The 126,507-nt window shown below is 38.5% G+C and overlaps 2 protein-coding genes across 6 annotated transcripts; both read left to right on the forward strand.

Moving 5' to 3' along the window:
• Positions 1 to 56,093: 56,093 nt before the first annotated feature.
• LOC128209294 (uncharacterized) lies at positions 56,094 to 62,558 on the forward strand. Of its 3 annotated transcripts, none has more exons than XM_052913270.1 (6): positions 56,094 to 56,209; positions 56,644 to 56,775; positions 59,486 to 59,585; positions 60,926 to 61,107; positions 61,782 to 61,898; positions 62,109 to 62,558. In XM_052913270.1, the coding sequence occupies exons 2-6, from the start codon at positions 56,689 to 56,691 to the stop codon at positions 62,343 to 62,345; spliced, it is 723 nt and encodes a 240-aa protein (XP_052769230.1). In that variant the 5' UTR covers positions 56,094 to 56,209; positions 56,644 to 56,688; the 3' UTR covers positions 62,346 to 62,558. The 3 variants fall into 3 exon arrangements, with proteins under 3 accessions (XP_052769230.1, XP_052769232.1, XP_052769231.1); XM_052913272.1 differs by having other exon boundaries at positions 61,782 to 61,883; XM_052913271.1 differs by having other exon boundaries at positions 59,489 to 59,585.
• Positions 62,559 to 65,129: 2,571 nt separating this feature from the next.
• Positions 65,130 to 104,928, forward strand: LOC128209289 (uncharacterized). Of its 3 annotated transcripts, none has more exons than XM_052913263.1 (13): positions 65,130 to 65,223; positions 75,152 to 75,385; positions 78,755 to 78,843; positions 79,626 to 80,075; positions 80,485 to 80,777; positions 81,210 to 81,321; positions 84,641 to 84,776; positions 85,105 to 85,186; positions 89,663 to 89,824; positions 91,930 to 92,007; positions 101,620 to 101,714; positions 102,864 to 103,073; positions 104,054 to 104,928. In XM_052913263.1, the coding sequence occupies exons 2-13, from the start codon at positions 75,225 to 75,227 to the stop codon at positions 104,127 to 104,129; spliced, it is 1,944 nt and encodes a 647-aa protein (XP_052769223.1). In that variant the 5' UTR covers positions 65,130 to 65,223; positions 75,152 to 75,224; the 3' UTR covers positions 104,130 to 104,928. The 3 variants fall into 3 exon arrangements, with proteins under 3 accessions (XP_052769223.1, XP_052769221.1, XP_052769222.1); XM_052913261.1 differs by lacking the exon at positions 65,130 to 65,223 and adding an exon at positions 71,547 to 71,745 and having other exon boundaries at positions 104,054 to 104,927; XM_052913262.1 differs by lacking the exons at positions 65,130 to 65,223; positions 104,054 to 104,928 and adding exons at positions 71,547 to 71,745; positions 95,946 to 96,010 and having other exon boundaries at positions 102,864 to 103,068.
• The last annotated feature ends 21,579 nt before the right edge of the window (positions 104,929 to 126,507 follow it).

Genomic DNA, 126,507 nt, shown 5'->3' on the forward strand with positions numbered 1-126,507 from the left:
AGCTAAGTGAGCCGAGTACACGCCATGAAAACTACTGACTAGCTAAGTGAGCCTAGTACACGCCATGACAACTACTGACTAGCTAAGTAAACCGAGTACACGCCATGACAACAACTGACTAGCTAAGTGAGCCGAGTACACGCCATGACAACTACTGACTAACTAAGTGAACCGAGTACACGCCATCACAACTACTGACTAGCTAAGTGAACCGAGTACACGCCATGACAACTACTAACTAGCTAAGTGAGCCGATTACACGCCATGACAACTACTGACTAGCTAAGTGAGCCGATTACACGCCATGACAACTACTGACTATCTAAATGAACCGTGTACACGCCATGACAACTACTGACTATCTAAGTGAGCCGAGTACACGCCATGACAACTACTGACTAGCTAAGTGAACCGAGTACACGCCATGACAACTACTGACTAACTTAGTGAGCCGAGTACACGCCATGACAACTACTGACTAGCTAAGTGAGCCGAGTACACGCCATGACAACTACTGACTAACAAAGTGAGCCGAGTACACGCCATGACAACTACTGAATAACTAAGTGAGCCGAGTACACACCATGACAACTACTGACTAGCTAAGTGAACCGTGTACACGCCATGAAAACTACTGACAAGCTAAGTGAGCCGAGTACACGCGATGAAAACTACTAACTAGCTAAGTGAGCCGAGTACACGCCATGACAACTACTGACTAACTAAGTGAACCGTGTACACGCCATGACAACTACTGACTAACTAAGTGAACCGTGTACACGCCATGACAACTACTAACTAGCTAAGTGAGCCTAGTACACGCCATGACAACTACTGACTAGCTAAGAGAGCCGAGTACATGCCATGACAACTACTAACTAGCTAAGTGAACCGTGTACACGCCATGACAACTACTAACTAGCTAAGTGAACCGTGTACACGCCATGACAACTACTAACTAGCTAAGTGAACCATGTACACGCCATGACAACTACTAACTAGCTAAGTGAGCCGTGTACACGCCATGACAACTACTAACTAGCTAAGTGAACCGTGTAAACGCCATGACAACTACTGACTAGCTAAGTGAACCGTGTACACGCCATGAAAACTACTGACTAACTAAGTGAACTACTGACTAGCTAAGAGAGCCGAGTATATGCCATGACAACTACTGACTAGCTTAGTGACCCGAGTACACGCCATGACAACTACTGACAAACTAAGTGAACTACTGCTAGCTAAGAGAGCCGAGTACATGCCATGACAACTACCGACTAGCTTAAAGAGCATAGTACACGCCATGACAACTACTGACTAGCTAAGTGAACCGAGTACACGCCATGACAACTACTAACTAGCTTAAAGAGCATAGTACACGCCATGACAACTACTAACTAGCTAAGTGAACCGAGTACACGCCATGACAACTACTAAATAGCTAAGTGAACCGTGTACACGCCATGACAACTACTAACTAGCTAAGTGAACCGTGTACACGCCATGAAAACTACTGACTAGCTAAGTGAACCGTGTACACGCCATGACAACTACTGACTAGCTAAGTGAGCCGAGTACACGCCATGACAACTACTGACTAGTTAAGTGAGCCGTGTACACGCCATGGCAACTACTAACTAGCTAAGTGAACCGAGTACACGCCATGACAATAGCTAAGTGAACCGAGTACACGCCATGACAACTACTAACTAGCTAAGTGAGCCGAGTACACGCCATGACAACTACTGACTGGCTAAGTGAACCGTGTACACGCCATGACAACTACTGACTAGCTAAGTGAACCGAGTACACACCATCACAACTACTGACTAACTAAGTGAACCGTGTACACGCCATGACAACTACTGACTAGCTAAGTGAACCGTGTACACGCCATGACAACTACTGACTAGCTAAGTGAACCGAGTACACGCCATGACAACTACTGACTAGCTAAGTGAACCGAGTACACGCCATGACAACTACTGACTAGCTAAGAGAGCCGAGTACACGCCATGAAAACTACTAACTACACGCCATGACAACTACTAACTAGCTAAGTGAACCGTGTACACGCCATGACAACTACTGACTAGCTAAGTGAACCGTGTACACGCCATGACAACTTTTAACTAGCTAAGTGAACCGTGTACACGCCATGACAACTACTGACTAACTAAGTGAACCGTGTACACGCCATGACAACTACTGACTAGCTAAGTGAACCGTGTACACGCCATGACAACTACTGACTAGCTAAGTGAACCGTGTACACGCCATGACAATTACTGACTAGCTAAGAGAGCCGAGTACATGCCATGACAACTACTGACTAGCTAAGTGAGCCTAGTACACGCCATGACAACTACTGACTAGCTAAGTGAACCGTGTACACGCCATGACAACTACTGACTAGCTAAGTGAACTACTGACTAGCTAAGTGAGCCGAGTACACGCCATGACAACTACTAACTAGCTTAAAGAGCATAGTACACGCCATGACAACTACTAACTAGCTAAGTGAACCGAGTACACGCCATGACAACTACTAACTAGCCAAATGAACCGTGTACACGCCATGACAACTACTAACTAGCTAAGTGAGCCGAGTACACGCCATGACAACTACTGACTAGCTAAGTGAGCCGAGTACACGCCATGACAACTACTGACTAACTAGCTAAGTAAACCGAGTACACGCCATGACAACTACAAACTAGCTAAGTGAACCGAGTACACGCCATGACAACTACTAACTAGCTAAGTGAACCGAGTACACGCCATGACAAATACTAACTAGCTACGAGAGCCGAGTACACGCCATGACAACTACTGACTAGCTAAGTGAGCCTAGTACACGCCATGACAACTACTGACTAGCTAAGTGAGCCGAGTACACGCCATGACATTTACTAACTAGCTTAAGTGAACCGAGTACACGCCATGACAACTACTAACTAGCTAAGTGAACCGTGTACATTTCATGTCAACTATCCACTATAAGTAGCTGTGCGTATTTCACAATCTTGTTAAAAGAAGAAAATAAAAGGGATACGAAAAAATCTAGCGCGTACCGTTTATAATTGTTATTAACCCTTCAATTAAGGCTTTGCGTCAGAAGAGTGCACCAGAATCTATCAATGTCGTTAACTGCATTGCGAAGCATTATTTAGTTTATTCGAAAGTGCTGTCGTTGTAAAATATTTCTTAATGACAAATGTTAATCCGCCCTTTTGTTATACTTGTAACAAATAGTACGGCATTAGTTAAATGAGTTCAGCGATGCGATTTGTATAAGCACGGATGGGCCTGGCACATATCGGAAGTGAAATGGACTGGTCACGTGATGTATTTCCCGGCCTGTCTCTGCGTTGATTGACATGTTTGTTGTCTTCCTGTCAGCGGTACGGAGATGCGCACGGTTTCCTGGATATTGGTAGATTTTACGACACGTTAAGTCGGGGAGAAATCAAAGCGCTGATAGCGCTGCATGAACAGGGTTTTTCTACGGGTTATAATTCACGATCATGTGTGTATTAATAAGGTGCTGATATGTAGCACATTGAATCTAAGAGTCCCCGTGTAAACCAACCACAGGGGCCGCCCCAGGTTTATTGAAGCATGATGGTAAATGACAAATTAATATTTTATTGACAATAAAGTTAATGTCGCTGTGTAACCAGGCAAACCAGGATGGAGAATGTAACCAATCCCAGCATAAGACTCCATCCTACGGTGTTACAATATGAGTTAGGCTTGCCAAGGATTTATTAACCAGAGAAATAAAACAGAAATTAGTTGATCTTTCAGGGTAAATTTAAAAGATACACATAAACCGTTTCCGGTTGGTAATAAGATATTGGCATAAACAAAGACTATACTAATTATTGAATTGAGAACGATCCTTTTCAGGGCCACTGTTAAAATTTCAAATAGTATTTTAAAATGACATGTACATTATTTACATAAAAAATGTATTCTCACTCGGGAGGAACGATAAATAGATAATATGCAACGGCTGGTGAATTATTAAAACAACATAGAAACAAACTCCACGAAGCCTTCCTCCACGTAAATGTGTGGGGTTTAATAATAGAAAATGAAAATATAAAAAAATCGTGAATGATTGTGCTATTCCCAACCAAGAAAATCATCATTATGTATACTAATCAAACTTTACTCATTAGCAAGAGTTTGCCTATGTTTGCCTTGTTATTCACAAAACAACTTCGAAAATACAACAGATTCAAGAGAAATAATTTCTTAATTAAAATGATCAAAATAAAAATTATTGCTTTCAAACAACTGTAAATGAAACACCTAAAAATGATTAAATCCGTGATATTTTCTCATATTTACACCAAACCAGCAAAAAATATAACTCAATTCATTTTAACCAAATGCCATTTTCAAAAAAAACAACAAAAAAACACCCGTCTATACGTACACTATAAAAAGTATATAAAATAAATTAAACAAAGTAAGTCTTGAAAAATGTTTAATTTCAAAACTTATTTGTTTTCCTTCTTTGTCTATATGGTCAGCAACTCTCTTCTATTTCTATATCGTCAGCTAACTCGTCAGCACTTGAGCACGTGCCTGTCAACATGGCGTGCGTTTGTCATTCCTAAGTGGGCTATCACGTGATGACTGTGCCAAGGGGATGAGATTATTGTGTCACGTGATTGAATGATGCGCTTTGAGTGGATAGTAATTCTTTGTTTACGTTTCGATGTTCATTCATGTTTAGGCACATGGATACTACTTTAATATTATCTTTATCTATGTTCAACAAATTAAATGATTAAAATAGATACTGCGTAATGATTGCTTCTTGTCTTGTCAAATCTAGCTCGGTTATTGGAAACATAGCTTGCAATTTATATAGTCCGCACTTTCTCAAACTATATTTTTGGTGGTATAGAGGCAGACGACACTTGTTACTATTAATAGGCATTTTATGTTGTGAGTGTCGAGTTTGTGGCTAGACTGAACTAGGTTGAAAACAACCCTGTTCAAAAACGCGAATTACTAAAATAGACGTACTTAGTTTTTAGAATATATCTGCGGAGAATATCCATATTTTTATTTGAGCACTGGAAATAGAAAATTGACATCTACATCACCAGCTATAATTTTACGAGGGGCGTCCCATGGGTAGCGGCAAAAATAACATCTTTTTAAAAAAAAGGTGTAACTAAGAAAATATATTAAACTACTATAAAACTCCGAAAATAAGCATAAAAGAAACAGCAAATTTGTTAAGACAGTGTAAGAAATGTTTTCTATGATACTCGTGAAATAAAATACGATCTTACACTGAAACAAACAAATGCTCTATTTATGACCTCATATCTATAGAGAAAATTTGTAACTTTTATTTCTTGTAATAAACATGTATATATTATTCATATTTATTATTTAAATTGAAATGTGAAATAAGTAAGTACAACATTATATTTAACACACTCGCTGGCACGATGTTACGCGAGAGTGTGGTCTTGTGGTGTGGAAGAAACCAGAGTTCCCAGAGAAAACCTACTTGTCCGGCTTGGTGACCACAGACCAAACTCACATGCGCCAAGGTCGGGAATCGAGGGAAGAAGGTGAGAAGCACTGCGATAACCGGACAACCTTGTACTATTGGTAGTCTTCCTCTCAAAAATCTTGACGCGCGCGGTGCTTTCGTTTGGAATTGAACGTGATTTTAGCAAGCATTAATCTTGTTTTTAGTTTGGTCAATTTCTTATAGTATGTTCTGTAAATTTATAAATGTTTCCATGTTGCTTTACTTTAAGCATTAATCTTACTGTTGAAGGTAAGCTTGTAAATATAGTAAATATATATTTCGGATATGCATTCAAGTTCGGACACTATATTTCTACGGAAAGCATATCTGATTCACAATTTAAACTCTGTCGACTAATTAGTAAATCTTTTGTACTCGGCTCAGTGAGCTTGTCAGTAGTTATCATGGCATGTACTCGGCTCAAAAGGAATACGCCAATATTCAAGAAAGTATGAGGTTTAAATATTTTACTAAATAATTATTTTAAATTAAAATAATTAATTGCAGAACGGCACGAAATCGCCTGAGAAGCTGTGTACAATTAAACTTTTTTACTTTCATAAATGTTCAAGAGAACACTTAATGACGGTTATAAGATGCATTGTCTCGATTCAAATGAGTTATGTAAGTCTTCTTTAATTTTACCCGGTACTGGTTTATAATATAATAAATTATATTCATTTCCAATGTTTAGCTGTGAATTACAAAGCAAATCGGTGCAAAAGTGTAAAAAGAATTCCAGCAAACAAATTGCACATTTCATTTCCTTGGAAACGGGGTAGGAGAAATAACTTGATTATATGGGTTGTTGTGGGAAATATCCCAACCACCGTTTCTAATGCTTCACTGCGATTCTGTTAACCTCGTTTCCGTAAAATGTTCTGCCCTCAAGTTTGGAAGTATTTGTCTACCACTCTGACCATTTGACATGATACTTATAAGATTTGTCAGAGAAAGGCAGGTATATGGTGGTAAAGGTCTCAAAACACATAAATTCAATATGTATCAAGTTGAATTATGGACATCGCGGGTAGTATATAAGTGTTGGAATATTTTAGCTGTTTTTTTCTTAGTTCAAAATTCGAAAATCTACATTCATTTTAAAAACATGAATTTCAAGAGCTCTCTATCGCGTTGATAATTGGCCACAAATCAAAAAAAAATATATCGAAATAAAAAAGTTCTAGAGGTTGCAAGTTACGGAATCTATTCGATAGCCGCCTTTTCGGGAGACAGACTGATAAGCACAGCCATTATTTATCTCCATGGGACAGAAGTCAGAACACAATCTAAAATGGTTAATTTAAAAGGTGTTTAATGTCAAAACAAGGCAAACAAATCAGACTGTATAAATTAGTTCCGATTACCGGAAATTATTATTCACAAAGATGACAGAACCCGAGAAGCACCGACGGAAAGTCAAAGCTTGTGGCTTGCGAGACACGGTCAATATTTCACCGGAAAAGAAACAACGTCAGAGTGTACATTTTATTTCAGGTTATATACGATAATTACACTTAAATACAATCCCGATTTACTTGGGGTTTCGTACTCAAAGTTGCCCTTGCCTAAATATTGACTAAAATGCAATGTCATTTGTCTGAGAAGAGTAAGATTCAAAGATTCAAATGGTTTGCTTGATCGTATTTCCTTGTGCAAGAAAAAGTACATACTATCATGTAATAGATTGATTTGTATAATGATCATTCAGCATTACCATGTTCTATTTCAAGGGAAGATGTTATACCTGTAAGACCAGGAGAACCTAGACTGGGCACCATCGATCAACCTTGGAAAAACAGCTTCAAGCTTCAACGCCGTCCCCCAAGTGGCGACAAGGCGCCTCGAAAGGTCGTTAGAAATCAGCCCAAAGCAATTATATATTAGACTGTATTTGCTGTGTTTCATTTGATATGTATATCAATTACATTAAATGATGGGGTTTTTTCTGTTATGAGCTCAGAGGCTGCGGTTTATTTCCTCAAATATTGACACATGTATCAGAGTATTTTGACCTTTTCGCTTGTATACTGAGCTGAACAATTAGGACTTAATAAACATCTAGTGCTATCGTATGTTACTCCATAAATGGCAATAGCGCTTCCCATGTTGTGTGGACTATTTTTTTCCGCTCTCTAAATTATGCATGATCCATTGGAACCACATTTATATATTTCACGAATAAGCCAATTACATAAAGCGATAGACATGTCCCCTCTAGACTGATTCGCAGAATAAATCAATGAAAAATAAATATTCTACTTTTCATGACTACAATTCAAACAACTGTTTCATATCTAATTAATCAGAAGATATCATAAATGTCATAAAACGTCCAAACTGTGCGCGCCTCTGGTGACTACTAAATGGTACTGGCACCGTGGATTCTGGCAGGTTAACGTGGCTATCCTCCCGCTCCTAAATGGAACAATAGCTCACGCTTTATGGTCCTCCAGCGGCAATCAATCAACGTACAAGTTTATTGCAGGCACGAAAAATAATAACATACGCAGAGGAATGACGTTGGACTTTAACGACATTAGTCTGCCGCATGTAAATGCCAATTTATTGAATTTTGACAAATCTGGCCCAATGCCGGAGTCCTGCCCTTGGTCCACTGCCGGCGTCCTGGCCTTGTCAACTGCCGGCGTCCTGTCCTGGTCCGTTTATGGCGTCCTGTCCTTGTTCACTGGCGGCGTCATGTCTTGTTCCACTGGCGGAGTCCTGTTCTGATCCACTGCCGGCGTCCTGTCTTGGTCCACTAGGGGTGTATTGTCCTGATCCACTGTCGGAGTCCTGTCCTGTTTCACTGGCGGTGTCCTGTTCTGATCCACTGCCGGCGTCCTGTCCTGGTCCACTGGGGGCATATTGTCCTGATCCACTGTCGGCGCCCTCTCTTTGTCCATTGGCGGCGTCCGGTGCTGGTCCACCTACGACACCTGAAATGTTTTCATATCTGGTCTACTGCTGGCGTCCTGTCTTATGTATTCAAATCTGGTTTACTGCCGGTGTCCTGTCCTGGTCCACTGTCGGAGGTCTGCTCCGGTATACTGTCAGCTTACTGCCCTGGTCTTCAGTCGGCTGACTGCCCTTGTCCACTGTCGGCTCACTGACTTGGTCCACTGTTGGCTTCCGGCCCTGGTCCACTGTCGGCGTCCTACCCTAGTCCATTGTCGGCTTCTGTCCTTACCACTGTCGGCATACTGCTCTGGTCCACTTTCGGCTTACTGCATTAGTCCATTGTCGGCGTACGGCCCTGGTCCATTGTCGGCTTTCCGCCATGGTCCACTGTCGGCTAACGGCCCTTGCCACTGTCGGCTTACTGCCCTGGTCCACTGTCGGCTTACTGCTCTGGTCCATTGTGGGCGTCCTGCCTTGGTCCACTGTCGGCTTACTGGCCTAGTCTAATGTGGGCTTACTGCCCTGGTCAACTGTCGGCTTACTTCTCTGGTCCATTGTGGGCGTCCTGCCTTGGTCCACTGTCGGTGTACTGCCCTGGTTTAATGTGGGCTTACTGCCCTGGTCCACTGTCGGCTTACTGCTCTGGTCCATTGTCGACTTACTGCCCTGATTTACTGTCGGCGTCCTGCCCTGTTCCACTGTCGGCTTACTGTCCAGGTTAACTGTCGGCTTACTGTCCTGGTCTACTGTCGGTGTTCTGCCCTGTTCAACTATCGGCGTCCTGTCCTGGTCCACTGTCGTCTTACTGCCCTGGTCTGCTGTCGGCGTCCTGGGCTTACGACCCTGTTCCAATGTCGGCTAACTGCCTTGTCTAATGTGGGCTAACTGCCGAAAACACTTACAGGCACAATATCTGAAGTCTAAGTAAGAACAGAAACTATTAACATTAAAAGATAAGCAAATAACATCTTGTTTGACTAAGTCAGTGTATTATATTATTAAACGTTCGGTGCAACTGTATAATTTAAACACTACATATTCCAACCTTAAATTTATGAAGGTTTGCCGTTTGGGATGGTAACTCTGAAACTAGACTCTAGACCTTCGTCATCTTCAGCAAAAAAAATCTGGCACTTTGTATAGCCTCACGCGTCCTTATCTGTTTTTGGTCTTTTCAAACCTGGTCCACTGCTGGTGTACTGTCCTGGTCCACTGTTGGCTTACTGCCCTGGTCTACTATCAGCTTACTGCCTTGGTCAACTGTCGGCTTACTGCCCTGGTACACTGTCGGCGTACTGCTCTGGTCCACTATCAGCTCCTAGCTTACTGTCAATTTACTGCCCTGGTCCACTGTCGGCTTACTGCCCTGGTCCACTGGACGTGTCCTGTCCTGGTCCACAGGGGGGCGTCTTGTCCTGGTCATCTGTCGGCATCCTATCAAAGGTTTTCAAATCCGGTCCACTGCTGTGGTCCTGTCCTGGTCTACTAACAGCTTACTTCCCTGGTCAACTGTCGGCTTACTCCCTTGTTCCACTGTTGGCTTACTGCCCTGGTACACTGTCGATATACTGCCCTGGTCCACTGTTGGCTTACTGCCCTGGTCCACTGTCGAATACGGTCCTGGGCCACTGTCGGCTTAATGCCCTGCTCCACTGTCGGCTAACTGCCCTGGTCCACTGTTGGCGTACTGCCCTGGTCCACTGTCGGCTTACTGCCCTGGTCCACTGTCGGCTTACTGCCCTGGTCCACTGTCTGCTTAATGCCCTGCTCCACTGTCGGCTTACTGCTTTGGTCCACTGTCGGCTTAATGCCCTGCTCCACTGTCGGCTTACTGCCCTGGTACACTGTTGGCGTACTGCCCTGCTCCACTGTCGGCTAACGGCCCTTGCCACTGTCGGCTTACTGCCCTGGTCCACTGTCGGCCTACTGCCCTGGTCCACTGTCGGCTAACTGCCCTGGTCCACTGTCGGCTTACCACCCTGGTCCACTGTTTGCGTACTGCCCTGGTCCACTGTCGGATTTCTGCCTTGGGCCACTGTCGGCTTACTGCCCTGGTCCACTGTCGGCTTACTGCCCTGGTCCACTGTCTGCCTACTGCCCTGTTCCACTGTCGGCGTCCTGCTCTCGGCTTACTCTCTTGGTCCACTGTCGGCTTACTGCCCTGTTCCACTGTCGGCTTACTGCCCTGGTCCACTGTCGGCCCAATGACCTGGTCCACTGTCGGCTTATTGCGCTGTTCCACTGTCGTCATACTTACCTGTTCCACTTCGGGCATTCCGTCCTGGTTTCCTGTCGGTTTATGACCCTGTTCCACTGTTGGCTTACTGCCCTGGTCTAATGTTGGCTTACTGCCCTGGGCTACTGGCCTGGTACACTATCGGCTTACTGCCCTGGTTTCCTGTCGGGTTTCTGCCTTAGTTTCCTGTCGGCTTACTGCCATGTTCCACTGTCGGCTTACAACCCTGGTTTTCTGTCGGCTTACTGCCCTATTCTACTGTCGGCTTACTGCCCTGGTCAACTGTCGGCTTACTGCCATGTTCCACTGTCGGCTTACTGTCTTGGTTTCCTGGTGGTGGTGGTGTTAGTAGTTTATACTCCAGGTCCCGGCGTGAGCACATTGAAGGGTCCCAGAGTGACAGTTCAACCACCGCACACCTATCCTGGGCGGTGAACCAGTACTAGGTGCCTTCACTTTTGCAAGGAACTGACAACTTCTGTACATGCCAGGGGCAGTGGTTCAGTGCGAATGGTCGTAGAAAGGATTTCATAACCAATCACAACAGAAGTGACCTGGTCCGCCCGGGAATCGAACCCGGGTTGTCCGATTAACAGTCCAACGCTCTACCGACTGAGCTAACCGGGCGGATTTCTTGGTTTCCTGTCGGCTTACTGCCCTGTTATACTGTCGGCTTACTGCCCTGTTCCATTGTCAGCTAACTGTCTTGGTTTCTTGTCGGCTTACTGCCTTGATTTCCTGTCGGCTTACTGCCCTGGTTTCCTGTCGGCTTACTGCCCTGTTCCACTGTCAGCTTACTGCCCTGGTCCACTGCCGGCTTACTGCTCTGATCCACTGTCGGCTTACTACACTTGTCCACTGTCGGCTTACGGCCCTGTTCAACTGTCGGCTTACTGCCCTGGTTTCCTGTCGGCTTACTGCCCTGGGCCAGTATTCAATATTGATCTTATCCTTATCCTTATACATGCCTCAGTGATTCCATTCAGCCTATTGGTCAGCTAAATATAAAGGCCAATCAAAGCACTTAGTTTCTTATCTTAAATTTAAGTTCAATCTAAGATGTTTATTGAATACGGCCCCATGTCCACTGTCGGCTTACTGCCCTGCTCCACTGTTGGCTTACGGCCCTGGTCCACTGTCGGCTTACTGCCCTGGTCAAATGTGGGCTTACTGCCCTGGTACACGGTCGGCTTACTGCCCTGGTCCACTGAGGTTGTCTTGTCCTGGTCCACTGTCGGCATACTGCCCTGGTACACTGTCGGCTTACTACCCTGTTCCACTGTCGGCTTACTGCCCTGGTTTCCTGTCGGCTTATTGCCCATTTCCAATGTCGTCTTACTGCCCTGGTCCACTGTCGGCTTACTGGCTTGGTCCACTGTCGGCTTACTGGCTTGGTCCACTGTCGGCTTACTGCCCTGATCCACTGTCGGCATACTGCCTTGGTACACTGTCGGCTTACTGCCCTGTTCCACTGTCGGCTTACTGCCCGGGTTTCCTGTCGGCATATTGCCCATTTCCAATGTCGTCTTACTGCCCTGGTCCACTGTCGGCTTACTGGCTTGGTCCACTGTCAGCTTACTCGGTTGGTCCACTGTCAGCTTACTGCCCTGTTCTAATGTGGTCTTACTGCCCTGGTTTTCTGTCGGCTTACTGGTCTAGTCCACTGTCGGTGGCCTGACCAGGTCCAGTGTCGACTTACTGCCCTGGGCCACTGTCGGATTATTGCCCTGTTCTACTGTTGGCTTACTATTCTGGTTTCCTGTCGGCTTATTCCCCTGGTCTACTGTGTACATCCTGCACTGCCCTGTGTCTTTTTGTGGATAAACAGGAAGAGGGTCACGTAGTTGACGCCAACTCTCGTCTGTTGCTAACAGAAGAAAAAATTACAACTATAAAAGCTAGAGTCATGGGCCGTGTTGACCATGTGCGTATTATCTTACATGTGTGCACCATTAACTTTATTCTATGTTTACTCACATTTAGATCGCATTTATTGTTTCATCAGGTAGCTGGAAAAGCCAATAAATATAAGTGGTATAAAATCACTCTGCCCTTGCAATATCAATCATGTCAAACAGAACCTCAATCGGTAAGAACCCTCAGGCGTTGACATTTTATATCTATTGGCGCGGCAGGTCACGTCTCTATGGAATGCGGTTTTGTTTATGTATATGTGAGGAGACATAATAATTGTTTTTCATTTTTTACTGAAATATTATAAAATATCGCAACATTTTTTTATATAAAACTTACTGTTTACTGTATGTGCCGTTTGAAAATGTTTTACATACTTTTTGGAGAGAGAAATACACAAATAGGTTTCATCCAGTTTTCTCTGATTGAATGTTTTTCAGTCACAACAAAATAATTAAAGGTAGAAATAGGGAACTAGTCTCTGCTGTGTAAAATCTGCACTCTCACAGATTAACGGTGTTGGCAACATTTTTATCTTTTGTCTTGGAATAAGCGTAAATGTCTAGAAACCAGTGATATACGTAGGTATGGTCGAAAATTGATGTTTTATGCCTAAAAGCGTTATAAAAGCTTGAAGAAAATTGAAATTTCCTGCATTTTTCAAACAGTTGAGATCTGTTCTACCTTAAGTTTTTTTTATAAAACTATTTTAAAGTCATTGATGTCTAAATAAGGTGATTCGATGCCAAAATATGTAAAAAATTGTCAGTCTGTATAATAACTTTGGAATGACGTCGATAATTTAATTTTAGAAAGCGACATGATGATTGCAGTCGTTGATAAGTCAAACCGGCGTCATACCATGGTCCACTGCCGGCGTCGTCCTGTCACGATCCACTACCGTCGTCCTGTCATGATCCACTGCCGGCGTCGTCCTGTCACGTTCCACTACCGTCGTCCTGTCATGGTCCACTGCCGGCGTCGTCCTGTCACGATCCACTACCGTCGTCCTGTCATGGTCCACTGCCGGAGTCTTGTCACGATCCACTACCGTCGTCCTGTCCTGATCTTATGCCGGCGTCCTGTCCTGATCCACTACCGTCGTCATGTCCTGATCCTATGCCGGCGTCCTGTCACGATCCACTACCGTCGTCCTGTCCTGATCTAATGCCCGCGTCCTGGCACGATCCACTACCGTCGTCCTGTCCTGATCCACTACCGTCGTCCTGTCCTGATCCACTACCATCGTCCTGTCCTGATCCAATGCCGGCGTCCTGTCACAGTCCACTACCATCGTCCTGTCCTGATCCACTACCATCGTCCTGTCCTGATCCACTACCATCGTCCTGTCCTGATCCACTACCATCGTCCTGTCCTGATCCACTACCGTCGTCCTGTCCTGATCCAATGCCGGCGTCCTGTCCTGATCCACTACCATCGTCCTGTCCTGATCCACTACCATCGTCCTGTCCTGATCCAATACCGGCGTCCTGTCACAGTCCACTACCATCGTCCTGCCTAATACACTACCGTCGTCATGTCCTGATCCAATGCTGGCGTCCTGTCGCGATCCACTACTGTCGTCCTGTCCTGATCCAATGCCGGCGTCCTGTCACGATCCACTACCGTCGTCCTGTCCTGATCCACCACCGCCGTCCTGTCCTGATCCAATGCCGGTGTAACGTTGTAAAGTGACCCCCATAGAATAATGACCCCCCGGTCATTATTTTATATAAAATAATGACCATTTTCTATAAAATACTGACTCCCCTTATAAAATAATGACCCCCCGATTTTATCTGTAAAATATTGACCCCCCCCCCCCCCACTTAGCCTGTTACTAACATATCTATATCAATTCAAGTCACTGTCGTGTTTCTATGGCTTTTATATTTGTTGTTGTTGTTTTTGCTTCTGGAGCCGCTGCATGTTACTGCTGCAGAAGCTGCTGTGTCTACATCTATTGAAATGAAATATAAAATTGCTTCCATTTGAATTTCATTTAAATTATCATCAATGTAATACAATATACATAAGTCGCTTTAACGTAGCTGTATATGATTCAACTTCAAAGACAACATTGTTCTACTTCATCTGACGTTAGATAGCCTTTGTTCATACCGTGGAGGCATTGCTTAAAACGAATGTGTTAAAAATGCAAGGCTTTGAGGAGCTATTTAAGCAGTCACTGTTCGTGCCATGACTTACATCAAAGTCCATGATGTCACTGAGCGGTGTTTTTTATGTTTTATGCAGACTGCATCATTTCTAAAAATAGTTCCTTTGATTTACCTCAGAAAAGCCGCTCGTTCAACATCAAAGAAAACGACAGCGACACCGAAAGCAGTTCTACGTAAACGCGTGTATATATAAAGGTCTGTGGTAAGCAGTCAGTCCAACCTTGCAGCATGGACGAGAAAGATTACACAGATGTTGTAGAGTTTGTAAAAAATGGGAAGTATCCCGTTTCTGTAAAAGACAAGAACAAAAAGAGGAATTTTCGTAGAAAGTGCAAACCTTTTATTTTTGATGACGGGTTGTATTATAAGAAAACCAGCTCATCAAAACGTTTGCAAGTTGTTAAGAAAGGGAAGACAGATGACATCATTCAGAGCATGCATGCATCAGATCACGGAGGACATTTGGGAGTTTCAAAAACGTAAGTTTGATATAATGATTTCATTATCATGACCAAAAAGGAACTTGTGATTCCTGTGAGCCTGTGTTAGATATGACATTTAAGATTATTTAAATTAGTACGAAAGCTGAATAACAAAAGCGTCAAAACGTGACTGAACTCGTAATAACGAGATAAATATCTCGTAAAAACGACTAAGTATCTCGTTATAACGAGACAACTATCTTGTTATTAGACTTGTACGGATTATGACGGACACGGACACTGAGAGCGAACAACCGACAGGCAGGGGATACTCTCAAAGTTATTTCATGCTTTAAAACAGTCATGTATGTATAAATAAGGCGTATCAGATGAGTCGTTTTACAAACTAACATTAAGCTCTAGATCTTTGTATCAGTTATGATTAATTTTCGATTATAATAACTGTAAATATATTGTGAGAACAGTCCGAACGCAATATTTTGGTTTTCGCTGACAAAACCATTATACTGAAAAAGGTAAAGAATATATAACGGTACTTGATTTTAAAGTTTATAATATAGGTGAACAGGTCTTTGGATCATTCCATTATTAGATAAAACTGAAATAAAGTGTTTTGTCTATATATTGTCCGCTTTTCATGCCAATAGTAAATGATACTGGTTTATTTTGATATGCAGTGTGCAATATTAAAGTATAGTCCGTTTAAAAAAGCTGATTATGAGATACGAGTTTATTGTCAATAAATAGGGGTGTAATGATCGGATGACTCCAGGTAAATGTTATTGTTTTGATAAGTATTTTATTTACTTGATGCATTAGCATATTCACTTTAATTTAATTGTCCTCTAAAATGCTCTGTACTTAATGAAATTACAGATATTAATTTCTCATATAGAGTCGCTGGCCCAGTGGTATCGTTCAGATCTATGACGATAGCGGTTGTGGGTTCGAACCTCAAGTGAGGAAGTTTTTTTTATGCCCCCCCCCCCCCACAAAGTGGGAGGCATATAGTGATTGCACTGTCTGTCCGTTCGTCCGTTCGTTCGTTCGTCCGTCCGTCCGTCCCGTTTCGTGTCTTCGTCATAACTTCTTAACTGTTGAATGGATTCGAATCAAACTTCACAGAATTGTAAAGCACCATGAGAAGGTGTGTCGCGTCCAACTCTCAGTTCCCCAGGTCCAAGGTCAAGGTCACACTTAAAGGTCAAAGTTCAAATCTTTCGTGTCTTGGCCATAACTTCTTTACTATTGAATGGATTTGAATCAAACTTCACAGAATTGTAAAGCACCATGAGACGGTGTGTCGCATCCAACTCTCGGGTCCCCCAGGTCCAAGGTCAAGGTCACACTTAAAGGTCAAAGTTCAATTTTTTCGTGTCTCAGCCATAACTTCTTTACTATTGAATGGATTTGAATCAAACTTCACAGAATTGCAAATTTTGAGTTCAAACATTTCAAGGTCAAGGTCATCCTTCAAGGTCAAAGGTCAAATTAAGGTCAATGTGCTAGGGGGGCATTTGTCTCTTACAGTGACAGCTCTTGTTATTTCATTTTTGGAAAGAATTACATAGTTTGTATTTAGTAATGTTATGTAAAAATCTAAATCACGAGAACCTCACTTATCTCGATTTTGCATGTATAATTCAAATAAGGTCCGAGTACACATAATAAGTAGACAGTATCCTCCAAGTAAACTATAAGAATGCCAGGAAAGTATTTGAATTCCGCCGAAAAGGAAAAGGTTGTATCTGTGCACTTATGAGGATCGAACCCATGATCATAACATGTGTAGTGTTCCGCATTCTTCCATTATACCACTACGCCACAGTCATTGAAAGTTGCTTATGTAAACTCAAAACTAATTCTAATAATTCTATCGTCATTTAGAACATTTAGAACAACATGTATTGGATTTCAACTTGTCTCAGGTGCATCCATGGCTAGCTTTATTTTTAGTAATGATACTACAGTGAAACTTGTAATAGGTGACTTTCCGTGAGACCTTAACAAAAAGGTCACGTATGACTGGGAGTCTTTTAATTCAGGTCCACTAACGTCAAGTGTTTCAATTTATTATTTGTTCTTGTAAATCCTGATGCCTGTCTTTTTCTTGGATTATGGTATTTAAATTGATATAAGATATTCCCTATTTAGAATATGTATACGTATTTGCATTATTATTTGTCTAATTCCTTTTTACTTGTTTTGCAAGCCATTTTGTCTGCCGTGATATCATATTACTGCACATCGGTTGAGTTTTCAAATCCCGCGTTTATTCATCGGGTAATGGATAGGTTTATATGAGATTATATTTCCATCATATTTTATTATTGTTTGGTAATACTAAAAGGAGCAGGGATTTTGAAATTTCGAAATTTTAATTAGGTTGGTAGCTCCAATTCGATTTTCTCACAAGAAAAGTTGTTCGTACGGATTATATAAAATGAACTCGTGCATCCACAGATCGTCCAATTTTGGACATATTAGAAGTTATGGTTAAATTGACTTAACTCAGATAATAAAAGAGAAAAATAAACATTTTTGCCATAGCACACAGTAAAGTTAACACGCTGGTAAGAAATCCAAGATCCGAAGCGCTATATGTTAATGACTGAAAAATGCATGAAATTCGTTTAATTAAGCCATATTATCATCACGGGGTGCAAACATTACGGTCGTTTGTGGCGTCAGACAGGGAGTCTTTTAATTCAGTCAGTGACTTTATATAGATTTTTTTACGTCAGGCGGTCGTAAACAGGGTCGTATACGGCAGGAAGTTGTCTAAATCAGTGAGTCGCTAAGGCAAGGTTGACTGTATTTTGGTAACTTATCTGGACTAATAGTTATGTTTGCTTTGTTTCAGATGGGAAAAGATTTCGACTAGGTTTTACTGGAAAGGATGTTTCGAAGATGTACACACGTTTATACAGAACTGCGACAACTGTCAAAGAAAGGTGAACCTGAAGAAAGCAAAGAAGCCACTGCGACCTATCACAGTTCCCGCCGAGGCTTTCAAGCAAGTGGGCATGGACCTTATAGGTCCTCTAGAAACCTCTTATCAGGGTAAGTTTTGTCTGTCGGTTTGTTGGGCTGCTTTGGTAGACCCTGGTGACTTTGACTCGTAGACAATATATGTCGGGGCATTGTGGTGCCGCATAGCGGTGTTGCTGCATAAAGATGGTCAAACAAAATTATGCGGCGATTTTCAACGCATGCAGAGGGCATGTTTAGGCGGCAGAAAGGCCCCCTTTCGCCGCATAAAGAAACCCATTAAAACATAAACGATAATTACTAGTTACTTCTATGAAGTTTCAACCAGACCAGGATCTAGTTTTATGTACTCACTCTCTCTTCCTCTGAAAAAGTCTTAAGTTCCGAAGGTCATTCCATCTTAAGTGGGGGCATATTTTATTCACTATACATTATATAGGGAAAAAAATTGTGAACGCAACTTCTCCTACACCGCTTGGTGGATTTTGTTCAAACTTTCACAGATGATCAACCTTAATGTGTAGATGATCGTAAAGACAGGAATTTTGGCTGTGATTGGTTTTAGCAAAATTATGGCCTTTTGATGTTTTATTCACTATACATTATATATGGAAAAAAAATTGTGAACGCAACTCCTCCTACACCGCTTGGGGGATTTTGTTCAAACTTTCACAGATGATCAACCTTAATATGTTGATGATCGTACAGACAGGAATTTTTGCTGCGTTTAGTCTTAGCAGAATTATGGCCCTTTGTTGTTTTATTCACTATACATTATATAAGGAAATATTTGTGAAGTAATAATTTTGGTATTAATATACTTATTAATTTCATATTTGAACACAACAAAGCTTTGAACTGGACCTTCAAAAAATTAATATGAAGATAACCTTGGCCTCTGAATGACCTTGACCTTCAAATTTAAAGCCTCATAAGGCCTTTGTGTTTGGAGTGGCTGCCACTATTTTTGTGACTAAAGTATACTAAAGAAATTATATATTTTTCAAGTTAAATTATATAAGAAATAACTGTTTTCTTAAAGCTTTTTAACAGATTTGTATATCCAATAAGCATTATAAGGAAAACAAAATATTTTATTACCTCCCTTAATTCTTTTTACTATATGTTTACATGTAGGATAATTAAAAGTGAGTGTTTCTTTACGTTTTATTGTTGACATTCCCTATTTAGACAAATGTTAAACCCATTTTTAACATAAAAATAAAAGCCTTATGGGACTTTAAAGTTTGAAATTTCCCAAAAGTGACTAAAACTTTGCTATTTATTTATTAGTTTTCTTCATGCTTGAGCACAACAACCTTTTTAAGACAAACTTAATATGCGCTAAAGATCAAATGATATAACATGTTACTAAGCATCATGTAGGGGTGCACCAGTGTCCTATGGACACATATCTAGTTGTTTTATGCGTGGCATGTCGCCGCATAAAGGTGGTCACCCTCTATATGCGTTGAAAATCACCGCATAAACGAGTCCGACCACCTTTATGCGGCAACACCGCTATGCGGCACCACAGGGCATAATAATGTTATGACCCCCGTAATAATACTATGACTGGGGGTCATAATACTATGACCGGGGGTCATAATACTATGACCGGGGGTCATAATACTGTGACCGGGGGTCATAATACTATGACCGGGGGGTCATAATACTGTGACCGGGGGTCATAATATTACGACTCCTCCACACATAGGAAAATGAGTCTCACACAAACCACTATATGAGGGTTATTTTCTGTGTGAGGCAGAGTCATAATATTGTGCCCCCGGTCATAAACTGTGACTGGGGGTCATAATTTTACATCTCCCCTACACATAGAAAACGCCCTTCACATAGTACCAACGGTTGCACTGCTCATTTTTAGTCACTATTATGCATAAAAGTAATGATGCGACTCATATTTCTATAAGGATCAGTTTGCTAAGTTACAATATACTTATATTGATAAAATCACCATGTCCAGTCTTCACGTGGTTTGACGGTGAAGTTAATGCTAAATGATGGTGGAAAACAACCTACTGGGTATTTCACCTCTGTACCACCGTACTCATTTGAAACGTTGTAATACATTGTAGTCAGTTTAACTTGAGATTTTTAGTTACTGGAGCGGTAGAGACGTATCGGTAATGCACCTGTTGAGTGGTGGTAAACTGAAATAGATTTTACGCAGTTTACGATTAGTTACAAGCAAAGCGACCGCCCATGTGAAACAGGGCCATGTGCGAAAGCAACTGCATTTCTTTTTAAGCACTGTAAATATATGTCGTATTTTTACGGGAAAACCATAGTTTATTAAATTAAATTTTGATAGTTCTGTATTTTTACGGGAAAACCATAGTTTATTAAATTAAATTTTGATAGTTCTGTAACTTAAACGCCGTCGACGGTTGCCAGCTGATATGTCAATGTACCAGCTGTTTATGACCTGTCAGTCAAATATGATCAGGCTTATTAGTCCCCTACGAGGACTATAGGAATGCCCTCCGTCAGTCTGTCCGTCCGTCCGTCTGTCCGTCCGTCCGTCCGAAAATCTGGATCCCGCGATATCTTCAAAATACTTAAAAAAAATTCATGAAACTTGGAATAGTGATAAAGGGCAATATGGAGATTATGCACGTCTTTTTATTTATTTATTTTTTTCGTTTTTGCGTCCGTCTGTCTGTCTGCTTTAAAAAACATTCAACACATCTTTAACCTAACTGGATTCCACTATATCTCCAAAAGTACATTGAATTTTTTTATGGAACTCCCCTACCGGTGTAACCGAGATAGGATTGCCCTCCGTCCGTCTGTCCCGTCTGTCCGTCCGTCCAAATTTTGTTTCCGGGCTATTTCTTGAAGACTATTGGCCAGATTTCAATTATTTTTTTTAAGAGTTATAGCATTTGACTAGCAATTTGCAATTTTCAAGCGAAATGAATGGGGGATTTTTTTCTTAAAGTAGTTTGTATAGAACATATCAACTGTAAACTTGAGAAAGATATTATTAAGAAACAGAGTAGTGCTTTTTTATTTTCCTTCCATTTTTGTCGAGCCCACCTTCGGTGAACTCGACCCTTAGTCGCCAGGTTTTGATGTTCGCTATATGTGCGTGCATGTGTCCGTCCTGATTTTTACGGACCATAACTCCAATTTGAATGAAAATGGAGGAATTTCTGTAAAAACTTCACACAAGTGATCACCTCCATGAGTTCTAGTTCTGCGCGCATGAACTGGGTTTATGGGTCAAAGGTAAAGGTCTTCTTAGAGATCACTGATAAATGCTTGTGCAGGGCATATCTGGTAACTGCATGAAGAGATTTTTTTTACTATAACTTCACACAAATGTTAACTACCATGAGATCTAGTGTCGCACGCATCAACCAGGTCTCCAGTTAAAGGTAAAGATAACAGAGGTCATTAGAAGTGCTTTTCTAGAGGATATCCTATATGCATGAGGGAATTTTTATGCAACATCTTAAAACTGCGATGCTGGCCCGTAGACATGCAGAATGAAATTCTAGTTTCTATGCAAACTCAAACTTGAAAAGAAACATCTATCGGCTGGGGATATACTAGTATTGTCTTTGACAATGCATCGTTGATTAAAATAAGTATTGTAAAATGCTTACATTTATACATTTCAGGAAACAAGTACATTGTCGTTATAACAGAATATTTGACAAAATGGGTAGAGGCAGAAGGGATTCCAGACAAGTCATCTGAAACTGTACTATCAGTATTCACAAAGTTTGTCACGACACATGGTTGCCCCAGCGTATTAATAACGGATCAGGGGAGAGAATTCTGCAACGACTTGAATGAAAAGTTTTGCAAGCAGTTTGGGATAGAACATAGAATTGCATCAGCATATCACCCACAAACAGGAGGACATACTGAAAGATTTAACAGGACTTTGTGCGATATGCTTGTGCACAGTGTAGATTTGTCGCAGAAAAATTGGGACATTAAGTTACCATACGTACTGTTTGCCTATAGAACGTCTAAACATGAGTCGACGAAACAAACACCATTCTATCTTGTGTTTGGAAGGCACGCACGCTTACCAATAGAACTAGACTTAGCAATGCAATCGGATGATAACCAAGACTCTGAATTGTCACTAAAGGAAAGAATAGACTCGTTCATTAAACTGTCGTGCAACAGAAAAGAAGCATCGTCCAATATTAAAACGGCACAATCGAAGCAGAAGAAATATTACGATTCTTCACTACCTAAAGACGATACAGCAGGTTTTGAAGTCGGCGACCAAGTCCTTCTTCATAACACCAGAAAATTGACGAGAAAAGGAGGGAAATTGGGTCTAAAATGGAAAGGACCATTCAAAATAACAAAAGTAACTGGAAAAGGCACTTATTTCCTAGAAGGAATGAAAACAAGTGTAAGTGGGAACAGACTGAATCGCTATAGGCAGAGTAATGACGATGCTGCTACAGATAACACAGAAAAGCGACCAACTGAAGGTCCAAAAGATGACCACAGTCTAATAAACAAAGAAACAGGAACCCAAGCAAACGAGAAAGCGTTTGAAAGACCTGCAAAAAGAAACGATAAATCTGACGACTGCAATCTCCCTCCAAAAAAGAGAAGAGTATCGCGAGAAGATGTTGCAACACAACCTACCAATTCTACAGAATCTACTAATCAAGAACCCCAACCATTTCAATTCAGACCATCTAATCAAGAATGGCAGGAACAAATCTCGAGTGTATTTAAGTCGGCAGTCAAAAACACGTATGCATCCGGTCCAGACAAATATATACGACGAGACGCCAAACCTACTAAAACTGTAAACATGCGTGGGGATGGCAATTGTTTGTTTAGAACATTCAGTTATTTAGTTTTTGGCGTACAAACACACCATAGCTTGATAAGGCAAGCGATTGTTGACTTCATGAAAGAAAACGAAACTCTAATGAAAGGCATTACACGTGATTCGGTTTCCAGATATCTAGACACGTCAATGATGGCCTCCGAAAACACTTGGGGAACAGAAGTGGAGATATTTGCTTTTGCAACTCTCACCAGAAGCGTTGTGTATGTTTATTCACAGTATGGCAGTAAGGAACAGTGGCGTTGGTTAGAATACAAACCGTTAGGCCTCATTGGTGGTAATTTAAGGGGTCGAGCAGTGTACATTCAGAATTCCAGCGACCATTTTGTCCCGGTGCTAGAGGTAGATGGCGAAGAGTTCTCAAGAAAGCCATACAAACGAATTCGGAACCACATTCCAGAAAGATACCACGCCCTTATAAGTGATGACATATTAGATGCTGCTTTAGTGAATTGTTACGCAGACGAAGCCTTGCTATTAAAACTTGACAAAAGTGTAAAGACTGTATATGTGAAGGCTTTTACTAACACGCCTTACAATGTAGAAGGGCTGCGTGGGTTATCTGACGAGGTGGATGCAAATATTTTCAATATAGTATGTGACTGGAGCGATGTCGAAAACATACTTAATTGATAAGTGACACGTGCAAGAATAAATCAACAACTCAGTGGAGAACGATACAATTTATGCTAAATTTGGTTTAACATATTGCATCTGATGAGCATAACAATGCGTGCTAAATATACCTTGTGTGATTTACTAACTAAAATAATAGCTTAAGATATAAACATATGTGACATGTAGTTTTACCAAAGCACAGGTCAACACCCTGGGACGTTTTGTTGGATTCGCCTCTATATTCCATACAGTTTTAAATAAAAAGTCCTTTCGTTTATGAAATTGTCCTTATTATATACCGAACAACACTCCCGAACCACGGATATATAGGATCTCACATGAGTTGTCATATGATATAAGATTTTATTAAACGAGCTCAAGAAAATGTTACATAGCGAGCCTCGGGCGAGCTTTATAACATTTTCTTGAACGAGTTTAATAAAATATTATATTTTTTGACAACGAATGTGAGATTCGTTTTATCACATGACTTAAAACATAAAAATAAAACATATAAAATAAACCCTTTTTAACGCTATGAGTACGCACGCTTTTCACGCCTTTTTTCTATATGGAATGTATTGGCGGAAATGAGTCACGTCAAAGTTATATTACACGTGTTAAATATAAAGAAATTCGTAATGATTATATTACATGAAAAACAAGCGATGTCATGTGATAAAATCAGATCTAGCAAATTCAACGATAATGCTACCAAGACCCGTATCTATATTCACACAAAAGTAAAAACACTCTAGAGGCCACATTTTTATATGAATCTTTATAAAATTTGGTCAGAATGCTAGTTAATTCGAGTGAGTTTAAAACTGAGTCATATTAGGTCAAAATTAGAAGTATGTCCGTCCGTCTGTCCGTTTGTCCGTCCGTCCGTCTGTCTGTCTGTCTTCCGGTAATGTCAAACACCCCCGGGGACGTAGACATGGTTGCGCGTCAAAATCGCAAGAAGGTTTAAAGAGTAGTTTAAAAAGATTTAAAAGAATGTTTAAAAGGGTTAACTAGAAATACATTCTGCATGCCCACGGGCAGATGTCGAGCCCGCTTTGTAGGTTTAAATTTTCACAGAAAGATTCATAATGGACATTTGTGAAGATGAAAGAATGATAATGACCTTGACCTTTGATATTGTGACCCCAAAAACAATAGGGGTCATTTACTCAATATGGGTGATCATCCTATCAGGTTTGGCAGCTGAAGGTTGAACAATAATTAAGTTATTGAGCGGAAACCGTTTTCAGTTTTAAGGTCTATGTAACCTTGAACTTGTTATTTGACATTTGACCTCTAAGTGTGACCTTGACCTTTGCCACAGAGACATAATTTTTTCGCGCGACACACCGCCTTGCCATGGAGAACATTTATGCCAAATTATATTAAAATCCCTCCATCCATATAGAAGTTATGCTCCGGACACGGATTTTGCGCCGACTCCAAGTGTGACCTTGACCTTTGACGAGCGGATCTGGGTGGTGTGCGCGACACGTCTTCTAATTAAGGTTAAAATATATCTCAAGTTAATGTTAAATTCCTTCAAAAAATGAGCGAGATATTTCGTCACGCAATCTGATTGGCACATACGAAATAAACAAGTCTCCGTGACGTCATATGGGCTGGCCACCGCTCTTCCGAATAACGGACGCGATCGTCGTGTTAATAAGATGCAATCGATTTTCTTAGAAGATAATCCAATAAATCGACTATTATTCTTTTGATATAAGTAGAAATAATATAAATGATAATATAAATATAAGAAATGAACGCCTTCTCGCTATAGTTCAACGGGTATATGAATACAACAAGTAGCGTGCATAGTTAACGTAAACCCCTTCGGGGTTTACGAACTATGCACGAGACTTGTTGTATTCATATAATCGTGAACCGACGCGAGAAGGCGTTCATTTCTTAAATATAGCTGCACTGAACTGCTCAGGGGTAGGGAGGAGGGCAACAGTAAGTGGTAGGTTGTTCCAATGGTACACAGTCCTGGGGAAGAAAGAACATTTATGATAATAAGAGGTTGCTGTAATTAACCTGTAACTCAGATCTTTTGCATGAATTGCTTATCCTTTTTGTGCTAAATGATTTCTAAAACCACTTTTCGAATGGTCATGAAAAGAAAAAAGGGATAATATTTTTAAGTCATTCATCATTGCTAGTTCCATTAATCTGTGTGGGACGTTTAATCACTATACAACTTTGATGACTACGAAAATGATTCAAATCACTAACAAACACTTGTCACTTACAGTGCACTTACAGTGATTCTGCTTGTATAATTAATAATTATTTAATTTCAATCGCAGAGAGGTTTATATAGTTGACTCCTAATCCAGTTGCACAGATTCGATTCTTAGGCGAGGAAGCTATCGAAGTATGTTACATCAGATCAGGATTAGACGAGTTCTGGTAAGAAGTCCAACGATACTAGATTGAAATCCAGCCACCCTCGCCCCCTGAAAACTAGCTAGTTCTGTGATTATAAATATTTTTGATTGTTGATATTCAAACAGGCCGTAAATTACAACAAGTAGTTGCGTATTTTGTTGATGGAACGTTCCTATGCAGTCCATCGCCTATGTTTTAAATGATAAACTGAGCAGCGCACAGTTTGTATGCCTGTCACCCATACACGACCCTGGTAGGCGTCGAACTCACAACGGTGAGGGGCAAGTGATTCTCGGTCGGAGACTTTAACCATTTTTTCTTTCCACACAAATAGGCATCGGTAGTGGTAATCCCTGAAGCTTGGATCAATTCCATCTAACTGCGGTCAAAAAAAAACGTGCAGTATGGACGCATGCACGGACGGGTGCCATCTCTCCTCCGATGTCTATGGATGAAGATAATTATGTTGTGCAAGTGTACCTTAGATAGGTTAGGTCAAGGTTTGGATTGGGGGGGGGGTCCTTATTCTATAGGGGGTCACATTTCTACGTGAGGGGTCATTTTTCTACGTGTGAGGAGTCATAATATAATGACCCCCCAGTCATAATATAATGACCCCCCGGTCAATATTTTATATAAAATAATGACCGGGGGTCATTATTTTATATAAAATAATGACCGGGGGGTCATTATTCTATGGGGGTCACTTTACAACGTTACACCGGCGTCCTGCCGATCGTTATCAAAGTTGGCCAACTGGCGTCCTGTCCTGGTCCACTGCCGGCTCTTGTCGAATATTTATTTGCGAAACTGGTCCTCTGCTGGCGTCCTGCCGCATGTTTGCACATCTGGCCCACTGCCGGCGTCCTGCCCTGGTCCACTTCCGGGATCCTGCCTTGGTCAACTGCCGGTGTTCTGTTCTGGTCAACTGCAGGCGTCCTGCCCTGGTCCACCGCCTGCTTCCTGTCCTGTTCCACTGCTGGCGTTCTGTTCTGATACTTTGCCAGCGTTCTTTCCAGGTCCACTGCCGGCTTCTTGTCCTGGTCCACTTCCGGCGTCTTGCCCTGGTCTACTCTCGGCTTACTGCCGAACACACTTACATGTATACCTATGTCTTCACATCTCAGGACTGAGTCAGAATAGTAAACATTAAACTGAAAATAAACAGATAATCAAATAACATTATGTTTTACTTGACCAGTGTGTTTCATATAACGTTCGTTGGCAGAATATACACACAATATAGTACAACACCAATAAGGGTCTGTCGATAAGAATTGTAACTCTGAAACTAGACTCTAGACCTTCGTCAACGTGTTCACAGAAATTCTGGCAATTGGTAGAGCTTCGAGAAAACGCTGTTTTAGCTTTTAGTATGATGAAGGTTTAGTAACCGCATCACGCGCCCCTATCTGCCTTAGGCCTTTATTAGTCCATTTGTTGCAATTGTCGCATTTTGAAACATAAAGTTAAAAAGCACTCACGTTTATCGCGATCGGATTTTTTTCCTGGAAAAATCTACACATCGAGGCAAGTTTGTCTCGCGTTACCAAAGTACAGTTACTCGGGGCAAAAATGTATGTTACAGAATAAAATGGCACAAGACAGTATCCTCAGCAGATGCCGTAATAAACAAATTACGAACGGACAGATATTCATAGTAAAGAAATTAAATTATTTTCGTTAAAAAAGGGCATTGTTTATACATTGTTTCGACAGGGAGGAGAACAAAAATCGAATTTACTTTATTGTTGATCTCGTCTTTATCGTATACCCTCACCAGAATGACGCTTGTTTACGGATTAGAATAAAGCACGGTAAGCTCCCACTGATGTTGCCTCGGTTTATTACCGGTGTGTGTGTGTGTGTGCGTGCGTGCGTGCGTGCGTGCGTGCGCGTGTGTGTGTGTATGTGCGTGTGTGTGTGCGTGCGTGCGTGCGTGCGTGCGTGCGTGCGCGCGCGCGCGTGTGTGTGCGTGCGTGTGTGTGTGCGAACAGGAAGAGCGCCACATACGTGTCGCTTAAGGTCATCTGTTGCTTAACAGTATAAAATAGGGCATAACTCCACAATTAACCATTATAATAGCTCATGGGCCTTGTTGACCATGTGCGTATTGCCTGTACATGTGTCCACTTGTGGTTAAGGAATTACCATTAACCTTATTCTATGTTTACTCACATTTAGATCGCATATATTGTTTCATCAGGTAGCTGGAAAAGCCAATAAATATAAGTGGTGTAAAATCACTCTGCCCTTGCAATATCAATCATGTCAAACAGAACCTCAATCGGTAAGAACCCTCAGGCGTTGACATTTTATATCCATTGGCGCGGCAGCTCACGTCTCTATGAAATGCGGTTTTGTTTATGTATATGTGAGGAGACATAGTTATTGTTTTTCATTTTTTACTGAAATGTTCTTAAATATCGCAACAATAATTATTTCTATATAAAACTCAAAGTTAACTGTATGTGCCGTTTGAAAATGTTTTACATAATTTTTGAAGAGAAAAATACACAAATAGGTTCTGTCTTAGCATTGTTTGCGTAAATGTCTAGAAACCAGTGATATAAAAAGGCTTTCTAAAGTTTCTACAGATTAGACAGCAGTTGTTCATATGTATGGGTCGAAAATTGATGTTTTTTTGCAGACAATCGTTACTGAGGCTTCATGAAAATTGCAATTTTTCAAACAATTGAGATATGTTCTTTTGTGAGGTATCTTATATGACAGCATTGAAAGCATTGGTGCCAAAAATCAGCTGATTCGGAGACAAAGCTACGGTCCATATACGCATTCGGGGGCTGACTGACTGGTCCATATACGTCTTCGGGGGCTGACTGGCCGGTCCTTATAACTCATATGACCCTCAGTGGCGTGTAATATTTCTTAAATATATCCCGGTGGCTAATTGAGAGTTAGATGTATGACGTACGGTTTTTTTTAAAAATACCTTTGAATATCACGTTTCCCTGGAAACGGGGTGGGTGAAAAAAGTGTTCCATGGGTCTTTGAGGGAAAAAATGTACCCCAACCATCGTTTCGGATATTTAAGGGCAACTCGGTAAATCTCGTTTCAGGTTAAGAAATACCATTCTGACCAATGACATGATACTTATAAGCTTTGTATGTGAAGGGCAACAGTATGGTGGTTGATCAATAGCCGATAATAGCATATTCTCTTTAGTAAATTAATAAATTGTGGCCACAACTTAGTAACTTGGGGCCACAACTTAGTAACTTGTGGCAACAACTTTTAAATTGTGGCCATGACTTATTATCTTGTGGCCATGACTTATTATCTTGTGGCCATGTCTTATTATCTTGTGGCCATGTCTTATTATCTTGTAGCCATGACTTATTATCTTGTGGCTTTTTCTTATTATCTTGTGGCCATGTTTTATCATCTTGTGACCGTTACTTATTATCGTGTGGCCATGACTTATTATATTGTGGCCATGTCTTATTATCTTGTGGCCATGACTTATTATCTTGTGGCCATGACCTATTATCTTGTGGCCATGTCTTATTATCTTGTGGCCATGTCTTATTATCTTGTGGCCATGACTTATTATCTTGTGGCCATGACTTATTATCTTGTGGCCATGACTTATTATCTTGTGGCCATGACCTATTATCTTGTGGCCATGACTTATTATCGTGTGGCCATGACTTATTATCTTGTGGCCATGACTTATTATCTTGTGGCCATGTCTTATTATCTTGTGGCTATGTCTTATTATCTTGTAGCCATGACTTATTATCTTGTGGATATGTCTTATTATCTTGTGACCATGTCTTATCATCTTGTGCCCGTGACTTATTATCTTGTGGCCATGACTTATTATCTTGTGGCCATGTCTTATTATCTTGTGGCCATGACTTATTATCTTGTGGCCACAACTTACTAAATTGAGGCCACAACTTAGTTAATTGTAGCCACAACTTAGTTAATTGTAGCAACAACTTAGTAAATTGGGACCACAACTTAGTAAATTGAGGCCACAACTTAGTTAATTGTAGCCACAACTTAGTTAATTGTAGCCACAACTTAGTAAATTGGGGCCACAACTTACTCAATTGAGGCCACAACTTAGTTAATTGTAGCCACAACTTAGTTAATTGTAGCCACAACTTAGTAACTTGGGGCCACAACTTAGTAACTTGGGGCAACAACTTTTAAATTGTGGCCATGACTTATCATCTTGTGACCATGACTTAGTATCTTGTGGCTATTTCTTATTATCTTGTGGCCATGTCTTATCATCTTGTGACCGTTACTTATTATCGTGTGGCCATGACTTATTATCTTGTGGCCATGACTTATTATCTTGTGGATATGTCTTATTATCTTGTGACCATGACTTATTATCTTGTGGCCATGACTTATTATCTTGTGGCCATGTCTTATTATCTTGTGGCCATGTCTTATTAACTTGTGGCCACAACTTACTAAATTGAGGCCACAACTTAGTTAATTGTAGCCACAAGTTAGTTAATTGTAGCCACAACTTAGTAAATTGGGACCACAACTTACTAAATTGAGGCCACAACTTAGTGAATTGTAGCCACAACTTAGTTAATTGTGGCCACAACTTAGTAACTTGGGGCCACAACTTACTAAATTGAGGCCACAACATAGTTAATTGTAGCCACGACTTAGATTAGCCAGACAAAACAGCCTTTTAATCTTTGTCGCTTTACGGTTATAACACAGTAAGCACACACAGAAAAAGTGAGTAATATGGACGAAGACAGGGAGAGTCTTATATCAGATTACTTTCAGTAAGACCTTTCTTATGCTAAGATTGTAACTGTTTTGAGAAAAAGTCATATACAAGTAATTCAAATAAGTTTACGTCATCTGCACATAGTACTGAGATCGTTGACGTTAAGACGAAGAGAGTAGAGTGACGCTCGTTCTATCTGTGACTTTGTTGACAACGTGATCGAGCATTCTGGGCGTAATCATGGTTACAGAATTATGCGATAACGGTGCTTGGCGAATGAATTGAGAGTTAGGTTCCAGTTTATCATCCATGTCCATAACCATGACTCGCCAGCATGACAACGCTCTAATCTTTTTCTTTTTCCTATTGCTTCCATCCGGACCACAATATACTAAAATGTTGCCACAATTTACTAAGTTAATTAGCTAAGTTGTTGCCTCAAGTAACTAAGTTGTGACCACAATATATTAAAATGTTGCTACAATTTACTAAGTTAATTAGCTAAGTTGTTGCCTCAAGTAACTAAGTTGTGACCACAATATATTAAAATGTTGCCACAATTTACTAAGTTAATTAGCTAAGTTGTTGCCTCAAGTAACTAAGTTGTGACCACAATATATTAAAATGTTGCTACAATTTACTAAGTTAATTAGCTAAGTTGTTGCCTCAAGTAACTAAGTTGTGACCACAATATATTAAAATGTTGCCACAATTTAATAAGGTAATTAGCTAAGTTGTTGCCTCAAGTAACTAAGTTGTGGCCACAATATATTAAAATGTTGCCACAATTTACTAAGTTAATTAGCTAAGTTGTTGCCTCAAGTAACTAAGTTGTGACCACAATATATTAAAATGTTGCCACAATTTACTAAGTTAATTAGCTAAGTTGTTGCCTCAAGTAACTAAGTTGTGACCACAATATATTAAAATGTTGCTACAATTTACTAAGTTAATTAGCTAAGTTGTTGCCTCAAGTAACTAAGTTGTGGCCACAATATATTAAAATGTTGCCACAATTTACTAAGGTAATTAGCTAAGTTGTTGCCTCAAGTAACTAAGTTGTGACCACAATATATTAAAATGTTGCCACAATTTACTAAGTTAATTAGCTAAGTTGTTGCCTCAAGTAACTAAGTTGTGGCCACAATATATTAAAATGTTGCCACAATTTACTAAGGTAATTAGCTAAGTTGTTGCCTCAAGTAACTAAGTTGTGACCACAATATATTAAAATGTTGCTACAATTTACTAAGTTAATTAGCTAAGTTGTTGCCTCAAGTAACTAAGTTGTGACTACAATATATTAAAATGTTGCCACAATTTACTAAGGTAATTAGCTAAGTTGTTGCCTCAAGTAACTAAGTTGTGGCCACAATATATTCAAATGTTGCCACAATTTACTAAGGTAATTAGCTAAGTTGTTGCCTCAAGTAACTAAGTTGTGACCACAATATATTAAAATGTTGCCACAATTTACTAAGTTAATTAGCTAAGTTGTTGCCTCAAGTAACTAAGTTGTGACCACAATATATTAAAATGTTGCCACAATTTACTAAGGTAATTAGCTAAGTTGTTGCCTCAAGTAACTAAGTTGTGGCCACAATATATTAAAATGTTGCCACAATTTACTAAGGTAATTAGCTAAGTTGTTGCCTCAAGTAACTAAGTTGTGACCACAATATATTAAAATGTTGCTACAATTTACTAAGTTAATTAGCTAAGTTGTTGCCTCAAGTAACTAAGTTGTGGCCACAATATATTAAAATGTTGCCACAATTTACTAAGGTAATTAGCTAAGTTGTTGCCTCAAGTAACTAAGTTGTGACCACAATATATTAAAATGTTGCCACAATTTACTAAGGTAATTAGCTAAGTTGTTGCCTCAAGTAACTAAGTTGTGACCACAATATATTAAAATGTTGCTACAATTTACTAAGGTAATTAGCTAAGTTGTTTCCTCAAGTAACTAAGTTGTGACCACAATATATTAAAATGTTGCCACAATTTACTAAGGTAATTAGCTAAGTTGTTGCCTCAAGTAACTAAGTTGTGGCCACAATATATTAAAATGTTGCCACAATTTACTAAGGTAATTAGCTAAGTTGTTGCCTCAAGTAACTAAGTTGTGACCACAATATATTAAAATGTTGCCACAATTTACTAAGGTAATTAGCTAAGTTGTTGCCTCAAGTAACTAAGTTGTGGCCACAATATATTAAAATGTTGCCACAATTTACTAAGGTAATTAGCTAAGTTGTTGCCTCAAGTAACTAAGTTGTGGCCACAATATATTAAAATGTTGCTACAATTTACTAAGTTAATTAGCTAAGTTGTTGCCTCAAGTAACTAAGTTGTGACCACAATATATTAAAATGTTGCCACAATTTACTAACGTAATTAGCTAAGTTGTTGCCTCAAGTAACTAAGTTGTGACCACAATATATTAAAATGTTGCCACAATTTACTAAGGTAATTAGCTAAGTTGTTGCCTCAAGTAACTAAGTTGTGGCCACAATATATTAAAATGTTGCCACAATTTACTAAGGTAATTAGCTAAGTTGTTGCCTCAAGTAACTAAGTTGTGGCCACAATATATTAAAATGTTGCCACAATTTACTAAGGTAATTAGCTAAGTTGTTGCCTCAAGTAACTAAGTTGTGACCACAATATATTAAAATTTTGCCACAATTTACTAAGGTAATTAGCTAAATTATTGCCTCAAGTAACTAAGTTGTGGCCACAATATATTAAAATGTTGCCACAATTTACTAAGGTAATTAGCTAAGTTGTTGCCTCAAGTAACTAAGTTGTGACCACAATATATTAAAATGTTGCCACAATTTACTAAGGTAATTAGCTAAGTTGTTGCCTCAAGTAACTAAGTTGTGGCCACAATATAAATTAAGTGTTGCGAATGACACCTCTGTGCCACCGTACAAAACACAATATTTCAATATATAACAAGTTGAATTTAGGGTATCGAAGGTAGTATATCGGTACAGGAATATTTTTTTGCTTCTTAGTTCAAAATTCGGATATCTGTTTTCATTTCGATAATATTAATTTCAAGACCTTTCTATTGCTATGATAATCGGCCACAAATCATCAAATTATTTTTATAGAGGTTGCTCGTTACGTACTCAAATCGATAGCCGCTTTTTCGGGGGGGGGGGAGACAGACTGATAAGCACAGCCATTATTTGTCTCCATATGAGAGCAGTCAGAACACAATCAAAATGGTTAATTCAAAACGGATTTAGTGTCATAATATGACATACAAATCGGACTGTATCAATTAGTTCTGCTTTATTAGCGGAAATTATTATTCACAAAGATGACTTACTTTATTTCTGCATACTCATTATTCGTACAGAATATCATTCCTTTTGGATCCACTGTAACAAATGACATAATTATGTACGGCGATTTTAATCATCCAGGGTAATATGATTTTACACGACCTAGAGGTTTCGTACTCAACAGTGTCCACCCTAAATATTGACTTAAAATGCAATCTCATCTGTCTGAGAAAATTTACATTCAAAGATGCACCTGGTTTGCTTGACATTCATAATTATTTGTGCTAGAAAAAGTACATAATATTATGTAAAAGTTAAGTTTGTGTGATGTTCATTCAGCATTACCATGTTTTGTCTTAAAGTCCGAAGACATACCTGTTAGACCGCGAAAACCCAGACTGGGCACCATCGATCAACATAGGAAATACAGCTTCAACGCCTTCCGTTAAGTGGCGACAAGGCGCCTCGAAAGGTCGTTAGATATCAGCCTGCCGTGATTATATAATTATTAGACTGTATTTGTCGTGCTCGAAATGTTTAGATGTAAAAAAAATATATGCAATAAAATACTATCAAATTAATGAGTGACACATGGTATAATATATTTCACGGCATACCCTATTGTTGTAACTGTAATTTCATTTAATAATTATAAAAGGTACCTTGTATGTTTGAAAAAATCACAAAATGTCATATTTGACCAAAATTGATATTGGCACCTTTTACCTTTGAACCCTCGATATGTATATCAATTCAATTACATTAAAGAAATTACTTCCTTATGGGTCAATGAGCGCCGCGGCTGCGGTTTATTTCCTCAAATATTGACACATGTACCACAGTTTTCCGACCTGTTCCCTTGTAAACTGAGCTGAAGAATTAGGGCTTTAATAAAAAAATTAGTGCTGTCGTATGTTACTCAATAAATGGCAATAGCGTTAATTGCAGTTCCCATGTTGCTTGGACTTTTTTTTCACTCTCTAAACTATGAATAATCTATTGGAACCACATTTGTGTATTTCACGAATAAGCCCATTCCATTAAACAATAAACATGATTCGCAGAATAAATCAATGAAAAAATAAATATTCTACTTTTCATGACTACAATTCAAACAATTGTTTCATATCTAATTAATCAGAAGATATCATAAATGTCATAAAACGTCCAAACTGTGCGCGCCTCTGGTGACTACTAAATGGTACTGGCACCGTGGATTCTGGCAGGTTACTGTGGCTATCCTCCCGCTCCGAAATGGAACAATAGCTCACGCTTTATGGTCCTCCAGCGGCAATCAATCAACGTAAAAGTTTATTGCATGCACGATAAATATAAACATACGCAGAGGAATGACGTTGCCAGACATGAAGACTTTAACGACATTAGTTTGCTGCATGTGAAACCCATTTTGCTGAAATTTGTAAATCTTGTCCACAGTCGGCGTCCTGACCTGGTCCACTGCCGGCGTATTGCCGAATATTTGTAAATCTTGTCCACTGTCGGCGTCCTGCCAAATTTTTTAGGCCCACTGCCGGTGTTCTGCAGAATGCTTTCAAATCTGGCCTACTGTCGGCGTCCTGCCGAATGCTTTCAAATTAGGCCCACTCCCGGCGTCCTGCCGAATGCTTATTCAAATTGTGTTCACTGCCGGCGTCCTGCCAAAAGTTTGCAAATCTTGTCCACTGCCGGCATATTGCCAAATATTTGTAAATCTTGTCCACTGCCGGCGTCCTGCCGAATATTTTCAAATCTGGCCCACTGCCGGCGTCCTGCCGATTATTTTCAAATCTGGCCCACTGCCGGCGTCCTGCCGAATATTTTCAAATCTGGCCCACTGCCGGCGTCCTGCCGAATATTTTCAAATCTGGCCCACTGCCGGCCTGCCAAATGTTTTTCCATTTTGGCCCACTGCCGGCGTCCTGCCGAATGTTTTCAAATCTTGCCCACTGCCGGCTTGCCAAATGTTTTTCCAATCTGGCCCACTGCCGGCGTCCCGCCAAATGTTCTCAAACTGGCCCTGCGCCGGCGTGCTGCCGAATGTTTTCAAATTAGTCCCACTGCCGGCGTTCTGCCGAATGTTTTCAAATCTGGCCCACTGCCGGCGTCCTGCCGAATGTTTTCAAATCTGGCCCACTGCCGGCCTTCCAAATGTTTTTTCCAATCTGGCCCACTGCAGGCGTCCTGCCAAATGTTTTCAAACTGGCCCTGCGCCGGTGTGCTGTCGAATGTTTTCAAATTAGGCCCACTGCCGGCGTCCTGTCGAATGCTTTCAAATCTGGCCCACTCTCGGCGTCCTTCCATTTTTTTTCAAATTTGGCCCACTGCAGGCGTACGCCGAATGCTTTCAAATCTGGCCCACTGTCGGCGTCCTGCCGATTTTTTTTCAAATTAGGCCCACTGCCGGCGTCCTGCCAAATGTTTGCTAATCTTATCCACTGCCGGCGTCCAGCCAAATGTTTGCAAATCTGGCCCACTGCCGGCGTTCTTCCGAATGTTTTCAAATCTGGCCCACTGCCGGCGTCCTGTCAAATGTTTACAAATCTTGTCCACTGCCGGCGTCCTGCCGAATCTTTACAAATCTTCTCCACTGCCGGCGTGCAGCGTCCTGTCCTCGTCCACTGCCGGCGTCCTGTTCTGATCCACTGCCGGCGTTCTGTCCTGGTCCACTGCCGGCGTTCTGTCCTGGTCCACTCAGGCGTCCTGTTCTGATCCACTGCCGGCGTTCTGTTCTGGTCCACTGCCGGCGTTCTGTCCTGGTCCACTCAGGCGTCCTGTCCGGATCCACCACCGGCGTTCTGTCCTGGTCCACTGCCGGCGTCCTGTCCGGATCCATTGTCGGCGTCCTGTCCTGATCTGATCCACTGTCGGTGTCCTGTCCTGATCCACTGTCGGCGTCCTGTCCGGATCTGATCCACTGCCGGCGTCCTGTCCGGATCTGATCCACTGCCGGCGTCCTGTCCGGACCCATTGTCGGCGTCCTGTCCGGACCCATTGTCGGCGTCCTGTCCGGACCCATTGCCGGCGTCCTGTCCGGACACATTGTCGGCGTCCTGTCCGGACCCATTGTCGGCGTCCTGTCCGGACCCATTGTCGGCGTCCTGTCCGGACCCATTGTCGGCGTCCTGTCCGGATCTGATCCACTGTCGGCGTCCTGTCCTGATCTGATCCACTGTCGGCGTCCTGTCCTGATCCACTGTCGGCGTCCTGTCCGGATCCACTGTCGGCGTCCAGTCCGGATCTGATCCACTGCCGGCGTCCTGCCCTGTTCTACTCTCGGCTTACTGACGAACACACTTACTTGTATACCCATGTTTACCCAATATCTCAAGTCTGAGTCAGATTAGTAAACATTAAAATTTAAAAAATAACCAAATAGCATTGTGTTTACCTTGATCAGTGTATTTCATAATAAAACGTTCGGCGGCACTATATAATGTATACAGAACATAATCCAACATCGACAACATGATTGTTTGCCGTTAAGAATGGTAATTTTGAAACCAGACTCTAGACCTTTGTCAACGAGGAAAATTCTGGCACTTCGTAGAGATTCGAGGAAAGGCTATTTCAGCTTTAGTATAATGAGTGTTGTGTAACAGCCCCACGCGTCCCTATCTGTTTTATGTTTTTAGTAGTTCATTTCTTGCAAAAGTGTCGCATTGCGAAACATTAAGTTAAGAAGCACTCACGTTTATCGCACCCGAATTAGTTTTCCTTGAAATATCTAGACTTCGAGGCGAGTTTGTCTCGCGTAATCATAGAACTGTTGTTCGGAGCAAAAATGTATGTTACAAAACAAAATGGCACAATACATTATCCTCATAAAAATGGCGATATAAACAAATTACGAAAATACATAGTTATTACGATATTCATAGAAATGTAACTGAATTATTTTCGTTAAAAAGCGCATTGTCTATGTAATGTTAAACAAACAGGTAGACCGAAATCGGATTTACTTTATTGATGATCTCGTCTTTGTCGTAAATACTCGCCCGAATGGCTGTGCCTTACCAGGTGTGTTGCTATAGGCAGCTGGCTTGCGTGCGTGTGTGTGTGCGTGCGTGTGTACGTGCAGCAGTAAGAACAGCTTTTCTTGTCAAAGGAAAACATATTAATGAGTGTTCTTCCTGAATTGGCTATTTCTTGATCAACAGTAAGAGAGCCTCATAGCGGACGTCAACGCTCGTCTGTGTCTTTCAGTTGAAAAAAGGACATAACACAACAACTTAAAAAGTTACAAGAGTAATGGGCCTTGTTGACCATGTGCGTATTGCCTTACATGTGTGCACTTGTGGTAAAGGGTTTGGAGAGCAGATGCGAACGGACCACCATTAACTTTATTCTATGTTTACTCACATTTAGATCGCATATATTGTTTCATCAGGTAGCTGGAACAGTCAATAAATATAAGTGGTGTAAAATCACTCTGCCCTTGCAATATCAATCATGTCAAACAAAACCTAAATCGGTAAGGCGTAGACAATTTAGATTTTTGGCGATTCAGCTTAGGTCTCTATCGAACGCGGTTTTGTTTATGTACATACGAGGAAACATAATTATGAAATTGCTCATCATTTTTTACTTAAATGTATTGGTAAAAATAGGGGAGCAGTCTCTGCTTTTTCTCAGTTTAAGAAATAACTTTTGAATGACGTCGATAATTTATTTTTAGAAAATTGACATGATTATCGTAGGCATTGATTTGAAGAGCTTCTAAGTTTCTGCTGTTATGTTTACCATTTTGTATTTATTTAAGGAATGAATGGCCTTATATTTACACCAATAGTTCATTATTTCATTCAAGAATTGTTAAAAAAAATACTTCATTTCATTTAAGAAAACCTTTCAGTAATCCGTTCTTACCCATTCTGTAAATAGAACGACCCGACTGTAACCGGAAACATTTTTCAAATGACGTTACAATAACGCGGGAAAAGATCAACCACTTGAAATCACTTTAAACCGTAAAATTAAAAACTTCTGGCAACAATACATTTAAAATGTAATAAATTAACACTTTTAAAAATGTTGATTTATATTTTACGGGTCCTGCTGACACAATACATACAATAACAAGATCAATAGTGTTCATGTATATTGTTATGCAATGAATTACGATCCGAACATATCCGAAGATTTTGCGTTCATCGATTGATAAACGCAATTGCCGAAAGGCAGTTCTTTGAAGGAATGGAAGTTGGGATGTAAATATATCTATATATCCCTGCGGCGAATTGAGAGCAAGTAGAATGACGTATGGAACTAACAAAAAATGCATCATTGAGAAAGTTAGTTCCGGTTGGGATTCTGCTTTATATCAAACATGTTAAGTTTGTTTTGAACAAATCTATACCTATACCTACTAAAAGTATTAAATACGCCTTTCATTGCAAAATTTAAAATATCACATCAAACGTTTTAAGTGAACATTCTGCTTTATACTATTTCAATTATAAGTTGTTATCGTTTTTTTTAAATTCCAGGAGAAGTATACTACATAATAATGTGGTATAAATGATTCTTCCATTTTATGATTGGCAAAACATGGATGAAACCAAGGACATGTATCGTGCCAATATTTCCCTTAGTCGGTGCAATGCGATACATCTGTCGCCATTTCACAAGCATTTAGCAGCGCAAAAATAATGTTGCAACATTAAAATACACTTTTTACAATGAGCAAAGCGTCATTACATAAAAAGATCCCGTGCTACAAGATGCGTGTTGCATGCAATTATGACAAAGTTAGCGTTATTCTGTGGTGTGCAGGCAATTATGACAAAGTGAAGGCTGTGCTGTGGTATGCAGGCAATTGTGTGTTCTGCTCCCTCTACAACTATGAATGCAATGACTTTATTAATGTCTTCATCCAAGAATGTATTTCATAACTGTCAGCCAAGAATCTGCACATAATAGTATACGAAAACTTGAGAGAGGCTGTCATCACTTTGTCGGGAAAAAACTTACAAGAACATAAACTCCTCATATACCTGGTGCTTTCGACGTCTTTATTATTGTATTTTGTGTAATATAGTCAAACAAATCATGGGAAGAAACAAACAGCGGGCTTGGTCTTCGTTACTGACAATTAGCAAGAAAAATGATCGGCAGATGGTGTTAGAATGTGGATCTGTAAATATTAGTGGAACACATTCACGTGCGTATACAATCAACCCTATAATTAATATTTCCACAGACGTCATATAAACTAAACCTTGTAAAAAATCTAATGATGAGTTTACAATGGTAAAGAAACGACGTAGATGTTTAAGGATGATCATTATCTATTGCAAATGCTTAGCTATAAATCTAGTTTAATGACGCGCCATAATATCGTCTGTTGTCGCTTCATTAGGGCCATCAGCTCGAGAAAAGGTTCGAAATGAGATTTTTTGATGAAATGGCAGGCAAATCATAATTAGTATCCATAGGTAAACGTTAATAAATATTTTGCGGTCTTGAACAATATACCACTAAATAACTAAATACTGCACAAACAGTCCAACCAATTTCTCAATCCAGGGAAAAACCCTGCAATACAGGAAACAATGCAATTTGTTTATTTTGAAGGACTCCTCAGAAGCTATGTTTTATGTATTCCAGTAATCGTCTCGAACCATTAAATTTTGTACAGAAAATTAAATTCTAAAAAAAAACATAAAATGGTTGACAATCAAGTATTTATTTCATATGCGAAAATTTCCTTGTGATGGAATTCGCTGGCAAAACCTTAACAACTATTACAATCTAAATGGAAATCATTTCACATGAAATATCATAGCTAAAAAGCATAGGTCTCTAAGTCGTGTATAAAATATTCTCTGTGAATTGATCCCGAAGGAATCGCCTTTCATGGAGGAATCCATGCATATCAATTAGCAGAAAGTTCCACGCAAAATTGGAATTTCTAATGAGAACGGCCATAGTGATATTGTCATATGATGCTTAGGTTTATGACCAGGTTTTACCGCCTCCCTGTAGCGGGTCAGCAATTCAATACGGTAATCGTGTGAAGGGTTGAGTCCGGGGAAAGTGGGGACAGACCCGACCAGGTGACTTGGAATATTTCCTGTTACGCAGGAAAATGTGTTCCTTATATTTTAAGACAAACAGCTGTATGTGAACAGAAAACAATTGAATTAGCCTTAAATTGTACACTTTCATCTCGTCTTTTGTTCACAATCCATTGCTTTTTCAGTTTTATCTTTAGGAACTGTATGGAAGTGTATGTTTTGATCGTAGTAACATAAATGGTACACAGCAATGTAACACAGATTTTCCACTGGCTTGCATAGTCGGCTTATCAGGCTGTCAGCTGTTTTGTTTACTTTTTTGCTTAGTTAGTCTCGTTCTGGTAATGAAATGCATGGTATGTATAAAAGATACCTCTAGCTGGTTTCTGATAAAACCAACACAAAAAAATCATAATCAAATAATGACCACATTTGTAGTAAAGTGAAAGGGTATTGTGTGTATATATTGCTCACAGATGATATTGAGCAATTTATTCTGCAGTTCTGTCGAATATCTTTATCTTAGTTTGACTATCACCGAGGCATCATTGAGTGAACAGGTTGACTTGAGTCTTGGATTACCCCTGGGTCCGGTACAAACCACACATGCTTCTGTAATTATAACTAACGGCTGTTTTCTATCAATGGTGCGTGTGCAGTGGGTTTTATTGCCGTCTAGGCCTTCGACCATCATGTAAATACGTTAGGGAGACTAAAGTACTAGCAACTTAATTAATCTATCATTTTCATTCAGAACATTTATGATTTAGTTGCCATATCAACCCGGTTCATCGCTTCGCTTTCCTGTTTAGGAGACGAGAGGGAAATCAGAAATGGCTTCCTTGACTGATCTATTGAGTTGAGAAATACACACAGTGACCGCTCGCTGCCTCGGCTGATTTACTTGTAGTATGGGGGGTTAAAATACAAACAATGACCGTTCGCTGCCTCGGCTGATATTGTATAGAGGAGAGTAGTACATACATTGACTGTTCGCTGCCTCGGCTGATATTGTATAGAGGAGAGCAGTACATACATTGACCGTTCGCTGCCTCGGCTGATATTGTATAGAGGAGAGCAGTACATACATTGACTGTTCGCTGCCTCGGCTGATATTGTATAGAGGAGAGCAGTACATACATTGACAATTAGTTGCCTCGGCTGATATTGTATAGAGGAGAGCAGTACATACATTGACTGTTAGCTGCCTCGGCTGATATTGTATAGAGGAGAGCAGTACATACATTGACCGTTCGCTGCCTCGACTCATATTGTTTAGAGGAGAGCAGTACATACATTGACTGTTCGCTGCCTCGGCTGATATTGTATAGAGGAGAGCAGTACATACATTGACAATTAGCTGCCTCGGCTGATATTGTATAGAGGAGAGCAGTACATACATTGACAATTAGCTGCCTCGGCTGATATTGTATAGAGGAGAGCAGTACATACATTGACAATTAGCTGCCTCGGCTGATATTGTATAGAGGAGAGCAGTACATACATTGACAATTAGTTGCCTCGGCTGATATTGTATAGAGGAGAGCAGTACATACATTGACTGTTAGCTGCCTCGGCTGATATTGTATAAAGGATAGCAGTATATACATGACCGTTTGCTGCCTCGGCTGATATTGTATAGCGGAGAGCAGTACATACATTGACTATTAGCTGCCTCGGATGATATAGAATAGAGATGAACAGTACATACATTGACTGTTCGCTGCCTCGGATTACATAGTATAGAGGTGGGCATTACACACATTGACTATTAGCTGCCTCGGATGATATAGAATAGAGATGAGCAGTACATACATTGACCGTTAGCTGCCTCGGCTGATATTGTATAGAGGAGAGCAGTTCATACATTGACTGTTAGCTGCCTCGGCTGATATTGTATAGAGGAGAGCAGTACATACATTGACAATTAGCTGCCTCGGCTGATATTGTATAGAGGAGAGCAGTACATACATTGACAATTAGCTGCCTCGGCTGATATTGTATAGAGGAGAGCAGTACATACATTGACAATTAGCTGCCTCGGCTGATATTGTATAGAGGAGAGCAGTACATACATTGACAATTAGTTGCCTCGGCTGATATTGTATAGAGGAGAGCAGTACATACATTGACTGTTAGCTGCCTCGGCTGATATTGTATAAAGGATAGCAGTATATACATGACCGTTTGCTGCCTCGGCTGATATTGTATAGCGGAGAGCAGTACATACATTGACTATTAGCTGCCTCGGATGATATAGAATAGAGATGAACAGTACATACATTGACTGTTCGCTGCCTCGGATTACATAGTATAGAGGTGGGCATTACACACATTGACTATTAGCTGCCTCGGATGATATAGAATAGAGATGAGCAGTACATACATTGACCGTTCGCTGCCTCGGCTGATATTGTATAAAGGATAGCAGTATATACATGACCGTTAGCTGCCTCGGCTGATATTGTATAGGGGAGAGCAGTACATACATTTACTATTCGCTGCCTCGGCTTGTATAGTTAAGAGGTGAGCAGTACACATAGTGACCGTTAGCTGCCTCGGATGATTTAGAATATAGGTGAGCAGTACACACAGTGACCGTTCGCTGCCTCGGCTGGTATAGTATAGAGGTGAGCAGTACACACATTGACTGTTAGCTGCCTCGGGTGATATTGTATAGAGGTGAGCAGTACATACATTGACTGTTAGCTGCCTCGGATTATATATAATAATGGTGAGCATTGACTGTTAGCTGCCTCGAATGGTATAGTATAGAGGAGAGCAGTGCACACAGTGACCGTTCGCTGCCTCGGCTGGTATAGTATAGAGGAGAGCAGTTCATAGTACATTGACCGTTCGCTGCCTCGGCTGATAAATAGAATAGAGCAGAGCAGTACATACAGTCATGCCAAGAAATCCTATCAATTTTCGATTAAGAAGGAAACCCTTGTTTTCAGGGGCTATGCCTGCATATACCTGGCATATGTAGGATGTTCCAGTGAATGGTTTTGTGATTCTCCAGGCAACTTTTATCAATTATCTGCTAATAGCTAAATCATCTAAATTTAATGGCCATTACGCCCAGTATGAATTGCATGGAAGCAATGACTCTGGTCAGTTTTTGGAATAGAGCATGATTCTCAGGTTTTACGCTTCATCTCAATTTTTATACTTCGATACTGGTCAAACATAACACAAACATTTCAATAATGGTTTATTACTGAATATAGACATGATTTTCTGAACTATAATTAACTAAGTATTATATCTTTGATGTAGTTTAAAAATCTCATTGACAACGGAGTTCAACTCTCTAAACTAAGCATTTGAGTTACAATATGTTTAAAGATTGAAAACATCAAGTACAGATATTTCTCCCACCCCAGATAAGTAGATCCAATAATTTAACCATGTTAGAAATGCTTATCTTGCCCACGGGCGAAGATAAAATGCCCGTATGGAACTCCTTTTTAATGGTCATCACATTGTAATTACCTCCCTTGTTGAAGACTGTCGTCTGTAGAATCGTGGAAACCTTGTCTTGTGGCAATATTTAGAACGATAAATAATTATTTCTCGCTTCAAATGTCACCATAAAACAGTTTTCACGCACCTTTTAAGAAATAATGCTTCAGTTTCCTTAGAACTATTTAAAGAGCGATCTGAGTATTAACAAAATCTGAATCACTACGCGCATATCCATGACAACCACGTATTGTCGCATATCCTTACGCAATTTCTTTCACTAAGCACAAAAGAGTTCCAGCAAAAAATACATTTTGACTTAATTCTGTTTAACTGAGGTGGAAGAAAAAGCATCTATCATAGCCGTTCGTGTAAGATAGGGTCATCCCGACCCTCGCGCAGGGTCTTTTGCGGAAACTCGGTAAACCTCGTTTCCGCAAAACACCCTACGCTCGGGTCGGAATGAACCTATCTTACACTCTCGGCCATGGAAAATACTTATTATCTTTCTATATTTCTTAACTCCGCAACATCTAAATGCATTGAAATAGCGCCTTTAGCTTAGATTGTGTCGATTAATTTATCAAATTCATTACTGTATTGTTGTATAAGAGGCTATTAGGATTTGGCCGGTGTAAGGATGTATTTAAACCCAAATGGAATTACGACCCAGTCATTATTCTTTAGAAATTTTAAATGGTCCATGGGTCACACTTTATCGATTACTTTGTTGGCTGTCCGGTTAGCGCACTGATAAGCGCGTTCGCTTCTCACCAAGACGAACCCACGTTCGATTCCCGTCGTGGGCGCATGTGAATTTGGTATAGGGCCGGACATTTGTTTTATCACCACGTATTCCGATTTCCACCACTAAACAAGATCACACCCTCGCGTTAAATCGTTCCAACAATAGCAATTGATATATTTTTCACAATCGTTGTAAAATATATGTTTATATGTTTAAACTTATAGTTGACTCATGTGCACGACATAAAATGATACCGGGGAGTCTTTTTTCGGTGGATGTCGAAAGGTTGTTTTTACTACGTGCCTTCATCATTATAAGTAAATAAATGAAGAGCCTTCGCATTGACACACAAACGTTGTCCCTTCATCCACAATTTCATAGTTGATTATCGCGAGATTAACAGCAGTCGAGTAGTAATTGGATAGTTAGTAGTTGGAGTCATAGCTGAAACTGTAGAAGTGGCAGCAACAACAGTATAAACAGGAGCGTCAGTGGTTTCAGGGGAAGCATATCGGTGGTATTGGTGGTTGCGGTTCTGGTGGCGGCGGTGGTGTTGTGGCGGTGATGACAGTAGTGGTAGTATGAACAGAAAAAAACTGCAGCATTACCACCTGTATTACTAAGACTTGAAGCGCACGCATTAAATGACCAAACATGTTCACTTAATATATTTAAATATTTCAACTTCAATAGAACATAGTAATAGAACATAGTCGGGTTCTGTTAGGGGTTATATACCTTTTTTACAGACACGATCGTAGAGAGTCATTTTATTAATTTTAGAGGTGGCGGGGGGGGGGGGGGGGGCACAATAATATTCAGGAAATTAGTCGCTCAAGGAAAATGATTTTATGTCGGCCAAAATATGTTCCTACACCGATCAAGGTATGAAGACAATGCAAGATGCATCTCACGGTGATACGAAAATGAATTCACAATGCCCCAGAATGTGTTATGATGATGTAAACACAATTGAAGTAGATTTGACATTCGGAGTTCAGTTTCACCAATATGATGTATTTTCAAGTTTCGATTGTTTTTTCCACGGTGTATACGTATACAGGAGAACCCCGTTAGGTCTAACTCGTTTTGCTCGAACTCCTTGTTGGCCAGAAAATGTTTCATTATACTGAAGGTAAGCATTTCCGCTTGGCTCGAATTATCCGAGGCTCGATGTATGTTCGCCGGTCCCTATGAGTTCGAGTCAATGGGGTTCAAATGTACAAACGAATTGTATTAAAAATAATACAGTGAACAACAAAGCTTTTAAAATGAATAATTAAAAGAGTGTTCATATCTTTTATAAAATGCGAAATCAATCAAGTTTCCATTGTAAAATAAATATTTATACGCTTAGTAAAGCATACAGCTAAATACAATTCGACCTATGAAACGACCAGATTCATATAAATCAATATAGGTTACATTAACATTCCAAATAAAACGGTTATAATAAGCGTACTATTTTAATTAACAGCTGCCACATGTTTAAAACAGTTTAATGTTACTCATTCAAAAACAACAACATATTTTATGTTAAGTTTACATTAAGTTTAACTTGTCAATAATTATGTATAACACTTAATACTTCTTCATGTTTTCCTTAGCAAAATTAAACACATTCTTCCAAATCTTGACCCAAACCGCAGCAATTCCCAAGAAATGATAACATGAGAATATGACCTTAGATTATCGGTCAATTAGGGGTTGATGTGTAGCTGAAGTTGACTCTCGTGTAGACATGAAAAACGGAAAAATTGGCTGGTATTTCTTGACATGGACCGTTCGCTGCCTCAGCTGGTATAGTATAGAGGAGAGCAGTACACACAGTGACCGTTCGCTGCCTCGACTGATATAGTATAGAGGAGAGCAGTACACACAGTGACCGTTCGCTGCCTTGGCTGATATAGTATAGAGGAGAGCAGTACACACAGTGACTGTTAGCTGCCTCGACTGGTATAGTATAGAGGTGAGCAGTACACACAGTGACCGTTCGCTGCCTCGGCTGATATAGTATAGAGGAGAGCAGTACACACAGTGACCGTTCGCTGCCTTGGCTGATATAGTATAGAGGTGAGCAGTACACACAGTGACCGTTCGCTGCCTCGGCTGATATAGTATAAAGGAGAGCAGTACACACAGTGACCGTTCGCTGCCTCGGCTGATATAGTATAGAGGATAGCAATTATTACATTGACTGTTAACTGCAATACACACAGTGAGTGTTCGCTGCCTCGGCTGATATAGTATAGAGGTGACCATTACACACATTGACTGTTAGCTGCCTCAGCTGATATAGTATAGAGGTGACCATTACACACATTGACTGTTAGCTTCCTCGGCTGATATAGTATAGAGGTGAGCAGTACACACAGTGACCGTTCGCTGCCTCGGCTGATATAGTATAGAGGTGAGCAGTTCACACATTGACTGTTAGCTGCCTCGGCTGATATAGTATAGAGGTGAGCAGTATACACAGTGACCGTTAGCTGCCTCGACTGATATAGTATAGAGGTGAGCAGTTCACACATTGACTGTTAGCTGCCTCGGCTGATATAGTATAGAGGTGAGCAGTATACACAGTGACCGTTAGCTGCCTCGGCTGATATAGTATAGAGGTGAGCAGTTCACACATTGACTGTTAGCTGCCTCGGCTGATATAGTACAGAGGTGAGCTGTACACACAGTGACTGTTGGCTTCCTCGGCTGCTATAGTTATATAGAGTTGAGCAGTATACACAATGACCGTTAGCTCCCTCGGCTGGTATAGTTATATAGAGGTGAGCAGTATACACAGTGACCGTTAGCTCCCTCGGCTGGTATAGTTATATAGAGGTGAGCAGTATACACAGTGACCGTTAGCTTCCTCGGCTGGTATAGTTATATAGAGGTGAGCAGTATACACAGTGACCGTTAGCTCCCTCGGCTGGTATAGTTATATAAAGGTGAGCAGTATACACAGTGACTGTTAGCTTCCTCGGCTGCTATAGTTATATAGAGGACCGTTAGCTGCCTCGGCTGATATAGTGATATAGAGGTGAGCAGTATACATAGTGACCGTTATCTGCCTCGGCTGCTATAGTTATATAGAGGTGAGCAGTATACACAGTGACTGTTAGCTCCCTCGGCTGGTATAGTTATACAGAGGTGAGCAGTATACACAGTGACCGTTAGCTGCCTCGGCTGGTATAGTAGTATAGAGGTGAGCAGTATACACAGTGACTGTTAGCTGCCTCGGCTGATATAGTTATATAGAGGACTGTTAGCTGCCTCGGCTGGTATAGTAATATAGATGTGAGCAGTATACATAGTGACCGTTAGCTGCCTCGGCTGGTATAGTAATATAGATGTGAGCAGTATACATAGTGACCGTTAGCTGCCTCGGCTGGTATAGTTAAACAGAGGTGAGCAGTATACATAGTGACTGTTAGCTCCCTCGGCTGGCATAGTTATACAGAGGTGAGCAGTATACAGAGTGACTGTTAGCTTCCTCGGCTGCTATAGTTATATAGAGGTGAGCAGTATACACAGTGACTGTTAGCTGCCTCGGCTGATATAGTTATATAGAGGACTGTTAGCTGCCTCGGCTGATATAGTAATATAGATGTGAGCAGTATACATAGTGACCGTTAGCTGCCTCGGCTGGTATAGTAGTATAGAGGTGAGCAGTATACACAGTGACCGTTAGCTTCCTCGGCTGCTATAGTTATATAGAGGTGAGCATTATACACCGTGACTGTTAGCTGCCTCGGCTGATATAGTTATATAGAGGACTGTTAGCTGCCTCGGCTGATATAGTAATATAGATGTGAGCAGTATACATAGTGACCGTTAGCTGCCTCGGCTGGTATAGTAGTATTTAGGTGAGCAGTATACACAGTGACCGTTAGCTGCCTCGGCTGGTATAGTTATATAAAGGTGAGCAGTATACACAGTGACCGTTAGCTGCCTCGGCTGGTATAGTAGTATAGAGGTGAGCAGTATACACAGTGACCGTTAGCTGCCTCGGCTGGTATAGTAGTATAGAGGTGAGCAGTACATACATTGACTGTTAGCTGCCCGGCTGGTATAGTATAGAGGTGAGCAGTACACACAGGGACCCTTAGCTGCCTCAGCTGGTATGGTTACAGAGGTGAGCAGTACACACAGTGACTGTTAACTGCCTCGGCTGATAAAGTACAGAGGTGAGCAGAACACACAGTGACCGTTATCTGCATCGGCTGATAAAGTACAGAGGTGAGCAGTACACACATTGACCGTTCGCTGCCTCGGCTGGTATAGTTACAGAGGTGAGCAGTACACACAGTGACCGTTAGCTGCCTCAGCTGATAATGTACAGAGGTGAGCAGTACACACAGTGACCGTTAGCTGCATCGGCTGATAAAGTACAGAGGTGAGCAGTACACACAGTGACCGTTATCTACATCGGCTGATAAAGTACAGAGGTGAGCAGTACACACAGTGACTGTTAGCTGCATCGGCTGATAAAGTACAGAGTTAAGCAGTTTACAAAGTGACCTTTAGCTGCCTCGGCTGGTATAGTTATAGAGGTGAGCAGTACACACAGTGACCGTTAGCTGCCTCGGCTGGTATTGTTACAGAGGTGAGCATTACACACAGTGACCGTTAGCTGCCTCGGCTGATAAAGTACAGAGGTGAGCAGTACACACAGTGACCGTTAGCTGCCTCGGCTGGTATAGTTTCAGAGGAGAGCTGTACACGCAGTGACCGTTAGCTGCCTCGGCTGGTATAGTTACAGAGGAGAGCAGTACACACAGTGACCGTTAGCTGCCTCGGCTGATATTGTTACAGAGGAGAGCAGTACACACAGTGACCGTTAGCTGCCTCGGCTGGTATAGTATAGAGGTGAGCAGTACACACAGTGACCGTTAGCTGCCTCGGCTGATATAGTATAGAGGTGAGCAGTACACACAGTGACCGTTAGCTGCCTCGACTGGTATAGTATAGAGGTGAGCAGTACACACAGTGACCGTTAGCTGCCTCGGCTGGTATAGTATAGAGGAGAGCAGTACACACAGTGACCGTTAGCTGCCTCGGCTGGTGTAGTATAGAGGAGAGCAGTACACACAGTGACCGTTAGCTGCCTCGGCTGGTATAGTAAAGAGGTGAGCAGTACACACAGTGACCGTTAGCATCCTCGACTGGTATAGTATAGAGGAGAGCAGTACACACAGTGACCGTTAGCTGCCTCGACTGGTATAGTATAGAGGAGAGCAGTACACACAGTGACCGTTAGCTGCCTCGACTGGTATAGTATAGAAGTGAGCAGTACACACAGTGACCGTTAGCTGCCTCGACTGGTATAGTATAGAGGTGAGCAGTACACACAGTGACCGTTAGCTGCCTCGACTGGTATAGTATAGAGGTGAGCAGTACACACAGTGACCGTTCGCTGCCTCGGCTGGTATTGTATAGAGGAGAGCAGTACACACAGTGACCGTTAGCTGCCTCGACTGGTATTGTATAGAGGAGAGCAGTACACACAGTGACCGTTAGCTGCCTCGACTGGTATTGTATAGAGGAGAGCAGTACACACAGTGACCGTTAGCTGCCCCGACTGGTATTGTATAGAGGAAAGCAGTACAAACAGTGACCGTTAGCTGCCTCGACTGGTATTGTATAGAGGAGAGCAGTACACACAGTGACCGTTAGCTGCCTCGACTGATTTAGTATAGAGGAGAGCAGTACACACAGTGACCGTTAGCTGCCTCGGCTGATATAGTATAGAGGTGAGCAGTACACACAGTGACCGTTAGCTGCCTCGACTGGTATAGTATAGAGGTGAGCAGTACACACAGTGACCGTTAGCTGCCTCGGCTGATATAGTATAGAGGAGAGCAGTACACACAGTGACCGTTTGCTGCCTCGACTGGTATAGTATAGAGGAGAGCAGTGCACACATTGACCGTTAGCTGCCTCGACTGATATAGTATAGAGAGAGCAGTGCACACATTGACCGTTAGCTGCCTCGACTGATATAGTATAGAGGAGAGCAGTGCACACATTGACCGTTAGCTGCCTCGACTGGTATAGTATAGAAGTGAGCAGTACACACAGTGACTGTTAGCTGCCTCGACTGAAGTTAGCTGCCTCGACTGATATAGTATAGAGGTGAGCAGTACACACAGTGACCGTTAGCTGCCTCGACTGGTATAGTATAGAGGTGAGCAGTACACACAGTGACCGTTAGCTGCCTCGGCTGATATAGTATAGAGGTGAGCAGTACACACAGTGACCGTTAGCTGCCTCGGCTGATATAGTATAGAGGAGAGCAGTGCACACATTGACCGTTAGCTGCCCCGACTGGTATTGTATAGAGGAAAGCAGTACAAACAGTGACCGTTAGCTGCCTCGACTGGTATTGTATAGAGGAGAGCAGTACACACAGTGACCGTTAGCTGCCTCGACTGATTTAGTATAGAGGAGAGCAGTACACACAGTGACCGTTAGCTGCCTCGGCTGATATAGTATAGAGGTGAGCAGTACACACAGTGACCGTTAGCTGCCTCGGCTGATATAGTATAGAGGAGAGCAGTGCACACATTGACCGTTAGCTGCCCCGACTGGTATTGTATAGAGGAAAGCAGTACAAACAGTGACCGTTAGCTGCCTCGACTGGTATTGTATAGAGGAGAGCAGTACACACAGTGACCGTTAGCTGCCTCGACTGGTATAGTATAAAAGTGAGCAGTGCACACATTGACTGTTAGCTGCCTCGACTGATATAGTATAGAGGAGAGCAGTACACACAGTGACTGTTAGCTGCCTCGACTGATATAGTATAGAGGAGAGCAGTACACACAGTGACCGTTAGCTTCCTCGGCTGATATAGTATAGAGGTGAGCAGTACACACAGTGACCGTTAGCTGCCTCGACTGGTATAGTATAGAGGTGAGCAGTACACACAGTAACCGTTAGCTGCCTCGGCTGATATAGTATAGAGGAGAGCAGTACACACAGTGACCGTTTGCTGCCTCGACTGGTATAGTATAGAGGAGAGCAGTGCACACATTGACCGTTAGCTGCCTCGACTGATATAGTATAGAGGAGAGCATTGCACACATTGACTGTTAGCTGCCTCGACTGATATAGTATAGAGGAGAGCAGTACACACAGTGACCGTTAGCTGCCTCGACTGGTATTGTATAGAGGAGAGCAGTACACACATTGACTGTTAGCTGCCTCGACTGATATAGTATAGAGGAGAGCAGTACACACAGTGACCGTTAGCTGCCTCGACTGGTATAGTATAAAAGTGAGCAGTGCACACATTAACTGTTAGCTGCCTCGACTGATATAGTATAGAGGAGAGCAGTACACACAGTGACTGTTAGCTGCCTCGACTGATATAGTATAGAGGAGAGCAGTACACACAGTGACCGTTCGCTGCCTCGACTGATATAGTATATAGGTGAGCAGTACACACAGTGACCGTTAGCTACCTCGACTGGTATAGTATAGAGGAGAGCAGTACACACAGTGACCGTTCGCTGCCTCGACTGGTATAGTATATAGGTGAGCAGTACACACAGTGACCGTTCGCTGCCTCGACTGATATAGTATAGAGGTGGGCAGTACACACAGTGACCGTCAGCTGCCTCGACTGGTGTAGTATAGAGGTGAGCAGTACACACAGTGACCGTTAGCTGCCTCGACTGGTATAGTATAGAGGAGAGCAGTACACACAGTGACCGTCAGCTGCCTCGACTGGTGTAGTATAGAGGAGAGCAGTACACACAGTGACCGTTAGCTGCCTCGACTGGTATAGTATAGAGGAGAGCAGTTATTACATTGACTGTTAACTGCAATACACACAGTGAGTGTTCGCTGCCTTGGCTGGCATAGTATATAGGTGAGCAGTACACACAGTGACCGTTCGCTGCCTCGGCTGATATAGTATAGAGGTGGGCAGTACACACAGTGACCGTTCGCTGCCTCGGCTGATATAGTATATAGGTGAGCAGTACACACAGTGACCGTTCGCTGCCTTGGCTGATATAGTATAGAGGAGAGCAGTACACACAGTGACTGTTCGCTGCCTCGGCTGATATAGTATATAGGTGAGCAGTACACACAGTGACCGTTCGCTGCCTCGACTGGTATAGTATATAGGTGAGCAGTACACACAGTGACCGTTAGCTGCCTCGACTGGTATAGTATAGAGGAGAGCAGTTATTACATTGACTGTTAACTGCAATACACACAGTGAGTGTTCGCTGCCTCGGCTGGCATAGTATAAAAGTGAGGAATACACGCAGTAACCGTCCGCCACCTTGGCTGGTTATACAGGTGAGAACCGTTCTTTTCAGCAAATGGAAGTAACAGCTAACTCCTAAACAGTAACAGTAAACTCGCAGTAATCTCGCTTGACAGCAAACCAGTTCAAAGAAGAAGAAACCGCTCCATAACGTATGGAAAGCTTTTCACTATGCGTTTTCATATAAATGTATCTGTAGAACCAACTATTTAGTACTTTGTTCATATCACATTATATGTCGAAAACATACGAAACTGGTTATCATATATATATATATATATATATATATATATATATATATATATATATATATATATATATATATATATATATATATACCCCATATATATTTTATAAATTGTTGTGTTTTATTGAGTGCCTGTCGGCGTGCAAATGATGTGTATTGAAATAACTTAAATTGTTACATTAATTAAACATGATTTGTATAGAATAAATATATTCAAAACATCAATAGTTCTTGTATACGAATGTATTTTATGCATAATGTATATCTTATTTTAGTGTCGAATAAAGTTATTTTCATTAAAATAAAGTTCAGAATTGAAAGGAAAGAATTTGCAAATAAATGACAATCAACAAGTATAGACTTGACTTTCCTCAGCGCAACAAACAAACGAGTAAATATGCAACATGAGTTAGAAGAATGAAACATGACATTGACATTGTCCAGAGAGAACGTATTCCAATGCTTAAAATAGTGGGGAATATACTAAATGTATTAATATTTTAACTGTTGGATTTGTTTAATTCCAAGTGCCTTTGTAAGCATTTCGTACATAGGTAATGATTAAATAAATGATTATCGTAAAATAGTATATATGTCTATTGCTGAACTAATTAATAGTATTGTAGCTTTGCCAGAGCACATTTTGTAAACTGTAGGTGGCAGAGAACTGACAAACAAAAAAGTACCCAAAACTTACACGACCATCAATACATCATTCAAAGCATCGTTTTTTACAGTTAAAATTCAAAATACTACAATGGCGCTGTCTCCCTTGCTACCAAGGAGTGCATGATTGGAATACAAGCAAATCTAGAACAGTTCACTCGTGTAAAAGCAGAAAATAGCATAGTCTTTTATAGGCTAAGAAATATTTCCATATATTTTCTGTCAGAAAGTTACTTGTTTGTTTACATCGACCGATAGTGACCTATGTGAGAACCCCTTTAACTCACGTGATTCCACAACTTTTAACTATTTTATCATAACCGAAAACCCATTTATTATATATTATTCCGTTATGACGCAATACAGATAAGTATTTCGAAATAGTTCTCCATAAATTAAAGTTAAACCAATTTTCAAGTTGTAAACATTAAAACAGATCTTGAAAACAGGACACACATTGTAAAAGTGGGAAATTTACAATCTGAGATACTCCCCCATCACACCAGGGGTAACCCAGGGTCCATATAAGGGCCATTGCTTTTTATTCTTTATATAAATGATATTACGTTTATGTATCCATATCTATACATGGATTTATATGCAGAAGACTCAACCTTATATGAATCGGGGAATCATATATCAACAATTCAAAATAAACTCCAGGATAGTCTTCACTATGTAAATAAATTATGTCAATAACATGATATGGCATTGCATCCAACAAAAACTAAATGCATTATAATTTGGTTAAAATCCACTCGAATTCTACTACAACTATTTATCAATGACATACGTATATAAAACGTTACTTGTCATAAACTACTTGGAGTATATGTTGAAATTAAACTAACCTTGCACAATCAAATTGACTATGTCTGTACAAAACTGAATAACAAAATTGCCCTGTTAAAGAAAATTATATAACCTTAAACCTGAAATGAAAGTCATGCGTTTTAAATAACGCATATATATTGCCCATATTTGACTTCTGTTGTACGGTCTGCATACGTCTTAATGCATTTATTTACAGAGTGTTTAATAGTCTTATATGTAAATGTATCCTTCTAGTTTTAACATTGACAGGTGACTTATCTTTAAAGGCCTAGTTTAAGCCTTCTATTATGCCCCCCCCCCCCCCCCCCCCCCCAGTACGGGGCCTCTGGAATTGATATTTCGTGTGATATCACGAAATAATACAATAAACCTTAACACACAACTGAAATAAGTTCAAAGATAGAACTTTTAATAGTTCATATGTTTAATTATCCATTCAATCTACACCCTTTATCTTTTTTCAAGATATCTATTGCTTAAAGAATAACTAGTAACAATAATAACAACTTGACAAAAGAAAGAAAACAAAATTCTTCAAGTATGTACAGCTTTAGTAATTAACTGGTCTGCCATAATGTATACAGCTTTAACACTGTTTAAAAGTATTCAATGATGTGCCTTCGCGAATACTGAGAGTAAAATAGAATCTATGGATGACATTTCATATCGCGCCGACTTGATTATGATAAATGGGACACAACTGCGTCTGTGGAGCAGATTAGTGTACATGAACGGACTAATTGTTGACCCAGCTCAACCGGATCAATTAATAATACAATTTTCAACAAACTGAAAGTGTGGAATTACGGTAGGGTAAGTACAATTGTCTTTGTACTCTGGTTTATAGAAGAACATCCCCTCCCTTTCCAGCATTTTTTCGGATTTAAGTGCATTCCGGGTGCAGGTGTAGAACACGGGATCACAAAAATGCAATATAGGGAACACAACACGTCACAAGACCGAGTGTTTTGGTACTGCGGTCCATCTCATTGTCTAATATGTAAAGTGATCATAGAGGTTACTCACCTTCCCCGATGCGTACCGAATAACATGTACCAATTAGCTGTATACACGTTCATTTTTTCCCCAAACTCCAAAGTCATGAAAGTTAACTGATGTGCTTATACCGAGTTTCGATTTAATCTTTTCATATCGTCTTTCAATTGTTTGAAAACAAGGATGACTTGTATTGGATTGATTTTATATACACACTAAATGCTAGTAAATACCAACCTCTCCATTTACAGCCTATCGGAGTAAGCCTTGTAACGCCATACTTGTGACGTGTTACAATGCGTGTGCTTGTGTCGAACGCGACGTCACCCCTGGCTTATCAGCTGCTGCCTCTTCTGGCGTCAGGGGAGGTATTCTCTCATGAGGTACATAACATTGATTTCAACTATTCAATAAATTGTAAGAAAAAGGTTATTTCAGCATTAAAATATATTCAAGATTGTCAGTCTGTGGCGGAAACCTGGAGGAGCTTTGTGACCACCGACCAAACTCGCACAAGTGTAACCACACTAGCTTGGTGACCACCAACCAAACTCACACAAGGGTCACTACACTAGCTTAATGAACACCAACTAATCTCACACGAGGGCCTCTACTCTAGCTTGGTGACAACTAACCAATCTCACACTAGGGTCACTACTCTAGCTTGGTGACATCTAACCAAACTCATACAAGGGTCACTACTCTAGCTTGTTGACCACTAACCAATCTCACACTTGGGTCTCTTCTCTAGCTTGGTGACCACCAACCAATCTCACACTAGGGTCTCTACTCTACCTTGGTGCCCACCAACCAATCTCACACTAGGGTCACTACTCTAGCTTGGTGACTACTAACCAATCTCACACTAGGGTCACTAATCTAGCTTGGTAACAAACCAACCAATCTCACACTAGGGTCACTACTCTAGCATGGTGACCACCAACAAATCTCACACTTGGGTCTCTTCTCTAGCTTGGTGACATCTAACCAATCTCACACTTGGGTCTCTAATCTAGCTTGGTAACAAACCAACCAATCTCACACTAGGGTCACTACTCTAGCATGGTGACCACCAACCAATCTCACACTTGGGTCTCTTCTCTAGCTTGGTGACATCTAACCAATCTCACACTAGGGTCACTACTCTAGCTTGGTAACAAACCAACCAATCTCACACTAAGGTCACTACTCTAGCTTGGTGATACCTAACCAATCTCACACTTGGGTCTCTAATCTAGCTTGGTAACAAACCAACCAATCTCACACTAGGGTCACTACTCTAGCTTGGTAACAAACCAACCAATCTCACACTAGGGTCACTACTCTAGCTTGGTGACCACCAACCAATCTCACACTAGGGTCACTACTCTAGCTTGGTGACCACCAACCAATCTCACACTAGGGTCACTACTCTAGCATGGTGACCACCAACCAATCTCACACTAGGGTCACTACTCTAGCATGGTAACAAACCAACCAATCTCACACTAGGGTCACTACTCTAGCTTGGTAACAAACCAACCAATCTCACACTTGGGTCACTACTCTAGCATGGTGACCACCAACCAATCTCACACTTGGGTCTCTACTCTAGCTTGGTGACCACCAACCAAACTCACACGAGGGTCACTACACTAGCTTGGTGACCACCAACCAAACTCACACGAGGGTCAGTACACTAGCTTGGTGACCACCAACCAAACTCATACGAGGATTTCTACACTAGCTTAATGACCACCAACCAATCTGACACAAAGGTCTCTACTCTAGCTTGGTGACCACCAAAGAATCTCACACAGGGGTCACTATACTAGATTGGTGACCATCAACCAAACTCACTCAAGGGTCTCTTCTCTTGCTTGGTGACTACCAATCAATCTCACACAAGGGTCTCTACTCTAGCTTGGTGACTACTAACCGAACTCACACTAGGGTCACTACTCTAGCTTGGTGACATCTAACCAATCTCACACCAGGGTCACTACTCTAGCTTGGTGACCACCAACCAATCTAACACTAGGGTCACTATTCTAGCTTGATGACATCTAAACAATCTCACACTAGGGTCTCTACTCTAACTTGGTGACCAAAACCAAACGCGCACTACTGCCACTTCTCTAGTTTGGTTAGTAATCTTAATGACCAACAACCAAGCTTATTAGGGTTAGTCATCCATCTTGGTGACCAACAACCAAACTCTCACTACTGCCACTTCTCTAACTTGGTTAGTAATCTTAATGACCAACAACCAAGTTTATTAGGGTTAGTCATCCATCTGGGTGACCATCAACCAAACGCGCACTACTGCCACTTCTCTAACTTGGTTAGTAATCTTAATGACCAACAACCAAGCTTATTAGGGTTAGTCATCCATCTTGGTGACCAACAACCAAACTCGCTCTACTGCCACTTCTCTAACTTGGTTAGTAATCTTAATGACCAACAACCAAGCTTATTAGGGTTAGTCATCCATCTTGGTGACCAACAACCAAACTCTCACTACTGCCACTTCTCTAACTTGGTTAGTAATCTTAATGACCAACAACCAAGTTTATTAGGGTTAGTCATCCATCTTGGTGACCAACAACCAAACGCGCACTACTGCCACTTCTCTAACTTGGTTAGTAATCTTAATGACCAACAACCAAGCTTATTAGGGTTAGTCATCCATCTTGGTGACCAACAACCAAACTCGCACTACTGCCACTTCTCTAACTTGGTTAGTAATCTTAATGACCAACAACCAAGCTTATTAGGGTTAGTCATCCATCTTGGTGACCAACAACCAAACTCGCACTACTGTCACTTCTCTAACTTGGTTAGTAATCTTAATGACCAACAACCAAGCTTATTAGGGTTAGTCATCCATCTTGGTGACCAACAACCAAACGCGCACTACTGCCACTTCTCTAACTTGGTTAGTAATCTTAATGACCAACAACCAAGCTTATTAGGGTTAGTCATCCATCTTGGTGACCAACAACCAAACGCGCACTATGCTGAGTAATTTAGCTTGGTGACCACCGACCAATCTTGTGACCATCAGCCAAAATTTTACACTAAAGAAAGTTAAAATTGACCGTTTGTCTTTAGCAGGCGGTGAATCTGGTGTTATGCGGGTGTGAGGAGAGACGTATCGAGCTGGAGGGTGTCCGCATGGAGCTTCTGGACTGTGTCTTCCCGAGCCTCACAAGTATACTCGTCATCGGCTTTGTCAAATTCAATATGTTTGTGTGTTAAAATAATTAGGGAAAAAAGTAAGTAGAAGATAATAAAGCAAGGGAATAAATGTTCAAGCAAAAATTGTGATATATTAATCGATTAATAATATTTATTTCATTGCTGTGAGAATAACAGCTATGAAAACAACATGATATTTCACCGAAAGCATACAAATAGATAGATGATTTTTTTTTCTGTGTAAGATTACATTCTATTTCACGAGTTGGCACAGAAAAAATATATCTCGAGTTGAAATTATTTTTCTGTGGCCACAGAGCAAACAAAGCTTCTAAGTCACGTTGGCTCATGTTGTACTCCTCGCCATCTTTGTTATCAACTGACAAGTGTTGGTGGAATAACGTGTAATGAATATCACATTTTGACATTAACAAATCATTAACTACCTATATGTCGCTGCTAGTGCTGTTTTTAATAATGTTCTATGAAAGAAATTGGTCCACATCTAGCCTTGAACCTTCCTTGCGCTATAGTACCTTATTTGCTTCTGTTTCATTTGGGTTTTTACATCATTTTCATCATAAATATTATTTTTTTAGTCAAGGGAAGCAAATCTTACAAATAAATAAAGATGTCCCGAGTTGTCTGTAGTTAAATGATCAAATATTATCTCGGATCAAGTTCATTAACCAAAATGTTCTCGCTTTCACCAATATGCACGAATAAAAGTTGTAATCGTTCACTAAAACAAAGAATTATTCTAAGTTGAATAAACTGACTCGATACATGGCCATTTATTTTCTTCTTTTTTTCCCATCCATATTTTGCTGTGGTATAAAAATCCCATTCTAACTGTCTTAAGACCACAAGCTCCGAATAACTACTTCTTTTCATGTCCGTTTTAACCCATTGTTTGTGCCAATGAGCTCTATTTTAACTCTACGGTCTCGATAATAAGAATGAGAATATAATGGATGAACCAAAAAAAGACGGCGCATAAAACTACCATTAGTTCGATATAACTAGTATTGACTAACACATTTCTGTCGGTATATTGCATGGCCTCTCGTGAAGACATCCAAGAGGTTTGAGTACCAACCAGGGCACTTTTGCATGGCAATTTATTATGGTCGCCCAAGAGGTAATGGTTTTGACATAGGGTCATTTTCCCATTGCTTGTCACAATATACACCAAAGACGTGATCGTCTGAGGGCTTCTCGTGGCCTCTGATCAGTGTTCACTAGTACTGGTTTCTACCCAGATAGCGGACACGAGTGGGATTCTGTTTAGTAACCAGGTTTGGTCACAATCGGGGTAATAGGAATTAATACTTACTAAACTAATGTTCACAGGTGTAACCATTACCTCCGACTTTTGTGAGTCTTGCAAGTCCTCTGACGTCATCCTGGTTCTCCCCGAGGACGATTTCTTCTGTCGCCATGGTGATATCGCACTTGACGTCTGCTTCAGCTTTCTACCAAACCTCGATTTCAAAGACCTAGATGGCGTTCTTCACCCAAACATGTCCGAGAAGGTAAGCTCGTCTGATATTATGATTTTTACGCACACGAATAAATAGATAATTTAAAGGATCTCCACAGCCCATCCCCTCTTAATTCACTGTTCCATTCGGAACACTCTGGGACGTGTAGGCTTTGCCACTCTAACGCGTGGCCGTAGTTAGTTTAAACATAATTTTACACCTATTGCGAATAAGGTTAGTTAATGGAATTTTCTTTTGCACGATGTTACACGACAGTTGAGGGCCGGTAACCGGTGTACCGGGTAGAAACACGACAGTTGTGGGCCGGTAACCAGTGTACCGGGTAGAAACTTATTTGTCCGGTGGCCACCAAGATTGGCCCCTCATAATCATCAAGAATGAACGTAGTGTATTAGTCTATTACGCGGATGTTATTTTGTATCTTAAATTTTTCTAAAAAGACTTCATGATACTTGTGTTATGCTTCGATAAAAAGTGTTAAAGTTTAAAGTTGCCGACCCATGCTTTTCAGTAGGAATAACTTTAAGGACCAAGTAACCGTGATCAAACAAGAGAGCAATATGCTCATACAAAATGAGCACATGGAAATATTACGATCAATCCTCAAATTCGAAAAACTAAATTATGAAGCTGAAAAGTCTGGTATAGCAACTCCAAAAAATCATTATTGACATATAGCCTAAGTGATTGAGCACATTTTGCAGGAGGTTGATACGTACGATGTGCATGGTCCCCTGTCCGCCGCTACCGCCATCGCCCGCTTCCTCTGCGACGCCCACCAATCAAGCCTCGCTACACATAGCCAGGTAAATCTCATTCAAGTAGCTCATTGTGTTTACATACTGTTCATACTTGTTAGTACGTGTAAGGTATTTTTGTTTGCTTAATGCATTTGAAGTGGAGCTCTACTGGTATTTAATAATTTAATAATTATTTCAGCTCAAGTCTTGTTCGCACACGAAAGATAAGCTTTTTACTGCATCTCCTAGTTATATTTTCTTAATGCTGCTACATGTAACGTTGCTGTTTAGAGCCGAAGTTCTGTGGTTGGAATTGATCTTCGCGAGGAAGCTGAGTACGGTTGCCCACCGGACCGTCAAGTGGAGAGCTGCATAGCTGCAACGTGCGACCACCACTTCAATTCCTGTGGCTCCCAGGGGCCACGGGTACTGCTCGCCATCCCCAGGCGCGTGGGGCAGGCGGACACACGGACGACAGACACCGACGATCCCATATATGCTAATGCTTCGTTGTATTCGCGACTATAAACTCGGACACTGCCGGGTTAGCGGCACATTTCTGTGATATTTTGAGACAGTGTCATATAGCAGATTTAATGACACATGGACATTTTAGCGATTTCTAACACTTCGTTTGGCGGTGACTTCGGAAACTCGGTCGTCTATTCCAACTATCGAGTTTTAAAATGTTCATGTTCTTGTCCCAAATTGACTTGTTTCACAATAAATATAATCATTTATTTTATATGGTTATGTTCTTATTTCGAATAAATGTCATAATAATCTTCTAAAAAGTGCCGGTTTAGCACTATCTCTAAATAATATGATATATATCTGTATTCAGTATACTTTTATTTCATAAAACTGCACATTGCGCTCACACTTTCTCACAATAGTAATGGTTACAGTACACTATACACTGCGCTCACAATGGTTATGGTTACAGTACACTATACACTGCGCCCACAATGGTGATGTTTACAATACCTTGTACACTGCGCTCTCAATGGTGGTGGTTACAGTATACTGTACAATGTGCTCACAATGGTGAGGGTTACAGTAATCTGTACACTGCGCTATCAATGGTTATGGCTACAGTACACTGTACATTGCGCTCACAATGGTGATGTTTACAGTATACTGTGCATTGCGCTCGCAATGTTGAGAATTACAGTACATTGTACACTGCGCTCACAATGATGATGGTTATAGTATACTGTACAATGTGCTCACAATGATGAGGGTTACAGTACACTGTACAATGTGCTCACAATTGTGAGGGTTACAGTATGCTGTACATTGCGCTCCCAATGGTGATGGTTACAGTACACTGTACAATGTGCTCAAAAAGGTGAGGGTTACAGTAATCTGTACACTGAGCTTACAAATGGTTATGGTTACAGTACACTTTACATTGTGCTCACAATGGCGATTGTTACAGAACGCTGTACAATGTGTTCACAATGGTGAAGGTTACAGTTCACTGTACAATGTGCTCACAATGGTGAGAGATACAGTACACTGAACACTGTTCACAGTGGCTCACAAGTACGCTGTACATTGCACTCGCAGCGGTGATAATTACAGTAAATTGAGCATTGCGCTTACAATGGTGAGGGTATCAGTACGCTGTACTCTGCGCTCAGAATGGTGATGTTTATAGAACGGGTACACAGCGCTTACAATGGTGAAGGTTACAGTACAAGTTAAAATGTACTCACAATGGTTATGGTTAAAGTAAACTGTACACTTCGCTCACAATGGCGATGGTTATACACGCTGTACAATGTGCGCATAATTGGGAAGGTTACAGTTCATTGTACACTGCCTTCACGGTGGTGAGAGTTACAGTACACTGAACACTGCGCTCACGGTGGTGAGGATTATAGTGCACTGTACACTGCGCTCACAATGGTGAGAGTTACAGTACACTGCACACTGCGCTCACGTTCGTGAGGGTTACAGTTCACTGAACACTGCGCTCACGGTGGTGAGGATTATAGTGCACTGTACACTGCGCTCACAATGGTGAGGGTTACAGTACACTGCACACTGCGCTCACGTTCGTGAGGGTTACAGTTCACTGTACACTGCGCTTTCAGTGACTCACAATGTTGATGGTTAAAGTACGCTGTACATTGCGCTCGCAATGGTGAGAATTACAGTACATTGTTCACTGGGCTCACAATGATGATGGTTACAGTACACTGTACACTGCGTTCAGAATGGTGATGTTTACAGTACACTGTACACTGCGCCTACAATGGTTATGGTTACACTACGCTGTATACTGCGCTCCCAATGGTGATGGTTACAGTACACTGTACACTGCGCTCAGAATGTTGATGTTTACAGTACACTGTACACTGCGCTCACAATGGTTATGGTTACAGTACGCTATACACTGCGCTCACAATGGTGATGGTTACAGTACACTATACACTGTTGTCATGCAATTGTGAGAGTTACAGTACACTATACACTCCGCTCACAATGGTTATGTTTACAGTACGTTGTACACTAGGCTCACAATGATGATGTTCACAGTAAGATGTACACTGCGCTCACAACGGTGACGGGTTACAGTAACCTGTACACTGCGCTCACATTGGTGTTGGTTACACATCATTTCTTACATCATTTGGAACATTTGTTTTCAATAAATAAAAAGTTTTGGGTCAAACTTTCATCAGTAGAAAATAGTAAATGGAACTAAACATAGAAATCGTGTCTCGTTCATTCAGAAATGAAAACGTAACGAACGCAAATTTTGAAACCAAAGAACAAGGTGTCCGATTGCGACATCCTAGCTCTTGTCGAATAGATCCTTGGCCCCATTTCTCGAACCAGGCTTAAGAGGCTTATTTCAATTACAGTAGCCAAAATAAATACTTAAATCTGAATTTGATAAATGAAAAAATGGTTTACAGTGATTATAATGATGATAATTCTTTTTTAAGTCTAAAGCTCTTAAAGAAATAAAACGTAAAAAATTGTGAGCTCAGCTTAATCATGTTATAAGGTACTTATGAAGTTTCGAGAAATTGTGGCCCGGGGTTTATAAACAGCACTCTTCGATATTGCTTGAACGGGAATTGAATTAGCCCGCGGCTTCTTGCACTAGAAGCGAATGTTTAGACGGCACAATGACTCCTTCTTTATAAGACTCATTGTTTACCTTACTAAGCAATATCACCACAATCAACTTCTTGGTTCAGTGAAACCCTTTCATTGGATTTTGAACGTATTCAACTAAAGACAAAAACACTTTTAAGTTGAAATAAAAAGTGTTAGACGTTATTGATATAAAAGCTGAATAGTTGTTAACAGCTACACGATTGAATGTTTTATTCTGAGTTAACATGGTTTCAACTTGGATTTATTTACAGCATTTATGAACATTAAGGTAATTTTTCTAACAATTTTCAAATAGATTTTATAGTGTGTGTCCTCGTCTGCTTAGCATGGATTTCTTTTATACTAGTATAGCGCAAAATTTTAATACAATTAAGTTAACAGTTTATATCAGTCACCGTCACATTCATTAGAGGTAACGCTCGTGTTTACATTATGGTTACACTGTCATTTACATTCTAGGATTGTAGTTAGAGTTTACAACCGTTGTATTATTGCTACAATCTATGATAGGTGTTAGTTAACGCCTGTCTTTCAGTTATTGTTACACCATTATATACATTCTAGGATAGGGGTTAGTTAACGACTGTCTCAGTTATTGTTACACCATTATATACATTCTAGGATAGGTGTTAGTTAACGCCTGTCTCAGTTATTGTTACACCATTATATACATTCTAGGATAGGTGTTAGTTAACGCCTGTCTTTCAGTTATTGTTACACCATTATATACATTCTAGGATAGGTGTTAGTTAACGCCTGTCTCAGTTATTGTTACACCATTATATACATTCTAGGATGGGTGTTAGTTAATGCCTGTCTTTCAGTTATTGTTATACCATTATATACATTCTAGGATGGGTGTTAGTTAACGACTGTCTTTCAGTTATTGTTACACTGTCATCTACATTCTAGGATAGGTGTTAGTTAACGCCTGTCTTTCAGTTATTGTTACACCATTATATACATTCTAGGATAGGTGTTAGTTAACGCCTGTCTCAGTTATTGTTACAACATTATATACATTCTAGGATAGGGGTTAGTTAACGCCTGTCTTTCAGTTATTGTTACACCATTATATACATTCTAGGATAGGTGTTAGTTAACGACTGTCTTTACGTTATTGTTACACTGTCATCTACATTCTAGGATAGGGGTTAGTTAACGCCTGTCTTTCAGTTATTGTTACACCATTATATACATTCTAGGATAGGTGTTAGTTAACGCCTCTCTTTACGTTATTGTTACACCATTATATACATTCTAGGATAGGTGTTAGTTAACGCCTGTCTTTCAGTTATTGTTACACCATTATATACATTCTAGGATAGGTGTTAGTTAACGACTGTCTTTACGTTATTGTTACACTGTCATCTACATTCTAGGATCGGGGTTAGAGTTGACAACCGTTACATTAAAGTTACACCGTCATCTACATTCTAGGGTCGGGGTAAGAGTTGACAACCGTTACATTATAGTTACACCGTCATCTACATTCTAGGGTCGGGGTTAGAGTTGACAACCGTTACATTATAGTTACACCGTCATCTACATTCTAGGGTCGGGGTAAGAGTTGACAACCGTTACATTATAGTTACACCGTCATCTACATTCTAGGGTAGGGGTAAGAGTTGACAACCGTTACATTAAAGTTACACCGTCATCTACATTCTAGGGTCGGGGTTAGAGTTGACAACCGTTACATTATAGTTACACCGTCATCTACATTCTAGGGTCGGGGTTAGAGTTGACAACCGTTACATTATAGTTACACCGTCATCTACATTCTAGGGTCGGGGTTATAGTTGACAACCGTTACATTAAAGTTACACCGTCATCTACATTCTAGGGTCGGGGTTAGAGTTGACAACCGTTACATTAAAGTTACACCGTCATCTACATTCTAGGGTCGGGGTTGGAGTTGACAACCGTTACATTATAGTTACACCGTCATCTACATTCTAGGGTCGGGGTTGGAGTTGACAACCGTTACATTATAGTTACACCGTCATCTACATTCTAGGGTAGGGGTTAGAGTTGACAACCGTTACATTATAGTTACACCGTCATCTACATTCTAGGGTCGGGGTTAGAGTTGACAACCGTTACATTATAGTTACACCGTCATCTACATTCTAGGGTCGGGGTTAGAGTTGACAACAGTTACATTATAGTTACACCGTCATCTACATTCTAGGGTCGGGGTAAGAGTTGACAACCGTTACATTATAGTTACACCGTCATCTACATTCTAGGGTAGGGGTTAGAGTTGACAACCGTTACATTATAGTTACACCGTCATCTACATTCTAGGGTAGGGGTTAGAGTTGACAACCGTTACATTATAGTTACACCGTCATCTACATTCTAGGGTCGGGGTTAGAGTTGACAACCGTTACATTATAGTTACACCGTCATCTACATTCTAGGGTAGGGGTTAGAGTTGACAACTGTTACATTATAGTTACACCGTCATCTACATTCTAGGGTCGGGGTTAGAGTTGACAACCGTTACATTATAGTTACACCGTCATCTACATTCTAGGGTCGGGGTTAGAGTTGACAACTGTTACATTATAGTTACACCGTCATCTACATTCTAGGGTCGGGGTTAGAGTTGACAACTGTTACATTATAGTTACACCGTCATCTACATTCTAGGGTCGGGGTTGGAGTTGACAACCGTTACATTATAGTTACACCGTCATCTACATTCTAGGGTCGGGGTTGGAGTTGACAACCGTTACATTATAGTTACACCGTCATCTACATTCTAGGGTCGGGGTTAGAGTTGACAACCGTTACATTATAGTTACACCGTCATCTACATTCTAGGGTCGGGGTTAGAGTTGACAACCGTTACATTATAGTTACACCGTCATCTACATTCTAGGGTCGGGGTTAGAGTTGACAACCGTTACATTATAGTTACACCGTCATCTACATTCTAGGGTCGGGGTAAGAGTTGACAACCGTTACATTATAGTTACACCGTCATCTACATTCTAGGGTCGGGGTTAGAGGTGACAACCGTTACATTATAGTTACACCGTCATTTTAATTCTAGGGTCGGGGTTAGAGTTGACAACCGTTACATTATAGTTACACCATCATCTACATTCTAGGGTCGGGGTAAGAGTTGACAACCGTTACATTATAGTTACACCGTCATCTACATTCTAGGGTCGGGGTAAGAGTTGACAACCGTTACATTATAGTTACACCGTCATCTACATTCTAGGGTCGGGGTAAGAGTTGACAACCGTTACATTAAAGTTACACCGTCATCTACATTCTAGGGTCGGGGTAAGAGTTGACAACCGTTACATTATAGTTACACCGTCATCTACATTCTAGGGTCGGGGTAAGAGTTGACAACCGTTACATTAAAGTTACACCGTCATCTACATTCTAGGGTCGGGGTTAGAGTTGACAACCGTTACATTAAAGTTACACCGTCATCTACATTCTAGGGTCGGGGTTAGAGTTGACAACCGTTACATTATAGTTACACCGTCATCTACATTCTAGGGTCGGGGTAAGAGTTGACAACCGTTACATTAAAGTTACACCGTCATCTACATTCTAGGGTCGGGGTTAGAGTTGACAACCGTTACATTATAGTTACACCGTCATCTACATTCTAGGGTAGGGGTTAGAGTTGACAACCGTTACATTATAGTTACACCGTCATCTACATTCTAGGGTCGGGGTAAGAGTTGACAACCGTTACATTATAGTTACACCGTCATCTACATTCTAGGGTCGGGGTTAGAGTTGACAACCGTTACATTATAGTTACACCGTCATCTACATTCTAGGGTCGGGGTTAGAGTTGACAACCGTTACATTATAGTTGCACCGTCATCTACATTCTATGGTCGGGGTAAGAGTTGACAACCGTTACATTAAAGTTACACCGTCATCTACATTCTAGGGTCGGGGTTAGAGTTGACAACCGTTACATTATAGTTACACCGTCATCTACATTCTAGGGTCGGGGTTAGAGTTGACAACCGTTACATTAAAGTTACACCGTCATCTACATTCTAGGGTCGGGGTAAGAGTTGACAACCGTTACATTAAAGTTACACCGTTATCTACATTCTAGGGTCGGGGTTAGAGTTGACAACCGTTATATTATAGTTACACCGTCATCTACATTCTAGGGTTGGGGTAAGAGTTGACAACTGTTACATTATAGTTACACCGTCATCTACATTCTAGGGTCGGGGTTAGAGTTGACAACCGTTACATTATAGTTACACCGTCATCTACATTCTAGGGTCGGGGTTAGAGTTGACAACCGTTACATTATAGTTACACCGTCATCTACATTCTAGGGTTGGGGTAAGAGTTGACAACCGTTACATTATAGTTACACTGTCATCTACATTCTAGGGTCGGGGTTAGAGTTGACAACCGTTACATTATAGTTACACCGTCATCTACATTCTAGGGTTGGGGTAAGAGTTGACAACCGTTACATTATAGTTACACCGTCATCTACATTCTAGGGTAGGGGTTATAGTTGACAACCGTTACATTATAGTTACACCGTCATCTACATTCTAGGGTTGGGATAAGAGTTGACAACTGTTACATTAAAACTACACCGTCATCTACATTCTAGGGTCGGGGTTAGAGTTGACAACCGTTACATTATAGTTACACCGTCATCTACATTCTATGGTCGGGGTTAGAGTTGACAACCGTTACATTTTAGTTACACCGTCATCTACATTCTGGGGTAGGGGTTAGAGTTGACAACCGTTACATTTTAGTTACACCGTCATCTACATTCTAGGGTAGGGGTTAGAGTTGACAACCGTTACATTATAGTTACACCGTCATCTACATTCTAGGGTCGGGGTTAGAGTTGACAACCGTTACATTATAGTTACACCGTCATCTACATTCTAGGGTTGGGGTTAGAGTTGACAACCGTTACATTAAAGTTACACCGTCATCTACATTCTAGGGTCGGGGTAAGAGTTGACAACCGTTACATTATAGTTCCACCGTCATCTACATTCTAGGGTCGGGGTTAGAGTTGACAACCGTTACATTATAGTTACACCGTCATCTACATTCTAGGGTCGGGGTTAGAGTTGACAACCGTTACATTATAGTTACACCGTCATCTACATTCTAGGGTAGGGGTTAGAGTTGACAACCGTTACATTAAAGTTACACCGTCATCTACATTCTAGGGTCGGGGTAAGAGTTGACAACCGTTACATTATAGTTACACCGTCATCTACATTCTAGGGTAGGGGTTAGAGTTGACAACCGTTACATTATAGTTACACCGTCATCTACATTCTAGGGTCGGGGTTAGAGTTGACAACCGTTACATTATAGTTACACCGTCATCTACATTCTAGGGTCGGGGTTAGAGTTGACAACCGTTACATTATAGTTACACCGTCATCTACATTCTAGGGTAGGGGTAAGAGTTGACAACCGTTACATTATAGTTACACCGTCATCTACATTCTAGGGTAGGGGTTAGAGTTGACAACCGTTACATTATAGTTACACCGTCATCTACATTCTAGGGTCGGGGTAAGAGTTGACAACCGTTACATTATAGTTACACCGTCATCTACATTCTAGGGTCGGGGTTAGAGTTGACAACCGTTACATTATAGTTACACCGTCATCTACATTCTAGGGTCGGGGTAAGAGTTGACAACCGTTACATTATAGTTACACCGTCATCTACATTCTAGGGTCGGGGTAAGAGTTGACAACCGTTACATTATAGTTACACCGTCATCTACATTCTAGGGTCGGGGTAAGAGTTGACAACCGTTACATTATAGTTACACCGTCATCTACATTCTAGGGTCGGGGTAAGAGTTGACAACCGTTACATTAAAGTTACACCGTCATCTACATTCTAGGGTCGGGATTGGAGTTGACAACCGTTACATTAAAGTTACACCGTCATCTACATTCTAGGGTCGGGGTTGGAGTTGACAACCGTTACATTATAGTTACACCGTCATCTACATTCTAGGGTCGGGGTAAGAGTTGACAACCGTTACATTATAGTTACACCGTCATCTACATTCTAGGGTCGGGGTTAGAGTTGACAACCGTTACATTATAGTTACATCGTCATCTACATTCTAGGGTCGGGGTTAGAGTTGACAACTGTTACATTATAGTTACACCGTCATCTACATTCTGGGGTAGGGGTTAGAGTTGACAACCGTTACATTATAGTTACACCGTCATCTACATTCTAGGGTCGGGGTTAGAGTTGACAACCGTTACATTATAGTTACATCGTCATCTACATTCTAGGGTCGGGGTTAGAGTTGACAACTGTTACATTATAGTTACACCGTCATCTTCATTCTAGGGTCGGGGTAAGAGTTGACAACTTAGTATAATATTATGTCGGTCCCATACTCTCTATTTATTGTTTAGGTTACGGTAATGGATAAACAACTATTGGTTGTCAATAAGAATATATGCAGTAGGTTGACTTAAACATGGTTGAATGTAGCCTGTAGTAGTGTAAAGCATAATTTACAACAACATTATTTATTTTCCCACAATGCAATATTTGTTTACAAAATATGGAGGAACCTGCTCCAGAATCTCATAAGGAAATAGATCCAGTTAAAGCAATTGAGTATGTTCGTCGACTTGACAGAACACCCGAGAAGGACTTTAATGCTCGCAACGAAGAAGATAAGAAAATGGTCTGCCAAAGACGGTTGCTGACAGAGAAAGTTAAAGAAAAAATAGATCGACTTGAAAATGAAGTCGAAGCAAGGTTACTGATTTTATGCCGCATAAACATGTTATTCTAGCCTTTATATACTAGACATGTGAGGTCGCCTGCGTAGCATGCCAAACAAAAAAGGATCATGTTGTCTGTCACTGTTAGCATTGCCATTCTTTTATTGCCGCTGTCTACCTTCTGTATTTCTTATGCAACATTTACCAAAATTGGCTACAATGTCATGGTGTTATATCTTGACTGAGTTTTATGAACAGTCGGATCACATTATTAAATCTTGTCTTATGACCCTTTATTTGTCAAACTTTTTTTCCAATTTTGTTTTGTCCACTATCTAAGTTTTTTTTAACCATAGCATTTTATCCAAGCTCTATCAAACTTGGTTTCAGTGTTTATATGCACTACCTCTGTGGTATATCTCTTTTCTCTCTTACTTTAGCATTTGTTATCTAATCTTTACTGAAATGGGCTACAAGTGTTTCACACTGTTTACGGGCTTAATACTGTATCTCTAACAAATTTAATCAACAGCCAGGTCACATGATCCACTCTACTGGTTGAGAAGCAGTTTTTATTGAATTAATTATACGTGTTTAAGAACCTACTAAAATTGTTCATATTTTAGATAACTACAGCTCAAGCTGCTATTGTCGATATATTTTTCACATGTGTGACGTCACATATAGTGTATCTAATAGGGGCTCAAAGAGGGTACTTACACTGTTCTGATTAGCTTGTGATGAGAAGCAGTTTCCGACAAATCGAATGCGGGGCAGATTTAAGATGCCTATTGTGTGTTTTTATTATCTGTTTGTTTTATATACTAAATATAAGACTGTTATAAGATAAATATTTTTTAATTTTTCAGCATTTACGAAAAATTTAAACCCTAAAATTTACGACCGTCCATTCATACTCGAAATCAGACAGACACTGAATATCAATGATATTTTGATTCATTTCTGATAGAAACTTGTATTTGTATACATTTAAATGAATGTGGGTGCGAAATAAGCATGACCTCAGTGTTCACAAATATGTACACAATGATCATCTTTTGTATAAATCAATTTAGGAAAACCTTGTAGATATTCGTAGATATGCAAATTAGGTTCACACGCATGCGCAATACCCTGCGCGTGCCAATCCCCCACGTGCAAGTTTGTGTACAAAATGAAAAAAAAACATTAAACATTAAATAATAATGAAAGTTACTTCATGTCTCGGAAATAATTTCAACTTTTGATTGCCTAGTTACGATATAGTTGAATTGCAGTACATTTTTTATGAAGATCTAAAGAAAGTAGGCGAAAAAGCGATTTGTCGGAAACTGCTTTCCGTCGGAAACTGCTTCTCAACCAGTAGCGTAATGGCCCTTATTTTTTTCAAAATTAAATTAAATGCCTTGTCCTCCTATACTCAAACATTTGTTATCCAATTTTAAGCAAATAGGGTGACAATGTTGATGGGGATGATCATGATGTCTCATTTGTTTTTCATAAACAAGCAAAGCGCATTATTTATTCCAGCGTTACAGCCCATGAAATTGTCAAAACTTCACCAAATTTTCTTTGTTCATTTCAGTAGGCAACACCATGCTATTTAGCCTTTGATTGTATTATATCCCTTTACCAAGCAATGTGCATTCTGGTTCACTAGTGTGATAATGCTTTGTGTAAATTTATCACGGTCAAACCTCTGATGAATGAGAAAGGCAATCTGTGGTTCCGGGAATGACCTAGCAAAGGCATAACATCTGTACTTCATGTCCAACTTTTTTCATACAGAGAGATGCTGTTCATACATGTATCACTAACAAGTAACAACTCATTTGCCTCAGTCTGTAAGTCCTTGTTGTTGATGGCTCCTTTGTGAACAAGGAGAATCATCAAGTGGTCCATTTGAGTCAATTTTGACCGCAGATAGGGTAATGCCAGGAACCATACAATGTGCAGTATGGTCATGAGTTGGCTCCTATTGTGGGCTTTTCTTCTGAATTGGTTGCAGAAAGTCTCTTTAGTCTTCTGTGGAAGGCTCACCTGCCTCTTGGTGGCTTCTATGTGGTAATCAGACTAAGACTGCTCATGCTGCTAGAACTCTTTTCAGTTGCTAATGCATCTGCTCTCTGATCTCAATCATGCAGGTTAAGCAGAATGCCACAACTCCAACCTGAAAAATGTAAAAAATAAAGAATGGTATCTAGACTAGGGCATAATTTAATATGCATACACATAGTTAACCAAATGTTTGGTTGTTTTATCATTTATGCCATTAACCTGGTCATAAGCCGGTGGTGATTTTGAAACCATTGTGCATTGAATGGTCTTTGTTTTTAATGCCAAATGTTGGTTTTGGAAGCTTAAAATCTTGTCATTGATTTGGAACATATTAAAGTCTACTTACATAATGAAGAGTTTTAAAGACATGTGTGTGCAATTTTACCATGTTTTTGTGGATTAATATAATTGTAACCATTTAAGCGTAAATCTTTTTGATTGTTGAATCATAATAATGAAAAAATGAATGAGTTTGTCACCTTGCTTAATACTTCCATTACTTTACATGTCATTAATAATCAACCAACAGTTTTTACAACAATGCAATCATGGTTAATTGATACCTTGGCTGATTAGCAGTTGATTATGTAGATAGTTTAATTAAAAAGAACATGGGTAAAATGCCTTTTCTAGACACAGCCTGTGGGCCTGGCCTATGTAGCAACTCAAGTACATGACCTTGTCTTGTTGCAATATCTAGAATGCTTATTAATTATTTCTCGCTTCAAATGTCACCAAAAAAAAAAGTTTACACGCACCTTTCAAGAAATAATGCTTTACTCTCCTCAGAACTATTAAAAGACCGATTTCACTATTAACATAATCTGAATCACTGTTAGCATATCCATGACAACCACAAATTAGCACATATCGATACACATATATTTACACTATGCACTAAAGAGATCCAGGAAAAATAATACACTTTTACTTAATTTTGTTTAACTGAGGTGGGAGAAAAAGTATCTACTATAGCCGCTCGGTAAGATAGGTTCATCCCAACCCTCGCGCAGGGTGTTTTGCGGAAACTCGGTAAACCTTGTTTCCGCAAAACACCCTACGCTTGGGTCTTTCTCTTTAAACATTCTGACAGGTGCATACCATGCAGTTTTCAGCTAAAGTGAAGTTTTGACTATACCCTGCTTTAATAGATGACTTATTTGTTGGGTCTTGAATATTTGAACTGCCTTTTGAGATGAATTTGATTTTTATTGATATTTTATGAACATCAACATTCATGTATCTCTGTTCATTTATTATAATCAACAATTGGTCAAAAAGGGTCAAATTTGCGATCATCAATATCTTCTGATGATGACCAATTATTGAAATGAGCTAACTTGTATGAAACACTATTTGTATCTGTTAGTGACTATTTCCAGGGAGCGGGAGGTTGAGAGTGAGCGTAAACTTCGTGAGGCAGCTGAGCAGCAACTGGAGACGTGTTACCGTGACATGTACGGGAGTCCGACAGTGAACGAGGAGTTACGGGAGCGGCTCCCTCGAGCCAACAAGTCAGACCCCTTTAAGCGGGAAGAGTTGTCCGAAACAGACCTCAGCTCCATTGAAGAGCAGATCGTCGCCACAGATGAGGAGGGCGCTGAAACCAGACAGAGGTATGGGCTCAGAATAAGACATGATTACAGTCATCAAATTAAGATTTTGTTTAACTACCTAGATATTTCATGTTTTTATCATCATGAATTTATACTTACAAGCCAAAATACATTAACATACATGTATTAAAACAAACAGTTTTTTCTATAAGCCCTGGTTTGATTCAGGCTTGCGGGCTTTTTTTCATAATTTGCTGGGAAAACTGCTTGGACATCATCAAAAATAGTTTGTTTGCAGTGGCCTGGCCTTAAAAAAGGCTCAGTGGTTTGAATGGTTGAAATTAATTTTATTGCGGCACCTGAAAAGGCAATATTGGTGTAATATATTACCTTTGGCATAAGTGGCATTTGCGATGTCAACTTATCTTTATCAGGATGGAACTTGGTAAATGTGTGTAATGGCATAAGGTTGATAAGGTTCAGAGTATTGCCACTTTCCCTTTGAAATAGATCAGGTTTATATTTATACGTAAAAATGGATATATAAAAAAAATCTGTAAAAAGTGCATTTTACAAACCATGAACAAGTTCCTTTTAAGTATTTATCATTGAACCTGAACAATGTTTGGCAACAGTGTTTCTTAATGTCCAGGTCATGTTTGATTGTCAAATGAATTGCTAGGTTTATGCCCCTTTTATATTAAAATACAGTTCGCTTATTTTTGTTTGGGTGTACTCAGTATGTGTATACCACGTGATAAATTGCGTCATAAATGCTATGTCGGAAGGCACTGTTTTGATTTGAAAAAAGACTTTAAACAAAGATATCTTCACTATTTATTTACCATTTTAAATGAAACATAGCCCAGTCTACGCAGCTTACAGAGCCCTGCCTTCGATCTTTTACCAGATTTTGATTGAGAGTTTAGTTTCTTTAAACACTTCGACACACCATTTTGCAATACGGCCGTCTGACGGAGCACTGTCAAAACATTATTTTGGAAACAGGTTTGTCGTTGATGAAACTAATGACTTTATCAAATTTCGGTAATAAAACAAATGCGGGTCTCTTTAAGCGGCATATACTGCCCTTTGTTTCATTTTAAATGGTGTTGTGGAAGAAAAGTTATCTTTGAATTTAAGACTTCATTTTAAGCAAAATATTGCCTTCTGTCGTAGCATATATGACGTAATTTATCACGTGGTATACACACACTGATACTGGGCTAAAAGAGTTCTAAATTTGTTATATTTCATCAATTTTTTTATGATGTTGACTTTGATTAGCATCTTTAACAGTTGGAATATTATCTTAATTCTATTCAATATGTTGCACAGTGTTACATACCCAGATGTTACCTGTTCAGGCTGTTGATTGTAAAATCAATGAGGGTCTTCAAACTATGGGAAGTAACTCTACTATACATACACACATTTCTCAGTCTAAGTTACCTCCCTGTAAGCATAACACGCAAAAGAAATATTCAGAATTCAAGATTGATTTGGAATTTCTTTAAACCAGACCATTTTTTTCACTTGAACAAAAAAAATTAATATTTTTTTATTTTATTCCTTCAACTGACTAATATTCTACCGTGAGAGTGACACATATAAAAGTTTTTCTCTATACTCAAGTTTTATCAGTTAATTGCCTCAAGTGAAGCTTGTAATGAATTAAATACAATCAAATCGCAGGCTAATCACGAAGCATTTTGCTACAATTAATTATCAGTAGAAACAAATCGACCGCAGGGATAATTTGCTTTAGTCTAATGTAGAAGAAATCCTGATTTGTGGCAAAATCACCTCACATGAATTTATCATGAAGAATTCTGCCGTTTCGTTGACAGACTATGTAAATAGAAATCTACAAGAGTATGATCAGTGTTGTGATTAAAATTGATTATTTTTCCATATTTATTCGTGCTGGGTTATGTTTCAACCCCTGATTGCAAGAAGAGACACGGAATTGATTAATGTTTGTTTTTCTTCTTTTTCCTTTTTTCCTGATATTTTCTTTGCCTTTTACATCAAGTGGTATTTCTTGTAGTTCAATGAGGGATAAATATTATGTATAATGATGATAGTGTGGTTTTGTGAAAATAATTGTTCTTATTAAAAAAAAATTGCAATTTGTTGAGTACTTCTAAAGTTGTTTTTGTACATGTTATAATGATGGTCTCTAGAATGTTATTGATTGAGTAATTCATTCATTGAGTAAAATACTCCCCTACATGTATGTCTAGGGTGATGTAGATTTAAAGAATTTAACAAACATTTGAAGAAACTACTATTATCAGATAGTTTTATTTTTTACAACATGAAAAATTCAATAATGTTTTATGTTTTGCTTAAGTACCGGGTAATGTTTGTGTGGGTATTAACTACCAACCAAGAGGCAGGTCCTTCCATCTTAACGCATGGCACTATCTGGGGGTTCTCTTGAATTCCTTGGGACTTCATATTGGAGCTTGCATCTGGTGTGTCCTAGCCCAAGGACATTAACCTCAAGGACCACTCCATTCCTTCATTTTCTGAATCTCTGTCTATTTAGTGTCTCAGAATTCCCAGATTTGTTTCAGGCAATATTAAATATTGAACCTTAATGTATCATTGAAGCATGAAACCCAACTCATTTGGTGTAAATTGATTTGTATTTGAAGTTTCTAGTTTGCCATCCCCTTTTCTATCTTTGCTCACTTGCTAGTGTAAACGTTTTTAACACTGTGCAAGTTTACAAACTAATGAAAGATTGCTTGATTTAGCGAGATCAACCATGATAAAACACATAGGAAAAGTGTGTTACAAGCAAATAAATGTATTTATCTATCAAACAGTAGCAGGGTTTGTAGACAAACAAAATTATTTGGCTGTAAACATTTATTTTGTTTCGATCTGAGTATTTAATGAAGATCTGTAAATTTAGTTAAGTTTCTGGTAAATATTTGTGGAAGACTTTCAGAAAAAGATTAAACTGTTACAACTGATAGTAATTGATAGGATTTGTTTATTTTTGACATGATACTTTGATTCTTCAAATAAATTTTAAGCTACTTTGCAAATTCAATTGCCTGATGTTTGTGTAATGTATTTTTTTGCCTGTTCAAGGGTACTTTGTGCAGTGACAGATTATGACTTTGTGAAATGGAACAGCTAGTTTATGCATACCATGCCCACAGTAAGGTTGTTCGGACAGCGCAGTGGCAGAAAATTGCATCTCACTTAGGCGCATAGGAGGACTCGATTCCCGGCTTAAGGGCATTTCAGTTGGTTGGTGGTCACCAAGCCAGACATGTGGGTCTCCTCAGAGTACTTGAGTCTCCCCAACAGCATAAGACCAATGAATCTCACTGAATATAGTGCCAATGAGATTAGTTAGGATAATGTTGTAATAAGTCAGGTTGATGAGATATTGTTCTTGTTTTACAGCACACCAAAAATGAGCCAAGACAGACATTCCAAGACAAAACTCAAACTCCTTTCAAAGTATTCTCCCAAGTCTTCAAGACGTAGCCTAAGTAAGTAATTGGATATATAAGGATTAGTCACATTTACTGTGTTCAAACTATACAAATGCAGGAGGGCATGCAAGCAAATTTTATGAAGTGCACTATTGCTTCTTGGGAAATCTTCAAACATGCCCTTCTGCGTTCATACAGCATGAACACTAAAAAAATCAACCCTTAAATTAACATTTTAAATAGTAATTCATAATGTTTAAAAAAATTAAAATGTTCTGCAGCTGAGTATAAATAACATAGAAATGGTAATTTTCAACATTTGCTTGTATAAAAGAATGGCTGATAATTGCAACATCATTTTTGATTGGTTGATGTTTTAGTAAACCAATCAAAGTGAAATATTAAACAATAACATTATAACCCCTTGCATTTTATGCAATATGAACAGTGGAATGTAAATATAACAGATTATTGCATTCTATAATAACTTATTCCATCAGCAGATATGCACGTGTGAGCCATTCTGTTACACTTAATGTATTGATCAATTGGGTGAAACAGACTGGACTGGTGTCCAATGGCCATGAAATCGATGAGGATGTCACATATTCCAGTTGTTATCAACTGGCCTTTTAAGTTCCCAAAAAAGTGAATATGACAGATTTTTTTTACTTAATTTCTTCATTTTAGAAATTGCCACAAGCCTGGCTATTTAAATTTTGAAATGTGAATTAGGTATGCTAAAATATTTAGCCAATGTTGGGGAAGCAGGCTTGCGGTTATTTCAATGACTGCCATCATTCATTCATTCACTTATGTTGTTTATTGTTTAATTTCAGATTTTAAGGAAGAGCATGGAAAATCTTCCAGTCCCCATCACAAAACAGACATGCAGACAGGGCTTCACAACCCCTCTCCAGTCCCTTTCTCCCAGTCGACCATGAACCCTCCCCTTGGTGGTTTCTATGGCAACCCTTATGGTGCTAACCCGTACATGCCATACAGTGGGGGTGTCCTGGCAGGAAATATGGCGAGTCTGGGGACCTACCCTGGAGCAATGTATCCAGGCATGTCCCAGTTTCCTCCACCACCCACCATTAACATCACCAGGCCCATGTCAGCTCCTGCCCAACCCCCTGGGTCTACCATCCCGGACAGGACAGGACAACCCCTGGTAAAAGCTGAGTCAGCTTCAACACTGGCTGCAGACAGACCATTGATTGACACACAAGATTCTCAGTCATCATCCACTACCTGTGCATCACAGTCACCAAACACCAACACTACAGGTTTGTAGGAATTGTATCAATTTTATAAGTACCTGAATGTTGCACTCTTCAATATAACAAGTGCATTGCTATTATGTGTTTATATGTTCTCTCTCTGACAGTATGCGTTTCATTTATTTATTATTGAAAAGTACAAGGTTTGAGGTGTATTTTGGCATAAAAAGGAAACCATTTTGATAAAAAATTAGTCTTATAAATTAGATGTGACCAGGACCTGCATTCAATAAAAATCCTATCGTTATTCTTAATCAAAGCACAGTGATTCCATTCTTTCAATCATTTTATTGGTCCTTTCATTTTATAGTCCAATGAAAACTGCTATGATTATGATCAGAGATGTTTATAACAACAGCCCCAGGTTGTTTTTTTAATATATATGAAACAATATTTAGTGGTTTGTAACTTACAGCAACAATGAGCCCATCTGGTGCTTACTATGGTGGTTCCTCTTCACTGAACACCTCCCCTGACTCTGGTATCGGAGCGAGTGCCAGCATGTTGGGTCCCCGCAGCTACACATTGCCCAACCCCCAAAGACCAGGTATCCCCTCGGGCACGTCCATGCTGCCTGACCCCTTCATGTCTCCTCACTTCTCACCTCGTAACACGTTCGGAGCCACCAGTGGCATCGGGTATGAGCAGAACAGACACATCAGCAGCTTACTGTCAGAGATTGACGCACAAAGAATGGAAACTCGGAAAGTATGATATTTTTTGATAGATGTTAGTTGTTTATAATAGAAATCAAAAGAATTTATACCCAAAATAGAAAAATCTTTTATGAGTACAGAGATTTCCTATTGTCCATTGTTCTTATAATATAATATATTATAATCTGATCCAACATAGATTTATTTAAGATCAAAATAACTGGCAATGTAAAAGATGATAATGATTATCCATTGTGATTGCCGAGTCCTTATTGTATCAGACTCTGAAGCAGGAGGCGCCAGGTTTTATCCCAACCCCGGCCTTGAACCTTCATCAGTGATAATTACCAGTTATCAACCAAGAATGGTCAATCATTCTGTGAGCATATTGCAGATTTTAATTGTATATATTTATGTTTTTTGATAATAAAGCTTGTAAGAACTTACATTTGTGGTTTTTGAAAGAAATATTAACTTCTTCCAGCTGCGTAGTGAGCTAGCAGATCGGGAGACTGAGCTGGAGACATTACGAATCACGTTGAAGGCCCAGGAGCTCAACAATAACCCGGAACCCTCAGAGCTACAGAGGGCTGCAGGTAATGAATAGAATAATAACAAAGCTTATATTTTATTTTACATCCAATGATAAAGACAGTTTTCTTACAGAAATTAATCACCTGTGAATCTGTTTCCTGGTTAGAATTGGGACTCAATCCTGCAAATCTTTATTCTATTATAAAATTGCTACTGAAGGATTCTTGGTGGCACTTGCTGGTGGGTCTTGAACCCATGACCTTTTGTGTGAGAGGTGGACACCTATACTGCCAGGCCATTCTGACCCTGGTGGGTCTTGAACCCATGACCTTTTGTATGAGAGGTGGACACCTATACTGCCAGGCCATTCTGACCCTGGTGGGTCTTGAACCCATGACCTTTTGTATGAGAGGTGGACACCTATACTGCCAGGCCATTCTGACCCTGGTGGGTCTTGAACCCATGACCTTTTGTATGAGAGGTGGACACCTATACTGCCAGGCCATTCTGACCCTGGTGGGTCTTAAACCAATGACCTTTTGTGTGAGAGGTGGACACCTATACTGCCTGGCCATGCTGATCCTGGTGGATCTTGAACCCATGACTTTTTGTGTGAGAGGTGGACACCTATACTGCCAGACCATTCTCACCTTTTAAATAATATATCATGATATGGAGATATAAGTTGGAGCTTTCTTGCCTGCAATAGAACTTGATGCATTTTGCACTTTATTTAAAGTATATTTTATGACACAGGATTTAGGAGTTTTTACCCAATTATTTGCGAATGTAGTCTGTGTTCCTGGCCTTGATGTTGAGTGACAGGCGGGAGGTTGGGAAATAATGTTGACGGCATCGCCCTGTCTTCTCCTCATTGCCGCCCTATTGATTTGCCGCAGACTAATTGTACACCCAATCAGTGAGCTTTGTGAGGCAATATTTCACTGTGGACGACTGCTGACACTTATGTAAACATTGTGCGGAATGAAAAATAATTTCCTTGGCAATTCTTGCTCGTAACCAGGTCTTTGAGATTATTTTGTACAAATATACCGGAAATTAATACGCATATGGGACCCTTATTCAACTTAGAAGTCATTTCTACGAAAGTATTTCCAGATATCATTAATGTCTCATTCTCCTTTGAAACCAAAAGGATGGGCTTTATTAAATATTTTTATTTGAAATGTCTTGTAAAGTACTCTTTTTTCTTAAATGATTTCTGTGTTTATTTGATGCATATGATTAAATATTGATTACAGTTGTTTTGTGCCATCATGCTGTTCGTAGGAAAGGACAGCATGCTAGAACATCCATGAGGCTTGCTAGCGCTTCTTGGGAAATTAGCATGCTGTTCATACAATATGAACATCAAGTTTTCTCTGTACAATACACTTGACAATGTTAATACTATTAAATTGCATCTGGTCAACATAATATTAACAATTAGAATTTGCTCTATAATGCCATTTACTGATTTTTTTTAAATGCAAGGTCCTTTTTTAACCATTTGCAAACATTAAACTCATTCTTTCCTTAATTATATCTTTCTGTTCTAATTGAACATTTATAAATACTTAACTTTTGTGAACTTTCAGCATGTAATCAAAAAATAAGAACAACAATTCATTCACATTCCACATGTTTGTGACACAACATTCAGCTGGAATGCAAGAACAGTTAAAACTTGATGAGAACATTTACATTTTATACCTGGGTGTATATCCTTTATTGCCCAGCCATTAATTTCCTTGAAACAAAGAGATTAAAGAGACGAATGGGCCTATAACATCAATCACAACATGGAAATTATATTAATGGCTCACTTTATCCAAAGCATTATCAATTTCATATTCATATGTCATAAAGGACTTGGAATAGAGTTCATCCTTTTATCTTGGACTTAACAAGGGTGTAAGAGATTTTTGATATGGCATAAAACAATGAAAGCTTTATTGGATAGATAGTGCTAACTTTCTCATATTTCTGCTGTGATCTATAACAGTGTACTTTTATTTTTTGTTTTATTTCTACTAGTTTTAGATTTCACTGTAATATGAATTTGATTAACATCTCATTCAGTTTGTTTATAAATGCTTTTGTTTCGTTTTCCTGTTAATTAAAACATATAATTGATGGTGTTTGAAACCCTGATTGACAAGCTGATTGCACATGTACTAGATAATAGCCTGGCTTCACTGAGTCACCTTCACTGAAAATATTGATTTGCTTCAAAAAAGTTTGCGGATCTTTTTGATTTTGATGAAAGAGCAGGCAAGGGACAGTTATCCTGAAAACATTCAATGTCTCAGATGTATGACGAAGATAAATTTCATATCCCCCGCCCGCCCCTACTCAATAGGTAGCACTTTTTACCTAGTGGTGACTTTTGCTTAAACATGTGTTTATATCTAGCATAATTCCCTTTATCTGCCTGCACTGATGTAGCATTATTCCCTGTTTCTCTGTGTTCCAATGTAGCATTATTCCCTGTTTCTCCGTGTTCAGATGTAGCATTATTCCCTGTTTCTCCATCTTCAGATGTAGCATTATTCACTTTATTTGTCTATTCTGATGTAGCATTATTCCCTGTTTATCAATGTTTAGATGTAGCATTATTTCCTTTATCTGTCTATTCTGATGTAGCATTATTCCCTGTTTATCAATGCTTAGATGTAGCATTATTTCCTTTATCTGTCTATTCTGATGTAGCATTATTCCCTGTTTCTCTGTGTTCCGATGTAGCATTATTTCCTGTTTCTCCGTGTTCAGATGTAGCATTATTTCCTGTTTCTCCGTGTTCAGATGTAGCATTATTCCCTGTTTCTCCATCTTCAGATGTAGCATTATTCACTTTATTTGTCTGTACTGGTGTAGCATTATTCCCTGTTTCTATGTGTTTTGATGTAGCATTATTTCCTTTATCTGTTTATTCTGATGTAGCATTATTCCCTGTTTCTATGTGTTTTGATGTAGCATTATTTCCTTTATCTGTTTATTCTGATGTAGCATTATTCCCTGTTTCTCTGTGTTTAGATGTAGCATTATTTCCTTTATCTGTCTATTCTGATGTAGCATTATTCCCTGTTTCTCTGTGTTCAGATTTAGCATTATTCCCTGTTTCTCCATCTTCAGATGTAGCATTATTCACTTTATTTGTCTGTACTGATGTAGCATTATTCCCTGTTTCTCCATCTTCAGATGTAGCATTATTTCCTTTATCTGTCTATTCTGATGTAGCATTATTTCCTGTTTCTCCATCTTCAGATCTAGCATTATTCCTGTTATTTGCCTGTACTGCTGTAGCATCATTCTCTGTAAGTTGAGATGTAACATTATTCTCTGAATCTTCTTTTTTCAAATGTAGCATTATTATTTCAGGTGTAGTGGAGGAGGTGTATGGGGCTCAGCGGCGTAGAGACGAGGCTGTATTGGGCAGGATGAGACTGGCCAATCAGGAGAGAGATGAAGTGATAGAGAGGCTGAGGACACTGGAGGCCAGGATGGCAGCTAACAGGTTGGGATATAGAGAGGTGCATGGGAAGTGTAATTTGGTGTAAATCTTTGATAAACTGAGTTAAGCTGATAAAGTGTGTACTGCAACGAATAAGCATGCACTTGCCATTTAGGAGAAACATAACAGGATTTATGAAGATGAAATAAGTAGGTTGATTTTTAAAAAATTGTCACGAACTGTCATTTTTTTGTTCCAATTTTTTAAGACATATTTTTTGCTTTTTTGATGTTTTTATTTGTGCATTTAATTTTTAATGTAGGGAAATGAGTGTGAATAACACTATTTGTTTTTCCCTGCATATTTTCTTCAGTAAATTAAGGTATTTCAGTGATGGTGGGGCAGGCCCATCATATTTGGAGAGGCCAGATGATGACCTTCACCTTGACATGGATAACCTTGACAGCACAGAGGTAACAATTTTGTTTATCTGTGGGTTTAATGTTGTTTGAGCCATCACACTTTATTATGCCCCCCTTCGAAGAAGAGGGGTATATTGCTTTGCACAGGCATGTCGGTTTGTCGGTCGGTCGGTCCGTCCGTCGGTAGACCAAAGCTTGTCCGAGTGATAACTCAACAATTCCTGGACGTATGGTCATCAAACTTGACATGAAGATTGGGCCTGACCAGTAGATGACCCCTATTGATTTAAGGGCTCATCAGGTCAAAGGTCAAGGTCACAGTGACCTTTAATGGTAAAATAATTTTAAAGCTTGTCCGAGTGATAACTCAACAATGCCTAGACCTATGGTCATCAAACTTGATATGGAAGTTGGGCCTGACCAGTAGATGACCCCTATTGTTTTTGGGGGTCATCGGGCCAAAGGTCAAGGTCACAGTGACCTTGAATGGTAAAAGGTTGTCAGAGTGATAACTCGACAATGCCTGCACCCATGGCCCTCATTCTTGACTTGGAGGTTGAGCCTGACCAGTAGCTGACCCCTATTGTTTTTGGGGCTCATTGGGTCAAAGATCAAGGTCACAGTGACCTTGAATGGTAAAAGGTTGGCCGAGTGAAAACTCAACAATGCCTGCACCCATGGCCCTCATTATTGACTTGGAGGTTGGGCCTGACTAGAAGATGACCCCTATTGTTTTGGGGGGTCATCGGGCCAAAGGTCAAGGTCACAGTGACCTTGAATGGTAAAAGGTTGTCCATGTGATAACTCGACAATGCTTGCACCCATGGCCCTCAAACTTGACTTTCAGGTTGGGCCTAACCAGTAGATGACCCCTATTGTTTTTGGGGGTCATTGGGTCAAAGGTCAAGGTCACAGTGACCTTGAATGGTAAAAGGTTGTCCGAGTGATAACTCGACAATGCTTGCACCCATGGCCCTCAAACTTGACTCGGAGGTTGGGCCTGACCATTAGATGACCCCTATTGATTTTAGGGGTCATTGGGCCAAAGGTCAAGGTCACAGTGACCTTGAATGGTAAAAGGTTGTTCGAGTGATAACTCGACAATGCCTGCACCCAACAAATCTTCTCCCAGTGATATCTCAACAATGCCTGAATCTATGATCATCAAACTTGACATAAATTGGGCCTGACCAGGAGATGACCCTTATTGATTTTAGGAGTCATTGGGTCAAAGGTCAGGTTCACAGTGACCTTGAATGCGAAAATGGTTCAAGTGATAATTGGACAATGCCTGCACCCATGGCCCTCAAACTTGACTTGGAGTTGTGACTGACCTGTAGATGACCCCTTATGATTTTAGGGGTCATTGGGTCAAAGGTCAAGGTTACAGTGACCTTGAACGAAAAAAGCTTGTCTGTGTGATAACTTGTCATTGCCTGCACCCATGGCCCTCAAACTTAACATTTAGATTTTTGGTGACCAGCTGATGACTCCTATGGATTTTGAGGTCATAGAGTCAAAGGTCATGGTCATAACACACTCTATCCTCAAACTTTGAATGGTCATAATCTTAAAACTGCCTCAACAGCATCCAATGTCAGCGACAAATCAGCTGTCATTTCGGTCCATGCATATTTCATTCAATTGTCCATATAATCCTGACAACATTGTGCTCAGGGGGGGCATAATGTTTGACAAACATCTCTTGTTATTTGCTATGTTACTTGAGCATTATTTATCTTATCATTACCAAATTTGATAACAATGACTTCGGTCATAATATCTTGTTTCATATCAAGTTTGATATCCATTAAGATTGCAATATTCACTGTGGAGTTATGGCCCATTGATTAGTTTAGTTTATACTGATGATATTGCTTGATTGGAAAACAGCTATTAGTTTTTGATTGGGAAAACAGCTATTAGTTGTTGATTGGGAAAACAGCTATTAGTTGTTGTTTGGGAAAACAGCTTTTAGTTGTTGATTGGGAGAACAGATATCATGAATTGACCTGGAGACTGTTCCTGATTCTGAGATATAAACCAGTACTAGTGTCCTTATTTAAGGCCATGAGATCATGCTCCTGTTGGGTCTGTTGTAGATTTTCAGTTAGCTGTTTGCCCTTTTAATGTGCAAAAAACAGGGGCCAATTGTAGAAAAGTGGATAATTTATCTGCAGATTATCTTTTGGTTAGTTTGTACATGCAAGGAGTTTAATTGGTCAAGAGTCATTATTGGATACATATTGACCAATCAATAAATATCTCAACTATCCAACAAACTCACCGGTTTTATACAATTTGCTGCTGGAAGTCATTTATTTCTAAATGACTTAAATACTGTTTACAACTGTTATGGTTGACAATCTGAATTAAACACTTCATTCTTCATAAGGGTGTAAGTTATGGAGAGGTATTGATCTTGGATTGCCGTCATAAAAAAGAATCCACAAATAAGTATTGCAATATAATAGGGCTTATATTTTCACGCAGCTTTTTTTTAACAAAGCCTTTATCAACAAGTTTTGAAATATTCTGAACGATTAAAGACAGGGTTGAGTCTGTCTGGGAAACTTTGTAGACCACTCTCATTGATTCTTAATATCTGGTTGTATTTTAAGACACCCGGCATTTAAACAAAAGTTTTGTCTAGCAAAAATGTATTGATTCCAAATGACTTCCGGATAAAAATGGCTGCACGCACTTTCATGGATCCAACTTGAAAGAGTTTTAAACAGCCCAAGAGTTCAGTGAGAGCTAGCTGAGCTCATGATCAACACAGATACTATTGGCATAGAAGAGTGGAATGACTTTTTGTTTGTGCTCTCTTCTGTTCAGACTCTGTTTAAAGAAAGTCATTAATGCATTCAAAATTATTTTTTGTACAAATGTATTGTGAAGTAAGTTTTGAAATATTTACTCCATATCATATGCACAAGCAGCCAAACTGCTTCAATGGTTATTGATTATAATAGTTCTGGTATGACCTATTTGGAGCAGTGTTATATTATGCTGTTAAGTATCAGGCCAAGAAACTCCGGTTACAAGCCCAGAAGCTCGATTCAGAGCCCGTCTTTTGGAAAATGTGAAATCGTTAATGTGATTTTTTTTATGGCACGAAGATCTTAGACCAAATCCAAACAGACTGTGAAAACGATAGACACAAGACAAGAAAACCATTGGAGTCATTGGGTAATGTCAGGCTTCATCACCAAGATACATGTCATATGTACCCAATAAAAAAAGCTAAGAATTATTTGCATTTGAAAATCTCCGTTGTTCATGTGTCATAGACGACATTGTGTTTCCGCATTGTCTTCTAGATAGACTGAGCTACTTTATATTATTGTGTTCAAGGTACACCATAATATTGTGAACTATTTATACTGATATAAATCACCTTTGAGTAGCTCTTCTTTGATGTGTACATACAAATTTATAAACCATGTTATTAAACTTTGGCCTTTGTAAACTTTTGTAAAAGTGCTGCAAAAAAATAATTAATGTCTGCAAGAAAATATTGCAAAAACCAGTCCATGTTTCTCTCAATAGTGGCCCTGTATGTTGTATTCCTTTATTCCCCTTTATTATAAGCAGAGTGTATTGAAAAACGTATTGATTGAGCAAAAACTATTTTAGTTGTTCCCAATTAAATTCAAAAGTTAGAAGTAATTGGTAAATTGAAATTCATCATTTTTGTGACATAAAAGGTACAAAGGTTTGATACAAATTTCAATTGATCGTAGGAAGATGAGTATTGTTGCAAATCAAACATTCGAGAGTGACAATGTGCGCTGGCATTGAGCAGGGCTGAATCTGGGTTGACTAGGTTGCACAACGCCATTGGCTTGTAGCGCAGACAGTAAACATGGGCTCCGCACTGAAATGTCTCGTTTCTCGAGCGTGACGTGATCTCTACATGAGCAAATAAATGCTGCCAATTGCATTTTCACACATTATAATGCAATGATTGTTTTGTCTGCGTTAGACCAATCAAAAAAGTGTTTTAAAATTGTGCTTACAATATTGTATTTGATTTATAATTGATTTGTAGGTAGCCAATAATAAAATGGCATGCCCGAGAAGGTTCATAAAGGCTGGCGTTTGATCAAACTCAGGGATTTGATGAAATTTGACCATTCATCAAATTCAATTTTAAATCCCTACTTCAAATTCTCGTCTGTAGCAATAAGTAATGTGCATTACACAATGTATTGCAGTGAAAATAAAAGTTAGAAAGTGTGCCTATGTTTTTCATCAGAGAATCAATTGAGGCCATATTTATAGACTGTAGAACAGTCCTAGGCTTTTTGGTTGTCATACTGTCCTTATTGCCCTTAACTTTCAATCAAAAGCAATGATACAGCTTTTAGGCATTCAAAAGTATTGGTGGAACCACAGAATCTTCCATAGCAATACCTTTACTACAGTTTGATCTTGTCTGTTACACATTATGTTTAACAGTATATTACAGGATATACTTATACTATAATTATTTATCACTTCTATCACTTTCGTTTATAACAGGAGTTGTCACAGCTGCTCACATATCTGGATTCCCCATCATCTGGCGAGATGGAGATGTCAGCGGTGGTCGGGCGGGTGGAGGCAGTGAGGCAGAGACAACGTGAACTTGTGAACGAGGAAATGCAGGTGCTTATTGAACAGCGAGACATCGCTCTTGCCAAGGTAAGCCCGTACTACATGTTTAGTTTATAGTTCATATAGAACGAAGTAGATTAATTTATTTCAAGGCAGCAATAGCTACACCGGGAATAAGGATTCATCTTCAATAGAATACATGAACTATAACAAACATGAAGGTTGTCATTGTCATTTTTTAAACGTGTTCTGATATATACTCTGTTGAAAAAATGGTTATAAATTAAGTATTGTTTGACCTAGGGCTATGAAACTTCAGTTGTAGGTTTCCTTGACCACAAAATGACCCCTTTTGTTTTGTGGTCAGTAGGTCAAAGTTCATGGTCGGTTTTTTAGGAAAACACACATCAATTTGAGAACAATTTGACCTAGGACCATGAAACTTCAGTGGTAGGTTGCCCTTGACCAGTTGATGACACAAGTTAATTTTTTAGGTCAAAGGTCAGGTCATGGTCAACAGTCTTAGAAAAACTTCGTTGGCACAAAACCTTGAGAATGGTTTAATTAATCTAGTACCATGAAACTGCAAAATTAGGTTGCCCTTGACCAGAAGATGACCCCAATTGTATTTAGGTCTACTAACTTACATGAGGAGATGCACATATTATCAGCACATATGCGTTCAATGATTATCACAGAGTTATGGGCCTTTTAATTTCTATATAGTGTGATGTAGTCCATTCTTGTCAGCTTGCATTCAATAAAACTTTTTGGTAAGCTTTTCTTACAAGAGGAGATGTGCATATTATCAGTACATTCTGGCTTGATAATATTTACAGAGTTTGTCGTTGCCCTTTACTACTATGACCACTATTTGGGGTAGGGGTGTCAGTTTATTACTATTAGTCTCATGGAAACTTTGACTGCAGCTCAAAGTTTGAAATGTATATCTTCACTTTCACTTAAACCTTTGTGCAGCCATTATTGATAACTGCATTAACAAACCATGTTACTTTGAAGCTCTGGTCGATTCAAAACAGGAATTTTCCATCTAAATAAAGAATTGATAAATACAAAGATTTATGTCTGATCATTCTTGTTTATTAATTAAAAAGTAACTTTATATAATTTCTGTAAGGTTTTCACAGATAAATTTGTTATTCAATATAGTTAATGAAAGAATACTGTGAAATCATTAATGTTCGTGGGGCATTAATGTTCGTGGTTTTTGTGGGTTGGGTGATCCACGAATTCAAGATCCCACGAAATATAAACCCTTTATTCACTTTTTCAATTGCCTTGTTACGAACATACTGTAGTATATTCTTTACAGAGGTTGCAGTATACAGCGTAAATACCGAACTCACTGTATATCTGACTATAATTAATTAACCAAATCATTTCATTGTGTTTTTTATTAACCAAATGACGAACACATGCTGTAGCGTGTGCTGTCCATGAAAATCTCCAGGTTTACAAGATGTGCGTGTTTAGTGTCGGTACTCAATTTTTTTTCTTTAATGAAATATTTAATCGATTACATTGATTGTTTGTACTCAAATATACGCACCTTCTCAGTGTTTTCACAGTTTGCAAAATTCTTAATTGATATTCAATGGCTTCGCCTATCTTTATCTTTGATCAGGGTCCATCTTCTTTTATGACCGTAATTTCCAATTAAATCGATAATTGTCATGGGTATATGCTCTAATTGGCATGTTGTACCACTAAAGCGAGTGTCATAAACCGTGTGACGTAGAAGACTGAAATCACGTGCCCAGCGCGTGGAGATTATGCAGACGATTTAGGACGATCGCAGTTTCAGATATTTTTTTTCAAAAATGAAAAACCACGAATTCAAGTACCCACGAAAATGTAAATTTTCAGAAAACCACAAAATTTCATGCCAACGAATATAAATGATTTCACAGTAAGTAATAAACAAATACAGAAATATTTTACCCACAATAAAATGAGGAACAGTTGACCAGCTACCAAACTATTGACTGGTGACATATATGGAAGGTAATGTAAGAACCTGGTTATAACAGGAATGGTATATAGTTCCTAATCACATGTACATATATATCAGTTTGTATATCCATTGCTATAAAAGGTCTTCTGAGCTTATACTTATTGTTCACCATTGTTTTACCAGTGAAATCAAGTCTTACTTAACGATGATTTTGCAGTGTCATAAACTTGAGGAGCAGTTGCTGCGTTACCAAAAGGACAGCGACGCTGATGGAGGCATGGACAAATCCACTAAGGTAAACATGCATGCTCATAATTATGTTATACAACCAACTGTCACTGATGTGCTATAGCACCGTCTTTTGCTTATAAGCTATAGCACCATCTTAACTTCATATGCTATAGCACCATACAAAACTCATAAGCTTTAGCACCAAATGATGTTCATATGCTAAACTACCCTCATATGCTATAGCCTTCAAATATGCACTGAAGCTATAGCACCAGCCAATCTATTTTTCAATGAGGGATTTTAGCTTCAAAAATTTATGGCTGTAATAATTATACCCCGTTTGAATGTGGTTTATTGGAGTCACCCTGTGGTCGGTCAGCCAGTTGGTCAGTCAGTTGGTCTGTTGCAATTTTCCTTTTCCTTAAGCATAACTTAAAAACTAATTGTTTGCAATGATAAAGCATAATGTGCAGTGTACAAGAACTATAACTGTATCCACAGCATTGTTAATTTTAGGTGGGATTTCTAAATATTTAACTGCCATTTCGTATGAGGGCGGCATTTGAGGTATTAATCACATTCAGTGATAGCTCTAGTGTTTTCTTGTAAAAGAGCCCTCTGGTTTCCCTGTTTAAGTATGATATTGTTTATAGGATTTGTACGTTAGTTAGCAAGTTGACCTTGATTCACTGTATCAAGCAAACTGTGGGTTTGTGAACTATTCACCCCTTCACTGATACTTTAACTATCAATACTCAAGTTTATACAAATTTAAACTGGCCATCATAACTGTTATGAAGGTTAATTAAGATTATAATTATATATGTTTGAGTCTACTTGCTCAGACTTGGTTATATAATCCCCCATCACCCACCTCCCATATTTCATTATAAAATCCTCCATCGACTGCTTCATATACTTCATTATATAATCCCCGATCACCCACCTCCAATACATTACGATAGAATCCCCGATCACCCACCTCCAATACATTACTATAGAATCCCCTATTACCCACCTCCAATACGTTACTTTTCATTATATAATCCCCCATCACCCACCTCCAATACGTTACTTTTCATTATATAATCCCCCATCACCCACCTCCAATACGTTACTTTTCATTATATAATCCCCCATCACCCACCTCCAATACGTTACTTTTCATTATATAATCCCCCATCACCCTCCTCCAATATGTTACTATAGAATCCCCCATCACCCACCTCCAATACGTTACTATAGAATCCCCCATCACCCACCTCCTATACTTTACTATAGAATCCCCCATCACCCACCTCCAATACGTTAATATAGAATCCTCCATCACCCACCTCCAATACGTTACTATAGAATCCCCCATCACCCACCTCCAATACGTTACTATAGAAACCCCCATCACCCACCTCCAATACGTTACTATAGAATCCCCTATTACCCACCTCCAATACGTTACTTTTCATTATATAATCCCCCATCACCCACCTCCAATATGTTACTATAGAATCCCCCATCACCCACCTCCAATACGTTACTTTAGAATCCCCCATCACCCACCTCCAATACGTTACTATAGAATCCCCCATCACCCACCTCCAATACATAACTATAGAATCCCCCATCACCCACCTCCAATATGTTACTATAGAATCCCCCATCACCCACCTCCAATACTATACTATAGAATCCCCCATCACCCACCTCCAATACTATACTATAGAATCCCCCATCACCCACCTCCAATATGTTACTTTAGAATCCCCCATCACCCACTTCCAATACGTTACTTTAGAATCCCCCATCACCCACCTCCAATACGTTACTTTAGAATCCCCCATAACCCACCTCCAATACGTTACTTTAGAATCCCCCATCACCCACCTCCTATACTTTACTATAGAATCCTCCATCACCCACCTCCAATACGTTACTATAGAATCCCCCATCACCCACCTCCAATACGTTACTATAGAATCCCCCATCACCCACCTCCAATACATTACTTTAGAATCCCCCATCACCCACTTCCAATACGTTACTATAGAGTCCCCCATCACCCACCTCCAATACGTTATTATAGAATCCCCCATCACCCACCCCCAATACGTTCTATAGAATCCCCCATCACCCACCTCCAATACTTTACTATAGAATACCCCATCACCCACCTCCAATATGTTACTATAGAATCCCCCATCACCCACCTCCAATACGTTACTAAAGAATCCCCCATCACCCACCTCCAATACATTACTATAGAATCCCCCATCACCCACCTCCAATACGTTACTATAGAATCCCCCATCACCCACTTCCTATACTTTACTATAGAATCCCCTATCTCCCACCTCCAATACTATACTATAGAATCCCCCATCACCCACCTCCAATACTATACTATAGAATCCCCCATCACCCACCTCCAATACTATACTATAGAATCCCCCATCACCCACCTCCAATACAATACTATAGAATCCCCCATCACCCACCTCCAATACTATACTATAGAATCACCCATCACCCACTTCCTATACGTTACTATAGAATCCCCCATCACCCACCTCCAATACGTTACTATAGAATCCCTCATCACCCACCTCCAATACGTTACTATAGAATCCCCCATCACCCACCTCCTATACGTTACTATAGAATCCCCCATCACCCACCTCCTATACTTTACTATAGAATCCCCCATCACCCACCTCCAATACGTTACTATAGAATCCCCCATCACCCATTTCCAATACGTTACTATAGAACCCCCATCACCCACCTCCAATACATTACTTTAGAATCCCCCATCACCCACTTCCAATACGTTACTATAGAATCCCCCATCACCCACCTCCAATACGTTATTATAGAATCCCCCATCACCCACCTCCAATACGTTACTATAGAATCCCCCATCACCCACCTCCAATATGTTACTATAGAATCCCCCATCACCCACCTCCAATACTATACTATAGAATCCCCCATCCCCCACCTCCAATACGTTACTATAGAATCCCCCATCACCCACCTCCAATACGTTACTTTAGAATCCCCCATCACCCACCTCCAATACGTTACTTTAGAATCCCCCATCACCCACCTCCTATACTCTACTATAGAATCCCCCATCACCCACCTCCAATACGTTACTATATAATCCCCCAACACCCACCTCCAATACGTTTCTATAGAATCCCCCATCACCCACCTCCAATATGTTACTTTAGAATCCCCCATCACCCACTTCCACTACGTTACTATAGAATCCCCCATCACCCACCTCCAATACGTTACTATAGAATCCCCCATCACCCACCCCCAATACGTTACTATAGAATCCCCCATCACCCACCTCCAATACTTTACTATAGAATCCCCCATCACCCACCTCCTATACTTTACTATAGAATCCCCCATCACCCACCTCCAATACGTTAATTAAGAATCCCCCATCACCCACCTCCAATACGTTACTATAGAATCCCCCATCACCCACCTCCAATACGTTTCTATAGAATCCCCCATCACCCACCTCCAATATGTTACTATAGAATCCCCCATCACCCACTTCCAATACGTTACTATAGAATCCCCCATCACCCACCTCCAATACATTACTATAGAATCCCCCATCACCCACCTCCAATACGTACGTTACTATAGAATCCCCCATCACCCACCTCCAATACGTACGTTACTATAGAATCCCCCATCACCCACTTCCTATACTTTACTATAGAATCCCTCATCACCCACCTCCAATACGTTATTATAGAATCCCTCATCACCCATCACCCACTTCCAATACGTTAATATAGAATCCCCCATCGACCACCTGCACAAATGCCATTATTTATGAAACAGAATTGAAGTCTTGAGTATTTTTTGTTTTCTTATATAAAGACCATGAAATCATTGGTTGTAATATTCTGTTAAAAGATATTGTACAAATCATTCTGAGTTTATGGATTCATTCAATCAAACTCTTCTTTGGAATAGACTGAAGAGATAAACATAAGGTTTACCCCGACCCCTCCTGCCTCCCCCACCCCGGGGACCATACGGTGAGTCGCACACGAGTGACACACGGGTGCTCGTGCACACTAACTAACTGCACGTGACATAGGGATGGTTTCCTCATACTCTAACTGACCTTTATAGTGAATACAGAACATACATATTATAAATCTAACGCAAAATTTACGTCATCTTGAAATTTAATAGTAATCTTATTAGATTTAATTAATTAAATAATTTAACGATATAGATAATGACCATACAGTGGCAACATAGCCAACACAAGGCCTACTGGGTGTTTTTTATTGTTATTAAGCAGTGACATAAACATTGCGTTTAGACTAAAATGGACTTATTAAATTATAATGATAATAATGTTTGAATAAAATAACCAATGATAATGTATTACTTCTAGTTATAATTGTAGTTTAATAACAATGTTAAAATATTATTGGATAATTACTTTCAAAGTTTGTCTAGAAATTTAATTATTTTACTATTAATAGGTTAATAGTTTAAAATGTTATGCAAATAAAATACATTATATACAATTAATGCCTTCTTTGTATGGATTGATATTTAAATTGATATTTAATATTATATTTTTTCTGCACATTATTTACAAACTTTGAATGTGTAGTATATAATATCATAACAAATCCGTAAGGAAGATATAATAGTAAGTGGATGGTTGAAGGACGTAAACACACATGGCGGGCTAAAGGATTTCCCCCTGTGATTAAAACTCAGGTTACTTGTACAAGTAGTCTTTCGCCCTGTGATTAAAACACAGGTTTTTTGTGCAAATTAAGGCTGTCGCCCTGTGATTAAAACACAGGTTTTTTGTGCAAATTAAGGCTGTCGCCCTGTGATTAAAACACAGGTTTTTTGTACAAATTAAGGCTGTCGCCCTGTGATTAAAACACAGGTTTTTTGTACAAATTAAGCCTTTCACCCTGTGATTAAAACTCAGGTTACGTGTGCAAGGAAAGTCTTTCGCCCTGTGATTAAAACACAGGTAACTTGTGTACAAAAGAAGGCTTTCACTCTAATGATTAAAACACAGGTAACTTGTGTACAAATTAAGGCTTTCACTCTAATGATTAAAACACAGGTAACTTGTGTACAAATTAAGTCTTTCACTCTGTGATTAAAACACAGATAACTTGTGTACAGTAAATGACTGGGTATGAGACGATAGGGGGTATAAGACGCAGGCAAAAAATCCTTGAAAAAATCCGAGAAAAAAACTTTTAATCTAGGTTTTGGGTTAAAGGATGCATAGAAAAAATGTCAAAATCATCTGCCGCGATCGGCCTACTGTTTGTTGACAGTGACGAGAAAAAAAAATTCGTGAAAATGGGGATGGTTATTTATGGTACAAATGAAGGCTTTCGCCCTGTGATTAAAACACATTTAAGTAATATGTCGAAAGGTTTTCTCTCTATGATAAAACAGTTCAGAATACTAAGGCTCCATATGTTATTTTAATTAATGCCATAAGAAGATGTTACTGCTAGAACACTGTAGGCATTCGATGTGATCCAAATCATACATTTGACCATTTTTTATTTTTTATCCTATTGAATGATACAAATTTTACTTTTGGTTACATTCAAAAGTCCCATTATGACAGGCTGGATATATGAGTGAATATGGTGCATTAAAGCCAAGGACTTCTGTCTTCTCTGTCTTCTCTGCAGTCACCGTTTTACAAACACGTTTAGGCAGGCAATAATGGCTGATTTGTATTGTGAATATTACAACTGCTTGTTTGCAAGTTTGGGAAATGAACATCAAAGTAAGTTGGAATGAAGGCATTATCAAAATAAGTTATTTGATAGGTAACTTAATTATAAAACTTTTACGAAATTATTTATTATTTATAAAAACAGATTTTAACATGTTTTCATACTTGTGTAGACATTGTGATTTTAATGAGACCACATAATATCCTGTATAAACTTATTTGTTTTTGAGATTAAAAATCTTGTGAAAATCTTCCTAGACATGGTAAAAGATGTTAAAACTGAGTTTTAGAGAGGTTTCGGGGCTTATATAAGTGTTTAAATATTTGTTTTTCAAACCACGAATTTAAAAGCATTCATTGATGAGGAAATCTTGGTATAACAACTTTCCCCTCTAACGTAAAGTAAACAATCTGACATTAACGAAAAGGGTTCTACATTAATTATGGTATAGTCTGAATTAGTTGATGTGATTTTGACTGATTGTTCCTGTCAGAGAGAAATGTTTGTCTGTGTTTTGGACAAAATTTGTGGACTTTTCTACCTTGTTCAGAGGAGTGTTGGACTAAATTAGCCCATCGTTGTTTACTGTGTAAATTTACTTAATGTTCAAGTTGTGAATACATCTTAAATACAAACATGATATGTCAACATCAAATTATGGCAGTTCAAATACATCCCTATGAACTGTTGGACATGTATTGCGCTTTAATTAGGTCCAAAATAGCTGCAATTATGGGTGGCCAAGAAAATATATACCTTTACCTGATGCAATTCTTAATATCATAATTTGATGTGTTTTTGTATTTTAAGACAAAGTGAAAATAAAGTTATTTGTCAACAGCGGGTTATCTTGTATCTATATGCACAAAATCTTGGGTAAATTTATTCAATACTCTATTTCAACTGCCTTGAGGCCCTCAAATCTCCAAGTGTTATTATACAGTTTAGATAGTAATGTTGAATTATATCAATTTATCAAACATTCAAAATACCCGCAATCTTTGCATTGGCTCTGAATGTAAATTGTAGTTGATGATTTTTACATGTGATTTCAGATTTACTGACTTAATCTTGCGAATGTTGAAGTTTTCTTATATAATATATTGCATACTACTCAGGACTTTATTAAACTTGTATTGCAATATTAGCTCTTGAAAAATATAAAATACTGGTTCAATTGACATTTAAGTGTCTCACTGGGATGAAATGTGTTTGATATTCAAAAGTAATATACTCTGATTTGAATAATGTCTCCGTACATTGGTGAACCGCCACCAATATCCCACTTAATTAAATCAATTAATGACTAAATGGAACTTCGGCAGTTGTTTTTTCGTGTTAAGCTTTCAAAATGATTTAATCAGAATTTGTCCAGCATCCCATTGGTGTAGACATATGCCTAACACTAAATATTGTCAGAAATCAATTTAAATATCTTAAAGTTTTTTGGTTTGTTTTGGGTGATTATATTCTCATTTATATTACAAGGAATTTTACGGACAAGGTTCTTTGTGTCCGATGGTATTAGGCAGGAGCACAGATGAGAGACTAAGGAATTACTGGAATACCTTGTAGCTGTATATTTGCAGTGTTCATTGTGTACAACAGAAAAATTCATTAGATGTTTCGATCGACCATCTGTGGTCGGCTATATTGGATGAAAACCTAATCTGCCGGACTCAGCAACAAGGTTTCTGATTGGTCGACAAACGGTCGCCATTTTGGTTACCTGGGAAATGAGAGCCCATGTACACACCTGTATTTGTTTTAGGCTTTTATGAATGTCACACTGATTACGGGAAGATAAACGTGATTGTAACTCAGTTGCCCGAACAGTCTTTGCCAACTCGAGATAAAAAAATCGCTCAAATACTTTTAAGGAACGGTATAGTGTGGAGGGCTATCGTAAATTTGTTAGATAATATTCAATATTTCTGCCATTATCAGCACTGTGGAGATATTACATCAGTCGGTCAGCTTGAAAACTGATTGATTAAGTGAACATGTTTAGATTTATGGCTGGCAAAATTAAAACTGGAGGTGATAACTTTTCCCATATATGACCGCCTGTTACTTTATTTATCACATTAAAACCAATCACTTTTGCAAAATAATTGATTGCAGCCTTGTTGAAGTAATTTCTTTGTGCGAAAAACTACTTTTTCAAAATTCAGAATGATTTTGTTTTTATTCGAAAACACAACATGGGTCGAAAGATAGTCGATGTTTGTGTAGTTGATTTTTTTTGTTAAACATCACACTAAATGTTTGCAAAACTGACACTTGAGAAGAATGCTCCGATCAACAGCTAATTCTTTATCATATTTTATCTTTCACATATCTTGCGATTTTGTTTGTTAGTCAAATTAAAATGTGATATGTATGTGTATTTTGTCCTGTGATAATATTTACAAAACCTTTAGCCAGTTAAGGATCCTGTCAACACCCCTCAATGCTTCTAATTTTCACCTTTGAATGTGGAAAGACGTTTTCATTTTGTTAGCAGGATTATTTATCTGACATTTATGTTCAAGTTTCACTTTTTGTACACAATTTTGCCCGATGATATTGCTAGTTTTGTAAAGAGATGCAAATATGAAGATCCACTGATTAGGCCCGGGTTTTTCGGAGGATTAGAATGGATGTTTCAATGGGATATATTGATAAATTTTCTTGTGATAAATTGAAATGAAATCAAAAATCTGTTACATACATGTGTGTTACTAAAAAAAATCATTTTAAGATCATTTCAGGTAGAAAATTAAGTAGAAGTGAAATATATTTTTTTAAAAAGCATTTTTCAGTGTTAATACAGTTTTATTATTATTATTTTTTCAGAACAACAAAATTATAATAGAATAATTTCTGATACATGTTTATTTTATTGTATTAAAAGGAAAAAAAAACTTCTTTTAAAATAAAAAAAATTTTGAGTAGAATAAAACACCTTTAAAGTATGTTGTCTTACAATAATTATTATCGAAGAAAATTAATTAATGACAAAATATATTAGAATGAACTTTGTCATAACTCCTTTCGAATTAAAAACAGAAATAAAGCCTTCAAACCAAGAGCATTTGTTTATTGTTTACAAAAATGTGAATGTTTTATTCAATCAAAAACAAGCGGTTAAGGATGTTTAAAAAAAAATAAAAATGGTTTGATCATATTTTTACTTCTTAAAGCTGCACTCTCACAGATTGAACGTTTTGACAACTTTTTTTTTTTTTGTCTTGGAACGAGCCAATTTTTGCAAAAATCCATGGAAACAGTTATATAAGACTGCTGACAAAAATAAGATCGCAGGTTTTTAAAATTATGTTCAAAAATTGATGTTTAATATGCATTTTCCTTAAACAGTTAGTAATGGTGTAAGCCATAAAACATTAATTTTCGAACAGAAATATGAAAATATGCAATCTGATCTGTTGTCAACAATCCTAAATCATTGTTTAGCAGATATTTACGCAAAAATTTGCTCTTTCCAAGACAAAAGATAAAAAAAAAATGTAAAATGGTAAATCTGTGAGAGTGCAGCTTTTAAAATTTTCAAATATAATCAATTGCAATACGTCCTTAAAAATATATTTGTTTGCAGCACAACCAACGGCATGACTTTTTATGACATTTGCGTAGCATGGCAGACATTTAGCAATCATGTTGTCTGGCTTTGTCCGGGGCATCACAATTTTATTTCTGTACTCTAACTAAAGCATTTGTTAGCCAATCTTTGCCAAACTAAACTAACCATTTGTTTCATATCTCAATGTGATATAGGACCCTAGTGGGCCCTCCGGTTTAAGAATGTCCATTCAATATTTTTTTGTTTTATGTTGTTTTTTTCCAAATTCAGAGGGAAATATACAGCAAAGTAATTATATAAATATAATGTTGCTGTATTTCAGGCCAAACTTGCTGCAATCCAACAAGAAAGGGACGTGGCAGTTGCCAAATCCAAACAACTTGACGACGAAGTTCAGACGCTACGTATTTACTACGGGTAAGCTACATCTTCTCTTCCTGTGAAGTTTTATTCTTAATGTTTAATCAATATTTTGAGCTCATCTGTTTTTTGAAGAAGAAAAGTTGATACATTGCCAAAGCTTTGGTGTCATTGATATTGTTGTCAGCGGCGACCGTTTGTCAAAGTGCAAATCTTTAACATTGGCCATAGCTCAAAAACTATATATATGTTCAAAAACAAGCAGGTACACATGTTGCCAGAGGCAATATGCACTTGCATAATAAGACTCATAACTGAAGCTTTAATAATTGTAGAGTTATGCCCCTTTATCAACTGAAAAACAACAGATAAGTGTTGGCCTCTGCTCTACGGCATTCTTGTTCCAATATAGAATTATGTCCTCCACCAACAGTCTTCATATAACCTTACCAGCAACTTTCAGCAGCAGCTTGTCTCTTTCTTAAAAACCATCAACTTCTAAAGCAACTACATATTTTCTCAAAATCAATGACTATCTCAAAACTAGCTTGCTTCCCTATTAAGCATCAAATTTTCTACCAACCATAGACTTTCTTAGTAACCACTAACTTGAACTTCAGCAAACACCTTTTGTTTAAGTGTCCAATGACGTCCTTGACGTTATAGCTTACTTTCCCAGTTCCCTTAACAACCATGGACAACCTGAACAACCATGAACTTCCAAAGAAACCATTTTTTTCTTAGTTTCCAATGATTTTATCAAGTATGACCTCTTTCCCTATTAACTATCACATTCCCTATCAACCATGGATCTCCTTAGAAATCACTTGCTTCCTTAGCAACCACCTTTTGTCAAATCAAGATGTTTCAGGTTAGGCCTAAAAAAAAATATGTCTGTTTCGGGTAACCCGACCCTACCTATAAAAATGCGCCGACCCTAACTATTTTTTTCTGTTTCTGAGCAAAAAAATATTTGTTAGCGAATAGAGAGTTACGAAGGGCGGATAAATGCAAATTGGACGATCAGAATTATTGTTTATATGATAAAACAAAGTCAGGCAATGACAGTAATGTAGGAAAGACTGCCATGTGCAAGGAAACACTCTGAACTTACGACAGATTTAAAAAAAAAAAAAAAATCCCTACCTACCCTAAACAAACAATTAAAAAAAATTTGGCCTTACCTTTATGTTTGACTGGTTTCAGCCTGCACAAGTCCCTCTCAAGGGAGAACTCCAAATACAAGCCGGCCCACGACACCATGCAGCCCCTCACAGAGGAGCTAGCAGCATCACAAGAAGAGTTGGCACATGCACAGAAAGAGAACGGGCGCCTGATGGCCCAGCTTCGCTCTTCTACCATTGACAAGAAGCAGCTAGAGCAGGCTCTGGAGTCTGTCAGCCAGGACAAGGAGAGGTGGGTGGGGTTCAAAACTCTGGTAGTACAAACAAGTACTGGGTTCTATATTGAGAACAAAGCATTTAATTTTGCCAGCAGTTAACAAGTGTTAACATTTGTGCATATATTTTCATATGCCTTCAATAACCTAAAAATATTTCATGGACATTTGTCTGTGCATTTCTAAAATGGGTGAATCTCCAAATTTTGACACTGAAATCATACACCATGGATATACTCAGTTTATATGAATATACTTTAATAAACCGATTAAAAATAAAAAAGAATACTGCACAAACAAAAGTTGGTTTTCGGTCAATATAAAGATATTGAATAGGACTGCAAGGTTAAGCCAATTGCATCAGGAATGAACATCCTTTGTTACCATGCAAAGAAAAGGTATACTTTTCAATTTTGGGCCAGCCTTAAGAAAGAATTGTTTGTAGTGGCCTGACCATTTCACTAAAATTGTGCTGACTGGAACTTTGTATGTTCTGTGGAGTAAACAGCTGTTTTAGTTCTATTTTTAAAGAAAAAGATTAATGTATTGTGATAGCCTTGGTGATGCCGTGGGTGGCAGTGCCGTGGGTGGCAGTGGTGTGATGCTAAAACTTTAACCAAACTTTTGACCTGATTTAAAAAAAAAGTGTACTCATATGAAACTTGGTATACATGTTGCCAAGAAAATACACACTTGTAGACTGAAAAAAACAAACAGATAAACATTTGCAGCCATTTGCGTTACTCTTGATTTATTATGTGGTGTTCTCTTGTTTCATGTTAACATGTCAGTTCTTAAAACAAAAAATGCCAACCTACGGACCCTGTGTTTAAAACATATCTGAGTAAGACCTGACTGCATATATTACTATTTTTAAGGATGGCCTTGTTCACTTGACACGTTATTCACATGTTTTTATAGTCTGTTTAAAAGCTCACATGAAGCTCAAGAGAGCTTAAATGAAACTTTTTTATCTCATTTGTTTGTGTGTTTCCAGGCTCCAGAGGCTTGTCGGTGTGTTGAAGAAGAAGCTGGACCAGGCGGGCGCCCCACAGGGGGAACAAAACCATTAGTGTATTATACAAGTATAGAAGTAGTTTAGTGGCATGTGGCCTTCTCATTCTTGTTAAGCTGTTCAGGATATTTACAAGTACACAAGCATAAATAAATATACGTGTAGCAAGGCCCATAACTGTAATCAGTTAGGAGTAATGTTCCTTGATCAACTGAGAGAAATGGATGGGCGTTAGCACCTACTGACAGTGCTCTTGTTCAGTGGTATTAGGTCAACAAATATAAACACACTCAATTCTATTCCTGTACATGGACATCTTATTTGCATTTGCTTATTTTCGTTTAATACTCCGGTGTCACAGAATATGCCAAGGTCCATTTCAAAAGATTATGTCCTAAGCTTTATTTTAAATGTAACAGAAACCCTGGTACATGATAAAAGCATGATGACCTTGTACCAGTGCATATTTATTCATAAATTATTAGATATGAAAGAAACTAATTAGCTTGTAGATAAAATAAGGGCATTTGTCGTAGATTTTTACAAGGAAACTTTGTAGTTATTTAAGTGTTTTTGTGGAAATAATCTGTTATTTTACTACTAGTATACTAGTTTGCTTTGAATGCCCTTTTTACCTATTTTAACATTATGTCTTTTTATATACATTTGTATAAATGTTGCATATATGAAATGTGGGTAATGATACGTAAATGACCATTCCACGGAAAAAATATCCAATGTCTTGCTTAATTTGTTTATCTTTATTTATTTTTTCAAATATATTAACATAATTTTTGTGTTTTCAAATATGTTAACATAATTTTTGTGTTTTCAAATCTGTTAACATAATTTTTGTGTTTTCAAATATATTAACATAATTTTTGTGTTTTCAAATCTGTTAACATAATTTTTGTGTTTTCAAATCTGTTAACATAATTTTTGTGTTTTCAAATCTGTTAACATAATTTATGTGTTTTCAAATCTGTTTACATAATTTTTGTGTTTTCAAATCTGTTAACATAATTTTTGTGTTTTCAAATCTGTTAACATAATTTTTGTGTTTTCAAATCTGTTAACATAATCTATGTGTTTTCAAATCTGTTAACATAATCTATGTGTTTTCAAATCTGTTAACATAATCTATGTGTTTTCAAATCTGTTAACATAATCTATGTGTTTTCAAATCTGTTAACATAATCTATGTGTTTTCAAATCTGTTTACATAATCTATGTGTTTTGATCATGCTCCTATGATATTCAGTAACTCATTTTATATGTAGGTATATACAGTTCTTCCTTTATGATTTCACACATGGAAGTTAATGAACAAATCATATTTGGTATCATGTATACTAAGCTAGGTTTAGAACCAAAAGTTAAATGTGCTTTTTATAGAATCTCTTATAATCTTCGATTAGTGCCTAAGTATTTTTTTATCACTGACTAATAAATGCATTTGTTTTTTCAAATGATTTTTATTTTGGCCGTAAAGATTTTTTCCAAATTTCTACAATGTGTCAGTAAATAAAAAACTTGATTATGAAATGATAAATTTTAGTTTACTTTGTCATTCAAATTTCTATATTTCTTAAGTCTAGGTTTGGGTATTTGGATGCATTGTAAAACATTATTTTCATAACATATTTGTTTTTCCATGAAAAAAATATAAAAAATCAGGAGACGAAGGAGACAGAGTATATTTGCTGTGTAAAGAATCATGTTTGCATTGATGCCAAAAAGGATCTTTGTAACAAGTAAATGTGCAATATGAAATGTTCGATATTTATGTGATAAAACAGCATTACATTCCTGCCATAGTTATTTCTGTATTTTGTTTCCGTATGTTTGGTGAATTTCAGACAAAGCTCAATAAATTTAATATATTTATCTTATCCAAGTACTATTTTGGTAATAGCTTTAAGCATTGAGTTGTAGACATATGTATTTAAATATTGCAGCATGGGGTTTTTAGCTCAGTGCCGAAAGCCTCTATTTTGAAAAATTATTAACTGGAACACTCTAAATCAAACTATTACGGTATGTCATTATTAAAAAAAATTAACAATTTAAATGATGATCATACTTGTAAGTGAGGTTTTGATGTGACACAGTATTGTTTCTAGTGTACCAACCATTCATCTTCACGAGTGTGCTGATTTATACCACACCGTTTTCCTTGCCATTCTCGACAATACACATACACACTTTTGTGACCATTTACATGCGTGTTCATAACTTACATCTTGCAATACATCATCTATATATCATAGCATCATTGCCTTAAACTATTCATATCTCTTGTGGGATTCTGGACTGTACCACTGTCTATCACAGGTATTGTTCTTCCAGGAGCATTATGTTTTCATACATAATTATTTGTATACATGTAAATAAACATATTATCATAATTAGCATTTTGCCTTCTAGAATTGTCACTGTGACCATTAATAGTATTTGTGATCTGATTAATCATGTATTATGTTCAAATACAAAACATATAGTAATTAATTCTTTACCCATAAGTTGTATACATATTTAAATAGTAAAACTATATTAAAAATATTTTGGATTAGGGTGAGAATAACAAAATATTTATAAAAACAAACAAAAATCATTAAACATATTTATTTTAAAAAGTCAGACTATTTTCTTTCCTTACATTTGGAGGAATAAATCATAAAAAAATAGTAACGGAATAATTAAAAATTGTAACAAAAATGCCCTAACCAAAAACAACACTATATTTATTGATCAACACATAAATATTTAAGATTTACATAGGTAAGTTTGATTTTTCATCTAAAAATATACAGCTTAAACACATTGTACCTATATTGAAATATTTAGTTTATTTAATAATATAGTTTGCATAATTATGTGTTGTGTTACATGTTGCTGTGTTGTCATCACAGTTATGTCACTGCTCTGCCACTTTGTTGACTGCCGCAGTGTTGACTGCCTCAATTTTGTCTGTTTTATGCTCATGTTTATTTGTAAACTTGTGCTAATTATTAAAACATACATGTTTGAGCATTAAACACACATTATTTTGTGTATGTAAAATGTATATTTATGAAGCCACATGCTTTTAGTCTGTGATATTCAGTGTCGTGATTAGCTTTTAGTAATTGTACACTAAATATGTGATATATTTAAAATATTATTTTGTTCTCATTTATATGTACTATTTTATATATTCGTGTGTATAGTATGGGTGACAGACACTTATTTGTCATTATATTTACATTACCAGTAATTGTACCACTAATCACCCAATATTAGGTAGGTTAGTGAAATTTAAATTGAATAAATTTAGAATCTTCAAACTGGTTTTTGCTTTCTTTATAGACTTACAGTTTCAGTTTCCACTCCTCCCATGTTGTTGTTTTTATTAAGGAAAGAATCCCGGTATTACCACAGCCTGGTTGTGAAAGGGTGCAAAAACGGCCATAAAATGATCGTTCAAGATAATCTGATAAAACCATGAAGGGACAGACAGACAGGCAGGCAGGCAGGCAGACAGATAGATAGACGGTCTATTCGACTTGTACAATGTTCACCGTCAACTACACATGTTTATAATGACCAATGTCACCGTGTATGCATACATGTAGTAACAAACGAATATATTAACAAACTGGCAACAAAATCACTTAATAAAAGTTCATATATTTCAACAAATTAGATAACTATTGTAATTATTATAATCTCTAAATCAAAGGATGAACACACTTCTATATTAAGTTCTAACAAAAAATATATTTTAGTTCTTACTTCAAGATATTCTTTAACAAATAGATATACATGTATTTTAAATAGCTTAGTTCTATTATTAGATTGCAACAATTGTAAATATTTGAATACAGACGGTCTTATTTAATAGCATTCGTTATATATTTCTTTCTAAAATCATTAAAAGATGGACACACACAGACAAAGTGAAAGTCATCTTCAATAGCATTGGAATTACAACATATATCATACAACATATGTGGTTTCGTACATTTTTTCTAGCGTATCTAACGGCTTGAATAAGAAGTGGGTGCACAGACAGTCGTAGTCTTCAGAAGAAAAAAATCGTAAACTTTTGGGCAAAATGCCTAAATAACTTTCGTATTTATGATAAGTCTTAAAATATCTAACACACTTTTGTTTCATGTACTGTACCAATGTTATATATTTAAAACCCGTGATGAAACTTAAGTTCACATGCGACAATGCGTACGCGTGGCAAGATACACCAAGAACTCGGCGATTAGTATCAGTTTGCCACAATATTACTGATTGACGGAGAAAAAAGCGGACAACCATTGCCAACCTGTATGTGCTTTTTAAAAGAAATCAAATGGCACGACAATGATCATGGTCAGTCGTGTTTTAAACACGAGCATTTGCGTTTCAATTTTTCCATGGTATTTGTTACAGGACCAGACTCGCCGTGTGTGTTCCGTGGGTGGGTGTTCTGTGGGTCGGGTTTTGAAAAACCACATTTCTGTTTACAATTATGATGTATGGTGTCTTTTAGCAGCCGCAAGTTTTGTTCCTGCTTATGTTTGGGTGTGTGTGTGTTCTCAAAGCACTGGAGGTTTATTCCCTACACAAACATGAGACACCATGTACAAAGGCCGCCGGTATCTTTGTGGTACACCGGCCGACCGGACCAGCCGGATAAGTCCACATGTAAATATTTACAGCAATTACACACCGTTTAAGGCATCAAAGGCTTGCCACATTCTTAAACTGTTGCCATAGAAAATCGTGTGAAATTGTTTTAAGAATTAACAGAATATACCGCAATGGATTGGCGCCGTTGTTTAACCGACGGATTATCTTAATCCCAAGTTCCATAGCTGTTCACGGCTATCGTGTGAAGAATTTGGAGTAATAGTTTAAGTGAATGCATCACAATTTTTGGAAATTACATAAGTTATTTATTTGCAGGAAATATGATATTGTTGAAATATAACAGCAAACACAGCGAGCAGTTTCAAGGTGTCTTGGTGTTCTTGAGATGGCGAATTCTGGCACATTTCCACAATACATCACAGTAACACGCAAATATTTACAGTATATATCTACTAACCGTGCAAATAATGGTGTTGCCTTAATTAAAACCAACATTAATTATTTTGCATATGTCCGTAGAAATTTGGCAAGGAATATGACGAAACTGCCCGAGGTCAAAATTCTTAAAATCTTGTCAGTTCTTTTTTTAATATTTTCACAACTACTTTGTCATTTCAAACATACTTTATTCTCCTGGACTTTAAAATAGCAAATACAATATTAACTTGCATGAATTATTCTTTTAATTTGGCACTGAAAGGTCCAGGAAACTACTTTCGATCAACTAGATACATTTGAGACACTTTAGATGTTTGTAACGAATTCAAAATAGTTACACATGCACATTTGATACATCTGCGGAAGGTTACACGTCTGCAATGTATTTTGATTAACCACTCTCAAAATGCAACTATTTTGAACATTTCTTGTTTATGCAAAGCCGAACATTAATTCTAGTGTTAACAAATATATACAAATTCAATAAAATTTGTTGACTACCCTCCCTCCCAAAAGACAAACAACATCAACAACAACTACAAAAAACACACACAGACTTCATTGAAATCTTTGAAATATTTCTATGGCTTGACAATCATTTAAGTGAACATGTTAGTAACGACGATGTTTTTCAACATTGAATGTTCATGGATGTTCCAAAACAAGACATAAATGTAAACTTTTTTTTTTGCACAGATAAAATAAAATAGTTTTCTTTATCATTTTTCAGTCGAGTTTGTCACCGGGCTCCTCGTACGCAACAATGGCGACTGCCACTTCCGTGAAAACGTCAAACTTAAATATGGCTTACGCTACAATAATTATTGTTAACAACAAGTCATTTGCAGAATATTACACTATTTTATTGTCTCTAGCGTTACGGCATATCAAACGTCAAAATATGTTATGACGTCATTAGACAGAACGATGGATGAAGTTTACCTACATAATACGTACGTGAAGTTAGCGGCCTGATGGCTTGAAGTTGGCGGCCTAACGGCCCGGTGGCGTGAAGTTAGTGGCCTAACGGCCTGGCGGCTCTGAATAGGGCGGCCTAACGGCCTAGCGGCGTGAAGTTGGCGGCTCTGAATAAGGAGGCCTTTCGGCCTGGCGGCGTGAAGTTGGCGGTCTAAAGACCTTGCGGCGTGACATATGTCACGATAATTAACCATAACCATTTTAGTATATGTCTGGTTAACTCATTTTGCATTTTTGAAATAATCTCTGTTCCAGAAGAAAACAAACAAAACAAAAAAAAGTTTAACAGAACCACTATTTTCTTAGTATTAAAACTCGCCGCAACTTTTTTTTTCAAACAAAGTAACGTCATTGCAGTTAAACTATTTCGTTCTTATATGCAAAAGAGCGGTTATTTTCTATTAAATTTTACTCATTGAATTAGAATATACGCTTTCCATCAAACGACGTCGCGGTAGTCCAATCAGTGTGCACAAATGCAATATAACAGTTCTATTTCGCGTAAAATGGTTAATTACCAAGACTTGTTCGTTAAGAGGACGTAAGAAATCATTATTTTGCACTTTATATTAATGCAAATATTAATATTACTGCTACAGGCAGGAGGCCGCTAGGCTGCCAGGACGATATTTATAGAAACACACACAATATCATATAATCCTAATAAGCGAAAAATGCAGAATATTATAGAAACATTGTAAACCACCGGTATTTAGCGCTGTAATCAATGGAAATGAAATGCATTTTATGCAGTAATGAAGTCCGAATCGATGAAAAAAGGTATATCGGTAAGAAAATATCATCATGAAAATATCAATGTTACATCAGGCGTATAAAGTTGTTTGTTTCCACTTTCCCGACCGACCCTATTTTGCCCTTTCCATACATTTTTTGCCGTATAGTGTGGATTGTTTTTTAGTAATTTCCAACAAAGAAGTTATTAATGAGTGAAAATTGACCATATTTTACTTAAAACTTTCTTCAACACAGATATACCCTGATATAGTTCGGTTTGGTACAGAAATCGTGGTTCTCAAAAAAATGATAGTGGGTATTGTCGCTATACTCTGAAGCATGCGCAGTGAGCACCTGAACTTTGCTTGTTTCTGCGAGTTTTCTTTCATCAAAGTTTATTTTTAAGAACTCGAAATCTTGATACCAAAACACGTTACACTTTGAAAGCAGTTGAACAAGGATAAAACATCTTAAAATGAACTGTTCTTGGGTGTTTTCTGCGTTGTCGAGCTAAAGGACGATCAAATATTGCTATTTCTGAATTCTTTGAATAACGAAAAAGCGAAAACACATTCTTGACTTCCGTTATAAATAATTTAATTTAATGTTTATCTATTCATTTATCGCTCTCAAAATATATTAAAAAATAGAAAGTTTTGTAGGTGTTTTATGAGATGAATTAATAGACGTTGGATAAATAAATGACTTTATGAAGTTTTATCATATAAGAAATATGATATGTTATACAATTAATAATAATGTTCAAAAATACGTTACTCATACCAATACTATAAATGTATGATTATTATAAAAAGGATATACCGATTATTGATAATAATGATCCATACAGGTCATGATGACGATGAAATTTGTTGAATTTTATTTCTACTCAGTGTTAAATTATTCACATTTATTTTTTTAAACGAATGTAATAAAGATGATTCTTCACGATGATAACAAAAGTATTTTTTTCTAAATCGGAGTCCGGACTTTGACTTGAGACTGTTCGTTATCATGGCCCCATGATAATAAACAGTATCAGGTCCAAGTCTAGACCCAGACTATGTCAGTGTTTTGCCCCACCGGGACGGCGGCGGGCACACAACGGGTATTTAGACACAATTTCTCTTCTCTTCTCAGCCCCTCACTCAATCCGGGGTTTGTTGCAAGCATTTGGGCCTGGAATTTTCCAGGTGTCCACAATCTTGAGATGTCTGTCAACATCCCATTGTTTGTTAGAGTTCATGAAGGTCTGTCCGCGCCTATTGGCTGTATTATGGCTTGACCCCATGATGGTCATCAATATCATTTTATCATTTATGTCAAATAATTAATAAGTAAAATATTGTAGTTGCTTTTCAAGGTATGAAATTCTAATTGCATTTTCTGAAACTTTTCCCAAAATGACTTTTATGGTTTAAAAAACAAAATCAGTTGTAAAATAGACCATGCTAACGCAAATATTAGTTATGAAACAAAACAAGATAAGTTTTCAACCAGAAGATGAGTTGTTAACCAGACCAAGATAAGTTGTTAACCGGACCAAGATAAGTTGTTAACCAGACCAAGTAAGTTGTAGCCATACCAAGTAAGTTGTAGCCAGACCAAGTAAGTAAGTTGTAGCCAGACCAAGATAAGTTGTAGCCAGACCAAGATAAGTTGTAGCCATACCAAGATAAGTTGTAGCCATACCAAGTAAGTTGTAGCCAGACCAAGTAATTAAGTTGTAGCCAGACCGAGATAAGTTGTAGCCAGACCAAGTAAGTTGTAGCCAGACCAAGATATGCTGTAGCCAGACCAAGTAAGTTGTAGCCAGACCAAGATATGCTGTAGCCAGACCAAGTAAGTTGTAGCCAGACCAAGTAACTTGTAACCAGACCAAGATAAGTTGTAAACCAGACATAGGTTACTAGTAAACTAGACCAAGATAAGTTGTAAATCATATAAAGGTAAGTTGTAAACCAGACAAAGATAAGTTACAAACTAGACCAGGCAAGATAAAAAATTTAACCAGTCCAAGATGAGTTGTAAACATGAATAAGATCAGTTTTAAACATGCACATGATGAGTTACAAACATGAACAAGATGAGTTGAAAACCATTCAAAGATAAGTTGCAAACCAGGCCAAGTTTATTTTTAAACCAGTTCAAGATGAGTTGTAAATATGAACAAGATGAGTTGTAAATTATTCCGAGATAAGTTGCAAATCAGACCAAGTAAAGTTGCAAAACAGACCAAGTAAAGTTGCAGAAATCAGGCCTTAATCAGATGCAAATCAGACCAAGTTAAGTTGCAAATCAGACCAAGTTAAGTTGCAAATCAGACCAAGTTAAGTTGAAAATCAGACCCAGTTAAGTTGCAAATCAGACCTTAATTAGATGCAAATCAGACCCAGTTAAGTTGCAAATCAGACCCAGTTAAGTTGCAAATCAGACCAAGTTAAGTTGCAAATAGACCAAGTTAAGTTGCAAATCAGACCAAGTTAAGTTGCAAATCAGACCAAGTTAAGTTGAAAATCAGACCCAGTTAAGTTGCAAATCAGACCTTAATTAGATGCAAATCAGACCCAGTTAAGTTGCAAATCAGACCAAATTAAGTTGCAAATCAAACCAAGTTAAGTTGCAAATCAGATCCAGTTAAGTTGCAAATCAGACCCTAATCAGATGCATTTCAGACCTTAATCAGATGCAAATCAGACCTTAATCAGATGCAAATCAGACCAAGTTAGGTTGCAAATCAGGCCTTAATCAGATGCAAATCAAACCAAGTTAAGTTGCAAATCAGACCAGGTAAAGTTGCAAATCAGACCAAGTTAAGTTGCAAATCAGACGAAGTTAAGTTGCAAATCAGACCTTTATCAGATGCAAATCAGACCTTAATTAGATGCAAATCAGACCAAGATAAGTTGCAAATCAGACCAAGTTAAGTTGTAAATCAGACCAAGTAAAGTTGCAAATCAGACCAAGTAAAGTTGCAAATCAGACCAAGTTAAGTTGCAAATCAGACAACGTTAAGTTGCAAATCAGACTTTAATCAGATGCAAATCAGGCCTTAATCAGATGCAAATCAGACCGAGTTAAGTTGCAAATCAGACCCAGTTAAGTTGCAAATCAGACCTTAATCAGATGCAAACCAGACCAATTTAAGTTGCAAATCAGACCCAGTTAAGTTGCAAATCAGACCTTAATCAGATGCAAATCAGACCCAGTTAAGTTGCAAATCAGACCCAGTTAAGTTGCAAATCAGACCTTAATCAGATGCAAATCAGACCAAGTTAAGTTGCAAACCAGACCAAGGAACGTTGTTTTACTGCTTGCTCTATTCGACCCATTGGTCAGCAATATGCACCGTAGTATATATCTACTGACTGTCAATTTGCCTAAGACGTACTGCATGTTTGTGTAAAAAGGATGAATGTTACAAACACAAGTCGATTTGGTCATTCTGAAATAATAACAAATGTATTGTGCTACTAGTCAAACAAAAAAGGCCATATCCTCGGGACTGTCCGACCCATATTCATATTGTGAGTTTTCACAAATCAAGAACGTGCATAAATGAAAATGCACAAAACTATCAACATTGGCATGACTTTGGAATTATTCATAAAAACTGTGTACAGGAGAGATTAACGTAATCCTTGACAGTAAAAGTGCACTGTAAAAGTCGACGAAATAGTCGGCTTTTTGTTTTGACAATTTTAAGATAACTGGTATCAATATTGTTTTATCAAAGTTGAGCATAAATCAGAACATTTAAGAACCGGCGGTCTGTCAAAGATTTATTATAAAAATATTAGTTTACTTTGAACTTGATATGTAGCGCACATACAATTCTAAGTGCACATTTGAGAGCAAATATTCAATTTTTTACATCAGAAGCATATAGAAAACTGATACTAATACAAATAAAAATAAAAATAATGATTTAAAATAATAATAAAAATAATAATAATAATAATAATAATAATAATAATAATAATAATAATAATAATAATAATAACAACAATAATAATAATAATAATAATAATAATAATAATAATAATAATAATAATAATAATAATAATAATAATGATAAAAAATAATAATAAGAAGAAGAATAATAATAATAATAATAATGATAATAATAATAATAATAATAATAATAATAATAATAATAATAATAATAATAATAATAATAATAATAATAATAATAATATTTAATGATTAGCAAACAAATTTGCCATAAAAGTACTTTAATAAATTAAAAATATTGGGATAAATCATTCACTTATCTGTATTTAACTGTTTGTTTCTATATTTTCTCTGATTTATAATTTGTATATTTACTAATGGGTTCTTTATGGATTCTTTTTTATATAATATACATTTCGCATTATTTTTACTCATTTACTCAACAACATTTTTAAATCTCCTAATATTCATTTTATTGTGATAATGATCATTTTCATGTATTCAAAAACTCATTTTAAAATGTATTTGATTATTTTGTATAACTTTTAAAAATATATTTATTCATTCATTATTACAAGTAGTAGTAGTGGTAGTAGTTGCTATTGATGTAGCTCTAGTAGTTGTTGTAGTTGTAGTAGTATCATCATTTGAAGAATTAGAATGAAGAGTTGTAGCGGCAATAGTGGTTATGTAATACACTAATTCTGTTGGTTACACTAGTGTTATTATTATTGTTATTTAAGGTATTTATATCTAAACAATTAACAATACTAACAGTGTATGTATGTATTTACAGTTGCACGGTTAGTCATGTTCACAGAACATGTTAGCATTCAGTATGTTCTTATACAAATTCCAAACTTCATATACATATGAAAAATGTCGTGTTTGAATTACCTGAAAATCAAATACTCCAAAATGTATTATGTACGCAACAGAATGTTTTATAAAACACGATTTCTGTTAGTCTGAGCCTCATGTCCTGCATACATTTATAATGTAGATACACCTGCGATAGTTTTGCATGAATCTTTACAAGACGTGGGTTGGACTACGTGTTATTCTGGCGGTTTTCTACTCCGTGTATTTTATTTAAACAAGGCTGTGTTCCAAAGCCCGGTTCATCGTCGGAACAGCAAACACGGAGTGTAACTTCAAACATCGGGTGTAACGTGGCACCATTGAACCAACCTCACAAAAAACGAAGTGTAGCCATTGTTGAGGTCCATAGTTCCATGTATTGGACGTAAACACTCCATGGCTTAATGCGTTATAATGGCATTGACCCATTATATATGAGGGGATAGCTGGAGATTGTAATTACAGCCCACGACTCGAGTGAATCAAAGAAATTCAAGTATAATCATTCAACAAAATACGTTTTTCATATAAAATATACCAATCAGTCGTTTTATTGTCAATGGAATCTTTAAGACTTTATTGAAGGTTTCATAGAATTTTATTCAGAAGTAGGGTTTACAATAATAATTTTTGATTATAATTATAACAGCGAGTGGCAACAAACTAAAAATATAAGTAGGTTTTGGATCACAATAAAAAGCCTGATGCATTCTTTTGAAAATATTTATAGCCGGCCATACGGCCTGTGATGGTCATTTCAATATCCTATGTAGGTAGGAGTACAATTGTTGCCATATATGTTTTGGACTGGCGTTGATTTTTTTTTGACTTGCACAACATTAACAATGTGTTCTTTTATGTAATGTGTGTATCATCAAATATCATATTAAACTTTACTAATAGGCTTTGCATATGTAATGTCATTAAAGAACGTCCGATAAAGGGAACATTCCAGTAAAACATGGACTTATAAAATGGCTTCTGAAATAAATTAATTGCCAATATGTATTTTAATCAAAAGACCCACTCTGTAATATATAAATAATGTCATGTGTTTGTCATGAAAATAACCAGAAATAAAAAACATGGAAACTTCTTATTCGTTTCTCAACGGCTAGTGTTTGAACGTCCATCCTTTACATTGTGAACGTTTCCTTCTTTATAAAAGCTTTCACGTGTAGTCATAGAAATCCTAGAAAATAAAAAGTCCCCCCAATATGTATAGTTTTTGAACTTTTTGTGTGTGTCCGACACCAACATTCCTAAAATTAATATAAGAGCACACCATACTTTGACCAGATGGACTTTCTGGTATTTCATTTTTGTTAAAGTTCAATTTATTCATTTTACCCCTCATTATATTCAACATCTTTATAGTGTGTAAAATCAATACTAAATTTCCATCATTTGTTGTGTTTTGTTTTTCTTACGCCATCAAGACAGTGCCAGTTCTGAAAAAGGGAAATGTGTCCATAATCATGGCAGCTTGAAGTACCTGCATGGCCGTTAATCTGTTGACCAAAGATTAGTCTAACACATTGTCATTGATGTGTGTGTGTTCAAGTTTTCATTATGTTACGCGTCTTCGCAAATATATATTTAGATCCTAGACACCTTCGATGGCCCTCACGATCACCTATATTTGCTTATGTCATACCTTTTTCAGAATCAAAAGGAAGGAAATTCGCCGCATGTCTGATTTTAGAATGTACCTAGACCAAAATGAAGGACCAAGGTAAACCATTCCTTCCGTTAGTAAACAAAAATGTAAGAGAATATAAAAGGGGCAAAATTCTAAACTTGAAGCAAAATTTGAAAACATTTGGTAAAGGGACGCTTGATATCCTGCTACATACCGAATATCAAGGTCAGACAGATCCAGAAAGATAAATACGTCATAGCTTGATATTGTATGTATTAATGGCCCATTGACGGCAGTTTTCATGAACTCCAATAACAAGTAAATAAGAAAAATGCTAAATTGAATAGTAAAACATAGAATATATTTCATAAATATAATGAAAAAAAGAAAATCTGGGGGAAATACGCCGGCAAGAGGATTCAAAGTCGGAGATCATATCCACTAAACCACGGCAGATACATACCGAAGATTTTATGTAATCTACATGGTTATTCAAAATCCATAATTGATGCGGAAATTATCAACATTGCAGCGACAGTTGTTGACATTCAAATGTTTATGTTTTACAGATAAAGTTAACATACTTTTAAACAAAGTTATATTTTTTGGTGGACACTTGTTACTGGCAAAAGGTTAATAAAAAGCGTTCCAGAGGCAACCAACAATCTATTTCTTTATTTGTTTATTTGACATTCACTTGTTTATGTTTTACAAGTTAAGTGAACATACTTTTGAACTATTTTCGCTATATGACAGAAGACTAATAAAAAGCGTTGAGGACGCTTAATGCAACCGGCAATTCCGTTTTTGATACCGAAATATAATTGCCAAAACGGAATCTGGGGGTTTAATATTAATAGAAATGAAATGCATATTAAGTAATGTTACACTTAGAAGCCACTTTTCGGAGGCCACATTCCCGGTCCGGAAACCTTTTCTCGGTGGTAGGGGGCACATTCCAACCCCATACCCTATTACAGGCCGTAACCTTGCAAACCCTAACCCTGACGCTGTATAAAAGTCAATATATCTAACCCTTACTGTATAAAAGTCAATATATCTAACCCTTACTGTATAAAAGTCAATATATCTAACCCTTACTGTATAAAAAATATATACCTGATGAGCTTACATTAAGGTGCTTACTGTAGTCGTCTGATAAATTGCACGAGATATGCTTACTGTAGTCGTCTGATAAATTGCACGAGATGTGCTTACTGAAGTTGTCTGATAAATTGCACGAGATATGCTTACTGTAGTCGTCTGATAAATTGCACGAGATGTGCTTACTGAAGTTGTCTGATTAATTGCACGAGATGTGCTTACTGAAGTCGTCTGATAAATTGCACGAGATGTGCTTACTGTAGTCGTCTGATTAATTGCACGAGATATGCTTACTGTAGTCGTCTAATTTAATGCACGAGATATGGATACTGTAGTCGTCCGATTTATTGCACGAGATATACTAACTGTAGTCGTCTGATTAATTGCATGCATGTAATCTACATGGTTATTCAAAATCCATAATTGATGCGGAAATTATCAACATTGCAGCGACAGTTGTTGACATTCAAATGTTTATGTTTTACAGATAAAGTTAACATACTTTTAAACAAAGTTATATTTTTTGGTGGACACTTGTTACTGGCAAAAGGTTAATAAAAAGCGTTCCAGAGGCAACCAACAATCTATTTCTTTATTTGTTTATTTGACATTCACTTGTTTATGTTTTACAAGTTAAGTGAACATACTTTTGAACTATTTTCGCTATATGACAGAAGACTAATAAAAAGCGTTGAGGACGCTTAATGCAACCGGCAATTCCGTTTTTGATACCGAAATATAATTGCCAAAACGGAATCTGGGGTTTAATATTAATAGAAATGAAATGCATATTAAGTAATGTTACACTTAGAAGCCACTTTTCGGAGGCCACATTCCCGGTCCGGAAACCTTTTCTCGGTGGTAGGGGGCACATTCCAACCCCATACCCTATTACAGGCCGTAACCTTGCAAACCCTAACCCTGACGCTGTATAAAAGTCAATATATCTAACCCTTACTGTATAAAAAATATATACCTGATGAGCTTACATTAAGGTGCTTACTGCAGTCGTCTGATAAATTGCACGAGATGTGCTTACTGAAGTCGTCTGATTAATTGCACGAGATGTGCTTACTGAAGTCGTCTGATAAATTGCACGAGATGTGCTTACTGTAGTCGTCTGATAAATTGCACGAGATGTGCTTACTGAAGTCGTTTGATTTATTGCACGAGATGTGCTTACTGAAGTCGTCTGATAAATTGCACAAGATGTGCTTACTGTAGTCGTCTGATTTATTGCACGAGATGTGCTTACTGTAGTCGTCTGATATATTGCACGAGATGTGATAACTGTAGTCGTCTGATTTATTGCACGAGATGTGCTTACTGTAGTCGTCCGATTTATTGCACGATATATGCTAACTGTAGTCGTCCGATTTATTGCACGAGATATGCTTACTGTAGTCGTCTGATTAATTGCACGAGATATGCTTACTGTAGTCGTCTAATTTAATGCACGAGATATGGATACTGTAGTCGTCTGATTAATTGCACGAGATATACTAACTGTAGTCGTCTGATTAATTGCACGAGATATGCTTACTGTAGTCGTCTAATTTAATGCACGAGATATGGATACTGTAGTCGTCCGATTTATTGCACGAGATATACTAACTGTAGTCGTCTGATTAATTGCACGAGATATGCTTACTGTAGTCGTCTAATTTATTGCACGAGATATGCTTACTGTAGTCGTCCGATTTATTGCACGAGATATGCTAACTGTAGTCGTCTGATTAATTGCACGAGATATGCTTACTGTGGGCATCTGATTTATTGCATTAGATGTGGATTAATTGCACGAGATGTGCTTACTGTAGTCGTCTGATTAATTGCACGAGATATGCTTACTGCAGTCGTCTGATTTATTGCACGAGATGTGCTTACTGCTATCGTCTGATTAATTGCACGAGATATGCTTACTGTAATCGTCTAATTTATTGCACGAGATATGCTTACTGTAGTCGTCTGATTTATTGCACGAGATGTGCTTACTGTAGTCGTCTGATTAATTGCACGAGATATGCTTACTGTAGTCGTCTAATTTATGCCACGAGATATGCTTACTGTAGTCGTCTAATTTATTGCACGAGATATGGTTACTGTAGTCATCTGATTTATTGCACGAGATATGCTTAATGTAGTCGTCTGATTAATTACACGAGATATGCTTACTGTAACTATCTGCTTTATTGCGCGAGATGTGCATTTATTGCACGAGATGTGCTTACTGTAGTCGTCTGATTAATTGCACGAGATATGCTTACTGTAGTCGTCTGATTAATTGCACGAGATATGCTTAATGCAGTCGTCTGAATATTTGCATGAGATGTGCTAACTGTAGTCATCTGATTTATTGCACGAGATGTGCTTACTGTAGTCGTCTGATTAATTGCACGAGATATGGTAACTGCAGTCGTCTGATTAATTGCACGAGATATGCTTACTGTATTATTTCGATTTATTGCACGAGATATGCTTACTGAAGTCGTCTGATAAATTGCAGGAGATGTGCTTACTGTAGTCGTCTGATTTATTGCACGAGATGTGCTTACTGTAGTCGTCTGATATATTGCACGAGATGTGATTACTGTAGTCGTCTGATTTATTGCACGAGATATGCTTACTGTAGTCGTCCGATTTATTGCACGATATAAGCTTACTGTAGTCGTCCGATTTATTGCACGAGATATGCTTACTGTAGTCGTCTGATTAATTGCACGAGATATGCTTACTGTAGTCGTCTAATTTAATGCACGAGATATGGATACTGTAGTCGTCTGATTAATTGCACGAGATATGCTTACTGTAGTCGTCCGATTTATTGCACGAGATATACTAACTGTAGTCGTCTGATTAATTGCACGAGATATGCTTACTGTAGTCGTCTCATTTATTGCACGAGATATGCTTACTGTAGTCGTCCGATTTATTGCACGAGATATGCTAACTGTAGTCGTCTGATTAATTGCACGAGATATGCTTACTGTAGGCATCTGATTTATTGCACGAGCTATGCTTAATGTAGTCGTCTGATTAATTGCACGAGATGTGCTTACTGTAATCATCTGATTTATTGCATTAGATGTGGATTAATTGCACGAGATGTGCTTACTGTAGTCGTCTGATTAATTGCACGAGATATGCTTACTGCAGTCGTCTGATTTATTGCACGAGATGTGCTTACTGCTATCGTCTGATTAATTGCACGAGATATGCTTACTGTAATCGTCTAATTTATTGCACGAGATATGCTTACTGTAGTCGTCTGATTTATTGCACGAGATGTGCTTACTGTAGTCGTCTGATTAATTGCACGAGATATGCTTACTGTAGTCGTCTAATTTATGCCACGAGATATGCTTACTGTAGTCGTCTAATTTATTGCACGAGATATGGTTACTGTAGTCATCTGATTTATTGCACGAGATATGCTTAATGTAGTCGTCTGATTAATTGCACGAGATATGCTTACTGTAACTATCTGCTTTATTGCACGAGATGTGCATTTATTGCACGAGATGTGCTTACTGTAGTCGTCTGATTAATTGCACGAGATATGCTTACTGTAGTCGTCTGATTAATTGCACGAGATATGCTTAATGCAGTCGTCTGAATATTTGCATGAGATGTGCTAACTGTAGTCATCTGATTTATTGCACGAGATGTGCTTACTGTAGTCGTCTGATTAATTGCACGAGATATGGTAACTGCAGTCGTCTAATTAATTGCACGAGATATGCTTACTGTATTATTTCGATTTATTGCACGATATATGCTTAATGTAGTCGTCTGATTAGTTGCACGAGATATGCTTAATGTAGTCGTCTGATTAATTGCACGAGATGTGCTTTCTGTAGTCATCTGATTTATTGCACGAGATGTGCATTTATTGTACGAGATGTGCTTACTGTAGTCGTCTGATTTATTGCACGAGATATGGATACTGCAGTCGTTTGATTAATTGCACGAAATATGCTTACTGTAGTCGTCCGATTTATTGCACGAGATATGCTTAATGTAGTCGTCTGATTAATTGCACGAGATGTGCTTACTGTAGTCATCTGATTTATTGCACGAGATGTGCTTACTGTAGTCGTCTGATTTATTGCACGAGATGTGCTTACTGAAGTCGTCTGATATATTGCACGAAATATGGTTACTGTAGTCGTCTGATTAATTGCACGAGATACGCTTACTGTAGTCGTCTGATTTATTGCACGAGATGTGCTTACTGAAGTCGTCTGTAAAATGGTTGATTAAAGATTTCCATGGCTATTTTAAACAAGAGTTCGAAATGAATTCAAATCAAAGAGATAGAGAGGTGTTTATACCATGCAATATTGAAAACAGTAAATAAATGTGAAAGTATAACTGTCCATTGTCGGTACATCTCTGTACGTGGAGCTTTTATGGGTGATATAGGATGAACTTATAGCTTAAACAATAATGAATTTATCCATAAACAAAATAGTGGGACAAAAACTAGACCGATGTGCCCATTACAGCATTTCGTGACGTTAGCGAGACCGCATAAGACAAGCCGGCCTAAGGTAGATTTGAAGATCTGAAGAGGTCTCCTCCTTTGAACACAAAACCGATAGGGCGTGGGCTACTACTCCAAAAACATTTTAGGTGAAAAGTGTCACTTGACGGGTTAAGCCCATATGACCAAAAAAACGTGGTTTTAAAACACCTGCAATGGACGGACCGAAACACAATTATGATAATAATAATTAATAGGAACACGCATACCGATATTTCGAAATGAATAGTGTAGCTTTTTATGACGAGATTTTGCTGTTAAACTAATTATAAATCTGTCTAAATCTCTCATGAAGTATGAACACCTGTTCAATAACCAATTAAACACGATGTAGGTGAACTATATCCGTCGGATGTAAAGTCGTTATGTAGAATAAAACTGCACTAACGACATTTCTGTGAACACACTGGTGTACTCCAAAATCTCTATCACATTTTCTTTTCCAATCGTTTAGCATTTGTACGCATATGTTAAATGAAATCCAAATTATCACTCAAACAAATTGGTCAGGAAAATGGCATACACATTTTATTCAAGAAACATATGTCCACCTTGTAAAAAAAAACAACGTTATTTCTACATGTGAACTTGGGTACAGCAAGAAGTTCACTCAATCTATGAGGCATAACATAATATCCCGCTTGATAAATGTGAACGGGAGACGTATGTTTGTTTTTTTGTGACTGTTTCAACAGTGTTCAAGCGGCAGCTTCAATATTTACCAACAAACACGAGATAGAAGACTCATGATTGTTCATATGAACACTACCCAAACACACTAACTGCATGTTCCAATATTTTGTCGACGAATTGTACAAATTTGTACCATTCTTTTGTCTAGCAAAAGAGTAAATTTGTACATCGCGGAATAAAAGGTGCTTCGTGAAATCTAATGGAAACATCCCAAAATTGACTGGCAAATATTCGCTCTACAAATAATCATATTTATTTATCTATAGATGTAAATATACAGTTGCTCTCTAGCTGTTAGATAAATTTATTTCCATCATTATATGTATACTAATCCATTGTACTAATCCGTCGATAAATTTACAAAAATTAATGCTCTATTCTAGATTTGTCTGAAGCACTTTATTACAAATACAAATCTTGTGTAAATAAAGATAAGATTCAAGTGATTACAACTTCGGGACAAATTGAACTTATATACGGTTTAAACATTCACAAATATGCACAAAAACGACGAAACCAGATTTTAAAAATATGCTGCGACACTAAACAGTTCACATTAGATTATTCTGAATGCGCAAATGAGATCGAAACGTTTTGAGTGAACGGTAACTGATTTGTGGCCTTAACAATGTTTAAAATAGTTATTAAAGACGTATCGTGTGTAATATATTGAATGAATCAAATGGATGCAGACGTGAACACTCCTCTCCCCAGCATACTATTTTGTCTTGTATATTATATTTGCTTCAGTATTACCAATGTAATCTTTTAGACTCAGCAATATCAAAGTCCTACCATTTACAAGTTGTGGAACAATCGTCTTACCGCCAAAATCTTCACGCGTTTGTGAGGTTTCCCATGAAGAAACCATAAGAATGTTTTCTGCAAACTAACAATGTATTACAAATATTTTGTCAAATAGGAAATTAAAGTGTCCGAACAATGCCTTGTCCGCAAATATTGACACTTACGCCAGAACTAAAGCCTTATATTGGCAGGACATTAGCACGTTTATTACTTTTAATGAACAGCAAATAAACCCTTGTAATGGAGATGACCACCAAACCGAAAATGTACGTAGACGACTGGCATGATCAAAAGACCTTACATAATGGGAAACTGGGCAAGGACGAAGCTGTCCACAGCGTGTTTGTTGAGGTATATTTGTCCTGTATATTTTATTCAATATTTGTTGACACTAAGCTAAGTCAACAGAATACTAATTAGTCAGATGGCGGCTTTCTCTCGTACCGGACGGTCAGACTTTCTGGTCACGCGTTGTGATGGTGACGAGTGACGTCATGAAGCCGCACATGGTTATTAATGGTGGGAATAGATATGTTCTGGTCGAAAGAGTTTGAAATTTGATTGAGACTCAATAACAGTAAGGGTTAGCAGCTTTGTTCACGGCAAACATTTATACGTTAAAGATGCACTCTTACTCCCAAATAAGAAGTACCACAATTAATACAATTGTTTTAATTTTCCGAAAAGAATAAATAAATATCGAAAACAATGGTTCTTATGAAGGACAGCGTATTTAAAGGTTTTACACTCAAAATGTATGTTTGCTGTATTGATTATAAATACGAGTATCACTTTAATGCATTACATAGTTATATTCTATAATCCTGAAGGACTCGAAATTAAAATATATACACTGTAGACAAGAACATACGTGAAGAAAATGTATACAACGGGGCAGTTCAACATAATGGGAGAAAACGTAAACCGCGGAGCAGTTTAACGTAATGGTTGGAAACGTATATCGCGGAGCAGTTTAACATAATGGTTGAAAACGTATACCGCGGAGCAGTTTTACATAATGGTTTAGATGTTTACCGCGGATCAGATTTACATAATGTTTAAATCGTATACCGCGGAGCAGTTTAACATAATGGTAAAAAACGTATACCGCGGAGCAGTTCTACATAATGGTAAAAGACGTATACCGCGGAGCAGTTTTACATAATGGTAAAAGACGTATACCGCGGAGCAGTTCTACATAATGGTAAAATACGTATACCGCGGAGCAGTTCTACATAATGGTAAAAGACGTATACCGCGGAGCAGTTCTACATAATGGTAAAAGACGTATACCGCGGAGCAGTTTTACATAATGGGTGAAACTGGATACCACGGAGAAGTTCCACATAATGGGAAAAAAACGTATATACCGCTAAGCAGTTTAACTGTATGAGGGAATCATTCGTAATATAAAAGAACTGGAGTGATGAAAGTGATAATACTATATACGTATTTATATTATGAAATCCGTGCTTGAATGTCCTATAACAGTCAGGCTGGGATTTTGAGTGTTCATGTTAAGATGATGAATATTTAACATGCATTACCACTTACAAAATAGAACATTCGTTCAATATGTCATTATCTGTAACTGAACTGTGGGCGTATACAGAAATGACATTGCAAATCTGTGTCTGTAATATTATTGTTCAAAACTGAAAAACAACACCAGAATGAAGTATTCGAACGGCCCGGAAAATATATTCTATTGAGTCTTATTTCACCCTAAAACACTGTCATAACAATGTTTGAACAATCGTCAACGAATAATCACGGATTCGTCACGTACCAAATCAATTAAGCAAGATGGGTAGATTTTAGCTGAAGTCCCGTATTTGCGAAATACTCTTGCTTTCGTACTCTAGAGAGCTCGTAATTAGGGGCGAGTGTTTACTCAGAAATCTTCGACCACCCATTTGCCATGTCTCGTATGTCATATTGCGAACGTGGCGATCCATCATAGTGGTTGCAATGTATGAACACCGGATTAGCCCGTATTGTAGCGGGCTTGGCGGCACTTGGTCGTCGCCGGGAAGCCTGTAGCCAGACCGC

This window comes from Mya arenaria, chromosome 11 (genome assembly GCF_026914265.1).
Source record: "Mya arenaria isolate MELC-2E11 chromosome 11, ASM2691426v1".
Taxonomy (NCBI): Eukaryota; Metazoa; Mollusca; class Bivalvia; order Myida; family Myidae; genus Mya; species Mya arenaria.

Excerpts from the sequence above, each read along its gene's own strand:
- LOC128209289 (XM_052913261.1), top strand. The coding sequence starts at position 71,669 with ATGGTCTGCCAAAGACGGTTGCTGACAGAGAAAGTTAAAGAAAAAATA. Across the intron at positions 81,322-84,640 it reads AGAGCTACAGAGGGCTGCAG|GTGTAGTGGAGGAGGTGTAT; the intron begins GTAATGAATAGA and ends TTATTATTTCAG. Across the intron at positions 103,074-104,053 it reads GTCAGCCAGGACAAGGAGAG|GCTCCAGAGGCTTGTCGGTG; the intron begins GTGGGTGGGGTT and ends GTGTGTTTCCAG.
- LOC128209294 (XM_052913270.1), top strand. The coding sequence starts at position 56,689 with ATGCGTGTGCTTGTGTCGAACGCGACGTCACCCCTGGCTTATCAGCTG. Across the intron at positions 59,586-60,925 it reads TGTCTTCCCGAGCCTCACAA|GTGTAACCATTACCTCCGAC; the intron begins GTATACTCGTCA and ends TAATGTTCACAG. Across the intron at positions 61,108-61,781 it reads ACCCAAACATGTCCGAGAAG|GAGGTTGATACGTACGATGT; the intron begins GTAAGCTCGTCT and ends CACATTTTGCAG.